We start from the raw sequence: 144,179 nt of genomic DNA on the forward strand, positions 1-144,179 counted from the left end.
GATGCCCAGTCGGCACTACTTCTCAAAGAAAGGTGTGCCTGCGCTCCACCAGCATGTCGCACACAACATCACCGCTTCTTTGAGAAACTCTGTGTGTGACAGGGTGCATTTCACCACAGACACTTGGACGAGTAGGCATGGACAGGGGCGTTACATGTCGCTGACTGGGCACTGGGTAACTATGGTGACAGCAGGACAAGGGGCTGCTGTCCAAGTCTTGCCGTCCCCACGAGTTGTGCGTCAATCCTCTTTATGTCAAAGTTCCTCCACTGCTTCTGCCTCCTCAACCTCCTCTCGGTCTTCCACCTGCACCCAAAGCCTGTCTGGTCATGCCACAAGCTTTCTAACTGCGCAGAAGGGATCCTGCACACCTCCTTACTATGCTGGCAGTAGGGCTCAACGTCATCAGGCGGTTTTTACTTTGAAATGTCTGGGAAATGTGAGTCACACAGCTGAGGAGCTGTGGTCAGCTCTGGAGAACCAATTTCATGAATGGTTGTCTCCACTGGACCTGAAACCAGGGAAGGCCGTGTGCGACAATGCTGCAAACCTGGGTGCGGCCCTTCGCCGGGGCAATGTCACACACGTGCCTTGTATGGCTCACGTGTTGAACCTGGTTGTCCAGCAATTTTTAGCCCACTATCCCAGACTAGATGGCCTTCTGCAGAGGGCACGGTCGCTGTGTGCTCACTTCTGCCGTTCGCATCCCGCAGCTCAGCGACTTACATCTCTACAGAAGTCGTTGGGCCTGCCACTTCACCGGCTAAAATGCGATGTGCCTACCCGGTGGAATTCAACTCTGCACATGTTGCAGCGACTGTGGCAGCACCGACAAGCCCTGGTGCAATACGTTCTGACGTATAGCCTGGGCCAACGAGATCCAGAGGTGGGGCAAATCACGCTGGAGGAGTGGTCTCAGATCAGGGACCTATGCACCCTTCTGCACAGTTTTGAAATGGCGACGAAGATGTTTAGTGCTGACGATGCCATTATCAGCATGACTATTCCGGTGATTTACATGCTGGAGCACATGTTAAACAGAATTCGGAGTCAGGTGGTGGCACAAGAGGAGGTGGAGGAAGTAGAGGAGGAGGAGTTGTATGCGGAAGGGCTAACATCTGCAAGGTCCAGACGGTCGGCAGCACCAAGGCGGCAGGCATGTGAGGGTGGGGGAGATGGTTCTACCAGGGCGCATGGTAGCAGCCAAACTAGTGAGGAAGGTGCAGGAGCCCAGGAAGAAGTGGAGGACGAACTGATGGAAGACTCATCAGATGAGGGAGACCTTGATCACATTTCTGTTGTGCGAGGTTGGGGGGAGAGGACAGAGGAAGGAAGCATGATTGTTACCTCGCCACCAACACAACAGGGACTTGGTGCTCCTGGATACGCAACACACATGAGTGCCTTCTTGCTGCACTACCTGCAACATGACCCTCGAATTGTGAGAATTAGAAATAATCCTGACTACTGGGTTGCCACACTGTTAGATCCCCGGTACAAAAGTAAATTTGCCGAAATTATTCCTGCCATAGAAAGGGATGCACGCATGCAGGAGTATCAGCAGAGACTGTTGCAGAATCTTACATGTGCTTTTCCACAAAACACCAGTGGTGCACGTAGTGAATCTCACAGTTCTAACTTGCCAACCGTGGGACCGTCAAGTGTTCAGCACTCAAACCGTAACAGAACCACAGTATCTGCTGGTAACATCAATTTTGCGGAATCATTTCACCACTTTTTTAGCCCATCCTTTGCAAGGCCACAGGAGACAAGAAGTCTGACACATAGTCAACACCTAGAGACGATGGTACAGGAGTATCTCCAAGTAAACATTGAAGCCATGACTGTGTCACTGGACCCTTGCTCTTTTTGGGCTTCCAATCTGGATAAATGGCCGGAGCTAGCCACTTACGCCTTGGAGATCTTGTCATGCCCCGCAGCCAGCGTTCTGTCTGAACGTGTGTTCAGCGCTGCTGGTGGTGTGCTGACAGATAAGCGCACGCGGCTCTCCACTGATAATGTAGACAGACTCACGTTCATAAAGATGAACAAATCATGGATCCGAAACGACTTTTCTACCCCTGTGTCATCCTGGGGAGAGTAAAAGCTTGATGATCGGTTAAAATCACCCTACCAACCGTTTTAAGCTTTCAAATTACTAATCATGTTTATCTGTATCTTGGCTGGAAAATAATTTGGGCTTTGTAGCAGTGTGCAGCACTGATCCTATTAGGCCATCTATACTAAGCTCCACCAGATTTAAAATTAATAATAATTTTTAGCTGCATCTAGCCCGGAAAATAATTTTGGGGCTCCGAGATGCGCAAGACACATAAGTGCCTTCTTGCTGCACTACCTGCAACATGACCCTCATATTGTCAGAATTCGAAGTAATCATGACTACTGGGTTGCCACACTCTTAGATCCCCCAAACTTTTCGATCAACCTTTTCATTTTAATAAAGACCAAAAAAATTGTCATTTTTGAAATTATAAGCATTAGCAGGTTATTAGAAACTGAAATCAAACAGTTTTCAACTCAAAACTTTATTCTAGGTGATGTTACATTTTCACATAGGACCCCTTGTTCGAAAGGAGCTTCTGAACTCTCTCGTCCATTGAATTTGTCAGGTTTTGGATGGTTTCTGCTTCAATTGTTTTGCATGAGGACAGAATACCCTCCCAGAGCTGTTGCTTAGATGTGAACTGCCTCCCGCCATCATAGACACTCCTTTTGATGATGCTCCAGAGGTTCTGAATGGGGTAGAGGTCAGGGGAGCATGGGGGTCACACCATAAGTTTGTCCCCTTTTATGCCCATATCAGCCAGAGATGCAGATGTTTTATGTGCAGCATGAGATGGTGCATTATCATGCAAAAAAATGATCTTGCTGTGAAATACACGGTTCTTCTTCTTGAACCATGGCAGGAAGTGCTGTTTGAGAAAATCCACATACATTATGGAGTTCATCTTTAGCGCCTTCAGGGATCCTAAAGGGGTCGACAATCACTCTCCCCATGATTCCAGCCCAAAACATTACTCCACCTCCTCCTTGTTGGCGCTGTAGCCGTGTTTGCGTGGGGTGTCCATCAACCAGCCATCCTCCACTCCATCCATCTGGACCATCGAGCGCTGCACGGCACTCATCCGTGAACAAAACAGTTTTGAAATCAGTCTTCATGTAATGTTTAGCCCACTGGAGCCGTTTCTGCTTGTGTGAAGTGGATAGAGGAGGTCGACAGGATGGCGTATGCACAGCTGCAAACCTCTGAAGGACCCAGCATCTTGTTGTTCGGGGGACGTTGGAGGCACCAGCAGCTTCAAAAACTTGTCTGCTGCTATGACAAGGCTTTTTTGCCGCTGCTCTTTTAACCTGACATAATTGCCTGTAGGAAAGAGTCCTCAATTTGCCCTTATCAGCATGCACACGTGTGTACTGTGAATCAGCTACATACTTCTTGATTGCCAAGACACTTCATCCTGATCATCGCACAATGTTGATTGTAGTCATGCCTTGACCTAAACACTCCACAATTTGTTGCTTCTCAGCAGCCGACACATCCTTTTTCTTTCCCATTTTGGCAGAAAATGTAGGCTGCTTAATAATGTGAGACAGCCTTCTTAAGTAGTCTTGCCTTTCATTGGACACACCTGCCAAACTAATTAGCACAGGTGTCTGCAATTGCTTACAGTGATATAAAGAGCCCTGACACACATCACCATCAATGAGTTTAACTGACAAACAAACAAATTCTTCCCTTATCACTCCTAAACACTTTTTGCATAATAATTTGGAACACAGTGTACATGTGCTTTTCCACAAAACACCAGTGGTTCACGTAGTGAATCTTACAGTTCTAACTTGCCAACCGTGGTCTGTATGGAGTTGTTCAATAAAGGGCCCAAAATTAAGATAACATAGATGGGAGAGGTCTCTATGAATAGGAATTCCTAAGTATTTGATACCCTGTGAGGGCCAGGCAAAGGGAAAGTTGGACTGGATGGAATCCTATATTTATTTGGGGAGGGAGACATCGAGGGCCTCAGACTTCGCTGCATTGATTTTAAAATTTGACCATGTAACAAAGTGATCTATTTCAGCCATAACAGCATGGATGGATATATGTGATTGAGTGATATATACTAGGACATCATCAGCAAATAGAGAGCACTTGTACTCGGTGCCTCCCACCTCAATCCACCTAATATTGGGGTTATGGCGAATTGATGAGAGCAGGTGCTCTGTCACTAGGATGTATAAGAGAGGGGACAGAGGACATCCCTGCCTTGTCCCATTGGTGATTGTGAAAGGTGATGAAAATGTTCTGATGCACCCCCTGGGCCTTGGGACACCCGGAGCCGGACCCTTTTTGGTGGATGCTGGTGGTTGTAGTCTTCGTGGCGGCGACCCGGTTCAGTGTGGTCAAACCAGTGGCGGAACTATTTATGTGGTTTTGATGTTTAAATGTCCGACTACGCCACCCGTGGATTGCGGTCAGAGTGAACCGCCGCTGCAGGGCAGACCGCTGAGGCTGGTGTTGTGGGTGCAGCAGAGCGTAGCATAACTCCCCACGGGAGGAGTATAGCCTCAGGGCAGTGTATGCGGAGGATGGGGGTGATGGTGCAGGGCAGCAGCAGTAACGACACGGAGTCAGTGATGCAGTCCAGGGCCTTTACTCACAGTTCTTATTATCCAGACCACGTCTGCAGGTAACGGCTGCCCACGTCGTACTGTGCTCACCAGGTGAGGGGCTCAGACAACTCCCAGATAACTTTGGAGCGCTTCACAGGACCCCCTTTGTGTGTCCTTTGTCTGGCCTTTCTTACCAACCCTTCCGTCCGGCTGCCTCGGGCCTCCTCTTGGTAAACTTGGCGCCAGTTTCCCTGACCCTATGTGGTGCCTTCCTAGCGGGTGTAGCGAGGGGCTGCGCCACATAAAATGTCACAGCCTCCGGTTTCTAGCTGAGGGTCGTTTCCTGCCTCCACTAGTTTCGGGGACCGGTCTCCCCCTTTGGCCTGACCCCTCCATGCAGGTGGATTCGGGCGTGCGGTGGCGACTCGCCCGTCCGCACCCCTGGGATCCCTTCGTTCCTCGTTCCTGGAGCCTTCTCCGCTCCTCTTCCTTCCTTCTCCCTCTTCCAGGCCTGGGCCTCTGTTACTAGGCCCGCCTCCGGAGCAGAGCTCATGCAGAGCCCCTGCTCCCTGTCACTTCTGCTCAGACTTCTCTGCACTGAACTAAGATGGTGCCCACTTTTTATACTCCCTTCTCAATGCACCCAGGTACTGCTTCCTCCCTGCTCCTGCACTACAGGGTTCCCCTTCCTCAGTGTTCCCTCCCCCCACTCCAGCCAGGGACAGGGACTGTCGTGCCCATCTCAGGGGCATATTGGTCGCCCTGCCCCACGGCAATGTGGTGTAATGCATGCAGGTGTCGGGTCCTGATCCACACTCCATCCTTACCTGAGAGTGAGATATCACACCTCTGGGTGAGGTGCAATACCTCTGTAGCAACCGAGCCCTCAGGGTGCTACAGTTCCATTTATCTTCAGCCTAGGTGACGTATTGCGATACAGGGCCGTGATTTTGGCTATAAAAGGGTCCCCTAGACCCCTACCCCAAGCTTTTTAAGAGAATCATATATGGCGTGCCAGGAGACTCTATGGAATGCTTTCTCAGCATCCAACGAGAGTATCTAATTACAAATTTTTAACTGCATCTAGCCCAGGAAATACTTTGTGCCTAGTAGCAGTGTCTGCTAGTCAGCGGATTATCCCGGCTGTTAAGCAAGCTACACCACCTGTAGTTTGGACACTTAATTTTTTCAAAGGAAATGCTTCGGGACCACGGGATACTCAGTGAAGAGCATCAGGAGGCACCCCAAGGCATAGGGGCTGGGACTGGCAGTAGGATGCCTTGCGGTGGACAGCCGAGCTCGATCCTTATAAAAGCTTTTTAACTGCAGCAGCTTTAGTGGACGCTACTGGAGCTGGAATTACGCGGCTGCTGGCATGAGACTTGCCCTCCAATAGATCCTTGTAAATGGATTTAAAGTGTATTCATTCAAATTAGAAAGACAATTTAAATTAAAAAGCTTAGAGCTGCCTCCACCACAGGGGGGCTCGCTCGACCCACCAGCGGACAGGCACCAGTATTGGGAGAGGGGGGCTGGCCGTCAGGGTTCACCGCGGCTCTGGCACAAACCCGGCGACACGGAGGTGGCACGGGCAGGAGCGGACTGAACGTGTCGGCTTCTCACTTTTTGGATTTTAGAAGGGCATGACATGCCTATATCTGTGTCTCCCCCTCCTTTTACTCCTCCACCTCTTTTCTTTTCTCATGACTATATGTACTTGTCACTTTTCCATGTGTTAGTTGTGTCTTCTGAGCAGTTTGTCAGCTTTTGGACACCTTTGAAGGTGTTTTCTATGTGTTTCTATGTGTTTTTGTTTGCCTGCCATTGGTTTTAATGGTGTTCGAAGGTGTTCGACGAACAGTTCGGCGAACACACGGGTGTTCGACGAACCGAACCGAACTCGAACACTACGGGGGTGGCTCAACACTAGTCACGACTCGCAGCCCGGCAGCGCCGCTGCCCACCAATACCATGGCATCCTGCCCCGGACCCCGGCTTTCTGCACCTCCTCGCTTCGGAGACGACCCCGCTCAAGCTCGGGGCTTCATAAACCAGTGCACCCTGCACTTTGAACTCTTGGCCCACCAGTTTATCTCCGACCAGGCCAAAGTGGCATTCATCATGTCCCATCTCACTGGGGAGGCACTGGCATGGCTTAACCCCCTGTCGGAGAGAGGGGACCCCCTGGTGTCCGACCTGTCGTCTTTCCTCACTGCTTTCCGAAGAGTCTTCTATGAACCGGGACGAAAGACCTCATCTGCCTACTCTTTGTTGCGTCTCCGCCAAGGGAGTCTCACCGTGGGCCAATATGCTATACGGTTCCGCACCCTCGCTTCTGAGCTTGCCTGGGATAATAAGGCCCTGGTGTCCATCTTCTGGGAAGGTCTTTCCGGTCAGATTAAAGATGAGCTCGCCGGTCGGGACATTCCTACCACCCTGGATGACCTGGTGTTGCTGGCTACCCCGATTGACATCCGGTTTCAAGAACGTACCAAAGAGACCACCCGTGAGAGAAGGTTTCCCCGCCTAGCTCCTACTTTCCAGAAAACTGTCTCCTCTTCTGTCACTCCCCGGGCGCACTCACCCGAGTCCATGCAGATCGACCAGACCAAGATGGTCAAATCTCGCCAAGAGTCACGCCGAGCCGAGGGGAGCTGCGTCTATTGAGGCAGTAAGGAGCACCTGATTCGTTCCTGCCCGGAGAGGCCGGGAAACTCCAGTGTCTTGGACCGCTCGAAGAGGTCGCCCTAGACAAAAATAAGTCCTCTCCAACCCTGACTTTGTCTGTATCTATCTCCTGGGGAGAGAACCGTCACTTTAAACTCGCCCACCTGGACTCTGGATCCGCTGGAAACCTCATCTCCCAGTCCCTGGTTGAGAAATACCGTATTTCCACCAAGTCTCTGGCTGAACCTTTGTCAGTCGCCTCCGTGGATGGAGGACTTCTTCCGGTGACCATCCTGCTCGTCACGAAACCCATAACCCTGCAGGTGGGGATGCTGCACTCTGAGGTAATCTCCTTCCATGTGTTGTCCGGACTCTCCCACTCCCTATTGCTAGGTCTACCTTGGCTCCAGACACATGAACCCGTTTTGAACTGACATTCCGGTGAAGTACTCCGGTGGGGGCCGGCCTGCCATAAGACCTGTCTGGTTCCCGTTCGTCCGGTTTGTCCTCCACCTACCCCAGCTAATTTACCCGGTCTTCCGGCTCCTTACTGGCCCTATGCTGACGTCTTCGGTAAAAAGGAAGCAGAGACTTTGCCACCTCATAGGCCATATGATTGCCCGATCGACCTGGTACCCGGCACCACTCCACCCCGTGGGCGTATTTATCCGTTGTCTGCGGCTGAAACCCGGGCCATGTCTGAGTACATAGAGGAGAATCTGGCCAGGGGATTCATCCGGAAGTCTACTTCCCAGGCTGGAGCCGGATTCTTCTTTGTCAAAAAAAAAGATGGCTCACTTCGCCCCTGTATTGACTATAGAGGACTCAATCAGATCACGGTTAAAAATAAATATCCCCTTCCGCTCATCTCTGAGTTATTTGATCGCCTTAAAGGCGCCAGGATCTTTTCCAAGCTTTATCTACGTGGAGCGTATAACCTGGTCCGTATCCGTCAGGGAGACGAGTGGAAAACGGCATTTAATACCCGGGACAGACACTATGAGTACCGTGTGATGCCCTTCGGTCTCTGCAATGCTCCCGCCGTCTTCCAAGAACTGGTCAACGACATCTTCTGTGACCTTCTTTACTCCTGCGTCGTGGTATACCTGGACGACATCTTGGTCTTCTCTCCGGACCTTCCCACACACCGGAGGGATGTTCGTCAGGTCCTGCTTAGGCTCAGGCAGAACCACCTCTATGCTAAATACGAGAAGTGCCTTTTTGAGCAGACCTCTCTTCCTTTCCTGGGCTATGTTATCTCCCAGACAGGCTTGCGAATGGATCCCGAGAAGATCTCTGCTGTCCTAAAGTGTCCCGTCTGGAGGGCTTGAAGGCGATACAGCAATTCCTGGGCTTCGCTAATTACTATCGTCTCTTCATTCCTTACTTCTCGTCACGGATTGCGCCCATATCTGCGCTCACCCGTAAGGGAGCAAATCCCAAGGTATGGCCACCCGAAGCTGAGGAGGCCTTCCTTTCCCTGAAGCAAGCCTTCTACTCTGTCCCTGTGCTGCACCGTCCAGACTGCAACAAACAGTTCTACCTGGAGGTTGATGCTTCCTCCTCTGGAGCCGGAGCGGTGCTCACCCAAAAGTCTTCATTCGGGAGAATGGTAACCTGCAGCTTTTTCTCTAAATCTTCTCCTCCTCTGAGCGCAATTACTCCATAGGAGACCGAGAACTGTTAGCCGTTAAATTGGCGCTGGAGGAGTGGCGTTACCTGCTTGAAGGGGCTCTATACCCGGTGATCATCTACACGGATCACAAGAACCTGGCATATCTCCAGAATGCCCAGAGACTTAATCCACGTCAGGCCCGGTGGTCTTTGTTTTTAGCCCGCTTCGATTTCATCCTTCATTTCCGCCCGGCGGACAAAAATGTCAAAGCTGATGCCTTGTCCCGATCCTTCCTGTCCTCCGACCAAGAGGAGGAGCCTATGCACATTATCGACCCCTCCAAGGTGATGAATGTGGCCCCCTTGGATTTGACTCGTCTTCCACCCGGCAAGACGTTCGTGGCGCCTCCTGACCGTGAGAGGGTTCTTCACTGGGGTCATTCTTCTAAACTAGCTGGCCACGCCTGCCAAAAAAAGACCTTCCTACACATTTCCCGGCATTACTGGTGGTCTACCCTGCGTAAGGATGTGGTAGACTTCGTCTCTGCCTGTTCATCTTGTGGCCGGAGCAAAGTTCCCAGACACTTACCAGCTGGTCATCTCCTGCTGCTTCCCATACCTGTTGCCCCGTGGCAACACATCGCTATGGACTTCATTACCGATCTTCCTGTCTCTGCCGGGTGTACTGTCATTTGGGTGGTCGCGCACCGCTTTTCTAAAATGGCCCACTTCATTCCCCTGCCTGGTCTTCCATCTGCACCTGAGCTGGCTAAGGACTTTATCCGCCATATCTTCCGTCTCCATGGCCTACCCCTCCACATCGTGTCGGATCGAGGGGTTCAGTTCACCTCACGCTTCTGGAGAGCCACATGTAAACTGCTGGACGTCACCCTGGATTTCTCCTCCGCTTACCACCCTCAGTCCAATGGTCAAGTGGAGCGGATCAATCAGATCCTTACCAGCTATCTCCGGCACTTTGTTAATGCCCACCATTCTGATTGGGTGGACCTCCTCCCTTGGGCCGAATTCTCTTACAATAACCACGAGAGCGAATCCTCTTCCAAATCCCCGTTCTTTATTGTCTATGGCCAGCATCCCCGGATTCCGTTTCCCGTCTCCGCCTCTGTGGACAACCCTGCCGCGCAGTCTCTTGTCAGCGAGTTTTCTACCATTTGGGAGAGTACTAGGTCCACACTTCTTCAGTCTTCCAAGCGGATGAAGAGATATGCTGATAAAAGACGTCTGGATCCGCCTCAATTCCGTCCGGGAGACAAGGTTTGGCTCTCCTCCAAACATGTACGGCTCAAGATACCCTCCTACAAGTTACGTCGGCCCTTTCGAAATCCTCAGGCAAATTAATCCAGTGGCCTACAAATTAAAACTCCCAGCCACCTTACGGATTCCCAACTCCTTCCACGTATCTCTCCTCAAACCCGTTGTCTTTAACTCTTTTTCCAACAATCCAGGTACTCCCCCTGCTCCGGTTTCCGCTGAAGACGTCTTTGAGGTAGAGAGTATTCTGGCCACTAAGAGGGTAAGAGGAAAGACCTTTTTTCTGGTAGATTGGAAGGGGTTTGGTCCTGAGGAGAGAACATGGGAGCCCCGGGAGAACATCCATGCCCCTCTCATCCTTGATAAATTTCTCTCTGGCCTAAAAAAGGGGGGGCCTAAAGGGGGGGGTACTGTAGCGTCGGCGTCCCTGCCTCCTGCTAGGCAGGTACGCCGTTCCCCTCACCTCTCTGCTCCGTGCCCGGCAGCTTCCTCCCGCTCTGCTGGCAGCGCGCGGTGCTTCCCAACCTCTGTGCTTAGGGCGCACGCGCTCCCCCTCTCTTAAAGGAGCCGCACGCGCCGTCCTAAGGAGTCCCCGGCCAATGTCCGGAGGACCTCACCATATATAAGGCACCTCCTCCAAAATGGAGGTGCCCGAGCAATGTTGTTGCAAAGCCTTTCAACTCTGCTTCAGCCCTCAGGTCCCGTTACCAGATACCTGCCAGTTACCTGCCAGATCTCTGCTTGCATTCCTGCGGTCCGACAGTCGGCCTTCCAACACCTGTTAGTCTGTCTATGGATCTGCCCGCCCGCTCACCTGGGAGCGCTCACCTGCTACCTGCCTGCTAGCCTACCTGGAGGCTCTGCCGTCACTTGCCGTGACCATCTGCCAGTCCAGAGACTCTTGCCCGCTCACCTGGGAAAGCTCATCTGCTACCTGCCTGCTAGCCTATCTAGAGACTCTTTCCCTGCTGTCACTTGCCGTGACCACCTGCCTGTCTAGAGACTTTTACCCTGCTGTCACTTGCCGTGACCATCCGCCTGTCTAGAGACTTTTACCCTGCTGTCACTTGCCGTGACCATCCGCCTGTCAAGAGACTGTCCCCGTCACTTGCTGTGATCTCCTGCCCTTCTACCCAGTGACTGTCCCTGTCACTTGCCGTGACTACCTGCCTGCCTTCCCTGGGAGCCACCCGCTTCCTTACAAGGACTGCCCCTTTGTATAGTTGCTCTGAGGTTCCACCTCCCAGACCCGTTACAAAAATCTAGAAATTTGAACTGAACGTGGAAAATATTGGCCTCCATTTCCATTTTGTTGCAGTGTGTCAGTCAAGCTATTCACACTAGGTCTCTGTGAAGAATAGTATTACTAAACTACAGGCCTGCTATTTAAAACCTTGGTTCTTTGTCTGACGTATCACATATAACTGCGTTTGAAAATCAGCCATTTATAGTGAACGTGGAAAATATTGTCCTCTATTTAAAATGGGCAAGATGCGTGGCAAGGGACGGGGAAATGGACGTGGTGACGGTGGATGTAGAGGCCTAGGCCGTGGGCAAGCTGAAATTGTGCCACAACAAACACGCACATCTTGTCGCTTGACCTTCTTGTCCCTATTACCAGGGGACCGCACAGCACCACTATTGAACACAGAGCAGTGTGAAAAGGTTATTGGTTGGATAGCAGATAATGCTTCCAGTCACTTTGCCACCACACGGTCAAGTCTCAGTAGCCGTGAGTCTTGACTGCATATTTCTCTCCCTGATCCTCCTTCCTCCCACCATGCCAAGGGCCCAGAGACAACTAATCCCACACTTGCACACTCAGAAGAGCTGTTCACTTTTTCATTTGTAGATTTGGGCCTCTCGCCCGGCCAGCTTCAAACGAGTCAAGAGGAGAACGCATGTAGCGATGACCCAAGTATTTGAGCAGTCATGGTCACACGAAGGCAATGGTGGGAAAGTGCAATTACTGTCACAAGAGGTGAATGATGATGATGAGACACAATTGCCAGAAAGTCAGGAGGAGGACCAGGGTGCGGAAGTGGAAGACGAGGTGGCGGATGATATAGTAGCTGACCCAACCTGGCAGGGGGACATGCAGAACAAGGACAGCAGCACACAGGAGGAGGGAGGCTTGGCACCACAACAGGCAGGAACAAGCAGTGTGGTGGCCGCAGACACAAGGCGGGAAAGCGTTTATCATAACAACAGCATGATGGAAGTACAACTGTTAGGTCTTCCCAAGTCTGGTTGTTTTTTAAAGACTCTGCAGATAACACCAAAAAGGCCATTTGCACCACCTTCCAGGCCAATATCAGCAGGGGTAGCAAAACTAGAAGCCTGACCACCACCAGCATGATCAGTCACAGGCAGCAAAGCACCCGACTAAGTGGGCCGAGACCCAGGGTCTAGAAACAGTGTCTGCGGGTGACACCACTGCTTGTTCCGCTGTTGTGCGTGCACGCCAATCCCCTGTCCATGGCGCATGCCAAGATGCCTCCCGCCCTGCACGTGTCATTGCACACTCTTAACTAACACCATCAGCAAGCACGTCCACGTCCTTGTACCAGCACAGTGTTCAGTTGTCTCTACCTCAGTCCATGTAACGCAAGTGCAAATACGCAGCCAACGCCCCACAGGCCACACTACAAATTTCACACATTTCACAAACGTTTGCGCTCGAAATGTTGCCATTTAAGTTCGTGGAGACGGAAGCTTTCTGCAACCTGATGGTGGCAGTCGTCCCTTGGTACTCGGTTCCCAGCTGCCACTCTATTTCTCCCGTTGTGCCGTCCCCGCATTACACGAGCATGTGTCCCAAAACATTAGCCATGCCCTCAGTAATGTAGATACTGGGAAAGTCCACCTAACCATGGACACGTGGACAAGTGCTTGTGGGCAGGGACGGTACATCTCGCTGATGGCACACTGGGTTAATATAGTGGAAGCTGGGACCCAGTCAGACCTTGGGACGGAACACGTCCTTCCAATGCCGAGTATTGCGGGCCCTGGCTCAATCAGGGTTGCCCCCACATTCTACAGCTCCTGCACAGCCTCCTCTTGAGGCTCCATCTCCGAAATGACCAAATCAGTCACAAGCTGGAAGCACTGCAGCACTGCCTTGGCCAAGCTGCAACAGGCTGTGCTGAAGCTAATATGCTTAGGTGACAAATCGCACAACGCTGAAGAGTTGTGGACAGCTCTGAAAGAGCAGGCAAATCTGTGGCTGACACCGCTGACCCTATAGCCAGGCATGGTCGTGTGTGACAATGGCCGGAACCTGGTGGCAGCTTTGAGACAAGGCGAACTCACACACGTACCATGTCTGACCCATGTGCTTAACCTCATGGTTCAGCAGTTTCTCAAACCCTACCCGGATCTGCCGGATATGCTTGTCAAAGTACGCAACGTGTGTGTCCATTTTAGAAAGTCAGCTATAGCTTCCGCCAACCTTGCTGTGCTTCAGCAGTGTTTGAGGCTTCCAGCTCACCGATTGGTGAGTGATGTCCGCACGCGTTGGAACTCTACATTGTAGATGTTGGGAAGGATTTGTGAGCAGAAGAGGGCAGTTGTTGACTACCCGCATCAACAAGGCCGTCGGTATTCAAGTCAGACTCCACACATAAGACCTCAGGAGTGGACATGGATGTCTGACATTTGTACCATCCTCCAAAACTTTGAGAACTCCACCAAGATGGTGAGCGGCGATGACACCATAATTAGCGTCACCATCCCGCTTTTCTGTCTTCTGAAATGCTCTCTGCTCACAATTAAAAAGGATGCATTGCAGATGGAGCATGGTGAGATGGAGCAAAGAACCATACAGGGTGATTCCACACAGTCCAGCCTCATCTCATCCCAACGTGGATTGGGTGACAATGAGGAAGAGGAGGAGGAGGAAGAACAGGAGCTAGTTTCCTGGCCTGTAGTTGGTACAATCTGCACAACTGTCATACCGTCTGTTCAGCATGGATGGCCTGAGGACAGGGAGGAGGAGGATGAGGAGGAAAGCATGGTCAGTCATCCTCTTTGTGAGGACACAAAAGTCTTGCCTGTTAGCAGTCTGGCAAACATGTCTGAGTTTATGTTACGCTGCTTTTCCTGTGACCCTCGCGTTGTCCAAATTTTGGGTGACAGTCATTACTGGTTGCTGACACTTCTAGACCCACGCTAAAAGGAGGACTTTATATCTCTTATTCCCATGCCGGACAGGCCTAATAAAATGGGGCAGTACGAGAATGCCCTTTTGCGGAATTATTAAAAAAATTCCCATCTGAAAACGCTGGCGGCAGAGGTCACAGTTCGTTGGACAACCAAGGAGTACAGGTGAGAGAGACACAACTCCAATGCAGCAGAGGCAGGGGAACATTGTCAAAGTTCTGGGACAGTTTTCTCAGACCCTCCCATCGCAGAGGCTCTGAGGCTCGGGGTACTCTCACAAGGAGGGAAAAATTTCGAAAGGTTCTCAGGGAGTACCTTGCTGACCATACCAATATCGTCCATGATTCCTCTGTAACTTATAATTATTGGGTCTCTAAGCTGGACATGTAGCATGAATTGGCTCTACACCTTGGAGATCCTGGCCTGCGCTAATGTTTTGTCAGAGCAGGTTTTTAGTGCCGCTGGTGGAATTATAACTGATAGATGCATCCGCCTGTCAACTGAAAATGCTGACAGGCTGACTCTTATAAAAATGAACAAGGGCTGGATTGGGCCAGACTTCTCAACACTACCGAATGATACCAGCGTAACATAAACTCAAATACAGTGTCTTTTTTTTGGGAGGTCTAACTCTATTGCCATGCACGTCTGTCTTCACACCCAGACGTGGGTAGATGCTTCCTAATTTTGTCTATTTGCTCTTGTCCTCCTCCTTCTCCTAATCCTCATCCTCCACCACCATATCACCACCATATCTACCATGTCACCATATCTAAGTCTCTTGCAAGGGGCACTGGAGTTCCTCCCAATTTTTGGCAGCCGTTGCATTCACTGCATAGGCAAACAGTATGGGAGACACACTTCCTAATAATGGGAACATTGTTTTCAGGAGGCCCCCCGACTTCTACGTCTCTTGCAAGGGGCATTGGAGTTCCTCCCAATTTTTGGCAGCCGTTGCATTCACTGCATAGGCAAACAGTATGGGAGACACACTTCCTAATAATTGGAACATTGTTTTTAGGAGGCCCTCCGACCTCTACATCTCTTGCAAGGGGTATTGGAGTTCCTCCAATTTTTTTGCAGCTGTTTCCTTCACTGCATAGGCAAACAGTATGCCCACTTCCTAATAATGGGAACATTGTTTCAGGAGGCCCTCTGACCTCTACGTCTCTTGCAAGAGGCATTAGAGTTCCTCCAAATTTTTGGCAGCTGTTGCATTCACTATATAAGCAAGAACAGTATGGGTGACTCACTCCTTTCTAATAGGAACATGTAGTTACTGTAGCCCAGCGCTATGTGTTTTTGTTATTGGGTTTTTTCCTAAATTTTGGCAGCCGTTGGACTCACTGGATACCCTATAACTTATAGCAGACCTGCTCCTTTCTAATGGGAACATGTCATTACTGTGGCCCAGCTCTATGTGTCTTTAAATTGATATTGGGGTTTTTCTAAATTTTGGCAGCTGTTGGACTCACTGCATACCCTATAACTGGATAGCAGACCCGCTCCTTTCTAATGGGAACATGTCGTTACTGAGGCCCAGCTCTATGTGTCTTTAAATTGGTATTGGGGTTTATCCTAAATTTTGGCAGCCCTTGTAGTCACTGCATGGGCATTACCAATATAGGAGACCCGCTCCTTTATAATGGGAACATTTTTTTTACTGAGGCCCTCCTCTATGTCTCTTCAAAGGGGTATTGGGGTGCATCCAAATGTTTGGCAGCCCTTGCAGTCACTGCATACCCAATAACAGTATACGAGACACGCTCTTTAATAATGGGTACAACAAAGCATAGCCGACTGCTGGCCCTATAATAGTAAAGGCCACCTGATGGCCCTATAAAAATAGTCTTTATGACTTTCAGAGTCCCTCCTTCATAAATGAAACTGGATGTGTCTGATCATGTCTCACACACCACATGGCAAGATAAGGTAGTAAAATGTTAAAATGACATTTACCGGTGAATGTATTTTTCACTGTTGAAAGCAATGCAAGAGTGTAAAAACGCATCAAAAACGCTACGTGTGAACATAGCCCAAGGTGTAGAGGAGCATTTTTATTCTTGTGTATTTATTTTGCCTTATATACAAGTCATTACCCTGGAAAGGATGTTTCTTAACATTTTTCCCAGGAAAATCCATTTTGGTTTTGTTTTTGTATGTTTTATTGTGGGTAAAAGTGGAGTAATACCTCTGACAACGTTGTTGACAGCAGTGACCTGGGAGTCAGAGATGCTTCCAGGGGTCTTCCCCATGCTGTTCCCATGTCATTTGAGCACTGTTCCCATCGATTTGGGCAATTTTCAGGCCCTCTGCAGACCACTGTGGGGGCCGCTGGAAAATGCTCGAGTTTCCCATAGACTTACATTGGGCTTGTTACTCGGACCGAGCACTGGAGCATTTCAATTTGCTCTACCCTAGCAACGAGCACCCGACCATTTTAGTGCTCGCTCATCACTAGGAAATATCAATTATATGACCCTCTTTATCATGAATAGTTAAGAAACCCAGAAAGTGTATAATGCAATAATATATCAAAGTTTATTTAGACAATACAAGTCACTTATAACACAAACACAAGTGACTGGAAGAAAGGGAGAGGCACAGCTAAAAGGAGGGTAAGAAGGAGTAAACCCTAAAAGAGACTAAGAATTCCAAATCTGGGCTCCCAGACACGATAACCTTATAAGGTTATCCTATCTGGGAGCCCAGATTTGGGATTCTTAGTCTCTTTTAGGGTTTACTTCTTCTTACCCTCCTTTTAGCTGTGCCTCTCCTCTTCTTCCAGTCACTTGTCCTTGTGTTGTAATTGACTTGTATCGGTTAAATAAACTCTGATAAATTATTGTATTATATGCTTTCTGGGTTACTTGACTATTCATGATACAGAGGGTCATATAATTGATATTTCCCCCATTCTATTAAAGGAAACCACACCTTTTCCGGTTATATATGTTTGGTATCTGCCTAATTGTACTGACCTGGAGAATCATATTGCCAGGTCAGTTTTACCATATACTGAACATGGTAAATAAAAAAAAAAATTGTGGAATTGCACTTTTTTTGCAATTTCACCTCACTTGGAATTTTTGTCCCATTTTCCAGTACAGTATATGGTAAATATCAATGGTGCCATTCAAAAGTATGGCTATATTGATAGAAAAATAAAGTTATGACTAGTGTTGAGCGAGTATGTTCTATTAACCCTTTCGCCGAGTATGCTCGGGTCGAGCTCCGAGTATTTACAGCTGCTCGGTGATATCCTTGAATCGCTCCCGTGTGCATGATTTGCGACTGTTTGAAAGCTTTATTACATGTGAGGAATGTCTATTTCTTACACATTCCTCCCATGTAATAAAGCTGTCAAACAGTTGCAAATCATGCACACGGGAGCGATTTAACCTTATCATCGAGCAGCTGTAAATACTCGGAGCTCGGCCGAGCATACTCGGACAGAACATACTGGTTAACCTTAGTTATGATTCTTGGAAAAAGGAAAGGAAAAAAATGAAAATATGGCCATGGGCCAGGCGTTATAGAGAACCTGACTGCATTCATCAGGCATTGGCTGTACGATCACAGCCATGTATATTTTACTCTAAAATGCTGCAGCATTTCAGAGAAAGACATTCTCTCAGGACTTGAACTCTGCAACTCCTGTGCAACAGGCAGAAGCTCTTCCACTTGAGCTATTCAGCTTTCTGAACTGCTCCTTGCAATCCAGATAAGTACCTGCGTTGTTCCTGAGTGGCTCCACCCTGTGTTGTTCCTGATTGACTTCATCCTGAGATTTCCTGATTGACCTCCCCATATATAAACTTGGCCTGGCACCTCTTTCCTTGTGAGATTATTGAGCTCCCACCTGCCAGTCTAGTGCGCTCACTTGCTGCTGCTCCACACCATACTGCAGTTTCCTGTGTACCGACCTCTCGCTTCTCTAGTGACTACACGACCTGTTAATCCCCCAATACCATACTGACACTGCTATGTACCGACCTCCAGATTCCTTTGACTATGCTACCAGCCTCTGCTTCTGACGCGCCCCCTGGGTCGTGGGGTACCCGGTGCCAGGCCGGTGGATGCTGGGCGGTGATGTCACAGTGGCGGTAACCCGGTCCGTGACCCAGGGCGGTCAGTAAAAGGGGGATATTTATAAGGAATTTAAAGTGTTCGTGACGCCACCCGTGGATTGCAGCTAAAGGGTGTCGCCGCTGCGGAGCAGTCCTTTGGAGCTGGTGTTACGGCAGCAGGGATGGTGTGGCTCTCCTCAGGTAGAGCTAGCTCCAGGGCAGTGTAGTTAGTGTAAGTTGCGCTGGGCGTTGTAGTGCCGGGAGGTTCAGATGGCACAGACGAAAGAAGGGACGGAGGCAGTACGGTGCGGTCATCCGAGTCTTTACTCACAGTTCTTATGACAGTTCCACTGGTGCACTGTACGGGTGACAGCCTCCCACATCACGCTGCGTTCACCAGGCAGGGGTTCAGCACTTCCTCAGGCAGATCAGGAGCACCTGGCGGAACCCCACTTTCTTGTGTTCCTAGCTAGACCGTCTTCATGATGGGTCTTTCTCCCTCCTGCCCTGCGCTTCTCCACTCTCAATCCCGCTCGAGTGCTCTGAAGTCCCCTCTATCTCGTTGGAGTTCCCGGACCTGCTTGACCCTCATGGGGATTAGAATGAGGCTTCAGCAACTGACTATATAAGCCAGAAGCCTCCGGTTTTCCCAGCCGAGACTTAAGAGTAACACGGCTGGACCAGGGGCCGGTCCCCTTCTTGCGGTCTACGATCCCTCTGTCTTCTGACAAATTCTGGGCGTACGGGTCCTGCACTCGTTGTACCCCCTAGGATTCCTTCTGTAGATCGGAGCCTACTCCTCTGCTCCCCTCCTGGGCCTCTAGGACTGGGCCCTGCTTGTGGAGCAGAGCTCCTAAAGAGACTCTGCTCCCTGACTGACTGTCCCCACTCACTGTGCTCTACTGCACTGCCACCCTAAGATTGCTTCCCTTTTTATACCTCAATCTATAGTTCTCCCCTAAACTGCTTCCTCCACCCACACCCACTACTGGTTCCCCCTACCTCTGGGTTCCCCCCACTCCAGCCAGGGACAGGGCTCAGCAGCTGCGCACATGCATGTAGCCCTTCCAGCCAGTCTGGAGCAGTGTAGTGTGGGATTCAGATGTTGGGGTTCCGGGCAGCACTCCCTCCTTACCTGAGAGAAGGGGATACCACACCTCTGGGTGAGGTGCAGTACCTCTGTGGTGACCGAACCCTCAGGGGCGCCACACTTCCTCTAGTGGTTACAATAGTAAATCCTCCAATCCAGTCCAGATCATAATACATACTTTTAAAAGCTGGCTTCTCCCCGCCTGCTGACAGTGACTGACAGGGTTCTCCCTATATTTGCAAGTAGGCAGAGGTTTGTCAATCACTTACAGCAGGCTGTAAGAAGCTGCCAGGGACCGGTCTGTCCAACTAGTCTATAGTGTGGCTTGGTCCCCGGCAGCTATCTAAAGTATGTTTTTATCTGAAACACCGCATTGTTTCAAAGTAAAACATATATGTGTCATGCAAGGTGAGGGAAGGAACAAATGTACAATGATTGGAAGAGGGGAAGGGAGCCCAACAACTAGGGAAAGGGGGAGTGGAGACCCCTAGGCAGATCTAATATCACCCTGACAACCCTATCGTCCCTATATAGGTTCTGCACCTATCGCCGAGCAGGAAACGTAATCCCTGAATGTCCCTAGAGCTTGGCCCTAGGTAGGGAGGGGACGGGGTGAACACTAGTCAGGCCCAACTGGAGCTAAAGACAAAAAGGTAAACAAACAAAGGGGATACACTTAGCTTGAGAAGACACCAGAGAGATAATGCCAACTGTCCTCCAAGGGAAGTCCAAGAAGAAACTAGCTGACTACTAGTACTCCAGGCATGGACAGAAGAATATAGAACTATCACTGGAGACACTGAGAGTTTTTAACTACCAAGCAAGGGTGTGTCAATTAGCAGAAGAAGGTGGAGTGCGCTGCTGGGTCCTAAAGGAAGAAGGATGTCCCTACACTACAGAGATGAGAGGATCAAGAAGGCGTCTGCAATGCCAAGTGCAGTGACCTTCTACAGCCGGATCCAGAGTGACTGTTTGCCACACTTGATACACCCGTGACAATATGGCTGTGATTGTACAGCCAAAGGCTGATGCATGCTGCCTATTGTTTTGGCAGCATGTATCACCTGTCATATTCTCTTTAATCTATATGGTTAATGGCATAATGAGGAAAAAATCAAAAAGGCAGAATTGCCATTATTTGGTCAAGACACTTAGCTCCCCTAAAACATCAGCTCTCCAAGCAAAAATCAGGGCCTGTATAAGTCCCACTACGACTTATCCTGCATAAAACATGCTTTCATATGGCTATGTTGACGGATGACTTAGGATAGGAACCTAAATGAGAAACTCAGTTTGCAGACACATGTTTTCAGGGGGGGGGGGGTTCTCCTCATCAGTGCAAAGCAGGAGAGCTGATTTTGAAAGACCTCTTTCTGGTTTAGTTTCTTATCTTAAGTCATGTGGCAAGGCTCGTTAAAGGGTCGATATTGACTTTAAGGATTGCTACATCCAATAAGTGGCACTGGCTTTCTTGTCCTCTTTCTCTCTGGAGGGGCTGTTTGTATATTTATATTCCCATAGGAGCATTGCATGGCCTATAAGTCTCCTTATGCTGAGGAGACACGTTACCACTTAGATCCCTTAATTTAACCTTGTGAGTATCATATTTAAATATCAAAATCTAGCCCTCTAATCATCCCAAAATGGCTCTGCTTGAAGGTCACAAACAGACGGCAGTTCTCGGCAGTGGTTAAACTTTGTGAAGCATCCGCTCCAGAGATCAGCCGCCAGCAAAGCATTACTTCCAGGCATGGCCGCAGTACAGAGACTTCCCTAATGTTATTCTGAGGTTTTGTTGCTAGGTGATGATTTGGAAAACTTCAGTATTCCTGCTGAGAGATTTAAAAATGTGCTCACAACAACGCTCCGCTCACAAACCCTCGTACAGAACGAGCTTGTTGTCTTTTTTAGCCTTCCTTATTATTTTATCAAGTAGTTAAAAAAGAACTTGGAGCTGAGCAAGTTTAACAACAGTAAAAAAAAAGTCTCAACTCTACATCAGAAACGCACATTATACTGTATCTCCGTCTTTTTTAAGTTTATAAAATGTCACCAATGCTAGAGAAACAGACCCCTGGGGCTGTAGAAAGGTTTTAAAATTTTATTAGGGGAGGGAGATTTCCAGTGGTTTTCTTTAGATTTGCTATGTGAACGACCCACAGCTATCCTTTACCTGGACTCCATTTCAGGAGCCCTTGGCCCTGAATCTATCACCTGCCTAACAGCAGGAGATCCTGGGAAAGCCTCTAGGCTTGTCTGAGGCCTCTAATCATGTCAGTGATTAATGATGAAAAGTCTCAGAGGTGACATACTGTGAAATTAGAATGCAACATAAAGAGTTAATCCTTGGGCTATATCCAAAACCATCATGCTTGGGATAAAAAAATATATATATATTTATTCAGCCTATTGTTAATTTTGTATCTGAGGAGGCTTTTGATATTTTACCGGGCAAATTGCCAGCATGGATAACCCCATTGAACTTTGCTAGGTAGGAAAAGAAACACACTGACTAATTTATTCAGATTTTTGAATATTGTGGCAAATAAACTAAGCAGACATTTTTCATTCAGGATTATCTCACCGGCATCAAAAAATCAATTAAATAGTGTGTAGACAATTCTTCTAACCTGCCTAACTGGTAATATGCACTTATGAATGCAGGAACACATACTACCAATATTCATGAGTAATACTTTGTTTATCGGTGTTAAAATTTGCTTCAAAGAAGTAAGACGGTACTATTCATAATTCAGGGAAGTATACATGTTTTTCTTTATTGAACCCTGTTTTAACTTTAATTTTTGCACTTATTTCCTGCACCTTTTTCCAAAAGCCATAATTTTTTATATTTCTTTGTTGTTATAGCTGCCAAATGAGGGATTCGTTTTTATAGAACGATTTGTAGTTTTGAATGAAACTATTAACTTTACTATATGAGTTTGGATTTCATTTTTAAAGCATTCAATGAGCTGTGAACATTACCTTTCAACATGATTCTCTAGGTCAGTATGATTACAACGATAACAAACTTATATAGTTATTTTTTATATTTTACAGGTTTTTATATTATTTTTGTTGTTGTTGATGAAGCTGTAGGGCTTGTTTTCTGTGTGGCAAACTTTATTTTTTATTTGTACTATTTTGGAATACATACAACACTCTGATCACTTTTTATTGCTTTTTTTTAGGGGTTACGAAAACCAAAAAAACAGCAATTCTTGCATGTAATTTTTTTTCCTTTAGAGTATTTAGCAAATGGGTCATATAATTTCATATTTAATACAATAGATTGTTATTTTATAGACACAGCAATACCAATTATGCTTGTCTTTTATTTTTGGCATTGGAAAAGGAAAATGATTTAATCTTTTAGTGTTTTTATATTTTAATTTTTTTTTCAAGCAATCCTTAACCGCTGCACGTTTTGCATTAATGCTTTGTCTGGGGGTAACCCAGGGAGTAATAATGCCTGCCTGGTGTCTTACACTATATTAGTACCCTCCTATTAGTGCCCTATCTCTGCTTCCATGCAGTAATAAAGATTCCAATCTATGACTCACATTATAATAGTACCCCTGTGCCTCTACATGGAAATAGAGCCACTTCTGTGCCACCCACCCACATGATAATAGTGCCATCTCTTGTGCCCCCACATAGTAATATTGCCATCTCTGTGCGCCCACATGGTAACAGTGCCCCACCCACAGTTATAGTGAACCTTCTGTGCCTCCATATATTAACAATGCACTCTATGTACCCCACATGGTAACAGTACAACTTTTGTGTCCTCACACAATAATAGTAGTCTTATATGTCAATGTTCGCCATTTAAGCACCCTCAATAAAAGTCTTTTCACATAATCATAATAATGTATCCATACAGTAATGTCATCCATTTTTTCAGCTACACAATAATGCCAACTATGTCTGACACCACAAAAATATTGGGGCCAATTCATCAAAGCTTTTACACCAAAAAAGTTTCAAAAAAGTTTTGCATAACTCTGAATTGCACAAAAAAACTGACTTTTGAATTTTAACGCCACTTTGGATTAGCTCAGCTCAAACGGGTGGAAATGGGGAGGAACCGGGGTAGGACAAGACACCTATCTGTCTGATTCATGAAAAGTATCATCATATTTTATGCCAGAAATGTTATGCAGTCTATGACTGGAGTAGCATTTCTGGCGTGGGGCACAGAGGTGAAGGACACTCAGAAGAGGTGCCGAATTCATTAAGTAGCATATGCCTCTAAATGAATTCGGCTGCTTTTCTACATCATCAAGATTGGCATAGTGCGAATCCACCCCATTAGCACTTCCTCAAATCAGATCCCCATTTATTTTCCCACAATAATAGTGTCTCAACACAGTATTTTTCCCCACGACAATATATATATAGTGTCCACAGATAGTAATGTCCCGCATATGTTCAACAACAATGTCCCCTATTTGTGTCCCCACATAGTAATGTGCACTAATTGTGCCCCCACATAGTAATATCCCTTATTTGTGCCCTCACACAACAGACCTCCTATTTACTGTAATTGTCAATTTAAAAAATGCGGCATCATCTCCTTGCCTGAAGTCAAGAGATAACTCAGGACATCTGGCAATTATCAAGCATGAAACAGTCTTTGGCTTGCCAGAGTAATTGGGTGAGCAGGGAGCCAACTAGGTCCCTGCTCCACCACAATGCTGTTTTCCCGGGAGACTTGCCAACTCTACCGGTAGCCCAGAAGGTCTCACATTTTTCCAACCACTCTCAGACACTTCGGGAAAGTTGGCAAGTATAACCAACGTATTTACTGTCATTGCTTAAATAGCCTTACTGCCACATAACTGTTGTTTGATATCCCAGGGCTAGGGGCTCCTTCCCTATCCCTAAAGCTAGGGGTGCCCTAGCTATATTTGCTCACCGGATTACTTCTAATGGTGAAGATGCCTTGCTGAGCTCCTGAATCAGCTCTAATCTGTCCCCTCCCCTACCCAGGGAAGAGGGGAGTAGCAGTGTATGTGAATACTGTAATGCAGCGCCTTGCTTGGCATTACGGTAATGGTCCTGGATGTGTTTTGCCTGACCATGTACCTTCCCCGTCAGCTGACTGGTTACATGATTGTGACATCGCACAGGTCTTATGCACACAGAAGGTCTGATCACATGACTGTGACATCAGCAAGGTCCTGTCTGTGTGCATTGGATGGATATATAAACCCTGACAGATTTGAGACAGGTGTGTTAGGCGTGAGGCCTGTTCCCATGTGGTACACCGTGATACAGTGAAGCCTGGCAGCCTGAAAGGTCGAGGCTGGATCTTGTGTAGATGCCAGTGGCCTTGGAGAGAAAACCGTCTTGGAAAGCAAGAGTCCTGGAAGGCGAAGACTGGATGTGTGTGTGAAACATTCCAGTAGTCTTTGAGGGAACGACGGCTGGAGACCCCCTCCTGGGAAAGCCTTAAAGCCACAGTGGTGGCAAACCGAACGGACTGAAGCAGCCAAAACCCGGCAAAGGTAAAGACACTGCTTATTGTGGACATTTATGTTAATACCTTGCTGAAGGCTGTAACTTGGGCCAAGTGGGCCTGTTCTGCTACTTGAGAGACTCCCTGATGTTATGTGTGTAAACATGCCGGTGATATACTAAGATGGACTGTGTGAAAAGCGGTTTATGATAAACAATAAACTGCAGCATTGAGAAATACCGGAAAGATATTGCATGTGTGCTTTAATTGACCAGGTGCAGCGAGTGTCCCCCAGTATGATGACTAGCGCTGCCTTACAATACACAACCCAGAGTAACAAGGGAAGATGTACAGGGATAAACGAATATACCAATCATACAACAATGCACTCACAAACATCAGGATGTGACACGTGAAAAGACCTCATGGACATCAGATGCTGGTACCCATATTCTCTCTTTAGGACCGTAACCCTTCCAGTGTACCAGATACTGAAGAGACCAACAAACGAAGCAAGAATCAACAATCTTAGCTAACTGAAATTCCAAAGTCCCATCAACAATGATCGGAGATGGAGGAGGTGGTGATGGTTCAAAGGACACAACGTATTTTTTGAGTAGACACCAGTGAAACACATTATAAATCCTAAAAGTAGATGGTAAAGCAAGGCAAAATGCTACAGGATTGACGACAGCCACAATCTTATGATGACCGATAAACCTGGGACCCGGTTTCCAAGAAGAGACCTTTTGTTCCTAAAGGAAAACCACACAAAATCACCAACACACAGGTCCGGACCCACCAAACATCTGCAATCAGCCACACACATATTTGGACCCCATCCTCTTCAAATTATTAAGAACCCCTTGCCACACAAAAGTAATAGATGATTAAAACCATTCCTCTTCAGGTATTCCTTAAGAATGAATTCTATTAAAAGAACTGAACTGAGGATGAAACCCGTATGCCCCGAAGAACGGGGACTTATCAGTAGACTCATGACAATGGTTATTCACTGCGAACTCAGCAAGAGGTAAGTAAGTAACCCAATCCTCCTGATTCTCAGACACAAAACACCTAAGATAAGTCTCGAGATTCTGGTTTACACGTTCAGTTTGCCCATTAGACTGCCGATGAAAGGCTGAGGAAAATAACAGATGGATCCCCAAATGGGCACAAAACACTTTCCAGAACTTGGAAATGAATTGCACCCCCTGATCAGAAACAATATTGGTAGAAATCCCATGTAATTTCATGATCTCTGAGAACATTTCTCCAAGGTCTTGGCTTTGGATAAGGCGGTTAGCGCAATGAAATGAGACATCTTGTGAACCTGTCCATCACCACTAAAATAACTCTATTAGGGTAGATAAGTGATGACATCTACTGATGAATGAGTCCGAGGTCTACTGGGAATCGCTAATGGTTGGAGAGATCTAGGCGGATGAGTCTTAGAATGCACACAAACACTACAAGCAGCTACATACTCCCGAACATCCTGATGCACCCCAGACCATCAAAAATGCTGAGTAAGGAGATCAGTGGTGGCTTTACTACCAGGTTGTCTGGCCAAGACAGAATCATAACTTTAAGATGGAGATTCACAGGTACGAACAGTTTACCTAATGGACAGGCAGCAGGGGCTTACCCCTGAGCCTCTAAAACCTCCTTCTCCAGATCAGAACTTATAGAAGCAAAAACTACCCCTTTCTGTAGTATAGGAACCAGTTCACAATTATCTCCACCCCTGGTAAAACAATGAGATAAGGCATCTGCCTTAATGTTCTTATTCCTCTGTCTATGCGTCACAAAAAGTTGAATCTGGTGAAGAACAACGACCATCTTGTCTGTCTAGGTGTCAGAAGCTTAGCAGATTCTAAATATAAAAGATTTTTATGATCAGTGATTAACATGACCGGATGAACTGCCCCCTTCAGAAAATTTCATCTCTCTTCAAAAGCCCACTTAATTGCCAAGAGTTCCCTCTTACTAATGTCATAGTTTTTCTCGGCGAAAGATAGTTTATTAGAAAAATATGCACACGGATGTTATTTACTAGGAGATGCACCCTGCGACAATACAGCCTCCATCTCAAATGTGTCAACTTATACAATAGATGGCTGTGTGGCGCCCCTGCGGGTTCAGTCACCACAGAGGTACTGCATCTCACCCAGAGGTGTGGTATCTCACTCTCAGGTAAGGATAGAGTGCTGCCCGGGACCCTAACACCTGCATCTAACACTACACTACTCCAGACCAGCAGGAGGGGCAAGATGCGTCGCGTCTGCGGAGGGATCGAGCCGCAGAAGGGACCGGCCCCTAATCAGTGAGAATTGCAAAGTTCAACTGGAAACCGGAGGCTTCTGTACTTTCAGGGTGCAGTTGCCACATCAGCACTCAAGTCGCCAAAAAGGTAACCACATAGGATCCAGGGAACTCCAGGTTGCCCAGAAAGATCCGAGAATACCGGCTTGGGACATTGCTTGGCGAGGCGCAGGGCAAGAAGGGTGAGGGCCAGCGCAGGAAGACGGCTGAGAAGGCCATATAGAACGGGGTCCTGTCAGGCACTCTTGAAACACCTGGGATTTTGCTGAACCCCTGCCTGGTGAACGCAGCGTGATGTGGGAGGTCGTAATCCGGACAGTGCAACCTGAGGAACTTATCAACTGTGAGTAAACTCTGAAGACTGCACCCCACTGTTTCTGTCAATTATTACTGCTGCGCCATCACCCCCTGCACTACACTGCACCACGACTGCTACTTCCATAACAGCAACATCTTTAACATCTACACTGCCCAGGAGCTAAGCTCTACCTGTGGAGAGCTAAACCAACTCTGCTGCATTAACAACAGCTCCAGAGGACTTGCTCCTCAGCGGCGGCTCCCTTTAGCCGCATACCACAGGTGGCATCACGAACTGTATATATAAGAACTTTAATTCCCCTGTAAATATTCCCCTTTTGATTGACCACCCTGGGTCACGGACCGGGTCACAGCCACTGTGACATCTCCCCTAGCAACGACCAGCCCAGCACCGAGTATCCCACGGCCCGGGGGGCGCGTCAGCTGAGTGACGTCGGGCTGTATAAGAATCGATGCAGATGCAAAACATTTCTTCAAGGTATCAAAAGCCTCCCTGGCCGGACTGGACCATTTGGAAAAGTCCGTCCCTTTCCTGGTCATATCGGTCACAGGATTGCCCACTGCTGAAAAGTTCCTGATGAACTTACGGTAGTACTTGATGAAACCCAAAAGCCTTTGTAACGCCTTTTAATCCTCAGGACAATCCCAATCCAGTACTGCCCGGACTTTCACAGGATCCATGCAAAAACAAGCAGACAATAAGAAATCACACAGAAAAGAGATCTCCTGAACTGAGAACATACATTTCTGTGGTTTGACAAATAACTTCTTGTCTCTGAGTATCTGTAAGATCTGCCTGATATGTAACTAATGTGACTCAAGGTCAGATGAATAAATCAATATGTCACCAAGATAAATCACAACAAGCCTACCTTCCAGGTGTCTACAAATGTCATTCACAAAATGTTTGAGAGGAGATAAGAAGCCGGGCTGATCCTCCGCGCTGGTCCAGAGACACACAAGGATTAATAATAAACCAAAACTTTCCTTATTCCATGGCCTACGCGTTTCGTGGCTACACTGCCACTTCCTCAGGGCAGGGAATAAAGAAAGTTTTGGTTTATTATTAATCCTTGTGTGTCTCTGGACCAGCGCGGAGGATCAGCCTGGCTTCTTATCTCCTCTCATTTGTTTACTGATCAGCGGGGTCTCCTGCAGCGGCCATCTGACAGGTGCTTCACAGTTGGTTGTGACTCACACAACCTCAGAAGGTGAGTCAGACTGATTGTGGGACCTGGTATTTACTTTTATACGGATAAAGCCCTATGTGCGCTGTCTTTCCTATCATTCACAAAATGTTGAAAGACGGCGGGAGCATTATTCAACCCAAATGGCATCACAAGGTTTTCATAGTGACCCTCAGGTGTATTGAAGACTGTCTTCCACTCATCCCTCTCCTTAATGCAAAGGAGATTATAAGCACCCCTGAGGTCAAGTTTAGAAAAACACTTGGTTCCTACTATCTGATGAAAGAGGTCAGGGATGAGAGGGAGAGGATATGGATCCCGGACCGTGATCCATTTAAGCTCGCGAAAATCAAGGCAGGGGCACAACCTCCCGTCATTTTTCTTTACAAAGAAAAACCCAGAAGACGATCTGATATGGCCCTTTGCCAGACTTTCGGCGACATAATCCTTCATTGCCTGCCTCTCTGGACCACAGATATTATATAAACTGCTTTTTGGCAGCTTAGCGACAGAAATAAGATTAACGGTGCAATCATGTGGACGATGGGGGGGTGAGTTCTTCACCCCTGTTCTGAAAACACATCCCCGAAGTCAGACAGGTAGTGCGGCAGAGATTGGGTACCCATATATATACCCAACTCGCTCCATTTAACCACCTCCCAAGTCTGCAGGTCTACCACAGGATTGTGTAGCATAATCCAAGGTAGTACAAGAACCGCAGGAGAGGGCAAGCCCTCTAGCACATAACAGTCAATTAATTCAGAGTGCATGGCCCTATCTGTAGGTGTAACTCATGAACTACCTGAGTAAAATATCCCTGGCTGAAGGGTACAGAGTCAATGGCGATTATGGGTATAGATCTAGACAATTTATGTTCTTCGAAACCTTGGTCCCGGATGAACCTGGCGTCAATAAAATAAAAACCCACCCCACTGTCCAGAAAGGAAGAGATTACCACCCTATTTTGCCAAGATTGATCACAACCGGCAAAAGAAATTGTTACCTACCCACAGAGGAAATAAGCACAACCGGGTTGCTAACTTCCCTGCAACCCAGGCTCCTTAGTTTTCCGGCGGCTGTTTACGGTGTGATATGGTTGGACAAAGCACCCACAAAATGAATCTTTCCACCACAGAAGAAGCACACTCCCCCTTTACACCAAACTACTGCTGGACCAACAGAACGAGTTGCACCATCCACCTGCATGGGTTCCTAAGTTGACTCAGACCTAGGTTCCCTGGACCCCGAGCCTTCCACAAATTGGAGTGTCTCCTTATGTCTCTGGCGAAGACAGCGGTCCACACGGATAGCCAGAGACATGGCCGCCTTAAGGGAAACCGGACTCTTATAAAGGGCAAAGGCATCTTTTACCCTCCCAGATAACCCTTGACTAAACTGGCTGTGGAGCGCTGGGTCATTACACTTGGTGTCAGTGAACCACCTCTGAAACTCAGAGCAATATTCCTCCACAGGCCAGACAAAGCGTAGACTCAGCCAGGGAGACATGGTCGGGGTCGTCGTATATGTGACCCAGCGCCTGAAAAAATTCCTCAACTGACTGCAACTACTGAGAGTCTGCAGGGAGAGAAAATGCCCAGGCTTGGGGATCACCGTGAAGGAGCAAAATTACGATCCCCACTCGTTGCTCCTCGGTTCCTGAGGATTGAGGATGTAATTTAAAGTAACACTTACAGGCCTCCCTGAAAACAACAAACTTGCCCCACCCCCCAGATAACCCATCAGGCAAAGCAATCTTGGGCTCCACCAGGGGTTGCCTGGGAGTCACAGACCCTAAACCAGATGGGTTAGGGTCTGTGAAACAGCAGAGTTTAGATCTGCCACCTCCAGCCTAAGTTGCAGCAGTTGCCCAGCCAGAGAGGTGACTGGATCCATAATGGATCAAAAAATAGTATGGCCAGAGTTAATGTCACGTAACTGTTGTTTTATATCCCGGGGCTAGGGGCTCCTTCCCTATCGCTAAAGTTAGGGGTGCCGTAGCTATCCCTGCTCCCCGAATTACTTCTAATGGTAAAGATGCCCGGTCCATGTGCCTTGCTGAGCTCCTGAATCAGTCTTAATCTGCCCCCTTCCCCACACAGGGAAATGGGGAGTAGTAGTGTATGTGAATGCACAACCCAGACTAACAAGAGAAGACGTACAGGGATAAACAAAAATAGCAATCATACAACAATGCACTCGCAAACAACAAGGTGGAAGACCAGGAAATAAAGGGAAGGAAAAAACAAAATAGCAGAAGATGAGGACACACACATAGTTTAATCACCAAGCATCAGTCTTTTAGATCAACACCATATATCTCCTCAAAAACACCTCCAGCTCCTGAATCAGGCAGTATAAAACTAACTCTGGCAATCCTAGACTGCAAGAGGCGAGTATATATGTATAGCAACAGGGAGTGGCCAGCACTGAACAGCTGAGATCATCCAAGCAGGGACTCTCAGAGGCTCTCAACTGACCAGATTAACCCCTGAGCTGCCAGAAGAAACCTGCACTGTTTAATATGATGATGAAGTGCTTCTAATCAGTGCAAGAGTATGTGAAATCAGACACCGCGGTCTTCTGAACCACTCTTTGTCGCAGTAAACCCATGACACTAACCAATTTACCATTATTTTAATAAATGTGCTAGGGATATGATTTTGTGGCACTTACTAATATATAATTACTCAGTTTCTCATCCTCCACTTGTTAGTGACATCTTTCTCACAGACTGCAAAGCTTTCCAATTCTCAAAATAGTAGATGGTGAAGAATAATATGACCTGATCTGTCCACATGTCTTTTCCAATTAATAAAATGTTCCTATTTGCATTTTTTTTTTAATTGGAGGAGATTGATGGACAGGTTACCCCAGCCGTAGCCATTTTAATGTCAGCAGCTATATAGGGTGTGAGAAACGCTGTACTAAAAAGTTGGAGAAGAATTTGTAATACTTATAGTGGTCAACCCTTTTAAGATTTTCTTATAAATAAAATGTGTGCTAATTCTAGTTTCAGGAAATAAATGTTATTGAATTTAATGTAATATTTTCCAATATACTTTCTATACCAATTTCTCATGGTTTTCAAGTTTTCTGCTTGCAGTCATTCATAAAGAACCTTCATTGTGAGTGAAAATCTGTCATCTGGTCATGTGATGGACACACAGGTGCGGGTCTGATTACTGTTTAATTATGTGTATTGGTGAATCCTATTCATCTTAATAGGGCTTGCAGAAATCAACCCCATTTGGATGAATATAACTGATTTTTGATTGCAGATTTTTTTTTGCAAATCAGCAGAGAGTTTCACGCTGTGCACCTGTGTGATCATCAAATGACCAGGACAGATTTTAATCCCCTTACTGTAAGCAAAGAAGAGTCTTGAATGACTACAAGCAAGATTTGTAAAACTGTGTATAACTTTGTATAAGGGCTCATTCGCATGACCGTATTTTTGGTCTGAGTGCTGTTCGTGAAAAAAATGGACAGCACTCGGATCAATGTTATTCAATTGGGCAGTGCCGATGAGCGATTTTTTGTTTTACAGACAAAATCAGCGTGTGAAAACATTTTTATTCTGTAGTTTATTCTGTAAATCGGATGAGATTCACCCACTCAAGCCTATGGATGCGCGAAAAGAATTGGATGCCATATTGAGCTACATTATAGAATGTAGAGATACGTACATCGCAATTCTGTAACATAGGAAACTGTAAATGGTCTCGTAAATGATCAGTAACTGCTACTGTAAAAAACGGATTGTATTCGGACTGCAGACGGATTGTACACAGATGACAAATGAGAAAAAAATGTCCTCGTTTTCTGGATGAAACTGAACGTGTTTTATACACTTGTGTGAATCTACTGTAAGGACAGTTGCAGAAGACCATAAGTTCTCCATCTGAGAAAATCGGTTATGTTAATCACACTCTGATAAGACTCTAATCAGAGTGTGATCAGAGTGTGATATACTCTGCCCAGTTTGCACCACTCAGCTAACACAGTATGAGCTCATGGTTTTATTTGCACCGTTTTGAGGTAAGTAGGACTTTTTTTTCTTTTTTTTCTTTGTGAAACAGGATAAAACAGAAATCATATTTTTTACACCATTAACTATTTGGCATAAGTGACATGGTACATTTATTCTATGTGTCAGTACAGTTACAGTAATACCCAATGTATATATTTTTTGTTTTACCAGAGGTGGGAATCACGTATTTAGTAACAGGTTCCCTGTTTGCGTGTGGGAGAAAAACATATCTCTTCTGGTAGACCACAGCCATATACAGACCCTTCTCACCCTTTAAATAAATGTATTGGTAAACAAAATGAAAGGCATATTACCCTTTTGACAAATATAGTAGATTTTACCTGCAGTTATTTTTAACAACACAGCTAACATGCATTGATATCTCTGAGCACAGATAATGTAGATGTTGCCTCAGTCCTATGTAACACCACAGATCACACAGTGATAACTCTGGGTACAGATAGTGTAGTTGGTTACACGCAGTCCAATGTAGCGCCACAAGTAACACAGTGATAACTTCTTGAGAACAGATAGTGTAATAGATGTTACTCGCCATCCTGTTACACCACAGAAAACAAACAGTTATAGCTCTGAGTACAGTTGATGTAATAGATTATTATTATTAATATTATTATTATTATTATTATTAATAATAATAATAATAATTATTATGATAGCACCATTTATTCCATGGCACTTTACATGTGAAAATGGGTATACATAATAAAAAACAAGTACAATAATCTTAAACAATAGAAGTCACCAACTGTTAAAGGAGGAGGGAGGACCCTGCCCGCGAGGGCTCACAGTCCACAAGGGATGTCACTTGCAGTCCCATGTAACACCACAGATAACACATAGATACTGTAACTTTGAGTAAAGTGTTAGCAGAGGATTAATCCGCGTGACATCCAGAGTTTAGAACACAGAATGTAGGTTTATTCATATCCAGCATAGGCACAGCATGGAGTCTGGTGTTACTGCAGCATGAGGAGAAATAAAACATATATCAACAATACAGGAAGAGAAGGAGGGGGCATCCTGTCTGTGTGAGTTTTTTTTTTTTTTTTTAAAACACAACTTTGTTAACAACCTCACAATATGCACAACATATGAAACAGCACAGTAGTTGTTGCAATACACATACAGATTAATATGTATTATTCCAACACCCCCACTCAACAACTACTTATCCTCTTAGTCCCATTGTGGTTCTCAATTCTTGGAACCTAGCTCGTGGCAATGGCTTTGTCATAATGTCAGCTACCATCTTATCAGTTTCACAATAGACAAACTGAATTATGCCACGATCTATCAAATCACGTAGATGATGATGTCTGACGTCAATGTGCTTGGTTCTAGCACTGATCTTTTCACTGCATGCAAGTTTAATGCATCCTTGGTTGTCCTCATAAATTACAGTCGACTGAGTTGACGGTTTGCCAAGATCGTCCATCAATTGTCTTAGCCAAACAACCTCCTGGCTTGCATAGGCTGCGGACACATACTCCGCTTCTGTAGATGACAAGGCAACAGACACTTGTTTCCTACTAGACCAGGAGATTGAACTTTCTCCAACTTTAAACAAGTATCCACTTGTGGATTTACGATCACGTGAATCACCAGCCCAATCCGCATCTACATAGCCGGCAAGTTCTAGATCTCCTGCTGCAGATAGTTTTAAATTTACATCTTGCGTTTCTTTCAAATATCGGAGAAGTCTCTTAACAGCATTCCAGTCTCTTTGGCGCGGTTTTTCCACATATCTGCAAAGGATTCCAACTGTTGTTGTGATATCCGGTCGAGTCATAGTTGATATGTATAGAAGTGCCCCCACTGCCTGACGATATTTCTCATTGTTAGGCAACAGGTCATCTTCTTCCAGCTTCAGGTAGGATGGTTCCATTGGGGTTAATATACCTTTGGCCTCTGACATTTTAAACTGATTCAGAATCAAATTAATTTTTGCACTTTGGTTTAGAAGAAAACTTCCATCTTCCTCTCTCTGGATTTGGATTCCTAGATAATATGTCACACTTCCAAGGTCTTTTGTTTCAAAGTGCTGATTCAGAATTTCAGTCATTTTTCCAATTTCTGCGTCGTATTGATGAACAACAATCACGTCGTCCACATATAAGAGAATATACATCCACTTTCCATCTGTATATTTTGTGTAGAAGCACGGATCTGCTTGACCTCTTTTAAATCCTTCTTCCAACAAGACTTTATTCATCTTGGTGTTCCATGCTCTTGCTGATTGCTTAAGACCATAGAGAGATTTTTGTAGTTTGCAAACAAGATTCTCTTCACTTCCTTTTACATAACCTTCAGGTTGAGTCATGTATAAGTCCTCCTCAATGTCACCATTTAAAAAGGCAGTTTTTATATCCAAATGTCTGACATACATCTTTTGTACAGCAGCTACAGCTAACAAAGCTCTGAACGTGGTCTGTTTAGCGACTGGAGCAAATGTAGCATCGTAATCTTCGCCATACTTTTGAGAATATCCTTTTGCGACTAACCTTGCTTTGAATCTGTGGACTTTACCTTCAGAGTCATATTTGGTTTTGAAGACCCACTTGCACTTGAGTGCCTTTTTGCCCTGTGGTAGCTTGGTGAGTTTCCAAGTTTGGAGTTGATGAAGCGATTTGATTTCCTCATTAGCTGCATCGATCCACTTTGTTCTTTCATGGACAGGTAGTGCTTGCATTTCATTCCATGACTGCGGCTCTGATTCAGGTAGTGTCTTGACAATGTAGGATAGACGTTTAGCTAGTATACCTTTGTTTGATCTTGACGATCTCCTGATTTCAGATTCACCTGATTTTTCTGTTGCTCCTTCATTAGTTGAAGAATCCAGCCAGACCTCTACATCCTCCTTGTTGCTGTCTTGTAATTGTGACTTCAGCTGGACTACTGGCGTGATGTCACAAAACTTAGGTGATACAAAGTTCTCATCAATCACTACATCTCTACTTATTGTGACCTTGTTTGTTTCTGGGTGTAGAATCCTATAACCTTTCTGGGTTTCGCTGTAGCCTACCAGGATACCTTCCTTAGCGTGAGATTCCCACTTAGTTCGCTTTTCTTTGGGAACATGTACAAATGCTTTACTTCCGAATATTCTTATGTGATGTAGTTTTGGCTTTCTGCTATTCCATTGCTCAAATGGAGTTTTCTCTGTAGCTTTACCTGGTAGTCTGTTCTGAAGATAGCAAGCTGTCATGATTGCTTCACCCCAATATGCTGTGGGCAGATTTGCATCAAATAACATGCTTCTTCCACTTTCACATAGTCTTCGGTTCCTACTTTCCGTGACACCATTTTGCTCTGGGTTGTACGGTACAGTGGTCTGAAATAGGATTCCATTTTTCTTTAAAATGCTCTGTGTCTCATTACTTGTATATTCAGTCCCATTATCTGCACGTTGAATCTTTGGCATTCTTCCAAATTTATTATATACTTCAGCTAGGTATATTTCAAGTTCCTTCTTGCTGTGAAGCAGGTGGACAACTGTATATCTTGAATGATCATCAATAAATGTGAGAAAATATCTCTTCTTCCCTGGAGTCAGAGTGCTCATTGGACCACAGACATCTGTGTGTATTAAATTTAGTGGCTGTGCTGTTGTTGTACTAATTCTCTTAGGAAAAGCTTTCCTAGACATTTTCCCTTTGATGCAGCCAGTACACTTCATTGTCTGGTTACATAGATCAATTGTAATATCCTCAGCTAGTTGCTTTTGGACTAACTTTCTTATTGCTTCTGGGTCTCTGTGTGCCAGACGCCTATGCCACACATGAATACAGTTTTTATGCTCTTCTTGTTGTGCTGTATACACACACTCTTTGTTTTCAGCTGATAAAGTTCATCTGTGATGTTTCCCTCTGCTAGTGTGTGACCTTCCTTTGAGATGATGCAGCTATCATGCTTAAATGTAACTTCATTTCCTTGTTTTGTGAGTTTCTTCACAGATAGTAGATTACTTTCAAGACTAGGCACATACAGCACATCCTTTACTGGGATCTTCCTGCTTTGTTTTGGTGAGATTTGACAATCAATATAACCATATCCTATGCCTTCTGAAGTCATGTACTGACCATTAGCCATAATCACTTTCTCTGATTTACTTTGGTCAAGCTTAGAAAAGAAGTCTCTGTTATTAGTCATGTGACTAGTTGCTCCAGAGTCTATACACCATGCATGCTTTGATGTATTTGCACTGACAGTAAATGCAGTTTCAGTATTCACAGAATCATTTTCTCCAGATACAGCACTTTTAACCCTTTGATGACTGCTTTGCTTTTTCAGCTGATTCATTCTAGCTTTCCAGACTCTGCAGTCAGCTTTCAAATGTCCTGATTTCTTGCAAACAAAACATTCACGTGTTTCTTTTATGTGCTTCCTGTTATCAGTTAGGTTTTGTGTCTGTAAAGCAGATTCTGTGTTGCATGTCTTACTGTTTAGACCTTCTGCCTTTCGCTTATATTCATCTATGAGCTTCCCCCTGACATACTCCAGTGTAAGCTCATCATCTGGACGCGCATCTAGTGCGGTTACAAGCGTATCATAGCTCTCTGGAAGGCCACTAAGCAGTAATGCGGCCACAAGAAAGTCCTTTAAATCTTCCCCAATGCCTCTCAGGCGTTCTACAACTTCCAGAACACTTCTTATGTAATCCTGCATATCCTGGCCTTTCTGTAGCTTAGACTGGTACAGCTTTCTCATGAGATAGAGCTTATTGCTTAAATTTATCCTCTCATGTACCTTTTGCAACTGCCCCCACATTTCCTTTGCAGTATTACATTTACACACATGCACAATCTGGTCATCATCTATACTGAGTGATATGGTACTTTGTGCTTTCTGATCCATCTCTGTCCACTCCTGTGGCACTGGGTCAGGTATAGGCTCCTGTGTGTATTTCCACGTAGCTTCTCTTATCAGCAGCATTTTCACTTTGAATTTCCAGGATTGATAATTCTGGTTAGTGAGACTTGGCACTGTAAATTTCATGGAGCTGCTGCTGGTGGCCATCTTTGCTTCTTCTCAGTTTGCTGTCTTTCTTTCTTTTCTTTCCTCTGTGTTCTGGGGATCTGTGACTCTGGGACTCTGGGACATCTGGTACATCTGATACATCTGGGCCCATAACCGTTTAGCAGAGGATTAATCCGCGTGACATCCAGAGTTTAGAACACAGAATGTAGGTTTATTCATATCCAGCATAGGCACAGCATGGAGTCTGGTGTTACTGCAGCATGAGGAGAAATAAAACATATATCAACAATACAGGAAGAGAAGGAGGGGGCATCCTGTCTGTGTGAGTTTTTTTTTTTTTTTTTTTAAAACACAACTTTGTTAACAACCTCACAATATGCACAACATATGAAACAGCACGCAGTAGTTGTTGCAATACACATACAGATTAATATGTATTATTCCAACATAAAGGTAGTATGATGGATGTTACCCACTGTCCTGTAACAGCAGAGAAAACACATAGTGATAACTCTGAGTACAGATGATGTAGTAGATGTCACCTGCAGTTTTATGTAACACCACAGAGAACTCACGATTAGTGTTGAGCGATACCTTCCGATATCAAGAAATATCGTATCGGATTGGATCGGGCCAATACCCAAAAAGTATCGGATATCGCCGATTCCGATACCGGAAACCAATGCAAGTCAATGGGACACAAATATCGGAATGAAAATAAACCCTTTCTTTCCTTGTAGGTTAATTCTACATGAAGTAAAACAACTAAGAATAATGTAGAATGACATGAAAAGCCGGCAATTCAGCAGCGGCATTCACCGGTACCCGACAATTTACAACAGAAAGAATAGAGCATCACACATAGATTAGATAGATAGAAACATGTCAGTCACATATATATGAAGTACAGTGACAGTGTTGCTTACTGTACTTGTCATTTAGTGTAAAGGATTTATTAAAAAAAATATTAGTGTTTTCGTGCACCGTCTCTTTAAAAAAGCCGGCCGGCAATTCAGCAGCGGTACCCGACAATTTATAACAGACAGAATAGAGCTTCACACATAGATTAGATAGATAGAAACATGTCAGCCACATATATAAGAAGTACAGTGACAGTGTTGCTTACTGTACTTGTCATTTAGTGTAAAGGATTTATTTAAAAAAATAATAGTGTTTTCATGCACCGTCTCTTTAAGAAAGCCGGCCGGCAATTCAGCATCTGTACCCGACAATTTAGAATAGAAAGAATAGAGAATCACACATAGATTAGATAGATAGAAACATGTCAGTCACATATATATGAAGTACAGTGATAGTGTTGATTACTGTACTTGTCATTTAGTGTTAAAATAAAGGATTTATTTAAAAAAAAATTGGCGTGGGGTTCCCCTTAATTTTAGGCTCTAGCGGAGGTTAAGCAGACAGCTGGGGCAAATGTTTGAAGCCTGGGAAGGGGGTAATACCCACGGAGCTTCCCAGGCTACTAATATCAGCCCCCAGCTGAATGCCTAGCCTTTACTAGCTATTAAAATGGGGGAACCCCCCAAAAAAAATAACGTGGGGTCCCCCCTAATTTAATAGCTAGCACAGGCTAGGCAGACAGCTGGGGGCTGATATTAATAGCCCAGGAAGGGTGCCATGAATATTGGCCCCCTCCCAGGCTAGAAACACCAGCCGTCAGCCGCCCCAGAAATGGCGCATCCATAGGATGCGCCAATTCTGGCACTTAGCCTCGCTCTTCCACGCTGCCCTGGTGCGGTGGCAGGGGGTAATAGGGTTGGGGTTGATGTCAGCTTATAATGCCAGCTGACATCAAGCCCAGGTTAGTAATGGAGAGGCGTCTATAAAACACCCCCATTACTAACCCCATAGTCAAAGTTAAAGAAAAACACAAACACCCAGAATAAAGTCCTTTAATTGAAATAAAGACACAATCCTTTATTGTTCTAAATTAAACCATACTTACCATCACGCCCATTCCAGCTGAAGCCAACGATCTCCTGCAATAAAAGTAAAATAATAAAGCAACCTCATCCTTACCTTTCCATGGTTCCCACGACAGCTTCAGCTCTGCTACATCGAGATGACAGGCTGGACCGCAGCAGAACGCTGCCATCCAGCCTGTCATCCCGCAGACACTGAGAAGCGCAGGCATGCTTGCGCTCCTCAGTGTCTCTCTGTGACGTCATCCAGATGAGCCGAGTTCATGTCCAATGAACTCAGCTCACCTCATGCACGTCACTGACAGCGTGGGAAAATTCTCACGCTGAAGTGCTGAGTGCAGGAGAATTTTCCGACGCTGTCAGTGACGTACATGAGGTGAGCTGAGTTCATTGGACATGACCTCGGCTCATCTGGATGCCGTCACAGCCAGACACTGAGGAGTGGAAGTATGCCTGCGCTTCTCAGTGTCTGCGGGATGACAGGATGGATGGCAGCGTTCTGCTGCGGTCCAGCCTGTCATCTCGATGTAGCAGAGCTGAAGCTGTCGTGGGAGCCATGGAAAGGTAAGGATGATGTTGCTTTATTATTTTACTTTTATTGCAGGAGATCGTTGGCTTCAGCTGGAATGGGCGTGATGGTAAGTATGGTTTAATTTAGAACAATAAAGAATTGTGTGTTTATTTCAATTAAAGGACTTTTTTCTGGGTGTTGTGTTTTTTTAAATACTTTACTAGAAATTCATGGTGGTCATGTCTAATATTGGCGTGACCCCATGAATTTCGGGCTTAGGGCCAGCTGATAATGCCAAGCTGGCCTTAACCCCTTTATTACCCAGTGAGCCACCGCACCAGGGCCCTGGATGAGTTGGGTACAGCGCCAGAAGATGGCGCTTCTATGAACGCGCCATTTTCTGGGGCGGCTGCGGACTGCAATTTGCAGCGGGGGTGGCCCAGAAAGCTTGGGCCTCCCTGCGCTGCGGATTCCAGCCCCCAGCTGCCTAGTTGTATCTGGCTGGGCACAAAAATAGGGCGAAGCCCCACGCATTTTTTTTTTTAATTATTTCATGAAATTCATGGAATAATTAAGAAAAAAAGGGCTTCCCTATATTGTTGTGTCCAACCAGGTACAAATAGGCAGCTGGTGGTTGGGGGCAGCCCATTCCTGCCTGCTGTACCTGGCTGGACACAAATATAGTGCGAAGCCCCACGTCAATTTTTTTTTAATTATTTCATGAAATAATTTTTTTAAAAAAGGGCTTCCCTATATTGTTGTGTCCGGCCAGGTACAAATAGGCAGCTGGTGGTTGGGGGCAGCCTGTTCCTGCCTGCTGTACCTGGCTGGACACAAATATAGGGCGAAGCCCCACGTCAATTTTTTTTAAAATAAATCCTTTATTTTAACACTAAATGACATTTGAGGAGTTAATAAAGATGCAGTCCCTAAATTATTATTTATTTTTTAATTAATTTTTCCCAAAACTTTTGACGTGGGCTTCGCCATATTTTTGTATGCCAGCCAGGTACAGCATCCAGCTTCTATGAACGCGCCATTTTCCGGGGTGGCTGCGGACTGCAATTTTCAGCGGGGGGGGTTGGGGGCAGAAAGCTTGGGCCTCCCTGCGCTGCAGATTCCATCCCCCAGCTGCCTAGTTGTACCTGGCTGGACACAAAAATAGGGAGAAGCTTCAAGTATTTTTTTTTTTTAATTATTTCATGAAATTCATGAAATAATTAAGAAAAAAAGGGCTTCCCTATATTGTTGTGTCCAACCAGGTACAAATAGGCAGCTGGTGGTTGGGGGCAGCCCGTTCCTGCCTGCTGTACCTGGCTGGACACAAATATAGTGCGAAGCCCCACGTCAATTTTTTTTAAATCATTTCAGGAAATTCATGAAATAATTAAAAAAAATTGATGTGGGGCTTCGCCCTATATTTGTGTCCAGTCAGGTACAGCAGGCAGGAACGGGCTGCCCCCAACCACCAGCTGCCTATTTGTACCTAGCCGGACACAACAATATAGGGAAGCCCTTTTTTTCTTAATTATTCCATGAATTTCATGAATTTAAAAAAAAAAACGTGGAGCTTCGCCCTATTTTTGTGTCCAGCCAGGTACAACTAGGCAGCTGGGGGCTGGAATCTGCAGCGCAGGGAGGCCCAAGCTTTCTGGGCCCCACCCGCTGCAAATTGCAGTCCGCAGCCGCCCCGGAAAATGGCGCGTTCATAGAAGCGCCATCTTCTGGCGCTGTACCCAACTCATCCAGGGCCCTGGTGCGGTGGCTCACTGGGTAATAAAGGGGTTAAGGCCAGCTTGGCATTATCAGCTGGCCCTAAGCCCGAAATTCATGGGGTCACGCCAATATTAGACATGACCACCATGAATTTCTAGTAAAGTATTTAAAAAAAACACAAACACCCAGAAAAAAGTCCTTTAATTGAAATAAACACACAATTCTTTATTGTTCTAAATTAAACCATACTTACCATCACGCCCATTCCAGCTGAAGCCAACGATCTCCTGCAATAAAAGAAAAATAATAAACCAACCTCATCCTTACCTTTCCATGGCTCCCACGACGGCTCCAGCTCTGCTACATCGAGATGACAGGCTGGACCGCAGCAGAACGCTGCCATCCAGCCTGTCATCCCGCAGACACTGAGAAGCGCAGGCATACTTCCACTCCTCAGTGTCTGGCTGTGACGGCATCCAGATGAGCCGACAATGAACTCGGCTCACCTCATGTACGTCACTGAAAGCGTGGGAGAATTCTCCTGCACTCAGCGCTTCAGCGTGAGAATTTTCCCACGCTGTCAGTGACGTGCATGAGGTGAGGTCATGTCCAATGAACTCGGCGCACCTCATGCACGTCACTGACAGCGTGGGAAAATTCTCACGCTGAAGCGCTGAGTGCAGGAGAATTTTCCCACGCTGTCAGTGACGTGCATGAGGTGAGCTGAGTTCATTGGACATGACCTCCGCTCATCTGGATGCCGTCACAGCGAGACACTGAGGAGCGCAAGCATGCCTGCGCTTCTCAGTGTCTGCGGGATGACAGGCTGGATGGCAGCGTTCTGCTGCGGTCCAGCCTGTCATCTCGATGTAGCAGAGCTGAAGCTGTCCTGGGAACCATGGAAAGGTAAGGATGAGGTTGCTTTATTATTTTACTTTTATTGCAGGAGATCGTTGGCTTCAGCTGGAATGGGCGTGACTGTAAGTATGGTTTAATTTAGAACAATAAAGAATTGTGTCTTTATTTCAATTAAAGGACTTTTTTCTGGGTGTTTGTGTTTTTTTTAAATACTTTACTAGAAATTCATGGTGGTCATGTCTAATATTGGCGTGACCCCATGAATTTCGGGCTTAGGGCCAGCTGATAATGCCAAGCTGGCCTTAACCCCTTTATTACCCAGTGAGCCACCGCACCAGGGCCCTGGATGAGTTGGGTACAGCGCCAGAAGATGGCGTTTCTATGAACGCGCCATTTTCCGGGGCGGCTGCGGACTGCAATTTGCAGCGGGTGGGGCCCAGAAAGCTTGGGCCTCCCTGCGCTGCGGATTCCAGCCCCCAGCTGCCTTGTTGTACCTGGCTGGACACAAAAATAGGGCGAAGCCCCACGTATTTTTTTTTTTAATTATTTCATGAAATTCATGGAATAATTAAGAAAAAAAGGGCTTCCCTATATTGTTGTGTCCGGCTAGGTACAAATAGGCAGCTGGTGGTTGGGGGCAGCCCGTTCCTGCCTGCTGTACCTGACTGGACACAAATATAGGGCGAAGCCCCACATAATTTTTTTTTAATTATTTCATGAATTTCCTGAAATAATTAAAAAAAAATTGACGTGGGGCTTTGCACTATATTTGGGTCCAGCCAGGTACAGCAAGCAGGAACGGGCTGCCCCCAACCACCAGCTGCCTATTTGTAACTGGTTGGACACAACAATATAGGGATGCCCTTTTTTTCTTAATTATTCCATGAATTTCATGAAATAATTAAAAAAAAAAAAACGTGGAGCTTCTCCCTATTTTTGTGTCCAGCCAGGTACAACTAGGCAGCTAGGGGATGGAATCTGCAGCGCAGGGAGGCCCAAGCTTTCTGCCCCCCGCTGAAAATTGCAGTCCGCAGCCGCCCCGGAAAACGGCGCGTTCATAGAAGCTGGATGCTGTACCTGGCTGGCATACAAATATATGGCGAAGCCCACGTCAAAAGTTTTGGGAAAAATTAATTAAAAAATAAATAATAATTTAGGGACTGCATCTTTATTAACTCCTCAAATGTCATTTAGTGTTAAAATAATGGATTTATTTAAAAAAAAAATGGCGTGGGATCCCCCATAATTTTAGTCTCTAGCGGAGGTTAAGCAGACGGCTGGGGCAGATGTTTGAAGCCTGGGAAGGGGGTAAAACCCACGGAGCTTCCCAGGCTACTAATATCAGCCCCCAGCTGAATACCTAGCCTTTACTAGCTATTAAAATGGGGGACCCCCCCAAAAAAAATGACGTGGGGTCCCCCCTTTTTAATAGCTAGCAAAGGCTAGGCAGACAGCTGGGGGCTGATATTAATAGCCCAGGAAGGGTGCCATGAATATTGGCCCCCTCCCAGGCTGGAAACACCAGTCGTCAGCCGCCCCAGAAATGGCGCATCCATAGGATGCGCCAACTCTGGCACTTAGCCTCGCTCTTCCACGCTGCCCTGGTGCGGTGGCAGGGGGTAATAGTGGTGGGGTTCATGTCAGCGCCAGCTGCCATGAAGCCCAGGTTAGTAATGATGGGCATCTATAAGACACCCCCATTACTAACCTACAAAGTGTTAAAAAGAAAAAACACACACTACACCCAGAAAAAAATAATTTATTTGAAATAAAACACACAATTTTATTTAATTCTTAGTTTACTAAAAATAATAGTTACCTGTCCACGTTCCTGCGCTGATCTCCCATGCACAGCTGTCACATCTGGAGATGGTTACAGCTGTGCATGGCTGCTGTAAGCTCACGCTGCCGGGAACACGTCTGCTCCCGGCAGCGGGAGCCACTGACTGAGGTCACCGGAGTGCATTCCGTCAGCGCAGCTCCGGAGACCTCCTTTACGGCACTGCTGTACCGTGGGAATTTCTCACTATACAGCAGGGCCGTAAAGCAGCTAACCGGAGCAGCGCTGCCTGAACTCCGGTGAACCCGCTTATTCTGTCATTCTAGCGGCGGCAGCGGTTCAGAGCCGTCACATTCTATGTGGCTGCTCTGAACTGGAGATCTTCGTGGGACACTCGTGGACTACTACGGAGGGGTAAGGATAAGGTTGTGGTTTATTATTTTATATTTTATTACAGGAGATCGATGGCTTCGGGGAATTAGGTGTCTTGGTGAGTATAGGTGTAGTTTTTTATTTTTTACTTTATTTTAGGTGGCGATCGGCGGGGACAGGTAATGTATGAACTAATTTCTTTTAGGTAACCACTGGCCACCAATGACATGTATTTAACATTTATTGGGGACACAGTAGGGCAATTTAAATAGCAGGATCAGTCTGATGGGAACTACTGCTCCCATCGAGCTGATCCTGCTGGCAGGAGTGGACGGGGGACAGACATAGGCCGATGGGAGTAGTAGTGTCACATCGGCCTATGTCTGTCTGCACGCACACACCCCGCACACACACCCCGCACACATCGCACAGACACCCCGCACACACACCCCGCACACACACCCCGCACACATCGCACAGACACCGCGCACACCCGCACAAACATCGCGCACACACCCCGCACACACACCCCGCACACACACTAATCATGACGGGTCTGGGAGGTGAGGCTGACCTGTGCGGCCGTGGGAAAGTTCATGTGAGTTCATGCAGTCAAGCATGAACTCACATGAACCCTCTGAGGGCAACGCGGCGACTTCAAATGAACAGCTGATCGGCATCACCTGATACCTCAGCTGTTCATTTGAAATAACCGGCGGGAAAGCGCAGCACAGAACGGGAAAGCCGGCGGTGAAGTCTTTTCACTGCCGGCTTCCCCGCCCGGGTCCTTCACTCCCCGCTCCTTGGAGCTGCGCTCCCCGCCCGGTCCTAACTTACGATCGGGATGGGAGGTGGCGAGGGGAGCGGAGGATCGGGGTGGGAGGCTGCGGGGAAGCAGTATGGGGCTGTGTGATTGTTTAAAAGCCGGCGGCTTTATACCGCCCGCCGGCTTTTAAACAATCAGGAGAATTCTCCCCCGCTGGGATGGCATTCTGATGACAGGCTGGATCGCGCTGCCATCCAACTTGTCATCCTTCACAGACACTACAGAGCGCAGGCATTATGGGAACTTCCGATTCCGGTATCCGATATTGTAAAAGTATCGGAATTAAGTATCGGAATTCCGATACCGCGAATATCGGCCGATACCCGATATTACAGTATCGGAATGCTCAACACTACTCACGATGATAACTCTCTACAGTAAAAATAATCAGATCAGTCAATTTTCAGTCAAGATGGGGTGCAGAGTGTACTTTAATGAGAAAAAAAATGATTTTTTTAGAATTTACCAAATGGCTGCAATGAAACAAAGAGTGAAAAATTTAAAGGGGTCTGAATACTTTCTGTACCCACTTTATTACCTGCAGTCCTATGCACCATCACAAGTAATTACACAGTGATAACTCTCTCAGCAGGGGTGGACATTCCATTGCTGCTATCTGTGTAGGTGCACAGGGTCCCTAGAGGTAAGGGTCCCACATCATCTCTAAAGCAGCAAGCAACTTGTCACAGACAAATAAAGGAGTGCATTATAATGAGCTTTAGGAATGTAAAGGGCCCATATACTTTTCTTGCGCAGGGGTTCTTTTCTGTCTGTGTCTACCTCTGTCTCTGAGTACAGATAATGCAGCACATGTTACATGCAGTCCTATGTAACACAACAGATAACACACAGCGATAATTCTTTGAGATCAGATAGTACAGTAAATGTCACCTGCAGTCCTATGTAGCACCACTGATAAAACACAAAGAGGTAACACAGAATCTGTCTCCAGAGCTTATTGAAAGGGGGAATTACCAGTGTGAGACATGTAATGACTGACAGTCTGCTCTCCTGATCTACACATCTCACACTGGTAACGCCCCGCTTCAATAAGCTCTGGAGGTAGATTCTCTGGGAGATCTGTGTACGGCCCACAGATCTTAACAGGGCATTTATATATTAAGAAAAATGCATATTTATCTGGAATAAGACATCGGATCGCAGATATCAATGTATCATTTTATTCAACTTTCCATAACCAGCAGGCCAATAACGGCTTAGGAGGGATGATTCTACTGACAGATTCCCTTTAAGCATACATACAGGTAGACAGCATCCAATCTAAGGTGTTCAATCAAAAATTGAAGTTTATCCCGCCATAAATATTCAGTTTCATCCAATTACAGGTCTTTATCAAATACCTGTAATAGATCGAAACGTTGTGCATACTGTGGTAGGTCGTCTCGCTCGGCCACTTCCGGAAGTAGACTCAGGAACCCAGGTTTTCTTTGCAGGCTTTATTAATAGCATACAGCTCTGCACTCCAGTAAAATAAACACAGCCTTACTTGGCAAAACAACAAAAGAAAAGATAAACTGTAGCAGAGTCCATATATATGTGTGTGCGGTTCGCCCACCCGGGTCCCTCCTGAGCTATGGCTGTCCAGTCTGGAGACCTTGCCTCTCTAAACACAACTCAGAGAAAAAAAAACAGGACTGAACATTTAAACGTTGCTCAGCCACACCCGGAGGTGGAGATATGGGAAATAACATCCCTCCCATCACTATGTCATTCCCCTAAAACCACTCCCTTTAAGTGAGTTAACCCACCAGCATATAACATGCTGGCAGAAAGTCCATTGGTTTCAGTTCACACACGCTAGCAACCTGTGCGACACATATCTCCCCTCATAAATCATACCAGTGACTCTGTCACAATACTTATGGCGAAATAAACTTCACTTTTTGATTGAACACCCTGGACTGGATGCTGTCTACCTGGATGTATGCCTGAATATTTCCAAGTGGGTTCCTTGGGGAGTTTGGACGTGCATCCATCTACATGAGTGCTGTCAGCTACCTGCTTTTTTAGATTCCCTTAAAGGTCAGAGGTAAATTTGAAGCATTCAACAGGAGGTGGAAAGGAATAGTATGTTTGCACCATAGCCTAATATACAGGGTATAATCCAATCTTGTCACTTTGCTATAAAATATATTGTTGTTCTATTTATGATTATATCTATTGAGATCCATTACATAATTGCACTAGGTTATTGATATATATTATATATATATATATATATATATATATATATATATATATATATATATGTATGTATGTATGTATGTATGTATGTATATATATATATATATATATATATATATATATATATATAAATATATATACAGTGGGGGAAATAAGTTTTTGACCCCTCGCTGTTTTTGTAAGTTTGTCCAATGACAAAGACATGAACAGTCTATAATAGGTTAATTTTAACATTGAGAGATAGAATATCCAAAAAAAAGTCAAGAAAATCACATTGTGTAAATTAGATACAGTACAGACCAAAAGTTTGGACACACCTTCTCATTTAAAGATTTTTCTGTATTTTCATGACTATGAAAATTGTACATTCACACTAAAGGCATCAAAACTATGAATTAACACATGTGGAATTATATACTTAACAAAAAAGTGTGAAACAACTGAAAATATGTCTTATATTCTAGGTTCTTCAAAGTAGCCACCTTTTGCTTTGATGACTGCTTTGCACACTCATGGCATTCTCTTGATGAGCTTCAAGAGGTAGTCACCTGAAATGGTCTTCCAACAATCTTGCAGGAGTTCCCAGAGATGCTCAGCACTTGTTCGCCCTTTTGCCTTCACTCTGCGGTCCAGTTCACCCCAAACCATCTCGATTGGGTTCAGGTCTGGTGACTGTCGAGGCCAGGTCATCTGGCGTAGCACCCCATCACTCTCCTTCTTGGTCAAATAGCCCTTACTTAGCCTGGAGGTGTGTTTGGGGTCATTGTCCTGTTGAAAAATTAATGATGGTTGAACTAAACTCAAACCAGATGGAATAGCATGCCGCTGCAAGATGCTGTGATAGCCATGCTGGTTCAGTATGCCTTCAATTTTGAATAAATCCCCAACAGTGTCACCAGCAAAGCACCCCCACACCATCACACCTCCTCCTCCATGCTTCACGGTGGGAACCAGGCATGTAGAGTCCATCCGTTCACCTTTTCTGCGTCGCACAAAGACACGGTGGTTGGAACCAAAGATCTCAGAAATTTGGACTCATCAGACCAAAGCACAGATTTCCACTGGTCTAATGTCCATTCCTTGTGTTCTTTAGCCCAAACAAGTCTCTTCTGCTTGTTGCCTGTCCTTAGCAGTGGTTTCCTAGCAGCTATGTTACCATGAAGGCCGGCTGCACAAAGTCTCCTCTTAACAGTTGTTGTAGAGATGTGTCTGCTGCTAGAACTCTGTGTGGCATTGACCTGGTCTCTAATCTGAGCTGCTGTTAACCTGCGATTTCTGAGGCTGGTGACTCGGATAAACTTATCCTCAGAAGCAAAGGTTACTCTTGGTCTTCCTTTCCTGGGGCGGTCCTCGTGTGAGCCAGTTTCTTTGTAGAGCTTGATGGTTTTTGCAACTGCACTTGGGGACACTTTCAAAGTTTGCCCAATTTTTCAGACTGACTGACCTTCATTTCTTAAAGTAATGATGGACACTCATTTTTCTTTACTTAGCTGCTTTTTTCTTGCCATAATACAAATTCTAACAGTCTATTCAGTAGGACTATCAGCTGTGTATCCACCTGACTCCTGCACAACACAACTGATGGTCCCAACACCATTTATAAGGCAAGAAATCCCACTTATTAAACCTGACAGGGCACACCTGTGAAGTGAAAACCATTTCCGGTGACTACCTCTTGAAGCTCATCAAGAAAATGCTAAGAGTGTGTAAAGCAGTCATCAAAGCAAAAGGTGGCTACTTTGAAGAACCTAGAATATAGTACATATTTTCAGTTGTTTCACACTTTTTTGTTAAGTATATAATTCCACATGTGTTAATTCATAGTTTTGATGCCTTCAGTGTGAATGTACAATTTTCAAAGTCATGAAAATACAGAAAAATCTTTAAATGAGAAGGTGTGTCCAAACTTTTGGTCTGTACTGTATTTTTTTGCATTTTGCAGTGAGAAATAAGTATTTGATCCCCTACGAACCATTATGAGTTCTGGCTTATACAGACTAGTTAGATGCTCCTAATCAACTCGTTACCTGCATTAAAGACAGCAGTCTTACATAGTCACCTGTATAACAGACTCCTGTCCACAGACTCAATTAATAAGTCAGACTCTAACCTCTACAACATGGGCAAGACCAAAGAGCTTTCTAAGGATGTCAGGGACAAGATCATAGACCTGCACAAAGCTGGAATGGGCTACAAAACCGTAAGTAAGATGCTGGATGAGAAGGAGACAACTGTTGGTGCAATAGTAAGAAAATGGAAGAAATACAAAATGACTGTCAATCGACATCGATCTGGGGCACCATGCAAAATCTCACCTCGCGGGGTATCCTTGATCATGAGGAAGGCGAGAGATCAGCCTAAAACTACACAGGGGGGATTTATTAATGATCTTAAGGTAGCTGGGACCACAGTCACCAAGAAAACCATTGGTGAAAGATTACGCCTTAAAGGTTTAAAATCCTGCAGTGCCCCCAAGGTCCCCCTGCTCAAGAAGGCACATGTGCAGGCCCATCTGAAGTTTGCCAATGAACACCTGAATAATTCTGTGAGTTATTGGGAGAAGGTGCTGTGCTCAGATGAGACAAAAATTTAGCTCTTTGGCATGAACTCACCTCGCCATTTTTGAGGAAGAAGGATGAGTACAACCCTAAGAACATCGTCCCAACGTGAAGCATGGCGGGGCAAACATTATACTTTGGGGGTGCTTTTCTGCAAAGGGGACATGATTACTGCACAGTACTGAAGGAAAGATGGATGGGGTCATGTATCACGAGATTTTGGCCAACAACCTCATTCCCTCAGTAAGAGCATTAAAGATGGGTCGTGGCTGGGTCTTCCAGCAAGACAATGACCCAAAACATACAGCCAAGGCAACAAAGGAGTGGCTCAAAAATAAGCACATTAAGGTCATGGAATCACCTAGCCAGTCTACAGACCTTAATCCTATAGAAAACATATGGAGGGAGTTGAAGCTCTGAGTTGCCAAGCGACAGCCTCAAAATCTGAATGATTTAGAGATGATCTGAAAGAGGAGTGGACCAAAATTCCTCCTGACATTTGCGCAAACCTATTCTTCAACTACAAAAAACATCTGACTGCTGTTCTCGCCAACAAGGGTTTTGCCACCAAGTATTAAGTGTTGTTTGCCAGAGGAATCACATACTTATTTCTCACTGCAAAATGAAAAAAAAAATATCTAATTTATACAATGTGATTTTCTTGATTTTTTTTTGGGGGGGGGGTATTCTATCTCTCGGTGTTAAAATTAACCTACCCTTAAAATTATAGACTTTTCATGTCTTTGTCAGTGGGCAAACTTACAAAAACAGCAAGGGATCAAATACTTATTTCCCCCACTGTATATTTATATATGCAGCAGAGAGGTGGAAAGCAGCCTCTGTAACTTTGGAGAGTCTTTGTATTTACTGCATACTGAGATGTTACAAAACCGTTATGGGAATGTTGCGACAGTTATAAAGGAAATTGTTAAGGTCTTAAAAAGAACCTGTCATGTCAGGGAATTCTATTTACCTGCCGATATAGGATTAATCTGAATGTAAATAGTGTTAAAATCATACCTGTCTGCCTTACTGCAAGTGTAGCTACAGTGGTGGCCAAAAGTATTGGCACCCCTGCAATTCTGTCAGATAATACTCAGTTTCTTCCTGAAAATGATTGCAATCACAAATTCTTTGGTATTATTATCTTCATTTAATTTGCTTGCAAGGAAAAAACACAAAAGAGAATGAAGCAAAAATCAAATCATTGATCATTTCACACACAACTCCAAAAATGGGCCAGACAAAAGTATTGGCACCCTCAGCCTAATACTTGGTTGCACAACCTTTAGCCAAAATAACTGCAAACAACCGCTTCCGGTAACCATCAATGAGTTTCTTACAATGCTCTGCTGGAATTGTAGACCATTCTACTTTGGCAAACTGCTCCAGGTCCCTGATATTTGAAGGGTGCCTTCTCCAAACTGCCATTTTGAGATCTCTCCACAGGTCTTCTATGGGATTCAGGTCTGGACTCATTGCTGGCCACCTTAGAAGTCTCCAGTGCTTTCTCTCAAACCATTTTATATTGCTTTTGGAAGTGTGTTTTGGGTCATTGTCCTGCTGGAAGACCCATGACATCTGAGGGAGACCCAGCTTTCTCACACTGGGCCCTACATTATGCTGTAAAATTTGTGGGTAGTCTTCAGACTTCATAATGCCATGCACACGGTCAAGCAGTCCAGTGCCAGAGGCAGCAAAGCAACCCCAAAACATCAGGGAACCTCCGCCATGTTTGACTGTAGGGACCATGTTCTTTTCTTTGAATGCCTCTTTTTTTTTCCTGTACACTCTATGTTGATGCTTTTTCCCAAAAAGCTCTACTTTTGTCTCATCTGACCAGAGAACATTCTTCCAAAACATTTTAGGCTTTTTCAGGTAAGTTTTGGAAAACTCCAGCCTGGCGTTTTTATGTCTCGGGGTAAGAAGTGGGGTCTTCCTGGGTATCCTACCGTACAGTCCCTTTTCATTCAGACGCAGACGGATAGTACGGGTTGACACTGTTGTATCCTCGGACTGCAGGGCAGCTTGAACTTGTTTGGATGTTAGTCGAGGTTCTTTATCCACCATCCGCACAATATTGCGTTGAAATCTCTCGTCAATTTTTCTTTTCCGTCCACATCTAGGGAGGTTAGCCACAGTGCCATGGGCTTTAAACTTCTAGATGACACTGCGCACGGAAGACACAGGAACATTCAGGTCTTTGGAGATGGACTTGTAGCCTTGAGATTGCTCATGCTTCCTCACAATTTGGTTTCTCAAGTTTTCAGACAGTTCTTTGGTCTTCTTTCTTTTCTCCATGCTCAATGTGGTACACACAAGGACACAGGACAGAGGTTGAGTCAAGTTTAATCCATGTTATCTGGCTGCAAGTGTGATTTAGTTATTGCCAACACCTGTTAGGTGCCACAGGTAAGTTACAGTTGCTGTTAATTACACGAATTAGAGAAGCATCACATGATTTTTCAAACAGTGCCAATATTTTTGTCCACCCCTTTTTTAGGTTTGGTGTGGAATTATATCCAATTTGGCTTTAGGACAATTCTTTTTGTGTTTTTTCATTGAAGACAAATTAAATGAAGATAATAATACCAAAGAATTTGTGATTGCAATCATCTTCAGGAAGAAACTGAGTATTATCTGACAGAATTGCAGGGGTGCCAATACTTTTGGCCACCACTGTATAGGGAGAAAATTAAATTATATCCTCCCTGTAGCTGCTAGCTTCCTGTCACAGGGTGGTGCAGGGGGCTGTTACAATCACCAATCACTATACAGTAATCATTCCCTGGCACTGTGGTTGACAGCCTTCTCTGCACACACACACTGCACATACACAAACATGCTGCAGACCTGGCTGTCAATCAAATTGTTGGAGAGTGATTACTGTGTAATGAGTGGTGACTGTAATCACTCCATGCACCGCACACGTGACTGGAAGTAACTACAGGGAGAATATAAGTTCATTTTCTCCCTGAAGCCATCCTTCCAGAATGGCAAGAAGGCATGATTTTAACACTATTTTCCTGCATGTAAATAGTCTTCCCAATCATGACAAATTCCCTTTGAAATACTGGCCGTGAAAGAATGTCACTTTTTTAAATTTAATTCAGCACACCTAACATACAGGTGAAGCAGCAGATGAATAAATCTAAAGAGAAAATTACTATGTATCTCTCAGAAACAAGACAAGATTGAGCAATATTCTGCAGATCAATTGGGTCAGTGGTATCATCTGTTAGATTTCATTATAAGGAGGATGTTGGCATTTGAGACCTCATTGCTTAGAGCTTGAAAAATGCACTTCTTTATAACATACAAGGGGGAACCCCAACACTCACAGCAGGAGTGAACTTTACCCAGATCTTGATTGGAGTCTGCTCTGCCAGAATAGTAGCTCCAGGCTGTAACCTGCTGAGAGGATACAGAAAAGTGGTACAGACTCATCAAATTGTGTACTCTGGGCTGTCACCTCTAAGATCTATGTGCATGAAGCTCTATTGCAAAGCAACTTCTGCACCATAACTATTCATAAGTTTTTCCTAACTTACTATATGTTTTGCTAAATACATCTTGTCATATTGACAAATTGTTATTTATTTCATAAGTGAAGGCGTGAGTCCTCCATAGAAGTATAGTACAGATTAGTTTTCCAAAAAAAGCTAAAGGTACGTAAAGCTATGTCAATTCAGTCTGGGAGAGATTTGTTGCAAACAGCCGGAAATACGTGATGTGCAGAGAAACATGCTCACACTGACAGAACAGTGATAGGGCTACAGACTCAAGAAAATGCAGCAGGACATGGAGTTGATGGGTGTGAAGCTCCTTTTACCTGTATCCAGGCCCTGAGTATACAGATAAAGATGAACCCCCGAGTCACTCTGGACCAATCTGCATCAAGCCTTATGATCTCGATAAAGGAGTTGCCAACCCCTATATTAAAGTGTTCAGTCATATAGCATATACAAACCTGCTGCAAATATAGCCATGCTTGTCTAAAGCATGCCAGCTAGTCTCTGCCTATGCACATTATAAGGTAAGATAAGGTCACGGCGACATCATGTCATCGCAACGTACCTGATGACATTACGATGAGCACTATATACAGGGACTCCAATTCCACTCAAATAAATTTGTTCAACCCTACACAGTGACCAATCAAATCTTTTGTCTTTTTAATACAAGACAGGATAGGACCTCCAAAACTACACAATTTTTTTGTAGCTACTCTTCACACTGACCAAGAGATAGGACAGAGGATTCCCATCTATTAACTCAGAATGAGTTTTTTCAACTGGATCATTTCTTGCTGTTTTGCAAACATATTCAAACCACTGCTTAGTGGTAGAAGACAAAGTTCACAAATGGAATGGAAGATAGCCCCTGCTGGAAAATCCAAGCTGACTTGTGCAAAAAGATGTATGGTTTAGATAAATTACGTGCCCCGTGTTTAATACTGTAATATTCTATTCTACTGTTTATTAATGAAATTTGTGTCTGGTTGGTGTTGACTTCTTTATATCACTATTGTTTGCTGTTGGTTACTATTCTTATACCGAAATAAGGATAATGACAGTGAGGTCAAAGAGTGTGGGGTGGAAGACCTTGGACTGGGAATTGTGGCTAGTCTGAGTAGTAGCCTGTACTTTTTATCAGCACCTGTTCTGGAAGAGTCAATGAGGAGACAGCGGCTTAAATAGTATCTATATGGAGTACTAAAGAGAGAACCAACAGCATCCTTGCAAGATAAAAGACTGACTTCTGTTTCTGGACCAAAAACTGAGCCTCTCCCTCAGAGAAGAATTGTTATCCTGGAGTGCCCATATATTATGTTGATTTTCCTGTGTGGTCATTTTAAAGATACTAGACTGTTTTACCAACTGGACACAGGAATAATGGATCAGCACTCCGTTAGCGTGGTGCACATGGAGTAAAATATGCAGAAAGGAAGCAATTCCCGGCACTCACTAGTTCAGTGAATAATTGCTCTTTTATTTCATTGCTTTGGAGCAATGAAATAAAAGAGCAATTATTCACTGAACACGTGAGTGCCGGGAATTGCTTCCTTCCTGTCTTACCAACTGGACTGGGTATGGCTTGTTTCCTGGTGCCTACTGCCTCTCTGTCTGTTATTGCACCCACCAGAAACTACAGTAATTGGTCCATTGTTGTCCCCTAAGAACAAGATCAAGAGGTGCATATTCATATAAAGAAGATGGCATCTAGGACCCAGTAATGGATCACTGAATTCTAGGAAAGGAACTAGTGTAAATTAGTTTAGCACAAAATGAATTGAATGCTTATAAATGCTTAGGTGTAATCAAATACATTGTTTTATTACTCTTTTCCTCGCCTTCATTATTTTAATTAAAGGAATGAATCTCATCAAGCCCATGAATGTGATAATACTACGTGTGATCATCCACTAATATGTGTTGCAAAGTTCAACTTTAACTCATCACAAAAAATTAGTCTTGAAGTCTAAGATGATTTAAGAACACTTTTGAAAACATTTTCCCATAGTAAAATAGTACATTTTAAATATATTATACCATAAAAATAATCATTAAGCTTTATATCAGTATAAGGAGCTCTTGCGTCTTGGGAATATAGCAAGTGTCTTCTGAAGTTGTAGACAATGTATTTCAATATTTGCACTGCAGGGATGTCATTGAATTTGGCAACGGGTTCAGGACTAACGCACTAAAGGTCTTCATTAGACAAATCACCAATATCAACGAGCTCAGCCTAATGATGTGTATACAGGCTCTCAACAGATGATTGCGGAGGAACCAAGATTCGGCATGGCCGATTTCGGAAGATCCTTTTGTTTTCTAGATATAAGCCATCCGAGATCTCTGGCAGCAAGTCTCTCACTGCAGAACTAGCGCTCCTGTGTATTGAAAAGTCCAGCGAGATAAGAACAATCGGCCGAACCATCATTTGGCCGATAACCATCTGAAGTTTTTGAAGGGCCCTCTTCATTGTATGCAAATCTAGTCTTTTTAACCAAGTGGTCATGATCCTCAGCTCTTCTTTTTGTGCGTCATATTTAGGACCACAACAAGTTAGTTAAAAAGACTGGATTTATATAAAGTGGAGAGGAAGCCATAACTCAGGAATAGAGTGGTGCAGTAACAAAAAAACAAACAATGCCAGATTCAGGAGATCAATGGCATTTACACATAGAAAACAAATTACATATTTATGGCAAGTGACATGTACCCTTTAAAGGGGTTTTCCAGTACTTTATATTAGTGACATATGCTTATGATAGGTCATTAATATCAGAATGGTGAGGGTGCAACATCCATCACCCCCGCTGATCAGCTGTTCTTGATGCCAGTGGCATCCAGATGTGCTCAGTTGCAGAGCAGAACTACACTGCTCTGTCACCTATACTGTACTAGCTATTGAACCCGTTCTACGCCATGGTGGCGAGCATTTTTATTGGTATATGGTCTCCCATGCTGGTATGTGCTGCCCCCCTCCTGGTTTTTGTGCTGCCCCCATCCTGTCCCCACGATCCTATCCTGATATGCATGGCACCCCTCATCCCCAACCTGGGATGCATAGCACCCCTCATCCCTATCCTGGTATGCATGGCACCCCTCATCCCTATCTTGGTATGCATGGCACCCCTCATCCCTATCCTGTAATGCATGGCACCCCTCATCCCTATCCTGGTATGCATGGCACCCCTCTCCCCCAATCCTGGTATGCATGGCACCCCTCACCCCCAATCCTGGTATGCATGGCACCCCTCATCCCCAATTCTGGTATGCATGGCACCCCTCACCCCCAATCCTGGTATGCGTGGCACCCCTCATTGCCAATCCTGGTATGTGTGGTACTCCTCATCCCTATCCTGGTATGCATGTTACCCCATCCCTCATCCCTATCCTGGCATGTATGGTATCCCTCATCCTGGTATGCATGGGCCTCTCACCCCCATCCTGGTATGCATGGCACCCCTCACCCCCATCCTGGTATGCATGGCCCCCCCACATCCCTATCCTGGTATGCATGGTACCCCTCATTCCTATCCTGGTATGCATGGCCCATCATCCGAATCCTGGTATGCATGGCCCCCCCACATCCCTATCCTGGTATACATTGCACCCCTTATCCCAATCCTGGTATACATGGCCCCCTCATCCCAAATTTGGCATACATGGCACCCCTCATCCCCCAATTCTGGTATGTATGGTACCCAATCCCACATCCTGGTATGCATGGCACCACTCATCCCCCAATCCTGGTATGCATGGTACCCCTCATACCTATCCTGGTATGTATGGTACCCCTCATCCTGGTATGCATGGCACCCCATCCCTCATCCTGGTATGCATGGTACCCCTCATCCCTATTCTGGTATGTATGGCACCCCTCATCCCCCAATCCTGGTATGTATGGCCTCCTCATCCCCCAATCCTGGTATGCAGGGCACCCCATCCCTCATCCTGGTATGCATGGTACCCCTCATCCCTATTCTGGTATGTATGGTACCCCTCATCCTGGTATGCATGGCACCCCTCATTCCAATTCTGGTATGTATGACCTCCTCATCCCAGAAACCTGGTATGCATGGCACCCAATCCCTCCTCTTAGTATGCATGGCACCCCTCATCCCTTATCCTGGTATGCATGGCATCCCTCATCCCAATCCTGGTATGTATGGCACCCCTCATTCCCCAATCCTGGTATGTATGGTACCCAATCCCTTATCCTGGTATGCATGGCACCACTCATCCCCCAATCCTGGTATGCATGGCACCCCATCCCTCATCCTGGTATGTATGATACCCCTCATCCCCATCCTGGTATGTATGGTACCCCTCATCCTGGTATGCATGGCACCCCATTCCTTATGCTGGTTTGCATGGTACCCCTCATCCTTATTCTGGTATGTATGGCACCCCTCATCCCCCAATCCTGGTATGCATGGCCTCCTCATCCTCCAATCCTGGTATGCATGGCACCCCATCACTCATTCTGGTATGCATCGTACCCCTCAACCCTATTCTGATATGTAAAGTATGGTACCCCTCATCCTGGTATGCATGGCACCCCTCATCCCAATTCTGGTATGTATGGCCTCCTCATCCCAGAAACCTGGTAAGCATGGCACACAATCCCTCATCTTAGTATGCATGGCACCCCTCATCCCTATCCTGGTATCCATGGCACCCCATCCCTTATCCTGGTATGCATGGTACCCCTCATCCCTATTCTGGTATACATGGCACCCCTCATCCTGGTATGCATGGCACCCCATCCATCATCCTGGTATGCGTGGTACCCCGCATTCCTATCCTGGTATGTATGGTATCCCTCATCCCTATTCTGGTATGCATGGCACCCCTCACTCCCCAATCCTGGTATGCATGGTCCCCTCACCCCCCAATCCTGGTATGTGTGGTACCCCTCATCCCCCAATCCTGGCATGTGTGGCCCCCTCAACCCCCAATCCTGGTATTTATGGCACCCCTCATCCCTTTCATGCTGCACACACATACAAAAAAATAAACACTTATACTCACCTTTCTTCCCTGTGCTCCAGAGCTGCTGTGTCCTGTTCTGCCGGAGGCCGGGGGAGGAGTGTGGCACCGGAGTATGCGCGTGCCCATACCGCGTGGTCCTGCACCATTTTGCTGAAGACACACTGCAAATGTGTCTTCAGTAAAATGGCGCCGAATAGCGATATGCGCATGCACCGATTCCGACGCCTCACTCCTGCCCTGGTCTCCGGCAAAGAGAGGCGCCGCGGCAACGCTCCTCCCGGTCAGGTAAGTATGTAAGTATGGCGCTGGAGATCGCGGTATGCGTTCAGTGTCTACGCATACCGCGATCTCTGGCGCCATACACTCCTCTTGCCTGTAACGGCTCCATGCGATCTTCTGTCTGGAGCCAGACTGCGCAGGCGTGTCTCGTTTGCGCAGTTTATAAAGGCTTCAGACAGAGACATGCATCTCCCGTTATATTATAGATAGTAGCCATGGCCAGGTATTGCCCATCCATGCCTATTTATTTGAATAGGGGTGGATCTGCATGACCCTGCTGCTGCCACTATACAGTTGACAGAGCTGTATAGCTTCACTCCACAACTGATCACTTCTGGCTGGCACCGAGAACAGCTAATCGGCACGGTTACTGGATGTCACATCCTCACAAATCTGATATTGATGACCTATCCTAATGATAGGCCATGAATACAAAGTACTGGGCAACCCCTTTAAGTCACAGTTGCATTACCTAATCTTCATAGTTGACGAATAAAATCAGTGTTAGAAAAATTTGTACTGTTCTATATCATTCACTGTATCTGTATAAATATACTGATATACCTGTAAAATATACAGCTTTAACACCATTTTTCAGAATCTGACAAAAGCTAAAATATTGGGACATACAATTCCATACATTGGCCATAGGCAAACAAATTATAAATGTCTATGGTCAAACTATAACATAGCAATTTCAGAATGAATGAAAATGCTTAGCTTGCTTAGAGTTGTAGCAAGTTGTAGCAAAGCTCCAGTGCATGGTAATTAGCCTGTCCATAGACTGCATAGATTCAATGAATCAGTTAAAAACTTCAAATGATTTATTTACATCTTCTTTAACTCCTTCACCCAAGGGCAATTTTTGCTTTTTGCTCCCCTTTATTTTTCTGTCAATATAGCCATATGAATGCTTACTTTTTGCTGGACAAGTTGTACTTTTGAATGGCACCATTGATTTTACCGAAGCTCATCAAGAGAATGCCAAGAGTGTGCAAAGCAGTCATCAAAGCAAAGGTGGCTACTGTGAAGAACCTAGAATATAAGACATATTTTCAGTTGTTTCACACTTTTTTGTTAAGTATATAATTCCACATGTGTTAATTCATAGTTTTGATGCCTTCAGTGTGAATGTACAATTTTCATAGTCATGAAAATACAGAAAAATCTTTAAATGAGAAGGTGTGTTCAAACTTTTGGTCTGTACTGTATATATAAAAGTTCAAATCAAAAATACACATATTTGGTATCGCTGCATTCAGAATCACCCAATCTATTAATATTTAAAAAAAATAATCCGATAGGTAAACGGCGTAACGAGGAAAAAATCAAAATGCCAGAATTACATTGTTTTGGTCGCAGCAATATTGCAATAAAATGCAATAACAGACGATCAAAATGTTATATCTACCCCAAAATGGTATCAATAAAAACATCAGCAAGGCACGCAAAAAATAAGCCCCTACCTAGCCCCAGATCACGAAAAATGGAAACACTATGGGTCTCGGAAAATGTCAACTTTTTTTTTTTTTTTTTTTACACACTTTGGATTTTTTTTTCACCACTTAAATAAAAAAGAACCTATATACGAACTCGTAATGACCTGGAGAATCATAATGGCAGGTCAGTTTTAGCATTTAGCAAACATGGTAAAAAAAAAAAAAACAATTTGTGGAATTGCACTTTTTTTGCAATTTCACAGCACTTTGAATTTTTTTTACCATTTTACAGTGTACGATATGGTAAAACCAATGGTGTCGTTCGAAAGTACAATTCATCCTGCAAAAAAAAGCCCTCATACAGCCATATTGACAGAAAAAAAAAAGTTATGGCTCTGGGAAGAAGGAGAGCAAAAAGTGAAAGCACAAAAACGGAAAATGGCCATGGTTAATATTTTGAAAAACTTTTATTTCACTTTTTACTGACTAATAATCCCCTTAGGAGACTTGAAGCTGTGATCATCTGATCGTCTGTGCTACACACAGCTGGGCTTCAGCCCTGCTATGTGTAGCATAAATCATGATCTCCTATGAATGTCGGCCTCGAGCCAGCATTCATATTAGATTTACAATAACAGGCACAGGCTGTCATGACTAGGCATGAGCGAACATTTCAATGTTCGGTTCGGAAAAGTTTGCCGAACAAATTGATACTCGCCGAATGAATTTATTCGCCAAATGTTCGTCGAACATTTCCGAATCCCATAGGAGTCAATAGGGGGACCAAAAAAATGCATATACAACACCTAGAAAAGGGACCAAAAGCTGCCAAAACACATCAAATTAGGTGTAGAGAACAGGAAAGTGCCATCAATTGACCCAGAGTACAAGTACTATAATTATTATTACTGTGACAGCGACATTTATTCAGTTGCGCTTTATGTAGCACCCTGAGGATTCGGCTGCTACAGGGGTATTGCACCTCAACCCAGAGGTGTGATATTCCACTCCCGGGTAAGGATGGAGTGTGGAACTGAGCTCAGAAAGCTGCATGCACTACACACATCCCATTTCCGAGGAGCAGACCAACGGTACTCCCACTTAGAAATGTGCAGGTACGACCGAGTCTGTTCCTGGCTGGAGTGGGAGGGGGGTGGTACATCCCAGTAGTGTAGGGGCAGATAGGGGGAGCAGCCTGGGTAAAGATAGGAGCTCATTGGGTGCTGGTCACCTGAGCTCACACATAGAGGGAGTATATAAGGTGGGCACCATCTAAGATCAGGGTCAGTCAGTCAGCCTGTTGTAGTGAAGACTTTGCAGAGCAGTGGAGGAAAGCAGAGGAGCAGAGCAGCCCCAGGCCCAGAGAGAGTGAGAGAGGAGAACAAGAAAGACCCAGAGAGGGGGAGACAGAAGGAACTCTGAGAACCCAAGTACAACCCTAGGGTGAAGAGTTGGCAATAGGGTACCGGATCCCAAACTGGTGGGGGCTAAAGCATACCTCAGCCAGAGACCGGAGGCCGTGGGCAGGATCTGCCACGGCCACCCACCACATCCACCCTGAAGGAAAACCACGTGTAGGGTCAGGGAACCCAAGGCCAAGGGTCTCCCAACAGAAGGCCCGAGGGAGCTGGACCTAGGTGGATCCCTGGTGGGGACGGCCAGAAGAAAGGACAAGAAGGAGGGCTCAGGGACACGCTCCGGACTTGCTTGGGGGTTGGCTGAATCCAGGACCTGGTGGACGCAGCACGGCTCGGGTGGTCACTCAAGGCCGGAGTGACCGGAATATCTGCAGTAAGTAAACACCCTGAACTGCACAACCCGACTCTGTCTTTAATTATCATCTACGCTGCACCACCACAACCCCCATCCTCTGCACCTGACCCCCTGAGGCCATACCCCTCCCGTTGGGGGTTATACTATCTAAAGCTGCACCAACACCATCAGCCTCAGCGGACCCTGCTGCAGCGGCGGCCGTAGTGACCGCAATCCAACGGGTGGCGTAGTCGACATAAAGAACTTTAGTAACATCAGTAAGGACTGCCACATACACTGAGCTTGACACCCTGGGCACGGACCGGGTCACAGCCACTCGGAGACTACAACCCCCATCTGATCCGGCTCCGGGTATTCCCCTAAAGAATATGGCCCAGGGGGTGCGTCAACTTTGGCGTAGTCGGCAGGATCTCGTGCCCGCAACACCCGGGTACTGCGTGCCTGAAGAAAAGAACAAGTTTACCTCAAAAAGAAGTCTCCTGCCGGTTCCGGAGGGTCCCCGCCATCGGACCCCATCACAGGTCGTTTCCCGCCGGTTGTCCGCCATTAACAGCTTTTTCCCGCCATCTGCAGAGTTTCCCGCCACTGGGAGATGATTCCCGCCATTTCCAAAGGTTTCCCGCCTTGGAAGAGCGGACGCCATTATGGGCGTGCCAGAGGGTGGCAAGAGGCCACCTCCCATCGTGGGCCAGGACCGAAAATGGCGCCAAAAGTGGAAACCGCCCCCACCAACAGAGACTGTGATGCTAGAGGTGTCTGCCAGCGTGAAAGAACTGCCCCTGGAGCTGACAATCACCAAGTGGCCCCGGAACCGCCCTCGAAGTGGGAGGACTGAGAAGAAGAGAGCAAAGATGGGTGTCGCCTGGAGCAGTCTGGAGAGAGTGCACCCGGAGACAAGAAGCCTGGAGCAGAGTCCAGAAAGAGCCTACCCGGAGATGGAGGGAGAGCCAGGCAGCACTGACCCAGTGGTCAGGAGCCTGATGCGGGCCGCCACTCCAGGCAGCACCGACCCAGTGGTCAGGAGCCTGTTGCCGGTCGCCACTCCAGAAGGCCTGCTGGAGACAACGGGAGGAGAGCAGAGCAGCACCGACCCGTTGGTCAGGAGCCTGCTAGAAGCAACGACCCCACTAGGCTTAGTGGAGGTCTTGGCACAGCTCCCCCGAGATCGGGAGTGTGCACAGACTGCGCTGGAGGGCCTCGCACGGAGGATGGCCCGGGTGCAGCGAGAGACGTTAGCAGAATGGAGCCGTGAGATGGTCCAGCAGACAAGAACTCGTCAGCGGAGCACGCCACCCGAGACGAGGAGACAGACCGCCTCTGAGGATGGCGCAGGAGGACTGAAGGCCGGAGACGGCGCTGAGAAGGGAGCCGAACGAAGGGAGGCAGGTAAAGGGGACGTCTCTACCCCAAACCGGGAAACCGTGTACCTGCCCCAGCTCCCCGTCGCAGAGCCCGAAGTATCCCCTGCCGTGCCCGTCGCTGCAACGTCACTGCCGCAGACTAGGCCACAACCGGAAGCCGCAGCCGCGACCCCTGTGACGTCACACGCCTCGACCCCGAGCGTGACCAAGCAGGAAGTACCACCAGCCTGGTCGCAAGGCCTAGTACCCCCGGGCGCCGCAATACCAACAGCGCCCCCTACCTCCGCGGAGCCACCGGCCTGGTCGCAGGGCCAAGTAGCCCAGGGCGCCGCCGTCCTTACGGTGCCCTTCACTTTCCAGGTGCCCCAGGCCTGGCCGCAAGGCCTGGGCAACCCGGGTGCCACCACCACCGCGCCCATAAAACCAAGAGTGCCGCATCTGGGAGAAGATCTGTTCGCCCAACATACGTGCCCGGATGGGCAGCCCTTTATATGGCCACCGGAGTTTCACCATCCCCGACTCCGGAAAGAGAGACCCCTAGACGAACCCCTGATTCCGGTTCCAAAGCCCGTAAAAAGGACCTCGCCCCCGCTAGAGGAGGCACAGTTTGAGTGGGACCCCACCGGAGAAGATCTCATGGGGTTCACTCAGGAGACCCGGGCAGCTGCAGCGGAGCGTGCAGAGTGCTGCCGGCAGCAGCTCGAGGTCTTCGAGAGGGAGCGGAGAGAGAGGCGGGTCCGGGAACAAAAAGCCCAAATAAAGAGCGCGGAGCAGAAGAGCCGGGCCAGGAGGAGTCCCCGTGCAGCTCATGGTCCCCCTTCCACCGGGACTGTGATCAAGTTCAATATGCAGCACGGGAGGGGCTTCATCCGAGATCACCGCACCCCAGGCGACGTCTTCGTGACAAGAAGAGACGTTGAGTCCCACCTACCGGAGGGACACAGAGGACGTGACCTGTATATAGGGGACGAGGTCACCTTCACCCGGCACAAGTGTGCCAAAGGACCCTACGCCCTCCATGTGCATCGCCTGACGGAGGAGGAGCTGCGGTGTGAAGAGGAGCAAGAGGACCCGGACGGGTCTGAAGCTAAAGTTAATCACAAAGAAAGAGCAGGAGGACGTCGTCGTTGAGTACAGCAGAGTAGAAGCTGTATATAGTTGCCCGTAGGGGCACAGTGAACTGTTGCTGCTATTATAGTCCCCGTTGGGACCAGCGAATTGAACTGTTACCCGTATTTCCCTTAATCCCTCTGACCGAGGACTGAGAGCGGTCATCCCTTTCCTAAATACCTGGCCGAGGACTGAGAGCGGCCATATCCCCTTGTATATAGTTGCGCTTCCTAAAGCGCCCCCTACCGGTTTTATAGGAAAACCATTTTTCTAGAGAAACTGTTGCACTTTTCCCGGGCACACGTTGCACAGTGTCCGGAGGAGGAGCTAGAAGCAAGAGAAGTCTACGAGAATGTTATTTATGAAAAAAAAAAAAAAAGTTTTATTGCTGATATATATGTTTTATATGTTTTTATTATGTTTTTTATGCAAAAAAATTGTATGTTTTGGTGTTTTTATCTCTTGCAGCCCGAGGACGTGCTGTGATTTACCAGGGGGGAATGTAGCACCCTGAGGATTCGGCTGCTACAGGGGTATTGCACCTCAACCCAGAGGTGTGATATTCCACTCCCGGGTAAGGATGGAGTGTGGAACTGAGCTCAGAAAGCTGCATGCACTACACACATCCCATTTCCGAGGAGCAGACCAACGGTACTCCCACTTAGAAATGTGCAGGTACGACCGAGTCTGTTCCTGGCTGGAGTGGGAGGGGGGTGGTACATCCCAGTAGTGTAGGGGCAGATAGGGGGAGCAGCCTGGGTAAAGATAGGAGCTCATTGGGTGCTGGTCACCTGAGCTCACACATAGAGGGAGTATATAAGGTGGGCACCATCTAAGATCAGGGTCAGTCAGTCAGCCTGTTGTAGTGAAGACTTTGCAGAGCAGTGGAAGAAAGCAGAGGAGCAGAGCAGCCCCAGGCCCAGAGAGAGTGAGAGAGGAGAACAAGAAAGACCCAGAGAGGGGGAGACAGAAGGAACTCTGAGAACCCAAGTACAACCCTAGGGTGAAGAGTTGGCAATAGGGTACCGGATCCCAAACTGGTGGGGGCTAAAGCATACCTCAGCCAGAGACCGGAGGCCGTGGGCAGGATCTGCCACGGCCACCCACCACATCCACCCTGAAGGCAAACCACGTGTAGGGTCAGGGAACCCAAGGCCAAGGGTCTCCCAACAGAAGGCCCGAGGGAGCTGGACCTAGGTGGATCCCTGGTGGGGACGGCCAGAAGAAAGGACAAGAAGGAGGGCTCAGGGACACGCTCCGGACTTGCTTGGGGGTTGGCTGAATCCAGGACCTGGTGGACGCAGCACGGCTCGGGTGGTCACTCAAGGCCGGAGTGACCGGAATATCTGCAGTAAGTAAACACCCTGAACTGCACAACCCGACTCTGTCTTTAATTATCATCTACGCTGCACCACCACAACCCCCATCCTCTGCACCTGACCCCCTGAGGCCATACCCCTCCCGTTGGGGGTTATACTATCTAAAGCTGCACCAACACCATCAGCCTCAGCGGACCCTGCTGCAGCGGCGGCCGTAGTGAGCGCAATCCAACGGGTGGCGTAGTCGACATAAAGAACTTTAGTAACATCAGTAAGGACTGCCACATACACTGAGCTTGACACCCTGGGCACGGACCGGGTTACAGCCACTCGGAGACTACAACCCCCATCTGATCCGGCTCCGGGTATTCCCCTAAAGAATATGGCCCAGGGGGTGCGTCACTTTACATGTCAAAAGGGGTCACTGACTGGTATAACAGGAGACAGGACCCTGCCTGTGAGGGCGCACTGTCACGGACGTGGTTGGTGGAACCACTGTGCCACGGACCCCAGAGAGCCTGGAAGGGCGTGACTGAGCAAGCACCAGACTGTTCACTAGAGCCTCTGATGGTGAGGTTAGACTTGGCTCCCGATGAATGCCAGGTGCCACTCCAGGACAGACCAAAGGATGTGCAGCAGCTGGACCCAGTAGGACAGACTAGATGGTGCAGCAGGCAGAGTCTGTATCAGAGTGCAGCAGGCAGAGTCTGTATCAGAGTGCAGCAGGCAGGGTCTGCATCAGGAGTGCAGCAGGCAGAGTCTGTATCAGGAGTGCAGCAGGCAGAGTCTGTATCAGGAGTGCAGCAGGCAGAGTCTGTATCAGGAGTGCAGCAGGCAGAGTCTATACCAGGAATGCAGCAGGCAGAGTCTGTATCAGGAGTGCAGCAGGCAAAGTCTGTATCAGGAGTGCAGCAGGCAGAGTCTGTATAAGGAGTGCAGCAGGCAGAGTCTGTATAAGGAGTGCAGCAGGCAGAGTCTGTATCAGGAGTGAAGCAGGCAGAATCTGTATCAGGAGTGCAGCAGGCAGAGTCTGTATCAGGAGTGCAGCAGGAGTGCAGCAGGCAGAGTCTGTATCAGGAGTGCAGCAGGCAGGGTCTGTATCAGGAGTGCATCAGGCAGAGTCTGTATCAGGAGTGCAGCAGGCAGAGTCTGTATCAGGAGTGCAGCAGGCAGAGTCTGTATCAGGAGTGCAGCAGGCAGAGTCTGTATCAGGAGTGCAGCAGGTAGAGTTTATATCAGGAGTGCAGCAGGTAGAGTCTATATCAGGAGTGCAGCAAGCAGAGTCCATATCAGGATGCAGCAGGCAGAGTCAGTGTCAGAAGTGCAGCAGGCAGAGTCTGTATCAGGAGTGCAGCAGGTAGAGTCTAAATCAGGAGTGCAGCAGGCAGGGTCTATATCAGGAGTGCAGCAGGCAGAGTCTGTATCAGGAGTGCAGCAGGCAGAGTCTGTATCAGGAGTGCATCAAGGACTGGTACGTAACCTTACACAACTTACACTGCAGAACAGGAAGGTTCCACTACAGCCAACCCAATAGATGGAGACCCAATCAGGATTCCCCACATTTAAAAAAATTTGTGGCAGACACCAGCAAAGTGGCATCAATTTCACTACTGTAGAAATAGTGTAAATAAGACCCACACCTCTTCCAGTACAGCCAACTCAGGAGATGGAGACCTAACCAGGAATGTTCACATTGCCCTAATGAGGGCCTAACACCACCGAAGTGGCATCAATGTCATCAGATTACAAGTAGTTTAACGCAGACCCATACCTGTCCCACTACAGCCAACGCAGGAGATGGAGACTCAATTGGAAGTGTTTACATTTTAAAAAATAGGGCCTAAGACCACCATTTCCGTGGCCAACAGATTGGAGATGGTGGAGTTCAACCTCTTAGCTTTGTCATGTGTAGGATGAAACAATCTTTTACGTGACCACAACAGCGGGATTGAGGGCTGCAGTGCTGAGAAAGGGCAGAGTATGGTGAAACGGACAAACGGATAGACCGTGAGTGAGGTGCAAGCGGAGATGTTACGGTGGATTGAGAAACGTGTGGTGTGTTCAGAGAAGCAAACACAACAGGCATGTCCGCTTCACTTACAGGTGACTGTCTGTCACTCAGCATAACTGCAGCGGGTATACAGCTGGTTCTATCGGACACCTGCGTGACACAACTTGGCACAGTAACAGAGGAGGAGGAAGAAGCAGCAGAGGTGTTTGATGGGGCGGCTGATGGTTGTTTATTGAAAATCAATTTAGAGTTTATCATGTTTGTGTACCCGTTTGGGGAGAATAATATCTGCACCAAATGCTCAACTTCACTACGTTATAACTATAGAAATGCATGGAGACCAAAACCTCTTCCACTACAGTCAACCCAATGGATGGAGACCTATTCAGGATTCCCCACATTTCCAAAAATTAACGGCAGACGCCAGCAAAGTGTAATCAATTTCACTACAGTAGAAATAGTGTAAATAAGACCCACATCTCTTCCAGTACAGACAACCCAAGAGATGGAGACTTAACCAGGAGTGTTCCCATTGCCCTAAATGATGGTCTAACACCACCGAAGTGGCATCAATTTCACTAGAGTATAAGTATTGCAAAGGAGGCCTAAACCAGTTCCACTACAGCCAACCCAATAGATGGAGACCCAATCAGGATTCCCCACATTTAAAAAAATTTGTGGCAGACGCCAGCAAAGTGGCATCAATTTCACTACTGTACGAATAGTTTAAATAAGACCCACACCTCTTCCAGTACAGCCAACCCAGGAGATGGAGACCTAACCAGGAGTGTTCACATTGCCCTAAATGAGGGCCTAACACCACCGAAGTGGCATCAATGTCATCAGACTACAAGTATTTTAACGCAGACCCAAACCTGTCCCACTATAGCCAACCCAATGGATGGAGACACAATCAGAATTCTCCACATTTCCCAAAATTAGGGCCTAAAACCTGCAGCAGAAGCAGCAGCAAGAGCAGGCACAGAAGCCATATCACAGACTGCAATTTCAAGAGATCAATGCAGCACACTCAAAACGACAACATCGCCTACTCTGTACAGTCTGCAATTGGGGTGAAAAAGTCCTTAGGGATCCATGACTCGTTCACCTTGATGACAGTTAAGCAGTCTACACTTTCAGAGGACAGCCAGGTGCGCTAATCCGTCAAGACACTACCAGCAGCGCTGAAGACACGTTCAGAGAGAACGCTGGCTGCCGGGCATGATAAAATCTCCAAAGCGTGAGAGGCGAGCTCAGGCCATTCATCCATTTTTGAAGACCAAAATGTAAAATGGTCCAAACCCTCCCTGATGGTATTGATATTGAACTATACAGATACTCCTGCACCATCCTCTCCAGTCGTTCACCACGTGTCAGACTTGTACTCTGTTGTGCTGGTGCACGAGCTGGTGCAAAAAATGTGTGAAAGGACTCCCAGAAATTGCTTCTGCCACTTACTCTGCTGCTGCTAATGTTTTGGCTTTGACGAACTGATGTGCCGGAGGTTGAAAGACTACAGCTGCAATGCACACTGTGTGCATCGCTGTTATCTTGGGGAAAACGTCTATCAAGGTTGCTTAAAAGCTTGTTTCGATACTCCAACATAAGCGGGTCCCTTTCCAGGGCGGGAAACATCTGGCAAAATTGAGTCTTATAGCGTGGATGTAACAGCGTGGCAACTCAGTAGTCAGCACTATTTAGAATCCTAACTATACGGGGATCATGTTGCAGATAGTGCATCAAGAAGGCACTCATATGTTGTGCTCTTCCAGGAGGTCCAAAGCCAGGCTGTATTGTGGGATGCGTAACACTGATGTTTGTTTCCTCCGTCCCCTCCAGCCAACCACGTTCAAATGAGAGGGGATGATTATCCTCTTCATCCTCTGACAGCTGCTCGCCCATCACCTCTTCCTCCTCCATTAGTTCCTCGGCTCTTGCACCTTCACTAACAGTTTATCTGGTATCACCAAACCCCCTCGATCGCTGTAATCCACCGTCACTTGGCATCCGCCTGTGTGACGAAAGTCTGGAAATTTGAGACATTGGTATCCCTTCCGCATCCTCCTCTTCTTCTGGGGCCACTACCTCCTGCCGCAAGTTATTCAAAGTTTGCTCCAGCATGTATATGACCGGAATAGTGATGCTGATGGCGGCATCGTCAGCGCTAACCAGTTTAGTAGCCATTTCAAAACCATGCAGAAGGGTGCAGAGGTCCTTAATCTGTTCCTACTCCGCAAACGTGATATGCTCCAAGTCCGTACTGCGTTGCCCCAAGCTATACGTCATGACATACTGCGTCAGAGCTCATTGCTGATGGCACAGTCGCTGCAACATGTGCAGAGTAGAATTCCACTGAGTTGGCACATCGCAGATCAACCTGTTAACTGACACAGACAAAGAACTCTATATCAATGCAAGTCGATGACATGAGGAGTGCAAATGGGGGAAGCGAGCACACAGATTCCGTACTTTGTGAAGCAGCTCATCCAGGCCAGGATAGTGGCTGAGAAATTGCTGTACCACCAGGTTGAGGACGTGAGCAATGCAAGGCACGTGTGTGAGCTTGCCTCGGCCTAGGGCCGCTAACAGGTTCGCACCGTTATTGCACATGGCCTTCCATGGCTCTAGGTTCAACAGAGACAGGCATTACTAAAACTGAGCCTGGAGAGCTGCCCACAACTCTTCACCTGTATGACTGCGATCTCCAAGGCATATTAATTTGAAGACTGCCTGATTACAGTGAGTCCAGACTGCGCAGTATGGAGGTGGTGTGTATTCGCTCCGCACCGTTGGAACGCGTGTCTCGTTAAGGAAGAGGTTGAGTGCGCAGGTGGAGGCCCTAGAGGAGGTGGAGGACGCAGAAGCAGCGGAGGAAGTGGGAAAAACAGAGGTTTCTTCTGCAAGCCTTGGTTATTCCAAGATTTGTGGAGCAGCCCCTTCCCCACCTGACCCCACAGCCACCTGAGTCACCTAGTGCCCAGTCAGCGAGATGTAACGCCCTTGGCCATGCTTACTCGTCCAGGTGTCTGTGGTGAAATGCACCCTGGCACACGTAGATTTAGACAAGGAATGGGTGATGTTGTCTGCGACATGCTGGTGTAGCGCAGGCACAGCTTTCTTAGAGAAGTAATGGCAACTGGGCAACTGGTACTGGGGGACTGCGACGGCCATCAGTTTTTGGAAACCGTCTGTATCTACCAGGCGGAAAGGCAGCATTTCCGTGGCCAACAGATTGGAGATGGCGGAGTTCAACCTCTTAGCTTTGTCATGTGTAGGATGAAACAATCTTTTATGTGACCACAACTGTGGGACCGAGGGCTGTCTAAGGTGCTGAGAGAGGGCAGAGTATGGTGAACCGGAAAAACTGGTGGAGCATGAGTGAGATGCAGATGTTACGGTGGATTGAGAAACATGCGGTGTGTTTGGTGAAACAAACACAGCAGGCTTGTCCGCTTGCTTTACAACTGACGGGCTGTCACTCAGCCTGACTGGAGTGGGTAAAGAACCGGAGTTTCTGCGATGGGAGACCTGCGTGACAATACTTGGCACGGTAACAGAGGAGGAGGAAGAAACAGCGGATGCATTTGATGGGGCATCTGATGGTTGTTGAGGTGCGCTGGTCCGCATTTCAGCACGGTAAGATTCCCAGCGCAAAGAATGTTGTTTGAGCATGTGAACGTTCATGCATGTAGTAGTCAAATTATTGCAGTTTTTCCCTATACTGAGTTTTTTATTGCAAAGTTTGCAGATAACGTGAGTTGGCTCATCCTTTGCAGTGACAAAAAAGGCCCATGCTAGGCAACCCTTGCTGCCCCTGCGAGCTGCAGTCCCGTGACCGCTGCTGGCCACAGCCACGGTTGTGGCTAAGCATGCAGTGCTCCTCGTGCTTGCATCACTCCGTGTCTGCTCTGTAGAGCGAAATGTAATCTCCTCGTCTTCCTCCTCCACCTCCTCAGATGAGCTACTCAGCTGCCTGACTCTGGGTTCACACCAAGTAGGATCTTCAACCTCGTGATCATCCAATGTGTTATCCCATTCCTCACCCTCAGAGTGACCCCTCTCCTCTTGTTGCCCTGACAGCACAGTACAGTCCGCATAAGCCTCAGGTTTCTGAATCTCATTGGGATCACCTCCCTCCCCTGCGGTTAACATCAGGTTATGAGGGTAAGGAACCTGCTCGGACCCTACTTCGTCCTCCCCTGAATCCAAGCTAAATAAAATTTGGGCATCGGTGCAGATGCTTTCCTCCCCTTGACTTTGTGACTGTTTGGAGTACACTTCTGATGCCGTGGTGTAGAATGGGTGAAGAGTTCTATAGACTCGCCCATCTGTTGTTCACTACAGTCAGTTGGGCAGTTGGCCAGTTGTGACATGGGGGGAAGCATGGGTAATTGGGGTGCCACCTCTGTGCACTGTACTGCGTGTGATGTTGAGGTGGAGGAAGAAGAGGAGAGGGCACTGGAAACAGAGCTTGCCATCTACTGGAGCACCTGCTCTTTCTGGGCCTTATCAACAAGGCGTATCGCTGTGCGGCTGCCAAAGGAAGGGAGTGCAGTAGGCCGTCCACTAACATAAGTTGTCAGTTGTCCTTGGATAGGACCTGTTTGTGTTGGTTCACTAGTGCTTTCAATAACATTACCACGTACCCCATGTAAACCCTGAACACCAAGCCTATTCCCCCTTCTACCACGTCCTCTCTTTGTCCCACTCATGTTGGTCAGATACAGTGGTAGGAGCATGCAATTAACTAGAAAAATGTTTTTTTCCAGTGCAATAACACAGCACACACCTAAATTTCAGTGACACTAAATGACAAGGTAAGATATGGCCTGCCGTATAACGTTACTAACAGACAAAAGAAATTTGTTAGTGTGCATGAGGCCGATAAAACCTACGAGATATTCTCCAAACAATTTCAAACTGAGATGTCCCCTGCTGTATTACTTTAGGAACAGAAGAAATTATTTTTTTTGAATGTGGATGAGGCCAGTATGACATAGAATATATGCTCCAAAATATTTTAAACTCAGATCTAGCCAGCTGTGTCACTTTACTCAGAGCAAAAAATATTTTTGGATTACTCTGCATAAGCTCTGCATCCAGCTGACTTTTACCGCCACTGACGTAGTAGCTGGCTTATAGCACTGTATGACTTTTGGCACAGGAAAAAATATTTTTTGGACTGGATGTAGCAAGAGAAAAAATGTATTTTTTTACCCTGAAACCACCTGAAGTTCAACTCCACTAAAATAGTATCTGACACTAAAAAAAACTTTAGTGCACACAGCTTTCAATATCACAATAGCAACAGAAAAAAAACAGATTTTGTGCTCTGCAATAAGAAGCTCTGCAGACTGTGCAGAGCACAATTTCAACCCCACTAAATGAAAAGGTGCACTGCGCTTGCTTGATCACATTAGCAAGAGCAAAAAAAGATTCGAGGTATACTGAGACATGGAGCTCTATACCAGCGGTGCACAGCACTATTGTATGGCATGGGCCCTCTGTTTCTGTCAGAATCTCAGTACTTGCACAAGAACACCAAAAATGTGCTGCACCAGCGGTTGCAGGGGTACACAGGCCAGGAATTATCTACACTATCTGACTACCAAACAAGCGCCCATCTATCTAGCTAATATCTCTCATTACACAGGAGAACACTGAACTGTGTCTGTTTCCAGCAGTGACATGGATATAATGGCGCTGAAGGAACATGGCCGCTTTTTATATTGAGAGGACATGTGATTTCTGGAGCCAATTGCAGAAGCCCTTATGTCTGGACAGTGTAGATGCTTCCTGCGCTATGATTGGCTGCCCGCACTTTCCTCAGTTAAAGTTACCGCCTTCAGGAAAAAAAAAACAGTGCGCCGCTGATCTGACCTGTTCTAAGCTCTCCACAGCCCCCACACTCACCTGGCACATGTCACCGCTCATCATACACTTGCACTATGCTAACAAAACTGTTCAAAATGCTGTGATTTCTCTGTATTCGCGGTCCTGCGCAAATTCGTCAAACTTTTCCAATCTTAAGAAAATTTGCTTGCCTTTGCGATCACGACTTCGAATGTGCCATATTCGTGCTGAATTTGAAACTTTTGAACATTCGCCGAACAAATTCGCTCAACACTAGTCATGACAACCCATCAGCGCCCCGCAATCACATGACAAGGGCACCGATGGGCATGTCTTTTGATACACTTCCTGTTAGTGCATGATAAATGTCGCTGTCAGAGATTGACAGAGGAATTTAACTTGCTAACAGCCGCGGGTGGATTGCAAATCCACCCGCCGCTGTTAGATGCACATGACAGCTGATTAGATCAGCTGTCATGTGCAGGGAAAGATGCGGGCTCAGCACGGGAGCCAACATCAAAGGCAGGGACACAACTGGTGACGTATCTATACGGTCATGAAGGGGTTAAAGATATTTTGTAACGGCATACTCCAAAACACATGCCATAAACAGTCAACACATTTCAAGCTGGACACAGCACTTGTTCACAGCAAAAGGGAAAATAATTTAAGACATACTACGTTTAAAACCATGGTTGCCAAATAGAAAATTACAAACAGCTGAATAATTTACTTGACATGGAAGACATTATTGGGTTAAAAAATATCTATTTAAAGAGGTGAGAGGTAAATGACTCAAAACAATTATGACATATGCATATTGTAAGGTAGCGCTAATGATCATGTTGAGGGGCACTCACTTCACCGAGTCAATAAAAGCACACATGCAACTTTTTCCGGTAATATGAGGCGCAGCAGATTATTAGCAGGAATGTTACACCTGTAATATCCTAGAGCCTTTTCAGTGGCAGCTATGCCCGCTTATCTTCAGATACAGACTTCAGCAAGGTAACAACATCAATGTCCATATAAAGCACCGTTTTTAACTTTGACGGGTCTTAGCTGCTTCTATCAGCTCTGTTCTGCCACAGCTGTGGTCTAAGGCTCCCCAGACGTGGTCTCCAGGCCACGTGCCTTCGAGGGCTAATGGTGTCCCAGACACAGGGATCAGGACTCTTGCCTCTCCAGGCTAATGGTGTCCCAGACACAGGGACCAGGCCTCTTGCCTCTCCAGGGCTAATGGTGTCTCAGACACAGGGCCAGGCCTCTTGCCTCTCCAGACTAATGGTATCCCAGACACAGGGACCAGGCCTCTTGCCTCTCAAGGCTAATGGTGTCCCAGACACAGGGACCAGGCCTCTTGCCTCTCAAGGGTAATGGTGTCCCAGACACAGGGACCAGGACTCTTGCATCTCAAGGCTAATGGTGTCCCAGACACAGGGACCAGGCCTCTTGCCTCCCATTGTTTCAAAACCACCAGGATTTATATATCCTTCTGTGCGCACAGGACCTGTGATGATGTCACAGTCATGTGATCAGTCACCTGATGGGGAGGTACGTGGTCAGCCAGAACACACCCCCTGGACATTTTAGTAATGCAGCAAGCCGCTGCATTACATATCCCCCCCTCTGTTCAAACTTGAACACATAATATACACAAACACATTATAACCCACAGTTCACACAGAGACCATGTGCTTGACATTTGCGCTGCTCAGCCCCTGGAACATTAGTCATCAACATTAGCCCATTCCTTAGGGACCTACCATGCGTCATTGTCTCCAACTTCGTCAAGTCACATTTCCTAGTCGTAATCTTGTCAGACCTCCCCTGCTCCCAGCGGTCAATACAGCAGTGCGACTCACATGCACTTGTATCTAAGGTCCGGTCCGACTCCATACTGTCTCGTACTCTATTGGGACATTTGCATGGGCCTCTCAGACCTGAGTTACTGGAGGTCTCACTACCTCTAAACCCACGCCCACTACCCTCAGGACATCCTGAAAGATCTCTAACTTCTGCTGTAGCTGTTCTATTATTTAGGGGGCCCTTTCTCTGTCTGGTCTCACAACTTATAGACGGCTGCCATCTTCTGCTGCTCAGGCGACGCGGTCTTTCTATTCGCAGTCTGGCGAGATTCAACTGTTCTACCTCTCGCACGTAGGTCACTCGGTACTCCATCAGCATTCGTATATATGCAAGATTTTCTTCTGTGCCTACAGCAGAGAATGACACCATGCCGTCTTCATCTGGTATCTAGTCCTAGTTATTTTTATCACACCAGACTTCTTTACCATCATTTGCATGGTTCGGCCATTTCTCCCAATGAGCTTTCTTACCAGAGCATGAAGCACTCAGATGACTTCTTCCGTAGACTTTGAGCTTTTCTCATAAGCTCCAGTTGTCTAATGGCTTGTTCCGTCTTCAACCGGACAAACCGCTTCGTTCGAACACATCGCCAGTGCATGTCACTTAGGATAGCCACTATCTTCACTGTGACTTCGGTTGTGGACAGGACCACCAGCTGTTTAGCTTCTGAGGTCAAGTACACCTTACAGGCTCCCACGGCCTTCTTAAACTCTTCATGCGCTGACTCTCTGGTGCATTCTTCTCTCAAACCTTTGGGTACATCTATGAGGCACTTGTACCTAGACGTTTCTGTCTCACCAGTGGTTTCCAAACGATCATCTGGCTCAGGTTTCAGGGACAACTGACTTTCAGCTTCTTCACCCTGTATGCTTCCCCTGAGCTGACTCACAGCTACGAACTCAAGAATTCCCGTCTTGACAACTTCCATTCCATACTTATCTTCTTTTAACACTCTCTCAGCTCTCCTCAGGTCCACCTTCTCATGGTTTAAAGGATTAAGCGCAATTTGTTTGCCCTTCTCCTTCTCCAAGGAGGCCTCGTTCACTGATTGGTACTTTGCCAGGCGACCTTTGAGCTCGACAACTTCTTCCTCTAGCTCAGCTACTCGCCTCTCAGCAACCCATCTCTGAAGCTCTTCCTGCTTCAACTGCTCGTTTATCAGCAGAATTCTCTCAGACCTCTCTGTCGCCACTGCGCCCACTCGGCTCTTGACAGCCAGTCTCTCAAGCTTCTCTTGCTTTAAATGGGCTTGTAGCGTCTCCTTGAGCTCCTTGATCTTGGCTCTTACATCCACCGAATCATCCAAGCTCGCATTATTCGAGGTGGTATTTGTTTCATACCTCCCTTCTCCAGTGGCAAACTCCTGACCCTGGTCTGTGGCTTCTCCGATAGACTCCTCCATCTTTTTCTGCTCAGCTTCCATCCTGCCAATTCTATCCTTAAGGCACGTCGCTACCCTCTGGAGATCATCACAGAACGTCTTCAGCTCCTTCACCTGAGCTTCAAGTCCTAGGATCTTCCTGCGGAGATCACCATTCTCATCACTGGTGCCCCGCAGAGTGGTCTCAATCACTCGGCGCATGTGCTCTGCATCAGCCTTATCATCCTCTAGTTTTTTCTTAACCTTGAGGAGATCCTCACAATCTCTCTTGGTTTGTTGCAGTTCCCTCACGTGTTCATCATACTCCTTCTTGTATTCACACAGCTCACAGTTGAACTGTTTGCGCAGTTGTTCTAAGTCTTGATCATGTCCACAAACTTCGTCCTTCAGTGCCCCTTTTAAGGCAGACAGCTCCCCGTCTTGCTGGTACAGAGAGTCCTCCAGCTGCTCCTTCTCCAGCATTAGAGACTTTACTTGGTCTTGAAATCTCTGCACTTCCTTCGCATCCACGGAGCCTTTCTTCACTCTGTTCAGCTCTGACTGTACCAGGGAGAAGCGATCTTTCATCTCGTACAGCTCATCTTCAAACTCCACTTTGTCAAGCTTCAACTGAAAAACCTCCTCTTTGGTTTTGCGGAGGTCCTCTTTATTTTTCTGGAACATTTCCTTCCATTTGTTGATTTCCTCACTGCTTTCCTCCAGTTCTCGCTGTAAGTTCCTCACAACCTGGCTTATTTTCTGCCGTTCAGATTCCAGGCTCAGCTGGTCCTGGGACACATTCTCCATGTTTTTCCTTAGTTGCTGCACGTCACTCTGATACTGCTGCCTGATAGGCTCCAGCTTTTGGTCAGGATTGGCCACTTCCTCTTTTAGTGCCCCCTTCAGGGCTGTCGGTTCCTGATCCTTTTGTCTCAGTAGATCATCCTGCTTGTATCGAATCTGCAGAACTGCATCCCACTCTTTCTCCTGATCTTCTTTGTTGTCTGGTACTATACCAGAGGTTGCTACTGGCAACGTCACCTCCTCTTCCATCCTGATCTCCTCTACTTCTAAAGGAGGATCCACACTCGGAATAAAGGCACCCAGCATTGCATTTTCTTTATTTACCCTTTCAGCAAAGGCTACAGGAGCAACTTTTTTGTGGCCCTTACGCCTTCGATGACGAGAGGGGTACTTTCTCACCTCGTTTAACTCCTCATGACTGAACTCTCTTTCTACTTTCGTATTGTCACCGTCAGCTGTGGCGTCTGTGTCACTCCCCACAGTGTTGTGGACCAACAAGTCACCTCCCACTTTGACGTCAACCCCTTCTACTGGAGCTACCCAGTTATCAATGGTCGAATTGTCATTTTTAGGCTGTACCAACACACGACCAGTAACCAATTCTGGTTTTGTGTGCTCCACCAATTTTTGAGACTCTGCCCCCTTTTGGACAACCACACCTGTAGGGGGTACTTTAAAAACAAAACCCGCGATAGTCTTAGGGTCAGTTCACAACATATCTTACTACCTCCCGAAGCCCTATGGGATAGTGCCAGCGCCACAGGAGAACTCAAGGAATGGTCCACTGCCACCATTCTGTAACGTTCCAACAGCTCCCGCCATTCCTGTAGTATGTCCTGCTGCTGCTACAACAGGCACTTTAATCGCTCAATAGCTTCAGTCTCATTTTCAGCTCCCTTCACAGCCATTTTCATCAGCTCTCGCATCTCTTCAGGACACTCCATTCCGCTGCAGAACGCCTGCAGCTCGTCATCCAACCACTTCTCCATTCCGTCTGGGGATACTGCTCCATTCACACCCATCGTGGTACGTTGTTCACACCACTCTCCCCGGAAAAATTTTCGTGGCCCCACCGAGCCACAGCAAACCAGGTTTGAGTGCGATGACAATTTTCGTAACCCCGCCGAGTTACAGCCAGATGCTTTTAGTCTTCATGGCCCCGCCGAGCCACAGCCAGATGCTTGCATCCACGTTCATCGTCCTGTGCCGTTACCCCTTGCAACCAGGCTGCAGTTGTCCGCATTCTCCAACCAACTGCAAGGTAGCACTAATGATCATGTTGAGGGGCACTCACTTCACCGGGTCAATCAAAGCACACATGCAACGTTTTCCAGTAATATGAAGTCCAGCAGTTTATTACACATCATAAACTGCTTATAACATAGTCCATCTCAGTGGCTAGCAGGAATGTTACACATGTAATATCCTAGAGCCTTTTCAGTGGCAGCTATGCCCGCTTGGCTTCAGATACAGAATTCAGCAAGATAACAACATCAATGTCGATATAAAGCACCGTTTTTACCTTTGCCGGGTCTTAGCTGCTTCTATCAGCTCTGTTCTGCCACAACTGTGGTCTAAGGCTCCCCAGACGTGGTCTCCAGGCCACGTGCCTTCCAGGGCTAATGGTGTCCCAGACACAGGGATCAGGACTCTTGCCTCTCCAGGTTAATGGTGTCACAGACACAGGGACCAGGCCTCTTGCCTCTCCAGGCTAATGATGTCCCAGACACAGGGACCAGGCCTCTTGCCTCTCAAGGCTAATGGTGTACCAGACACAGGGACCAGGCCTCTTGCCTCTCAAGGCTAATGGTGTCCCAGACACAGGGACCGGGCCTCTTGCCTCTCAAGGCTAATGGTGTCCCAGACACAGGGACCAGGACTCTTGCCTCTCAAGGCTAATGGTGTCCCAGACACAGGGACCAGGCCTCTTGCCTCCCACTGTTTCAAAACCACCAGGATTTATATATCCTTCTGTGCGCACAGGACCTGTGATGATGTCACAGTCATGTGATCAGTCACCTGAAGGGGAGGTACGTGGTCAGCCAGAACACACCCCCTGGACATTTTAGTAATGCAGCAAGCCGCTGCATTACAATATGTATATGCAAAATAGAGCTATGGTGAGACATATACATAAAGACATCAGTGTTATAGGACATAAATATAGGAAAAGTATGCAAAAATGTCACATAAATAAGGAGAAATAATAGATGCCACAAAGTATGTGCAATATAAATATATGATTAAGAATAATAAAGAAATAAAAATAAATATAGCTTATAAAAGTGCATGAGGTCATTTGTGTAATTCATGCCAGCAGGGTGTCTAGTGCCCAAATTTAGAATCTAGAAAGCCTCTCTATTAAACACCTCACTGTCTCAGTTGCCTCCATGAAAGGATTTGTATTCCTTCTCTGGACCTAAGAACTGGAAATGTAGTTGATCTTTATTATGTACAGTAAAAAAATGTTTGCTTGCTACTGAAGCATTTGCAAATCTCTTTTTTTTATTGCAGCAACATGTTCAGCCATTCTAAGTTTCAATTTTCTGGATGTGAAGTCAACATTATTAAGATTAGAAAAAGAGAATTTAATTATATTTATAACATGCTGCAAATCGCAACTGTTAAATAGTCCCAACTGAATAAAAATGTGTTGTTTTTAAAGATTATTGTATTGCATCGTGAATTACCATTAAAATAACTATTTAAAAAAAGCCAAGATTTCTGTGACGTGCTTTTGGTTGACTGAAACATACCTTGGTGATAGTAAATTTCCAAAAGACCTTCCCCACTTTGCTATACATTTAATTTCCCAGAGAAGCATGCATGGCTTATACGTCTCCTTACTCTGACATGCCAGGCTTGGCTTGGCATTCTCCACAAAGATCAACGTTAAAGCTTAGACCCGAGTCCAGAGCCTTTCACCTAGCCAAATCAGATCTCATACTTTGCACTGACGAAGGGCAACAACCCAAAACACTGTGTCTGCAAATTGAGATTCTGGTTTGGCTTTTATCCTAAGTCATATTGCAAGGCTCGTTAAAGGGTCGATATTATTATTATTATTATTATTTATTATTATAGCGCCATTTATTCCATGGCACTTTACATGTGAAAAAGGGGGTATAATACAAGAACAATTTCAATAATCTTGAACACAATGTGACAGCGACTGGTACAGGCGGAGCGAGGACCCTGCCCGCGAGGGCTCACAATCTACGAGGGATGGGTGAGGATACAGTAGGTGAGGGTAGAGCTGGTCGTGCAGCGGTATGGTGGAGCGGTGGTTACTGCAGGTTGTAGGCTTGTCGGAAGAGGTGGGTCTTCAGGTTCCTTTTGAAGGTTTCCACGGTAGGCGAGAGTCTGATACGTTGGGGTAGAGAGTTCCAGAGTAGGGCGGAAGCACGGGAGAAATCTTGTATACGGTTGTGGGAGGAGGAGATAAGAGGGGAGTAGAGCAGGAGATCTTGTGAGGATCGGAGGTTGCGTGCAGGTATGTAACGGGAGACTAGGTCGGAGATATATGGAGGAGACAGGTTGTGAATGGCTTTGTATGTCATGGTTAGGGTTTTGAACTGGAGTCTCTGAGCAATGGGGAGCCAGTGAAGAGATTGACAGAGAGGAGAGGCCGGGGAATAGCGGGGGGACAGGTTGATTAGTCGAGCAGCAGAGTTTATGATAGATTGGAGGGGTGCGAGAGTGTTAGAGGGGAGGCCACAGAGCAGGAGGTTGCAGTAGTCAAGGCGGGAGATGAGGGCGTGCACTAGTGTTTTTGCAGATTCATGGTTTAGGAATGTGCGGATCCGGGAGATATTTTTAAGTTGGAGTCGGCAGGAAGTGGAAAGGGCTTGGATATGTGGTTTGAAGGAGAGTTCCAAGTCCAGGGTTACCCCGAGGCAGCGAGCTTGAGGGACTGGGGAGAGTGGGCAGCCATTGACTATGATGGATAGGTCAGTTGGGAGGGTTGAATGAGATGGCGGAAAGATGATGAATTCTGTTTTGTCCATGTTAAGTTTTAGAAATCTAGCAGAGAAGAAGGATGAAATAGCAGACAGACATTGTGGGATTTTGGTTAATACGGAGGTGATATCGGGTCCAGAGAGGTAGATCTGTGTGTCATCAGCATAGAGGTGATAATGAAAGCCATGAGACTCTATGAGCTGTCCCAGGCCTAAGGTGTAGATGGAGAAGAGCAGGGGTCCTAGAACTGAACCTTGGGGGACACCGACATATAGGGGGCGAGATGAAGAGGTGGTGTGTGAGTGGGAGACACTGAATGTCCGGTCTGTTAGGTATGAGGAGATCCAGGATAGGGCCAAGTCTGTGATGCCGAGAGATGAGAGAGTCTGTAGTAAGAGGGAATGGTCCACTGTGTCAAAGGCAGATGACAGGTCTAGGAGGAGGAGGACAGAGTAGTGTCGCTTAGATTTGGCGGTTAGTAGGTCGTTTGTGACTTTAGTCAGTGCAGTTTCAGTAGAATGGTGCGGTCGGAAACCAGATTGTAGGCGGTCAAAGAGGGAGCAGGAGGAGAGGTGGGAGGACAGTTCAGAATGGACATGTTGTTCCAGTAGTTTTGAGGCATAGGGGAGAAGTGATATGGGGCGATAGCTAGACACAGAGGATGGGTCAAGGGAGGGCTTTTTGAGGATGGGTGTGATTGAGGCATGTTTGAAACATGAGGGGAAGACACCAGTTGTTAGTGACAGGTTGAAGAGGTGGGCTAGGGCTGGGATGAAGATAGTGGTAAGGTTTGGGATGAGGTGGGACGGGATTGGGTCAAGTTTACAGGTGGTGAGGTGTGATTTGGAGAGTAAGGAGGAAAGTTGATCTTCAGAAATGGTGGAGAATGTAGTTTTGGAGGAGGAGGGTTGAGTAGGTGTGGGGAGGGGCTGTGGGGGCTTTAGGCAAAAGCTTTGTCTGATGGTGTCAATCTTCTGCTTGAAGAATGAGGCAAAGTCTTTGGCTGAAATAAGAGGAGAGGGAGGAGGCACTGGGGGACGGAGGAGAGAATTGAAGGTGTTGAATAGTTGTTTGGGGTTGTGGGACAGGGAGGATATGAGAGATGTGAAGTATGTTTGTTTTGCTGCAGTGAGTGTGGACTTGAAGGTAGTGAGGGACTGTTTGAATGCGATGAAGTGCTCATGGGAGTGGGACCTTTTCCATCTACGTTCAGCAGCCCTGGAGGCCCGTCGCAGTTCTTTAGTTAGGCTGGTGTGCCAGGGTTGTCTGTTGATTGTGCGAGTCTTGGTATGCATGAGGGGGGCGACCGAATCGAGAGCTGCAGCTGTTGTGGTGTTGTATAAAGTGGCAGCAGCATCTGCATCATGTAAGGAACTAATGTCTGTAAGAGGGAGGAGGGATTCAGAGAGAGAGTGTAGGTCAAGGTGTTTGAGATTTCTACGAGGGTATTCAAGTTTGTGGAATGGGGATTGTTGCCCCGGGGAGGAGAGAGAAGAGAATGTGAGTAGGTTGTGGTCAGAGAGAGGGAGAGGTGAGTTAGAGAGGTTAGATAGGGAACAGAGGCGGGTGAAGATGAGGTCCAGCGTGTGGCCGTCTTTGTGGGTGGGTGTGGAAGACCACTGGGTAAGACCAAAGGAGGAAGTGAGGGATAGAAGCTTAGAGGCAGCTGAGAGGGAAGTATCAATGGGGATGTTAAAGTCGCCCATGAGGATAGTGGGGATGTCAACAGAGAGGAAATGAAGTAGCCAGATGGTGAAGTGGTCAAAGAAAGTGGTGGCTGATCCTGGGGGGCGGTAGATGACAGCCAGTTGGAGGTTGGAGGGGGAGTAGATGCGCACACAGTGCACTTCAAAAGACGGGAGAGTAATTGCGGGCGGCAGTGGGATCTGGGTGAAGGAGCAGTTTTCTGAGAGGAGGAAACCTATTCCTCCACCGTGCTTGCCGTTGGGGCGGGGGGTATGGGAGAGGTGGAATCCGCCATACGAAAGTGCAGCAGGAGAGGTTGTGTCGGAGGGGGTGAGCCAGGTTTCAGTGATTCCGAGGAAGGAAAGCTTGTTAGTGATGAAGAGATCGTGAATGTAGGAAAGTTTATTGCAGACAGAGCGAGCGTTCCATAGAGCTCCTGTTAGTGGACTTTTAATATCGCTGCTTCCTATAGATGGCCCAGGAGTTCTAGTCCTCTTCCTCTCTGAAGAGACAATTTGCATATTTAATTTACCAGAGAAGCATGCATGGCTTATAGGTCTCTTCACTCTGATATTCCAGGCTTGTCACTCTCCACAAGAAGAAACATTACCCCTTAGACTCCATGCCTTGATCTAAAAAAAAGTCTAGCATCAGAATGTAGTACCGGTAATTATTTGTGAATGATTCTTTTAATATATAAAGTGGGGAAAATAAGTATTTGATTTTGCAAGTTTTCCCACCTACAAAGAATGGAGAGGTCTGTAATTTTCATTGTAGGTACACTTTAACTGTGAGAGACAAAATCTGAAAAAGAAACAGAAAATCACATTGTATGATTTTTAAATAATTAAATTGTATTTTATTGCATGAAATAAGTATTTGATCACCTACCAACTGCAAGAATTCTGGCTCTCACAGACCTCCTTCTCTGCACTCATTTCCTGTATTAATTGCACCTGTTTGAACTCGTTACCTATATAAAAGACTCCTGTCTACACACTCAATCAAACACACTTCAACCTCTCCACCAGGACTGTCTAAGGACACCAGGGACAAAATTGTAGACCTGCACAAGGCTAGGATGGGCTACAGGACAATAGTCAAGCAGCTTGGTGAAAAGGCAACAACTGTTGGCGCAATTATTAGAAAATGAAAGATGACGGTCAATCTTCCTCGGTCTGGGGCTCCGTGCATGATTTCGCCTCGTGGGGTAAGGAGGATTCTGAGAGAGGTCAGGAATCAGCCCAGAACTACAAGGGGAAATGAATTAGTATAAGTGATAATATGAAGCTCCTCCTGACATCCCATGTATATACATTTGCAAGGGAAGGGGATAAATTTGAGCCCTTTGGAACCCCATCCCCTTGCAAATAATACCGGTTATTAAAGGTGAAAAAAATTATGTTTGAGGAAATATTCAATACATGATATACTATATTCCTGTAAGCTTTGCGAAAAAGCACTCTATTTCTGTAAATGAAAACCTTTTCATGCTGAATAGATGAATAAAGGCTTATTACGTTACAAATGACACAGGTTTTTTGGCTGATTAACCCCTTCAAACCCCAAGCCAGTTTTCACCTTCATGACCAGGTCAAATTTTACAATTCTGACCAGTATCAGTTTATGGGGCAATAACTCGCTTCAACATATCCCACTGATTCTGAGACTGTTTTTTCATGAGATATTGTACATCATGTTAGTGGTAACATTTGTTCGATATGACATGCGTTTAATTGTGATAATATTGGAAATTTTAAATTTTGCAATTATCAAATTTTTAATTCTTATGCCCTTAAACCAGGGAGTTATATCACACAAAATAGTTAATAAAGAAAATTTACCACATGTCTATTTTACATCTGCATCATTTTTTAAACATATTTTTTTGTTGTTAGGAAGTTAGAAGGGTTAAAAGTTTATCAGCAATTTTTCATTTTTCCAACAAAATTTACAAAACCATTTTTTTAGGGACCATACCATATTTAAAGTGACTTTGAGTGGCCTATGTGACAGAAAATACCCAAAAGTGACACCATTTTAAAAACTGCAACCCTCAAAGTGTTCAAAACCACATTCACTACGTTTATTAGCCCTTCAGGTGCTTCACAGGAATTACAGCAATTTTAAGGAAAAATGAAAATTTTACTTTTTCCCACAAAAATATAGCTTTAGCTCCAAATTTTGCATTTTCACAAGGGTAACAGGAGAAAATGGACCGCACAATTTGTTGAGCAATTTCTCCTGAGTACGTTTAAGAGCACCACACGGTTCATAAGGGAAGGAGAGCCATTTCACTTTTGGAGCGCAAAACTGGTTGAAACAACATGTTGCATTTATAGATGTGGCTAAACAGGAAACTATTTTGGAAACTACACCCCTCAAGGAATTTATCTAGACGTTTGGTTAGAACCTTAAACCTTGCACTGTGCTTCACAGAATTTTATTAAATTGAGCCTGAAAATAAAAATCATATTTTTCCCCACAAAAAATGTCACTTTAGCCCCAAATTGTTCATCTTCAAAAAAGTAACAGGAGAAAATGGGCTATACAATTTGCCGATACCGTATATGTGGGGGAAAACGACTGTTTGGGCGCACTGCAGGGCTCGGAAGGGAAGGGGTGCTATTTGACTTTTGGAGCGCAAACTGGCTGGAATAGATAGCAGATGCCATGTCGCGTTTGCACAGCCCCTGATGTGCCTAAACAGTGGAACCCCCCCCGACAAGTGACCCCATTTTGGAAACTATATTCCTTAAAGAAGTTATGAGGTGTTATTAGAGGTGTGATTAGCACATTGAACGCACAGGAACTTCATAGAATTTTATTAAGTTGAGCTCTGAAAATAAAAAGTCGAATTTTTCTGACAAAAATGTTGCTTTAGCACCAAAGTGTTTATTTTCACAATTGAAACAAAAGAATATGAACCATATAATTTGTTGTGAAATTTCTCCTGAGTACGCTAATTCTCCATATGAGGGGAGAAAAAACAGTTTGGCCTCATGGCAGGACTCAGAAGGGAAAGAGAGCTATTTGACTTTTCAATCGCAGATTTGCCAGGAATAGACTGCAGACGCCATGTCGCATTTGAAAAGCCGCTATGGTGCCAAAACAGCAGAAACCAAATACTGTTTGAGCCCCCGAATTTTTTTTTTTTTCACAAAAGGAAATGAGGTAAATAGGTAAAAAGGCCCCATAGTTTGTTACCCAATTTTTCTTGAACATGGCAATACTCCATATAAGGCTGAACATTAGTGATGAGCGAGCCTGCTCACCACTGCTCAGTATTCACCCGAGCATCACTGTGCTCGAGATGCTCGGCACTCGGCGAGTATTTCCGGCTTGCTCGGGCAGGAGCTCGGGTCTCTGCCCTGCATGTTTGACGCTCTTTAGAGAGCAAATGAACATGCAGGGATTGTTTGCCATGCACTGTAATGCCGTAGCCATGTTGGTTGTGGCATTACAGTGATTGACTGGCCGCACAGCGTCATCGGGTTTATATAAGACCTGGTGCTGCTATGCTCATCACAGTCTACCCGGAAACAGGCAAAGTAGGGAGAGCTGCTGCTGAGTTAGGGAGAGATTTGCTTGTATAGGTATTCCACAGCATATCTATATATCCATCTGAACTAACAGTCCTTCTGAGGACTAATCCAGCTGCATATATTCAATGGTGATAGCAGGAGTTAGGCAGGCAGGGTTTGTGGCAGTGTATACAGCACAATAGGGTCTATTGCACGTTCTGTCTGCTGCTGCTGTTACAGATATCCGCAGACATATCCCCAGATATCAGGAGCCAGGGCTAATTTTTTTTTATCTTAATCCTGATCATTTGCTTAAAAAGCAATTCAGAGTACACCATTTTAGTGCTCCATTTGCTTGTTAGCACTGCAGAATACAGCCAGATCTTTTCTATCATCAGATGTGATCCCATATTACAGAGATAAAAATCCACAAATTAGTACTGAACGTGGAAAATATTGCCCTACATTTAGAGTTTTGCATCAGTGTGTCAGTGAAGCTATTCACACGTGGTCGCTGTGAAGAATCATAAACAACAAGGCTGCTTTTAAAACCGTGGGTGTCTGTCAGACAAATCACATATAACTGCGGTACAAATCCAGCCATTTGTAGTGAACTTGGAAAATATTATCCTCCATTTAGAGGTTGCAGCAGTGTGTAAGGGAAGCTATTCACATGTGGTCGCTGTGAAGAATAGTAAACTACAGGGTCGCTATTTAAAACCGTGGGTGTCTGTCATATGTATCACATATAACTGCAAATCTAGCCATTTGTAGCGAACATGGAAAATATTATCTTCCATTTAAAATCGGCAAGGCGCGTGGCAAGGGACGAGGAAGTGGACGTGATGGTGATGGTGCATGCAGAGGCCGAGGCAGAGGCTGTGGGCAAACTGAAATTGTGCCACAACAAACACCCACATCTTGTCGCTCGACCTTCCTGTCCCAATCGATAGGGGACCGCAGCACACCACTATTTAACCCAGAGCAGAGTCAAAAGGTTGTCGGTTGCATAGCAGATAATGCTTCCAGTCACTTTGCCACCACCACCACCACCACCCTGTCTTCCACATGGCCAAGTCTCAGTAGCCGTGAGTCTGGACCGCTTATTCCTCACCCTGATCCTCCTTCCTCCCATCATGCCAAGTGCCCGGAGACAAATGATTCCACACTTAGACACTCCGAAGAGCTGTTCACTTTTACATTTATACATTTGGGTCTCTTGCCCAGCCAGATTCAAGCGGGGCAAGAGGAGAACGTGGGTAGCGATGCCCAAATATTTGAGCAGCCACAGTGACACAAAGGCAACAGTGGGAAAGTGCAATTACTGTCTCAAGAGGTGGATGATAATGAGACACAATTGCCAGAAAGTCAGGAGGACGACCAGGGTGTGGAAGTGGAAGACGAGGTGGTGGACGATATAGTCACTAACTCAACCTGACAGGGGGACATGCAGAGCGAGGACAGCAGCACACAGGGGGAGGGAGGCGTAGCACCACAACAGGCAAAAGAAGCAGTGTGGTGGCCACAGACACTAGGCGAGCAACCGTTCCCCAGAGCACCAACACGACGGAAGTTGCCAGTAGGACTGTTAGGTCTTCCTGAGTCTGGTTGTTTTTTAAAGACTCTGCTAAGCTGACACATTTCTTGACTGCTTGCACTTGAAATGTTGCCTTTTAGGCTCATGAAGACGGAAACTTTCTGCAACCTGATGGCGGCGGCCATCCCTCGGTACTCGGTCCCCAGCCTCCACTATTTTTGCCGTCCCCGCATTACACAAGCACGTGTCCCACAACATTAGCCGTGCCCTCAACAATGCAGTTACTGGGAAGGTCCACCTAACCACGGACACGTGGACAAGTGCTTGTGGGCAGGGACGGTACATCTCGCTGATGGCATACTGGGTTAATATAGTGGAAGCCGGGACCCAGTCGGACCTTGGGACGGAACACGTCCTCCCGACGCCGAGGATTGCGGGCCCTGGTTCAGTCAGGGTTGCCCCCACATTCTACAGCTCCTGCACCTCCTCCTGCTCTTCAGCCTCCATCTCCGAAATGACCACATCTGTCACAAGCTGGAAGCACTGCAGCACTGCCTGGGCCAAGCGGCAACAGGCTGTGCTGAAGCTAATATGCTTAGGTGACAAACCGCACACCGCTGAAGAGTTGTGGACAGCTCTGAAAGAGCAGGCAGATCTGTAGTTGGCACGGCTGAACCTAGAGTCAGGCATGGTGATGTGTGACAATGACTGGAACCTGGTGGCAGGTCTGAAGCCAGGCGAGCTCACACACGTACCATGCCTGGCCCATGTGCTTCACCTCAAAACCTACCCGAATCTGCTTGTCATAGTACACCGCGTGTTTGCCCATTTTAGAAAGTCAGCTACAGCTTCCGCTGCCCTTGCCATGCTTCAGCAGCGTTTGCAGCTTCCAGCTCACCGACTGGTGTGCGATGTCCCCATGCATTGGAACTCAACGTTACAGGTGTTGAGAAGGATTTGTGAGCAGCAGAGGGCAGTTATTGACTACCAGCATCATTTGTGAGCAGCAGAGGGCAGTTATTGACTACCAGCATCAACACGGCCGTCGGTATTCAGGTCGGCCGTCGGTACTCAGGTCAGCCTTCACACATAAGACCTCAGGAGTGAGCATGGATGTCAGACATCTGTGCCATCCTCCAAAACTTTGAGGACTCCACCAAGATGGTGAGTGGCGATGATGCCATAATTAGCGTCACCATCTTGCTTCTCTGTCTTCGGAAATGCTCGCTGCTCACAATTAAAGAGGAGGCATTGCAGGCGGAGCACAATGAGATGGAGCAAGGAACCATACAGGGTGATTCCATACAGCCCAGCCTCATCTCATCCCAACGTGGATTGGGTGACAATGAGGAAGCGGAGGAGGAGGAAGAAGAACAGGGGCTAGTTTCCTGCGCTATAGACTTGTTTTTTGGGAGTTGAGTTGAAGCTTTTATTGATGGAATTTTGGGCTAGAGAACATTTTGGATCAGTTTGCATGTATCCTGTGCTCTACGCTGAGCACTTACATCAGGGTTTCCATCTAAATATTTGGAAAACGTGATTCAAATGAAACTCCCAAAGAATTAATTCACTAGTGAGGCAGGCGGAGTTACTCCAGACTCCATTTTGTCTCTATTTAGCGGTGTCCGGCTTTTTAGAAGTGCACAAAACTGTGGCCGACTGCGCTTTCATGCATGCCTAAAAAAGATCGACACTGCCGGATCATAGGCCAGATGGTGTCCAAAGTGTCTCCATCTGCCTCATTATAGGGAATGTTATGTCAGGGGTTCCATCTGAATCATGTATTTCAGAGATTTACACAGAAACTCTGGTGTAAGAGCTCAGCATAGAGCAAAGGTTAAATGTGCACAAAGCCTTAAGGCCCCATCACACTTAGCGACGCTACAGCGATCCCGACAATGATACGACCTGTCAGGGATCGTTGCTGCGTCGCTATGTGATCGCTGGTGAGCTGTCAAACAGGCAGGCTCACCAGCGATCAGGGGAGCAGCGACATCGTGGAAAGAATCTTTCCACGATGTCCTGCTGCTGGTTACCAGCCTGCTGAAGCAGGAGCAGGCTGGTAACCATGATAAACAGCGGGTTACTAGGGGCACACGCGCTCCTAGTAACCCGCTGTTTATCATGGTTACGAGCCTGCTACGGTGAGCGGGAGGTTACCGCTTAGCATAGCAGAGTGGTAACCATGATAAACAGCGGGTTACTAAGTGCGCGTGTGCCCCTAGTAACCCGCTGTTTATCATGGTTACCAGCCTGATCGCTGGTCCCGCTGGTCACACACAGCGATGTGTGCTGACCAGCGGGAGGGCAAAGACCAAAAAATGGTCCAGGACATTCTGCAGCGATCAGCGACCTCACAGAATGGGCCTGATCGCTGCAAAGTGTCACACATAGCGACATCGCTGGTGAAGTCGCTGTTGCGTCACCAAAACCTTGACTCAGCAGCGATCTCGCTAGCGATCTCGCTATGTGAGACGGGGGCTTTACTGCGATTTTTGAGAGGCAGTATAAACAAATCATCAGCAGTTCAAGAATTGGTTTTATTTTTTTTTACACTGTTCCTCATGCTTGTAAGTGATAAGAGGGCTTTATTCTTCGGGTTGGTGCGATTTCAGCGATGCCAGATTTATATCAGCTGTTTATGTTTGGCTACTATCACACTAAGAAACACTTATTAGAAAAAAACAAAGTTTTTGCATCCCCATATTTTGAGAGCAATCATTTTTCTGTATTTCTGCCTACAGAGTCATGTGAGGACTAGTTTTTTGGGGGATGAGTTGACTTTTTTATTAGTACCATTTTCGGGCACATAACATTTTTTGATCGCTTTCTATTCCGATTTTTGGAAGGCACAATGAATAAAACCCAGCAATTCAGAAATTGTTAATTGAGGGGGTTTTTTTAAGCCATTTGATGTTGATTGATAAGACAGCTTTATCCTTTGGGGTTAGTATGATTACAGCGATACCACATTTATATAGTTTTTTATGTTTTGCTGGTTTGGCACAATAAAAAATATTTTATACAAAAAAAGAATTATTTTGCATCACTATATTCTGAGAGGTACAGCTTTTTTATTTCTCTGCTGACCGAGTTGTATGGTGGCTTGTCTTTTGCGGGGCAAGATGACGTTTTCAGCTATATAATTTTTATTTACATTTGTCTGTTTTATCTCGACATATTCCACTTTTTGTTTGTCGGCTTGATGAAAAAGCATAGGTTTTTGCCACGTTTTTTATTTATTTTCTTTAAAGTTTTCAATGAATAGGTTAAGTAGTGTGACAGTTTTTTTACTTTTGATTTTACATAAATATTTGTATTTATTGGTATAATATTTTTTTTCATTTTTTTTCTTTATTGTGTGATTTTCTTTTAAATATTTTTCAATTTTTTTAAACTTTCTTTTACTTTTTTATTTAGTTCCTCTAAGCGAGGTATACTCTGGTCGCTGGTATAAAGCATTGCAATGCATTATACCTGTTAATGAGACACTGACAGAACACCTTTTAGACCTTGCTCTCAGCATGGTCTGATAGGCATGCTGTAGCTGCCTAACCCCAATTTTTACAAGTTTTCCCTGCATTGATCTTCGTTACATGGGTGAGCTGACATTTTCTTTCTATTTTGGCATATGAACTATGGCCTCTACATCATCCCCACTTCACTCTGTCCCCTCTCAACTGTTTCCCCTCATGCTGTACCATCTCCACACTGTCCTCATCTTCCGTTTTCCTTACACTTCCCCCTTTCCATACTATTTTGCCACACTGTGTCATTGTCCTCCTCAGGCTTTCCCCTGTCCAAACTGTGCTCTGACGTTGACCAATCTCCATTATGTGACCTCACACTGCCACTTCTCTATACTGTCTCCTAACACTGCTCCCTTTCCCTACTATACCCCCTTTCATACTTTTCTGCCATCTGCAAATTGCCCCTACCATACTGTGTTCTCGCACTAACATACCTTACCTCTGTCTACGATAAAAGTCCACTATATTTTCAACTCCAAGGAGCACTTTCCTTCTTCATCATCTTCATTGTCTCTGCGGCACAACAATGGTGTCCGCTGCATGATGAGGTGACCTCATTATACCATTACACATCCAAATGGGGAGCCGATTAGTGCTCCTCTTTTCCAGAAATACTGCTCATAGCTTCAGCTACTGTATATCTGTACCTGAAAGACACAAATACAGTTAAGTGTATAAAGCAGGGGACTGGCCGAATCCCACTTCTGGGGTTGGTGGCAAAATGCTCCCCCTGTGAGACACCTTGAACATGTCATCTCACCTCATTTATAACATAAGCAGCCCTATTTTGTACACTACCTAAAGATTAAAAGTTAGAATGGCTGAATATGCTGCCATGATAGAATAGGGACTTGCCAGTGCTTTAGAAGCAAGTACACATTTTGTTTTTTTCCTAATGGATTTTGTAAAGCATTTGCCTTCTAGCATCTTGTTTGTACCTATCGTATATTTCCAGTGGCATGTAAAAGTTTGGGCACCCCTGGTCAAAATTACTGTTATTGTGAACAGTTAAACAAGATGAAGATGAAATGATCTAAAGTTAAAGATGACACATTTCTTTTGTATTTTAGGCAAAAATATATATTTATTGTAAATTACAAAAAGGAAAATAGGACAATGCAAAAGTTTTGGCACCCTTGGAGATTTGTGTGCTCAGATAACTTTAACCCCTTTAAAACCTGGGGAGTATTAGTATGGCCCAGACCATCACCCCCGGTTCAGTGAGGGCTCCGGCTGAACTGGGCACATGTCAGCTGTATATGACTCGCCCCCTGGGCCGTGGGGTACTCGGTAGCCGGGCCGGTCATTGATAGCGGATGTCACAGTGGCAGTGACTCGCTCCGTGACCCAGGGCAGTCAATAAAAAGTGAGATTATTTAATAAAGGGGATTTAAAGTTCTTTTAATGTTCGCGACGCAACCTGTGGTATGCTGCTATATAAGGCCGCCGCTGCGGTGCAGATCCTCTGGAGCTGTTGGTAACGCAGCAGAGTTGGTTCAGCTCTCCACAGGTAGAGCTAAGCTCCAGGGCATGCAGTGATGTTCTAAATGAGGTAGATGTCGCTGTGCAGTGTAGGGCAGGCGATGGCGCAGATAATAACTCTAGGACACAGTGGGGTGCAGTCTTTAAGGTTTACTCACGATTATCATATTGCTCCTGGTTACAACTGCCAGATTATAACCACCCATGTCGTCTTCCTGCGCTGGCTCTCACCCTCCTGCCCTGCGCCTCGCAACCAGTGTCCCAAGCCAGTAACCTCAGATCTTGGCGGGCAACCTGGAGTTCCCTGGATCCTGTGGGGCTACCTTTTCGGTGATTAGTTGCGGCAATTAGCAACTACACCCTGAAAGTGCAGAAGCCTCCGGTTTCCTAGCTGAGCCTTGTAGTTCTCCACTAGTTAGGGGCCAGTCCCCTCTGCGGCCTGATCCCTCCATGTCCTGGTAGATTCGGGTGAACTGGTGGCATCCGCACTTCCTGTGCCCCTGGGATCCCCTCACTCCTGGAGCCTTCCTCCATTCCCTTCCTCTTCAACCTTTCCTCCTGGGCCTCTCAACTTAGGCCTGCTCCTCCTGAGCAGAGCTCCTACAGAGCTCCTGCTCCACACACTCTCTCCTCACTGTTCTGACCACTCCCAAGATGGCTCCCCTTTTTATACTACTGCTGAAGTGCTCCCCTGTTCTTCTTCCTCCACCCACACCCACTACATGGTTCCACCCTCCAGCTAGGGAACAGGGACTGTGCTCTCCCTTAGGAGCAATCTCGCCCTTCCCTCCTGAAGTGTAATGGATGCAAGTGTGTGGGTCCCGGGTAGTACTCCTTCCTTACCTGAGAGTGAAATACCACACCTTTGGGTGAGATGCAGCACCTCTGTGGCGACAGAACCCGCAGGGGCGCCACATATAAATCGCGGTCCACCCGAGGCTGTTAACCAGTTAAATGCCACTGTCAATCTCTGACAGCGGCATTTAACATCGCCGCGCCGGTAGTGTGGCATTAGCCCCGCCTATCGGTGAACCTGTCACATGATCGCGGGTAACTGATGCGTGGGCATGACAACCCAGGGTCTGCAGCAGACCCCTGTGGTTGTCATGTAAAGATTGCTATGAGTGCCACATAGTGGTCGGCACTCATAGCACATGAGCATTTCTACTGTATACAGACGATCTGCTCATCGCCTGTATGCAGTAGAAAAAATCAGTCAACTGATGCTTCTAGTCTCCTATGGAGACTATTGAAGCATGCAGAAAGTGTAAAAAAATGTTTTCAAAAATAAAAAAAATATAAAAAAGTTTAAATCACCCCCATTTCGCCCCATTCAAAAAAAAAAACCTAAAAAAAAAAACCCACATACACATATTTGGTATCGCCACGTTCAGAATCGCCTGATCTATCAATATAAAAAAATAATTAATCCGATCGGTAAACGACGTAACGAGGAAAAAAATTCTCAACGCCAGAATTACGTTTTTTTGGTCACAGCAACAGTGCAATAAAATGCAATAACGGGCGATCAAAACATCAAATCTACCCCAAAATGGTATCAATAAAAATGTCAGCTCAGCACGCAAAAAATAAGCCCTCATTTGGCCCCAGATCCTGAAAAATGGAGACTCTAAAGGTCTCGGAAAATTGCGCCATTTTTTTTTTTTTTATTTAAGCAAACTTTGGATTTTTTTGCACCACTTAAATAAAAAAGAACCTATACATGTTTGGTATCTACAAACTTGTAATGACCTGGAGAATAAGAATAGCAGGTCAGCTTTAGCATTCAGTGAACATGGTAAAAAAAAACACAAGGCCATATTGACCAAAAAATAAAAACACTATCGCTCTGGGAACAAGGGGAGCGAAAAACAAAAACACAAAAATGGAAAATGCCAAGGTCCTTAAGGGGTTAACTAAGGTTTCAGACTTTAATTAGCCTGTTAGGGTTAACGCTTATTCAGTATCATCATTAGGAAAGGCCAGGTGATGCAAATTTCTCAGCTTTATAAAAATCCAGCCTCCTCTAACTATGTGCCAAAAAACTGCAGCCATAGGTTCTTCTAAGCAGCTGACTAGCACTCTGAAAATGAATATGGTGGAGGTCCACAAAGCAGGAGAAGGCTATAACAAAATAGCAAAGCATTTTCAAGTTACCTTTTCCTCAAGTTTGAAATATAATTAAGAAATGGCAGTTAACAGGAATAGTGGAGGTCAAGATAAGGCCTGGAAGAACAAGCAAAATATCAGTGAGAGTTGCTCATAGGATTGCTAGAGAGGCAAATCAGAACCCCTGCTTGACTGCAAAAGACCATCAGAAAGATTTAACAGACTCTGGAGTTGTGATACATTGTTCTACTGTTCAGAGACACCTACACAAATATGGCCTTCATGGAAGATTCATCAGAAGAAAACGTCTCCTGTCCTCACCATGAAATTCAGTATCAGAAGGATGCAAAAGAACATCTAAACAAGCCTGGTGCATTTTGGAAACAAGGTATGTGTGGAGAAAAAAGTGCACAGAATTTCAGGAAAAGAACATCTCGCCAACCATTAAGCATGGGGGTGGATCAACCAAGCTTTGGGGTTGTGTTGCAACCAATGGCACGGGGAAGATTTCATGGGTAGAGGGAAAAATGTATTCAGTGAAATTTTAACAAATTCTTGATGCAAACATAACACCAGCTGTAAAAAGCTGATTTGAAAAGAGGATGGCTTCTACAAATGGTTAATGATCCTAAACACACATAAAAATCCAATAGACTACCTCAAAAGGCGCAAGCTGAAGGTTTTACAATGGCCCTTACAGTCCCATTTTCTGAACATCATTGAAAATCTGTGGCTAGACCTCAAAATAGTAGTGCATGCAAGACGACCCAGGAATCCCACAGTACTGGAAGAATTTTCCAAGAAAGAATGGATGAAAATCCCTCAAATAAGAACTGAAAGACTCTTGACTGGCTAGTGTTACAAAAAGTGTTTACAAGCTCTGATACTTTCAAAAGGGGGTGTTACTAGGTACTATCCATGCAGAGTGCCCAAACTTTTGCAGTGCCCCATTTTCCTTTTTGTAATTTTTAAAATGTAAAAAATGACAATATATATTTCATCTTCAACTTGTTTAACTGTTCACAAAAACAGTTATTTTGACCAGGGGTGCCCAAACTTTTACATGCCACTGTATGTTCTTTAATACTGGTATATACATATATATATATATATATATATATATACATATATATACACATATATATATATATAATTTCAATTGTTGTGTCGTTTACCTCTCATCACTTTAAATGGCACTTTTTTAACCCAATAATATTTTCAATTTCTAGTAGATTATTCAGCTGTTTGCAATTTGTAGTTCACACTGATGGTTTTAAGAGTAGTCTGTCTTATTTTATTTTCACTTGTGCTGTGAACAAGAGCTATGTTTAGCTCAAAACACGATGGTGGTTTATGACATATATTTTGGAGTATATTGTTACAATATGTCTTTTAAAAATGTATAAATAAAACATTTGAAGTGTTTAAACCCAAAGAACTGGATCATTATTTTATTCAAACTATACCATACTAAATGTATAACATGTTCTGGACATTCAAGCTGTTTAGTAGAATTCTGAATGCTCTGTTGCAGCATTTTTAAGGGTTTGCACACATTAGGCAAACGCAACTTCTTAGAAGGGTTTCTTGACAAAAAAGCTAAGTAACAAGTGTCTACCTACATTGACCCCTGGCAATGAAATGTAGCCCACTGTGAAGCCTGCAGTAAGTGTTCTAATACCCTGCAGGGGAAGATAAGCATTGCATAGTTCTCATGAAAACTTAATGGGTTGCTTGTGCAATGCAGGACAGCACGGGTCGTCCAGAGCGAGAGATGCATTTTGTAACTCTTCTCTACAGGGAAGGTGAGGATCCTATACAGGGGACCCAACACCATTAACTCAAAATACCCTACTAACATTTTTAAAAACAATTAGCCTCCTCTTTACAACTTCTTTAATGTTGTCAGAGTCTACAAAAATAGATTAGCGTCAGATGGAACCCCTTTTCAAGGTGAATACTACAGTCATATAGATATTTGGTCGTCCTACTCTATCAAGGTCTTGCCAAATAGATTGAATATGAATTATTTGTAGACTACTACAGTCCAAGTGGAATCTTATCAGCAGTATAGCATCTACTTCTTGCATTTTCCAGATGCTCTGAAAGTTTGCCCATATTAAAAGGGTTGGCCAGTACTTTATATTCCCCCCCCCCCTCAATGTATCCCCCCGGGGCCCCTAAGGATTTTTGTAATTAGCTTAAGTTGCAGATACTGCCTGTGAGCGGCGCTATCACTGGCCGCTCACAAGCATCACGTGACCCCCGGCTGCAGCCGGCGCTGACATCCGCTGACGTCACGACAAGTGCTGGCAGCAGCCGGGGGTCTCTGTCTTCTGCGTTTGACGGTGGATGGCAGGCTGTGATGGGGTTACCCCAAAGCGTCACACCCGGCATCCACCGTGCATTCTGCTTCTCCACTTTCATTGGGAAAGCGCTCGGTGAATGCTGGGTGTGACACGGGGAATAACCCCGCCCACAACCCAGCAGCCACCGTGGGGACCCCAGCGCTGAGTCACGCCTCACTTGTCGTGATATCAGCGTGGGGTCACATGATGCCTGTGAGCGGCCAACGATGGCGCCGCTCACAGGCAGTATCTGCAACGTAAGTGACAAGCCCCATGGGCCGTGGGGTACTCGGTTGCCAGGCCGGTCGATGCTGAGGGATGTCACAGTGGCAGTGGCACGGTCCGTGACTCAGGGCGGTCAATAAAAGGGGAAAAGTAAAAAGGGAAATGAAGATTTTATAGAGAATGATCGTGACGCCACCTGTGGTATGCGGCTACACTGTGTTCCAAATTATTATGCAAATAATATTTTCTCAGATTTTCCCAAATTACCTATATGAATTGCAGTCATTGTAATTTTCCAGTCAAATAACTATTAGAGTACAATTGAAAGGTTTTTGTACAAACTGCCTATGATAACAGTATATTTTTTAAAAAATAAAAAACTCAAACTGCACTCAAAATGCATGTTCTAAATTATTATGCACAGCAGAGTTTTCAACCTTTTCATTTTAATAAAGAACAAAAAAATGGTCATTTTTGAAATTATAAGCATTAGCAGGTTATTACAAACTGAAATCAAACAGTTTTCAACTCAAAACTTTATTATAAGTGATGTTACATTTGCACATAGGACCCCTTGTTCGAAAGGAGCTTCTGAACTCTCTCATCCATTGAATTTGTCAGGTTTTGGATGGTTTCTGCTTTAATTGTTTTGCATGAGGACAGAATACCCTCCCAGAGCTGTTGCTTAGATGTGAACTGCCTCCCGCCATCATAGACACTCCTTTTGATGATGCTCCAGAGGTTCTCAATGGGGTTGAGGTCAGGGGAGCATGGGTGCCACACCATAAGTTTGTCCCCTTTTATGCCCATAGCAGCTAGAGATGCAGATGTGTTATGTGCAGCATGAGACGGGGCATTATCACAGGCAGAGCTTAGCCCCAGGGCAGGATATAATGATGCTATGAGGTAGATGTTGCTGGTGCTGTGTAGTGTAGGGCTGGTGATGGCGCAGCAATAATTCTAGGACACAATGGGGTGCAGTCTTCAAGGTTTTACTCACAGTTATCACGCTGCTCCAGGTTACAACTGCCAGCTTATAACCACCCACGTCATCCTGCGTTCACCAAGGAAGGGGTTCAGCAGCTCTCAGGTATTTCAGGAGTACTTAAATGGGACTCCGTTCTATGCTCCTTCCTCTTCCTGCGCTGGCTCTCACCCTCCTGCCCTGCGCCTCACAATCAGTGTCCCAAGCTGGTAGCCTCAGATCTTGTCAGGCGACCTGCAGTCCCCTGGACCCTATGCGGCCACTTTTTCGGCGATATAATTGTGGTAGTGGGCAGCTGCACCTTGAAAGTACAGTAGCCTCCGGTTATCTAGCTGAGCCTGATTCTTCTCCACTAGTTTAGGGGCCGGTCCCCTCTGCGGCCTGATCCCTCCACATCTGTGTAGATTCGGGCGCACGGGTGGCTTCCACACTCGCCGTGCCCCTGAGATCCCCTCTGTCTCTGGAGCCTTCCCTCTGCTCCTGTCCTTTCTCACTCTTTCCTGGGCCTCTCAGACTAGGCCCTGCTCCTTTCTCCACTCCTCCTGAGCAGAGCTCCTCCGGAGCTCCTGCTCCCAACTCTCTCTCCTCTGAACTCTCTCCTCAGATTGACCTGCTTCTAGATGGTTCCTTTCCTTCTTATACTCCTACTGACGATGCTAATTACAAAAATCCTTAGGGGCCCTCGGGGGATACATTGGGGGGTAATATAAAGTATTTGACAACTTCTTTAACAATGCTAAATGATTATTTATTATTTGCTCCCTCCATAAAAATCTTATTCCTTCAAAGAAGACTTGATTTTATATTAAGCTGCCAGTTAAACTCTTACAGGTCCAAATACATTCCAGTTACATATGTCTGGCAGTGCAAGACATGCACAAATACTACAGTTGGGTGGAGACCTTGTGATTCACCGGCTTGAACATAAAGGACGCCGGCAGGTGCGATGAGATAGACTGCCATTAAGGTCCAAAAGTTCAAAATGGTCCTACAGAGGACTGCCGCCAGCAACATACAGCAACATTACAGATGCCAAATACATTCATGCACGAGGCCTGAAACTGATCCAGTCCCCTGCATTGGTAAGGCAATGTCAAGAAGCAAGCATCTCCTATTATGACCAACTTTATATATCCACTTACACTTTACCTATGGACTTTGCATCTGAGAAACTAATATTTACATTTTTATGAGGTAGCAAGTTCTCCAACCTTTGAAGTCAGGTGTTTATAGTTTCTCCCAAGCCAACTGAAAAAGAAAGAATATTTAAAGCAAGAACCATCCCCTTTATACTGGCATTAATGTGCAAAACTGAGGTTTTAAGAAGACTTTGTTGCGCACTCTGTTTAAACTAGCAGAATTTCCGTTTTGAGTGGTGAGGGATTACAGCCTTTTCTGAGAGGGAAGTTCACTGTAAGTTGAAAAGCAAACAAATAACAAAAGAATTTCCACCTACAAAGCAGATGGGTGAGCTGGGTTCTCTCCATGCAGTCACGCAGATCCCTAACCACAGCTTGTTTGTATCAGAAATCAATCTGCACTGCTGATTGTTACTGTACACCTGTATGCAATTTCTCAGGTTCATCCACCTCTACCTACATTTAAAAACACACACACCGCTGCTGATCAAAAAAAAGAGTCCAGGGGTAGGGATTTCCTAGCTCTCAAATATAAATGTGCACAGTTCACTTACTAAGTAAACAGAAAACATGGGCAGCTGAGAAATCAATTTAGCTGAACAAACAAGGTTCCATGTAATGAACTACTAATTATCCTTTTATGCCATGTCAGTCTGAGAGATTACAGAGCTGTGCGGTTTAATTTGACATTTGGGCATTGTCTTGCTCCATTACCCTCATATAAAGCTATAATGTGATCAAAATTGTGGTCTCTTTAGATGCTGTTGGATGTTCCTGAGACACGTTGGTTTAATATCCCATTCAGAATGCTAAGGGTTAATGATGGAATTAAAATAGCATAACAGCGTGGAATTTCATTTTGAATAAAGAGCAATTGGCCTGCATAGACATCCATTGTAAGAGATCGGATCCCAGGGCAAGATTGTCTATGTATTAAGATGTCTTCCCTTTCACAAATCCATGAATAATAAACTTTAAAAAAAAAAAAGACGAAAGCATGGAGAGTTAATGGAAGTAACTAATTTCATACTCATATTTATTCAGTCTTTACATTTTAGAAAATAATTCCAAAATACAGTGTTACTACTAATAATGGTAGTAGGTTGATGATCGTTATCGAAAATATTAATTTCTACACTGCAAATTATCAATAGCCACATGGTAATATAAAAAAAAATCTTGTCTCTCAAAGTATAATCAAAATTACAATTACATTACTTGTCACATTATATCATGTTTACAACTGCATGGTCGAATAGGGAAATTAAAAAATAGTGCTGCATGGAGCAATATTATTGATAAAATGGCAGATAGCATGACAGAAAACCAACAGAACCCATTATAGTCTATAGTGGGTCAAATGTCCATCAAATGTCCGTGGAGTTATTGTTCTGTTCCAGGCATGAATTCAGGATTTTCTTTTTTATGACAGAGCAAAAAAAAATGGAAAGCCAACCACAGATATGAACAAAGCCTTAGGAGATTCCCTAAGTCTTCCCTACTACATTTTTGTTATGTTCTGCTACCAGAGCTAAGGAAAGAGAGGAGATCTGTCCCTACAATAGAACTCAGCTGAATCCCTACGATGTAACAGGGAACCTGATCCTGCGATCAGACCTGCTAAAGTCCTAAGCTAGTCTGTACGAAGACCTATAGATGTGGGGGAGGAATCCCTACAAGTACTAAGGACTGGGAGGAATATGGGACACCTCCTAACAGAAATAGTAGCAGACAGACGAACAAACAAAATATAAAGAACATAGAGGTCAGTAAACCAAGCAAACTAACAGAGCAAGACACAGAGCACAGGCTAGCTAGAAAGTAGATATACAATGAAGCAAAGCCAGAAGGGCGGAGCAGGATTAAATAGGCCAACAAGGTCATGTGACCAGCAAAGGAAAAAACCTAAGAGCAAGGTTCTAACAGTACCCCCCCTTCTAAGAGGATCCTCCGGATCCCCTAGGACCAGGCTTATCAGGAAATCTCCTGTGAAACGCTCTGATAAGTCTGGACGCGGAAACATCATCTGACCTCACCCAAGAGTTATCCTCGGGTCCGAAACCTTTCCAGGCCACAAGATACTGCAAACTACCTCTATACCGTCTAGAGTCAAGGATGCGAGAAATTTCATATTCCCCGTCCTCCACCACCGGAGGAACAGAGGCAGAGGCGTCACCATCCGACACAACAGCTTTTTTTAACAGAGAGACATGAAAGACCGGATTAATTCTCCAGGAGGTAGGAACCTCCAACCTAACAGCAGATTGGTTGACAACCTGAAGCACCTTAAAGGGCCCTACAAACTTGGGACCCAATTTCTTAGAAGGAATCCTCAACCGCAGATTCCTAGAGGACAACCAAACCATGTCACCAACAGCGAACAAAACCTCCTGTCGTTTCCTATCAAATTAGTCTTTAGATTTTCTGTTGGCCTCCTGAAGATTACCACGCACATCTCCCCTATCCAAAGCTGCAATAAGCCCGTTACAACACTTGTCATAACATTTATGGCTCCAGGATTTAATTTCACTGGTAGACCAATCCAGTACAGGATTGTGACATTTTAACCAGGGCAATCCCAATATTACTGGAGAAGGCAAGTTATTCAACACTACCAAATCCAATTTCTCATGGTGAACACCATTAATAGTGAGAGGAAATTCACAGACCTTGAGAGTAATATTCTTCAAAGGGGAGCCATCCACAGAAACCACAGCAATGGGGGATGATAAAGGTTCAGGTTTTAAATTGAGTTTTTCCACGAATCCCCCATCAATTACATTCAGTGTAGACCCGCAATCAACAAACACCCGAAATTCCATTAATTTTTCCTGAGCAATCGTGGAAGCAGCTAAAAATACACCCTTGGAATTTAAACAGGCAATACGGGCATGACTGACCATTTTTTTTTCTTTCTTCATACGAAGCTCACAGCCTTTAATCAAATGACCAGATTTTCCGCAATAGAAACACAAGCCTTTCGAAAAATGACGGTCTTTTTCTTGAGAGCGAGGTGCCACCGATCCAATCTCCATCGGTTCACCACTGTTAGTACACACATTATCATAACCAGAAACTGACATAGCAGAGGATTTGCTCTCATTAACCCTAGCACGCAGTCTTCTATCCACCCGTATAGCTAATTGCATAGCCTGTTGCAAATCCTCAGGTGTAGGATAAGCAATTAGCAGGTCTTTAACCCTTTCACTGAGCCCAGCAAGAAATAGACTTTTCAGAGCAGAATCGTTCCACCCTGTTTGAGTGGACCAACGACGAAAATGTGTACAATATTTTTCGACATTACCTGATCCTTGTTTTAAACGTCTCAACTCAGTTTCAGCTGATGCGACACGGTCAGGATCATCATATAATAGTCCTAAAGCAGAAAAAAAACTATCCACTGATCTGAAGCATGTATCACTAGGTTGCAAAGAAAAGGCCCACTCCTGAGGCTCTTTGCGCAAAAGTAACATTATGAACCCTACGCGCTGGGATTCATCCCCAGAGGACTTGGGTCTCAAACGAAAATACAATAAGCAAGCATTTTTAAATGAAAAAAATTCTCGATGTTCACCAAAAAATAAATCCGGCAAACATACCTTAGGCTCCAAGAAATGTGCTCCAGAACAGTTACTCACGTGCTGACGGAGCTCGGCCACTTCCAGAGAGAGTCCCTGCAGGCGATGAGCCAAATCCTGAACCGACACCATGATGGAACAGAAAAATCTTTCCTTAGAGAATTTGCTGGCTGGACTTACTGTTATGTTCTGCTACCAGAGCTAAGGAAAGAGAGGAGATCTGTCCCTACAATAGAACTCAGCTGAATCCCTACGATGTAACAGGGAACCTGATCCTGCGATCAGACCTGCTAAAGTCCTAAGCTAGTCTGTACGAAGACCTATAGATGTGGGGGAGGAATCCCTACAAGTACTAAGGACTGGGAGGAATATGGGACACCTCCTAACAGAAATAGTAGCAGACAGACGAACAAACAAAATATAAAGAACATAGAGGTCAGTAAACCAAGCAAACTAACAGAGCAAGACACAGAGCACAGGCTAGCTAGAAAGTAGATATACAATGAAGTCCAGCAAAGCCAGAAGGGCGGAGCAGGATTAAATAGGCCAACAAGGTCATGTGACCAGCAAAGGAAAAAACCTAAGAGCAAGGTTCTAACAATTTTATGTCTAGCTTACATGTACAGGTGCTTCTCACAAAATTAGAATATCATCAAAAAGTTAATTTATTTCAGTTCTTCAATATAAAAAGTGAAACTCATATATAGAGTAATTACAAACAGAGTGATCTATTTCAACTGTTTATTTCTGTTAATGTTGATGATTGTGGATTACAGCCAATTAAAACACAAAAGTCATTATCTCAGTAAAATTAGGATAATTAACAAAAAACACATGCAAAAGCTTCCTATGCATTTAAAAAGGTCACTTAGTCTGTTTCAGTAGGCTCCACAATCAAGGGGAAAACTGCTGACTTGACAGATGTCCAGAAGGCAGTCATCGACACACTCCACAAGGAGGGTAAGCCACAAAAGGTCATGGCTAAACAAGCTGGCTGTTCACAGAGTGCTGTATCCGAGCATATTAATGGAAAGTTGAGTGTAAGGAAAAACTGTGGTAGAAAAAGATGCACAACCAACCGGGATCACTGCAGCCTTGAAAGGATTGTTAAGAAAAGGCCATTCAAAAATTTAGGGGAGATTCACAAGGAGTTGATTGCTGCTGGAGTCATTGCTTCAAGAGCCACCATACACAGGCGTATCCAGGACATGGGCAAAATTGTCGCATTCCTTGTGTCAAGCCACTCATGACCAATAGACAACACCAGAAGCGTCTTACCTGGGCCAAGGAGAAAAAGACCTGGACTGTTGCTCAGTGGTCCAAGGTGTTGTTTTCAGATAAAAGTAAATTTTGCATTTTTCAATTGGAAATCAAGGTCCCAGAGTCTGGAGGAAGAGTGGAGAGGCACACAATCCAAGCTGCTTGAGGTCTAGTGTGAAGTTTCCACAATCAGTGATGGTTTGGGGAGCCATGTCATCTGCTGGTGTAGGTCCACTGTGTTTTATCAAGACCAAAGTCCAGCAAAGCCAGAAGGGCGGAGCAGGATTAAATAGGCCAACAAGGTCATGTGACCAGCAAAGGAAAAAACCTAAGAGCAAGGTTCTAACAGTACCCCCCCTTCTAAGAGGATCCTCCGGATCCCCTAGGACCAGGCTTATCAGGAAATCTCCTGTGAAACGCTCTGATAAGTCTGGACGCGGAAACATCATCTGACCTCACCCAAGAGTTATCCTCGGGTCCGAAACCTTTCCAGGCCACAAGATACTGCAAACTACCTCTATACCGTCTAGAGTCAAGGATGCGAGAAATTTCATATTCCCCGTCCTCCACCACCGGAGGAACAGAGGCAGAGGCGTCACCATCCGACACAACAGCTTTTTTTAACAGAGAGACATGAAAGACCGGATTAATTCTCCAGGAGGTAGGAACCTCCAACCTAACAGCAGATTGGTTGACAACCTGAAGCACCTTAAAGGGCCCTACAAACTTGGGACCCAATTTCTTAGAAGGAATCCTCAACCGCAGATTCCTAGAGGACAACCAAACCATGTCACCAACAGCGAACAAAACCTCCTGTCGTTTCCTATCAAAGTAGTCTTTAGATTTTCTGTTGGCCTCCTGAAGATTACCACGCACATCCGTCCAAACTCTTTCCAAATCACCGGAAAAATTCTCCTCCTCAGGCACGGCAGATCCCAACTTGGAGAACGACCCAAACGACGGATGTCTCCCAGAACAACAAAAAAAAGGCGAACAACCAGCAGAAGAAGATTTATGATTGTTCAGAGCAAATTCGGCAAGTGGCAGAAACTCAGACCACCCCTCTTGATTGTCTGCCACAAAACAACGCAAGAACTGCTCAACATCCTGGTTTTTCCTTTCTGTCTGGCCATTAGATTCAGGATGATATCAGGACGAAAACGACAAATGAATTCCCAACCTGTCACAAAAGGCACGCCAAAAACGAGCCACGAACTGAGGACCCCTATCAGAAACAATGTCAGTAGGAACGCCATGAAGTCTGACAATTTCCTTGACAAAGGCCTTAGCGAGAGTTTTAGCGCAGGGCAGTTTGATGAAGGGAACCAAGTGACACATCTTACTAAAACGGTCCACGACCACCCAGATGACAGTAAAACCCTCAGAGGGAGGAAGGTCAGTTATAAAGTCCATAGCCAAATGTGTCCAAGGAGCACTGGGGACCTCCAAAGGACAAAGCAACCCCGCAGCAGGAGTATGTGAGGACTTAGATCTAGCACATACAGTACCTTTCCTGGTGAGATCAGTCAGAGGTTTGACAATACTAGAAAAATTTTTTATGAATTTTCTATAGTAATTGGCGAAACCCAAAAAACCTCTGTATCGATTTCAAACCAATAGGCCTAGGCCATTCCTGCACAGCCTGAACCTTAACCGGATCCATCTCAAAACCTTTGCTGGAGATAATGTAGCCCAAAAAACTAATTCTCTGTACAGCGAACTCACATTTCTCCAGCTTAGCAAAAAGCGAATTGTCCATTAATAACTGTAATACCTCACGCACGCTCCGCCAATGAGACTCCAGATCTGGCGAATAAATCAAAATGTCATCCAAATACACAACCACATTTTTACCGATCAAAGGTCTAAGGATGTCATTAATCAGATTCTGAAAAAATGCAGGAGCATTAGTAAGACCAAAAGGCATAACCAGATTCTCAAAATGACCCACAGGAGTGTTAAAAGCAGTCTTCCATTCATCACCCTCCTTCATGCGCAACAGATTGTATGCCCCCTTAAGGTCAATTTTAGAGAACCACTTGGCCCCCAATAACTGGTTAAACAGATCAGGAATCAATGGCAGTAGGTAAGGATTGCGTACCGTAATTTTGTTAATCTCACGAAAATCCAGACAAGGACGTAAACCGCCGTCCTTTTTTTTTACAAAAAAAAATCCAACCGCCACAGGAGACTTAGAGGGCCTAATGTGACCGGCGGCCAAACTTGTCTGTATGTATTCCTCCAAAGCCTTCCTCTCAGGAATAGTAAGGTTAAATAAACGACTTTTAGGAAGAGTCGCTCCAGGGACAAATTCAATAGAACAATCATAGTCTCTATGGGGAGGCAAAACCTGCGATTCCTTCTCAGAAAAAACTCTCCAAAAATCCTGAATAGGAACAGGCAATTCTCCCCTATCCAAAGCTGCAATACGCCCGTTACAACACTTGTCATAAGATTTATGGCTCCAGGATTTAATTTCACTGGTAGACCAATCCAGTACAGGATTGTGACATTTTAACCAGGGCAATCCCAATATTACTGGAGAAGGCAAGTTATTCAACACTACCAAATCCAATTTCTCATGGTGAACACCATTAATAGTGAGAGGAAATTCACAGACCTTGAGAGTAATATTCTTCAAAGGGGAGCCATCCACAGAAACCACAGCAATGGGGGATGATAAAGGTTCAGGTTTTAAATTGAGTTTTTCCACGAATCCCCCATCAATTACATTCAGTGTAGACCCGCAATCAACAAACACCCGAAATTCCATTAATTTTTCCTGAGCAATCGTGGAAGCAGCTAAAAATACACCCTTGGAATTTAAACAGGCAATACGGGCATGACTGACCATTTTTTTTTCTTTCTTCATACGAAGCTCACAGCCTTTAATCAAATGACCAGATTTTCCGCAATAGAAACACAAGCCTTTCGAAAAACGACGGTCTTTTTCTTGAGAGCGAGGTGCCACCGATCCAATCTCCATCGGTTCACCACTGTTAGTACACACATTATCATAACCAGAAACTGACATAGCAGAGGATTTGCTCTCATTAACCCTAGCACGCAGTCTTCTATCCACCCGTATAGCTAATTGCATAGCCTGTTGCAAATCCTCAGGTGTAGGATAAGCAATTAGCAGGTCTTTAACCCTTTCACTGAGCCCAGCAAGAAATAGACTTTTCAGAGCAGAATCGTTCCACCCTGTTTGAGTGGACCAACGACGAAAATGTGTACAATATTTTTCGACATTACCTGATCCTTGTTTTAAACGTCTCAACTCAGTTTCAGCTGATGCGACACGGTCAGGATCATCATATAATAGTCCTAAAGCAGAAAAAAAACTATCCACTGATCTGAAGCATGTATCACTAGGTTGCAAAGAAAAGGCCCACTCCTGAGGCTCTTTGCGCAAAAGTAACATTATGAACCCTACGCGCTGGGATTCATCCCCAGAGGACTTGGGTCTCAAACGAAAATACAATAAGCAAGCATTTTTAAATGAAAAAAATTCTCGATGTTCACCAAAAAATAAATCCGGCAAACATACCTTAGGCTCCAAGAAATGTGCTCCAGAACAGTTACTCACGTGCTGACGGAGCTCGGCCACTTCCAGAGAGAGTCCCTGCAGGCGATGAGCCAAATCCTGAACCGACACCATGATGGAACAGAAAACTCTTTCCTTAGAGAATTTGCTGGCTGGACTTACTGTTATGTTCTGCTACCAGAGCTAAGGAAAGAGAGGAGATCTGTCCCTACAATAGAACTCAGCTGAATCCCTACGATGTAACAGGGAACCTGATCCTGCGATCAGACCTGCTAAAGTCCTAAGCTAGTCTGTACGAAGACCTATAGATGTGGGGGAGGAATCCCTACAAGTACTAAGGACTGGGAGGAATATGGGACACCTCCTAACAGAAATAGTAGCAGACAGACGAACAAACAAAATATAAAGAACATAGAGGTCAGTAAACCAAGCAAACTAACAGAGCAAGACACAGAGCACAGGCTAGCTAGAAAGTAGATATACAATGAAGTCCAGCAAAGCCAGAAGGGCGGAGCAGGATTAAATAGGCCAACAAGGTCATGTGACCAGCAAAGGAAAAAACCTAAGAGCAAGGTTCTAACAATTTTATGTCTAGCTTACATGTACAGGTGCTTCTCACAAAATTAGAATATCATCAAAAAGTTAATTTATTTCAGTTCTTCAATATAAAAAGTGAAACTCATATATAGAGTAATTACAAACAGAGTGATCTATTTCAACTGTTTATTTCTGTTAATGTTGATGATTGTGGATTACAGCCAATTAAAACACAAAAGTCATTATCTCAGTAAAATTAGGATAATTAACAAAAAACACATGCAAAAGCTTCCTATGCATTTAAAAAGGTCACTTAGTCTGTTTCAGTAGGCTCCACAATCAAGGGGAAAACTGCTGACTTGACAGATGTCCAGAAGGCAGTCATCGACACACTCCACAAGGAGGGTAAGCCACAAAAGGTCATGTCTAAACAAGCTGGCTGTTCACAGAGTGCTGTATCCGAGCATATTAATGGAAAGTTGAGTGTAAGGAAAAACTGTGGTAGAAAAAGATGCACAACCAACCGGGATCACTGCAGCCTTGAAAGGATTGTTAAGAAAAGGCCATTCAAAAATTTAGGGGAGATTCACAAGGAGTTGATTGCTGCTGGAGTCATTGCTTCAAGAGCCACCATACACAGGCGTATCCAGGACATGGGCAAAATTGTCGCATTCCTTGTGTCAAGCCACTCATGACCAATAGACAACACCAGAAGCGTCTTACCTGGGCCAAGGAGAAAAAGACCTGGACTGTTGCTCAGTGGTCCAAGGTGTTGTTTTCAGATAAAAGTAAATTTTGCATTTTTCAATTGGAAATCAAGGTCCCAGAGTCTGGAGGAAGAGTGGAGAGGCACACAATCCAAGCTGCTTGAGGTCTAGTGTGAAGTTTCCACAATCAGTGATGGTTTGGGGAGCCATGTCATCTGCTGGTGTAGGTCCACTGTGTTTTATCAAGACCAAAGTCAGCGCAGCCGTCTACCAGAAAATTTTACAGCACTTCATGCTTCCCTCTGCCGCCATGCTTTTTGGAGACAGAAATTTCATTCTCCAGCAGGACTTGGCACCTGTCCACACTGCTAAAAGTACCAATACCTGGTTTAAAAAAAACAGTATCACTGTGCTTGATTGGCCAGAAAACTCGCCTGACCTATATTGTCTATAGGAAGATGAGAGACACCAGACCCTACAATGCAGACGAGCTGAAGGCTGCTATCAAAGCAACCTGGGCTTCAATAACACCTCAGCAGTGCCACAGGCTAATCGCCTCCATGCCACGCCGCATTGATGCAGTAATTGATGTAAATGGAGCCCCGACCAAGTATTGAGTGCATTTACTGAACATACATTTCAGTAGGCCAACATTTCAGATTTTAAAAACATTTTTCAAGCTGTTGTTATAAAGTATTCTAATTTACTGAGATAATTACTTTTGCGTTTTCATTGGCTGTAAGCCATATTCATCGATATTAACAGAAATAAACATTTGAAAATAGATCAATCTGTTTGTAATCACTCTATATAATATATGAGTTTCATTTTTGTATTGAAGAACTGAAATAAATTTACTTTTTGATGATATTCTAATTTTGTGGGAAGCACCTGTACACTCAAATGTCACAAAATCGTATCCTCAAAATGTTTGTTCAAGTTAAGTGCTCAACTTCTTTATAGGGAACCTCTCAGCTGACTCATGCTAACCGAACTACTGGCAGCATGAACTGGAGACCGGTTCCTACATTACACACATCTGTGTTTTACTTTTAAATGGTGCTGTGTTTCAGAGAAAAACAAAGTTGAAAGCTCGGCCGGGGACAAGGCGACTAGTCCAAGAGGTATAACCCCACCAGCGTCTTTAATGATCTTTGTTTTACCAGACTGGCGTATAAAATACAAGTCTTGATAAATCTGCCACAAAATGTTAGAAATGTAATTTGCAGATATTAGATGTTTAATTTGCGATCATGCTGCTCGAAAAAGTAGTAAAACCAACAAATTGATCTTGACACTCTGTCCATCTGTAAGGAAGTGACAGGGACTGTCGTGTACCTGTCCCTGAAGACAACAAATTGCATAATGTGAATATTGACATGCGGTTTTATTGCGTTTTATGATGACATGTAAAATGTATAGAGTGTGTTGTAACTAATGCAAAGTGTGATAAGTATTGATGCTACTGTGTGAGTACTGCAAGGTAATGCCTAAGGTAACTCTGGTACACTCAGCTCAGGGGTAAGGAAAGCATAGGACATAGTTTAGTGACATAAGATATATAGATTAGGGTTTAGGGCCGATAGCAGTGACAGACAGAGTAAGATAGATAGTGGTGGGCCTTATTAGTGTATAAGGGATAGGTATAATGTATGATATAGTTAAATGTTTGGGACCAACCCAGGATGGAAGGTGGTAGGGCCAAGTAAAAAAGGAAACTACTTCCTGGTTTGGTTAGTTAAAGTAAGTGTGAGGTTTGTGTCAAGGTCAAGTTCAAGGTGCAGTGGGCTGGAGGAACGTGGAGTACATATTGCTGTTAAAGTAGGGACAGTCCAAGCTGAATGTAAGCGAATGCTTGAAATGTACTGTGCTGATGAAACTCGTAACGGGGGATGCTGTGCCAGATACTGCATGATAAAAATTGATGTTGCGGGCAAGGTCCTCGCTCCTCCTGTACCAGTCGCCGACTTGTATTGTTCAAAATTTACTGTAATTGTTTGTGCTATGTATATCCCTTTCACATGTAAAGAGCCATGGAATAAATGGTGCTATAATAATAAATAATAATAATAATTCGCTTCAACTGTCCAGTAAAGTTGAACTTGTTAAAATGAACCAGGTGTACCCTGATGTGTGGTTGGCTGGTCCTGGGCCTGAGGACTTGGAGACAATGAAGGCCTCTAGCCTGCAAGTGAGTACAATGCAATGTATACAGCACAACATTTATGGACTGGGACACTGTATGCTTGTAAAGTGCCAGGACATTATGGAGCAGCAGCTCCAGCATATGAAAAGTAATAGTGAGGCACCAGTCACACTATGCAGCCTTCAATTGTCGAGCACTAATCGCTGCACTCTGCATATGAAAGAGTGTTAGCCTGAAAACCACATAGACAGGGCACTAGCCGTGTGCATGCGAGCCAGATGGTGCAAATTCCATATATCGTGAAGCCTGAGCCGTCAAAGCTATAGAAATGGAACAGATAATGCACTCACCAACAGTGTTGCTTGATAATAGTCCTGTTTATTCAGGATTACACATGCGGAGTGGTGGTGCAGGTTCTGGGGTGTGGGTGTAAGAGGACAACGGCCGTTTCGCGCGAGTCCTGCGCTTCAACGGGTCCTCACATTATGGAGCAGCAGCTCGCCCACGGCTACCACACTGGGCACCTTACACACACATGAGCAGTCTTGATTACATCCTTCCACAATCTTGATCCTGGCCACATTGTTTAGCAGCCTACAGAGCTCACTGGTTATTATGCTTTATTCAATGTACATAAATGTAACCAGGAGCCCCCCAGGTTGCATCTGCAGAATAGCCAGTGAGGGAAAATCCTTACAAGCCGGGGTGAAAATCAGAGAGACAATAAAAAAAAACAGAATTGAAGCCAAACACATAGTCATGCATATCCAGTTCAGAGTCCAGGAGGTCAGTCAGAATTAGTACACAATGCAACATGTGCAGTAGGGTAATATTAGAGCACAATAGCTGGCAGTTTAATCAGCAAGGGAGAGTTTTGTTAGGATGCTAGAAAACCTGATTGACCTCTGAATACGCCATGCTATTGATCTGCCTCTCTGATGTCTACCTGATGGGCCCTTCATTTGACCAAACGTACTACTTATAGTTCTGGTCTGGTGGCCAAGCCCATCGTACATGCACAACCCTGCATTTCAACCAGTGTCACAGAGAGACTGAAGTGCCAGAGATAATTAGTGCCAGAGCTAGGAAAGGTTATTATATCATATATGCATTACAAAATATGTTGAGAATCCCTTCTAATTAATATATTTCAGCCACTTAAAATACAAACAAACCATAAATTGAAGCATATAGTTTAGAAATGTTTTAAAGATTACAGTTACCTGACTGTTATTTTACCATTGTAACCATAATCAGTCACATTTCCAACATGTCAGTTTATCATACTTCTGCCCCCCTAGAGTTGTTCAAGTCACTTAAAAGTTGTATTGGCGATATCTAGGGGACACCATTGCTAATCCATGAGGTTGATCGCCTCAAAGAACGACAAAAAGAATCATTATTAGTGTTGAGCGAGCACTAAAATACTCGGGTGCTCGAAGCTCGGGCTGAGCTCACCGTGATACTCGGGTGCTCGACCCGAGCAACGAGCCCAATGTTAGTCTATGGGAGACCCGAGCATTTTTGCAGCAGCACCTCTGGCAGTCTGTAGAAAGCCAAAAAAGTGCCCAAAACGATAGTGACAGTGCTCAAATGACATGGGGACAGCATGGGGATCGCCCCAGGAAGCATTTCTGACCCCCAAGTCACTGCTGTCAACAACGTTGTCAGAGGTATTAAGTCACTTTTACGGACTCACAATAAAACGTTCAAAAACTAAACTGAAACTGCTTTCCTGTGAAATATGTTAAGGAACATCCTTTCCAGGGTAAAGACTTGTGTATAAGGTAAAATAAATAACCAAAAACAAAAATACTCCTCCACACCTTGGGCTATGTTCACAAGTAGCATTTTTTATGCGTTTTTGCACTTTTGTATTGCTTTCAACCGTGACAAATGCATTCACCGGGAAATGTAATTTTAGCATTTTACAACCTTATCTGGCCATGTGCTGTGTGACACATGCATACAGTGCTGAAAAGACATGGGAACAGCATGGGGAAGACTCCTGGAAGCATCTCTGACACCTCAGGTCACTGCCTAAAAGTGTGCCCATCAGAAGTGATCCTTGCCACATCAGAAGATGCAGACTTGCAACTATCCCCATGCAAGTCCTTGTCCCAGTGCAGTGTTCAATTGTACCTCCCCCATTCCTTGCAATGCAAGCGCAAGTAGGCAGCCTGCCACCCACCCACACCAGGCTGCAATACCATACTGCTTGCTTGCACTTGAAATTGGGCCTTTTAGGCATGTGGAGGCGGAATCTGGCCACCACGTCATGGCTGCGTCGGCGGCCTGGTATCCATACTTGGTCCCCAGCCGCCCGGCGGCCGGGTGTCCACGCTTGGTCCCCAGCCACCAGGGGGCAGCCGGGTGTCCATAAACGGTCCCCAGCCATCCCATTTGTCCCGATGCGCCTTATGCACAAGCGCGCATACCAAAACATTACCTGTGCCCTCCCCAGTGCATTTAGTGGGAAGGACAGCCTAATCACAAACACGTGGACAAGTGACTGTGGCCAGGGATGGTCGATCTCACTGACGCATTCACACTGGGTTAATATTGTGGAAGCCGGGACACAGTTGGACACTGGGATGCAACACGTCCTCCAGACATAGAGGATTGCGGGTCCTGGGTCAATCAGGCTTCAACACAAAGTTCAGAAGGTAGACAGCAGCAGTGGTCGTACTCCTACACAACGAGTAAATTATTCATGATCATGAGGCCATCCATCTACTTAGCTTTCTGTTCCTTGGAATGCAAGGGCATGTATGTAGTAGCGGCTAGGCCTGAGGTGGTCAGCGTTTTGGTGCATATCCTATCTCCTCTGAGGATTACTGGATGTTTTCCTGCTACTAACCCAATTCTATGACTCCCGTTAAAACAAAGCTTCAGGTGATGAATGATGAATGAGGTGGTGGCAAAGGAGAAAGAGCAGGAGGAACAGGGATCATTCACATCAATATCAGGCCAGTCAACCACACATGTCTTGTAGGATATGTTTCTGCACCAAAAGGAACTGTTCGGCTACACAGTTATAGGGCATAGTGCAATGCCTACCAAAAATTTCGAGGCACTCCAATGCCCCTTGGAAGTGACATGGAGGTCAGAGGGCCTTAACTAAACCGTTTTTTCCATTTATAGCAACTGGGTCTCCTGTACACTGTTGGCCTAAGCAGTGAATAGAAGGCTTTCCAAAAATTATGAGGAACTGCAATGCCCCTTGAAACAGACGTGGATTACAGCATAATAAAAACCTTCTACCCATTGTTGGGGAGTGGGTCTCCCTTAGTGTTCGCCTATGCATTGAAAAGCAAAAGCTGACGAAAATTAGGAGGAAATGCAATGCCCGTTGGAAGAGTCGTGGAGGTTAGAGTTGATTAAAAACAACATTTCAATGCCCCTTGGAAGAGCTGTGGAGTTCAGAGTGGTTTAACAAGACGGTTTTAATGCCCCTTGGAAGAGACGTGGAGGTCACAGTAGTTTAACAAGACGGTTTTAATGCCCCTTGGAAGAGACGTGGAGGTCAGAGTGGTTTAACATGATGGTTTTAATGCCCCTTGGAAGAGACGTGGAGGTCACAGTAGCTTAACAAGATGCTTTTAATGCCCCTTGGTAGAGACGTGGAGGTAAGAGTGGTTTAACAAGACGGTTTTAATGCCCCTTGGAAGAGACGTGGAGGTCACATTAGCTTAACCAGACCGTTTTAATGCCCCTTGGAAGAGACGTGGAGGTCACAGTAGCTTAACAAGATAGTTTTAATGCCCCTTGGAAGAGACATGGAGGGCACAGTAGCTTAACAAGACAGTTTTAATGCCCCTTGGAAGAGACGTGGAGTTCAGAGTGGTTTAACAAGATGGTTTTAATGCCCCTTGGAAGAGACGTGGAAGTCACAGTAGCTTAACAAGACAGTTTTAATGCCCCTTACAAGACCCATGCAGTACAGCATATTAAAAACAGTATTTCCATTATTGGGGAGTGGGTCTCCCATAATCTTTGCCTATGCCTTCCAAGCAAAAGCTGCAAAAAATTGGGACGGAGGAACTTGCAATGCTGGCAACACGGACCACGGCTGAGGATAAGGAGAAGAGCAAAAAACAGCCGAAATCAGGAAGCGTATACCCATGTGTGGGTGTGAAGCGGTGCATGGGAATACACCTCCCGAAATAACACAGTGGTTTTGACTTTATGTTACTCTGCTGTCATTTGGTGGTGATGAGAAGTCTGGCCCAATCCAGCCCTTGTTCATTTTGATAAGGGTCAGCTTGTCAGCATGGTCAGTGGACAGGCGAGTGCGCTTATCAGTTATAATTCCCCAGCGGCACTGAAAACACGCTCCTATAACACACTAGCGGCAGGGCAGGCCAGGACCTCCAAGGCGTTCAGAGCGAGTTCATTCCAACTGTCTATCTTGGATACCCAATAATTAAAAGGCACAGAGTAATCACGGAAGACGCTGGTACGGTCGGCAAGGTACTCCCTCACCATCTTTTGAAACTTTCCACTCCTTGTGAGAGTACCCCGCGCCTCAGGGCCTGTAAGCTGGGCGGGTCTCAGAAAACTGTCCCATAACGTTGAAAGTGTTCCCCTGCCTCTGCTGGATTGGAGTTGCAGCTCTCTCTCGCCTGTATGCCTTAGTTGGGCAACGAACTGTGACCTCTGCCGCTAGCATGTTCAGATGGGAATTCTTTTAACAGTTCTGCAGCAAGGGCCTTCTGGTACTGCCCCATTTTTGTAGACCTCTCCACCTCAGGAATAAGAGAGTGAAAGTTCTCTTTGCAGAGGGGTCTAAAAGTGTCGCCAACCAGTAATGACTGTCATTCAACATTTTGACAACGCGAGGGTCACGGTTAAGGCAGCGTAACATAAAGTCAGCCATGCGTGCCAGACTGGTAACGGGCAAGACTTCCGTGTCCTCACCAAGATGACGACTGCTCTCTTCCTCCTCATCCTCCTCCCCCCTGTCCTCAGGCCACCTACGCTGAACCGACGGTATGACGGTTGTATAGGTACTATTGTCTACAGCGCATGATAACAGCTCCTGTTCTTCCTCCTCCTCCTCCTCTCCCTCATTGTCCCCCAATGCACGTTGGGATGAGATGAGGCTGGGCTGTGTGTAATCGCCCTCTACGGCTTCTTGATCCATCTCATCATACTCTGGCTGCAATGCATCCTCTTTAATTCTCTGCAGAGAGCGTTGCAAAAGACAGACAAGTGGGATGCTGATGCAAATGATGGCGTCATTGCAACTCACCATCTTGGTGGACTCCTCAAAGTTTGTCAGGATGGTACATATGTCAGACATCCAGGTCCACTCCTGAGGTCTTATATGTGGAGTCTGACCTGAATATCGACGGCCTTGTTGCAGCTGGTACTCCACAACTGCTCTCTTCTGGTCACAAATCCTTTGCAAAATGTGGAGGGTAGAGTTCCAACGTGTGGGGACATCACACACCAGTCAGTGTGCTGGAAGCTGCAAATGCTGCTGCAACACAGCAAGGGCGCCAGAAGCTGTAGCCGACTTCCAAAAATGAGCTGACAGGCGGCGTACTTTGACAAGCAGATCTGGCAACTCGGGGTATGATTTAAGAAACCGCTGAACCATGAGGTTAAGCACATGAGCCAGGCATGGTACGTGTGTGATTTTGCCTCGCCTCAGAGCCGCCACCAGGTTATGGCCATTGTCACACACGAACATGCCTGGATGTAGGTTCAGCGGTCTCAACCACAGATCTGCCTGCTCTTTCACAGCTGTCCACAACTCACAAGCAGTGTGAGGTTTATCACCTAAGCTTATGAGTTTCAGCAAAGCCTGTTGCCGCTTGGCTGAGGCCGTACTGCAGGGCTTCCAGCTTGTAACTGATGTGGTGATATCTAAGGCTGAACATGAGGAGGGGGAGGAGGATGATGCGCAGGAGCTGTACACTGTGGGGGCAACTCTGACTGACATAGGGCCCGCAAATCCTCGGTGTGGGGAGGATGTGTTCTGTCCCAAGGTCCGACTGGGTCCCGGCTTCCACTATGTTTACCCAGTGTGCCGTCAGGGAGATGTACCGTCCCTGGCCACAAGCACTTGTCCATGTGTCCGTTGTCAGGTGGACTCTCCCAGTAACTGCGTTGTTGAGGGCACGGTAGATGTTTTGGGACACGTGCTTGTGTAGTGCGGGGATGGCACACCAGGCAAAATACTGTCGGCTGGGGACCGAGTATGGAGGGATGGCCACCGCCATAAGGTTGCGGAAGGATTCCGTCTCCACCAACCTAAAAGGCAGCATTTCCAACGCAAGCAGTCGTGAAATGTGCGAATTTAGGACTGTGGCCTGTGGGGCGTTGGCTGCAAATTTGCGTTTTTGTTCAAAGGTCTGGGATATGGACAATTGAACGCTGCGTTGGGACGTGGATGTGGACGTTGATGCTGTTTCTTGAGAAACTGCCATAACAAGTGAAGACTGAGAGGAGGGGGCATTTTTGCATGCAGTATAGACAGGGGATTGCCTTGCACGCACAACAGGGGGCTCTCTTACATGTGCAACAGTGGAAGAAGCAGTGGTGACACCCGCTGACACTAGTCGTGGACCCTAGGTTTTGCCCCACAAAGTGGGGAGCTTTGCTGACATGTGCCTGATCATGCTGGTGGTGGTCAGGCTGGTAGTTTTGTCACCCCTGCTGATGCTGGCCTGGCAGATGGTACAAATGGCCTTTTGGTAGTTATCAGCGGAGTCTTTAAAAAAATTCCAGACTCTGGAAGACATACCGGTTGTATTGGCAGCGTCCCTCGTGTTGGTGTTACGGGGAACTGTTGCCCGCCGTCTGTCTGTAGCCACCACACTGCTTCTTCCTGCCTGTTGGAGTACTCTGCCTCCCTTCCCCTGTGTGCTGCTGGCCTCGCTCTGCGTGTCCTCCTGCCACGTTGGGTCAGTTACTAGATCATCCACCACCTCCTCCTCTTCCACTTCCGCACCACGGTCCTACTCATCATTTCGTGGCAATTGTGTCTCGTCATCGTCCACCTCTTGTGACAAATTGCCAGCGTCGCCTTCCTGTGGCCGTGGCTGTTCAAATATTTGGCCATCGCTACATGGGATCTCTTCTTCCACCACTTCAAGCGGAGCAGGCGAGGGGCCCAAATATGGAAATGGACCAGTGAACAACTCTTCAGAGTGTCCAAGTGTGGTATCAGTTGCTGTCTGACGACACTCGGCATGGTGGGAGGGTGAGGAGGAGTATGCAGTCGAGACTCACGGATACTAACAGTTGACCGTGTGAAAGACATACCGGAGGTGGTGGTGCCCAGGTGACTGGAAGTATTATCTGCTATCCAATTAATAACCTGTTCACACTGATCAGTTCGAAATATTGGTGCTGTTGTGTGCTTCCCTAGTAATTCGGTCAAGAACTGGGAGCGAGAAGATGTGGCTGTTGGTTGTGGCACATTTTCACCTTGGCCACGGCCCTGTCCTCTGCACGCACCATCACCAGAACATCCAGTTCCACGTCCCTTGCCACGCGCCTTGCCCATTGTAAATGAAGCAAAATAGCTTACACTCACACTACCAATGGCAAAAGGGTAATAAATAGGAGATTTGAACCGTGGAAGAGGAAAACCACAGTTCTAGTTATCTGACCTACACCAGAATCTTTTAAACAGATATATTTGTGTCTGAACAGTCAGTGAGACACTCAAAATGTTTTTTTTTTATTGAAAAAAGGCAAAAAAGTGGATAATACAGAGATTTGAACAGTGGAACTGCAAAACCACAGTTCTAGTTATCTGGCCTACACCAGACTATTTTAATCAGATATATTTGTGTCTGAACAGTCAGCGAGACACTCAAAATTAGAGATGAGCGGTGTTCGACTCGAACGGTTCGCCAATCTCAAATTCGAGCTGTTTGGGGCGGTGTTCGAGCCGTTCGACGAACCCGAACGATTTGAAAAAAATTTGGCTGTTCGAGGTTATGTTCGATAACTGTTCGTGCACCAAAATCATAACTGGATTTTTTCTCAGTAATGCTGAAAATTAATGTTAATATGCAGTTTGAGTGTACAGCGGGGCGGGGGGAGGGGCAGGGGATGGATCTCTGCATAAATAATGAAGATCTCCATTTTTTTTTCTCTTTCCCGCATTTACAGTGGGGAGGTGCAATCTGTCAACCTATCAGCAGCGCACACACGGAGCGAACTGCTTTTTTTCACACAAGCAAGGGCATGTGTCATTGGCAGTGTATGTCACATGTCCTTGCCCTATAAGACCCAGGCATTACCACATAGCCACCATTTTCTCACTGCTGCAGCTGCGTGTAAAGCGGCACCGCTGTTGCTGTATGCGCTATACTTTGAGTGTTAATTTCAAGCCAATTTTCGCACAAATCTACAGATAGCTTGGGAGTAGGGAATAATTGTAATTGCAGTCCTTTTGAGGGCTAGGTTACATCAGTTCCTATCACTTTTTGCTAGGCAGGTCTGTGCCAGTGCTGTGCAAGTTTTTTTCACAGCATTTGGCTTAATCTAGCTAAGCAAATCCTTTTTGGCCTCTTGCAGTGTGTGTTAGTCAATGGAGTAGCCTATCTGTGTTGCAAGCTACACCACCTGTGCATAGAATACAATTTTTTTTAACTGCACCTAGCCAAATAAAACCTTTTGGGCATAGCATCATTCTATTAGTCCATCTATGCTAACCTCCACCAGGTTGCAAATTCAAAATAATTTTTATCTGCATCTAGCTCTGAAAAAATATTTGGGCTTGTAGCAGTGTGTGGGACTTGTTCTATTAGTCCATCTATACTAACCTCCACCAGGTTGCAAATTCAAAATAATTTTTATCTGCATCTAGCTCTGAAAAAATATTTGGGCTTGTAGCAGTGTGTGGGGCTTGTTCTATTAGTCCATCTATACTAACCGCCACCAGGTTGCAAATTCAAAATAATTTTTATCTGCATCTAGCTCTGAAAAAATATTTGGGCTTGTAGCAGAGTGTGGGACTTGTTCTATTAGTCCATCTATACTAACCTCCACCAGGTTGCAAATTCAAAATAATTTTTATCTGCATCTAGCTCTGAAAAAATATTTGGGCTTGTAGCAGTGTGTGGGATTTGTTCTATTAGTCCATCTATACTAACCGCCACCAGGTTCCAAATTCAAAATAATTTTTATCTGCATCTAGCTCTGAAAAAATATTTGGGCTTGTAGCAGTGTGTGGGACTTGTTCTATTAGTCCATCTATACTAACCGCCACCAAGTTGCAAATTGAAAGCAATTTTTATCTGCATCTAGCTCTGGAAAAATATTTGGGCTTGTAGCAGTGTGTGGGATTTGTTCTATTAGTCCATCTATACTAACCGCCACCAGGTTCCAAATTCAAAATAATTTTTATCTGCATCTAGCTCTGAAAAAATATTTGGGCTTGTAGCAGTGTGTGGGACTTGTTCTATTAGTCCATCTATACTAACCGCCACCAAGTTGCAAATTGAAAGCAATTTTTATCTGCATCTAGCTCTGGAAAAATATTTGGGCTTGTAGCAGTGTGTGGGACTTGTTCTATTAGTCCATCTATCCTAACCTCCACCAGGTTGCAAATTCAAAATAATTTTTATCTGCATCTAGCTCAGAAAAAATATTTGGGCTTGTAGCAGTGTGTGGGACTTGTTGTATTAGTCCATCTATACTAACCTCCACCAGGTTGCAAATTCAAAATAATTTTTATCTGCATCTAGCTCTGAAAAAATATTTGGGCTTCTAGCAGTGTGTGGGACTTGTTCTATCAGTCCATCTATACTAACCTCCACCACCTGTGTATGTATTAAAATTGTTTTACTGCATCTAACCCAGCCAATACTTTTGGGCTAATACCACAGTTTGGCCACTCAGCTCTGCTCGGTTCCCATCCATTGTTTTTTGTGCAAACAACTCCAGAGTTGTCAATTAGTTAACCACCAAAATGAGTGGAAAAAGGCCTGCTGCTGGTGGAAAGGGGAATAGGCGTGTTGGGAACGTAAAAAAAGGTTGTGTCCGTGGGGTATGTGTTAAAGCAACAGTAACATCTGCAGAAGAAAGACCAATTTCCAGCCAAACTAAGATGTCTACTTCTTTTAGCGGACAATGTGATATGATCCCTTTCTTACGGCCACGCCAATCGCTACAAATTCCAGATAAGGCACAAAAACAGCAGGTGCATCAACGGATATCAAGTGCTCCTTTAAGTGGGCTCTCTTCCACCTCAACTTCAACATCACAAATACTCCAGTCCTCAGAGGTGTCACCCCAATCGCACTTGCTTCCTCACAGCTCCCAAGTCTCCAGCTGCCCATCTGAGTATGGGGTAGAACAGATGGTTGAGTCTGCAGAGCTGTTTACTCATACTATAGCCTGGGAATCAGAGGTCGGTTCCAGAGCTTCTGTGAATCCAGACGAGGAAATGATCTGCACTGATTCCCAGAATCTTTATGAGTCGGATCCAGGACCAGACGCAGAAGGTTCTGACCATAATGTAGACCCTCATTCCCAAACTGTAACTCATGTTGGTGGAGATAATGAGGAAGACGATGATGAGACTCAAATACCTGATTGGAGCGACAACTTTAGTTTTTTGTCAGGGCAGGAAGAGGTTGGCTCTGAGGACGACGGGTGTGATAACACACAGGGTGATGATGACGAGGATGGAGATCCCACTTACTGTCAACCGACAGTCAGCCAGTCGATGAGGTCAGCAGAGGAGGTGGAGGAGGATGCTAGTGACTACGAGGTCAGGTTGCGCTTTCCTGGACAGAGACGTAATACTGGAAGCACGTCAACAACTGCATCCTCAAACACAACTCTGCCTCTCACCACAAGTCGTGGTGGCTCTTCAGGTCGCATGGGTGCTAAGCCTTGCATAGCCTGGGCATTTTTTCAGATCGATAAAGATGACCCAACTCGTGTTATCTGTAACATTTGTCAGGAAAAGCTAAGTAGAGGCCAAAAAATACATAGCTTGAGTACTTCATGCATGAACCGGCACATGGATATGAAGCATAAGTTGCAGTGGGAAGCTCACTGTGCTACAATGCGGCCTAGCCGGCCGGGCCAACCACCGTCTGCCACATCTTGTGCATCCGCGGCCTCTTCATCCTCTGTGACTGGGGGGACAGCAGTCATACCTGTTTTGAGACGCAGACCTGCCACCTCTTTACCCGCAACAGACAGCGTGATTGGCAGGTCATCATTTTCTTTGGAGGTGGAAACACCAGCTGGTGTTGAGCGCTGTCCGACATCGATAGCACCACCTTTGGATCAAGGCAACCTAACATGTCCGCCTACATCATCCTCACAGACCGGCAGTTTGCCGGGGACACCCTTCTCAACCCCGTCTAAGCACAACAGCCAGCCCTCGGTCCCTCAGATGTGGACAAGTAAAAGACCATTTCCTCCTAGCCATGAGAAAGCTAAGAGGTTGAATTTCACCATCTGCAAGCTCTTGGCTACAGAAATGCTGCCTTTCCGCCTGGTGGACACAGAGGATTTTCGAGACCTTATGTCCGTCGCAGTGCCCCAGTACCAGATGCCCAGTCGGCACTACTTCTCAAAGAAAGGTGTGCCTGCGCTCCACCAGCATGTCGCACACAACATCACCGCTTCTTTGAGAAACTCTGTGTGTGACAGGGTGCATTTCACCACAGACACTTGGACGAGTAGGCATGGACAGGGGCATTACATGTCGCTGACTGGGCACTGGGTAACTATGGTGACAGCAGGACAAGGGGCTGCTGTCCAAGTCTTGCCGTCCCCACGAGTTGTGCGTCAATCCTCTTTATCTCGAAGTCCCTCCACTGCTTCTGCCTCCTCAACCTCCTCTCGGTCCTCCACATGCACCCAAAGCCTGTCTGGTCATGCCACAAGCTTTCTAACTGCGCAGAAGGGATCCTGCACACCTCCTTACTATGCTGGCAGCAGGGCTCAACGTCATCAGGCGGTTTTTACTTTGAGATGTCTGGGAAATGTGAGTCACACAGCTGAGGAGTTGTGGTCAGCTCTGGAGTACCAGTTTCATGAATGGTTGTCTCCACTGGACCTGAAACCAGGGAAGGCCGTGTGCGACAATGCTGCAAACCTGGGAGCAGCCCTTCGCCGGAGCAATGTCACACACATGCCTTGTATGGTTCACGTGTTGAACCTGGTTGTCCAGCAATTTTTAGCCCACTATCCCGGACTAGATGGCCTTCTGCAGAGGGCATGGTCGCTGTGTGCTCACTTCCGCCGTTCGCATCCCACAGCTCAGCGACTTACATCTCTACAGAAGTCGTTGGGCCTGCCACTTCACCGGCTAAAATGCGATGTGCCTACTCGGTGGAATTCAACTCTGCACATGTTGCAGCGACTGTGGCAGCACCGACAAGCCCTGGTGCAATATGTTCTGACGTATAGCCTGGGCAAATGAGATCCAGAGGTGGGGAAAATCACGCTGGAGGAGTGGTCTCAGATCAGGGACCTATGCACCCTTCTGCACAGTTTTGAAATGGCGACGAAGATGTTTAGTGCTGACGATGCCATTATCAGCATGATTATTCTGGTGATTTACATGCTGGAGCACATGTTAAACAGAATTCGGAGTCAGGTGGTGGCACAAGAGGAGGTGGAGGAAGTAGAGGTGGAGTTGTATGCGGAAGGGCTAAAATCTGCAAGGTCCAGACGGTCGGCAGCACCAAGGCGGCAGGCATGTGAGGGTGGGGGAGATGTTTTACCAGGGCGCATGGTAGCAGCCAAACTAGTGAGGAAGGTGCAGGAGCCCAGGAAGAAGTGGAGGACGAACTGATGGAAGACTCATCAGATGAGGGAGACCTTGATCACATTTCTGTTGTGCGAGGTTTGGGGAGAGGGCAGAGGAAGGAAGCATGATTGTTACCTCGCCACCAACACAACAGGGACTTGGTGCTCCTGGATGCGCAACACACATGAGTGCCTTCTTGCTGCATTACCTGCAACATGACCCTCGAATTGTGAGAATTAGGAATAATCCTGACTACTGGGTTCCCACATTGTTAGATCCCCGGTACAAAAGTAAATTTGCAGAAATTATTCCTGCCATAGAAAGGGATGCACGCATGCAGGAGTATCAGCAGAGACTGTTGCAGAATCTTACATGTGCTTTTCCACAAAACACCAGTGGTGCACGTAGTGAATCTCACAGTTCCAACTTGGCAACCATGGGACCGTCGAGTGTTCAGCACTCAAAACGTAACAGAAACACAGTATCTGCTGGTAACATCAATTTTGCGGATTAATTTCACCACTTTTTTAGCCCATCCTTTGCAAGGCCACAAGAGACAAGAAGTCTGACACATAGTCAACGCCTAGAGACGATGGTACAGGAGTATCTCCAAGTAAACATTGAAGCCATGACTGTGTCACTGGACCCTTGCTCTTTTTGGGCTTCCAATCTGGATAAATGGCCGGAGCTCGCCACTTACGCCTTGGAGATCTTGTCATGCCCCGCAGCCAGCGTTCTGTCTGAACGTGTGTTCAGCGCTGCTGGTGGTGTGCTGACAGATATGCGCGCGCGGCTCTCCACTGATAATGTAGACAGACTCACGTTCATAAAGATGAACAAATCATGGATCCGAAAGGACTTTTCTACCCCTGTGTCATCCTGGGGAGAGTAAAAGCTTGATGATTTGTTAAAATCACCTCACCAACCGTTTTAAGCTTTCAAATTACTAATCATGTTTATCTGTATCTTGGCTGGAAAATAATTTGGGCCTTGTAGCAGTGTGCAGTACTGATTCTATTAGGCCATCTATACTAAACTCCACCAGATTTAAAATTACTAATCATGTTTATCTGTATCTTGGCTGGAAAATAATTTGGGCCTTTTAGCAGTTTGCAGTACTGATTCTGTTAGGCCATCTATACTAAACTCCACCAGATTTAAAATTACTAATCATGTTTATCTGTATCTTGGCTGGAAAATAATTTGGGCCTTGTAGCAGTTTGCAGTACTGATTCTATTAGGTCATCTATACTAAGCTCCACCAGCTTTCAAATTAATAATAATTTTTAGCTGCATCTAGCCAGGAAAATAATTTTGGGGCTCCTAGATGCGCAAGACACATGAGTGCCTTCTTGCTTCACTACCTGCAACATGACCCTCAGATTGTCAGAATTCGAAATAATCCTGACTACTGGGTTGCCACACTCTTAGATCCCCCACACTCTTCGATCAACCTTTTCATTTTAATAAAGAACAAAAAAATGGTCATTTTTGAAATTATAAGCATTAGCAGGTTTTTAGAAACTGAAATCAAACAGTTTTCAACTCAAAACGTTATTCTAGGTGATGTTACATTTGCACATAGGACCCCTTGTTTGAAAGGAGCTTCTGAACTCTCTCGTCCATTGAATTTGTCAGGTTTTGGATGGTTTCTGCTTCAATTGTTTTGCATGAGGACAGGATACCCTCCCAGAGCTGTTGCTTAGATGTGAACTACCTCCCTACCACTCCTTTTGATGATGCTCCAGAGGTTCTCAATGGGGTTGAGGTCAGGGGAGCATGGGGGTCACACCATAAGTTTATCCCCTTTTATGCTCATATCAGCTAGAGATGCAGATGTGTTATGTGCAGCATGAAACGGTGCATTATCATGCATGAAAATGATCTTGCTGCGGAATACACGGTTCTTCTTCTTGAACCATGGCAGGAAGTGCTGTTTGAGAAACTCCACATACATTATGGAGTTCATCTTTACCCCTTCAGGGATCCTAAAGGGGCCGACAATCTTTCTCCCCATGATTCCAGCCCAAAACATTACTCCACCTCCTCCTTGTTGGCGCCGTAGCCGTGTTTGCATGGGGTGTCCATCAACCAGCCATCCTCCACTCCATCCATCTGGACCATCGAGCGTTGCACGGCACTCATCGGTGAACAAAACAGTTTTGAAGTCAGTCTTCATGTATTGTTTGGCCCACTGGAGCCGTTTCTGCTTGTGTACAGTGGATAGAGGAGGTCGACAGGATGGCTTACGCACAGCTGCAAACCTCTGAAGGACCCTGCATCTTGTTGTTCGGGGGACGTTGGAGGCACAAGCAGCTTCAAAAACTTGTCTGCTCCTATAACAAGGCTTTTTTGCCGCTGCTCTTTTAACCTGACGTAATTGCCTGTAGGAAAGAGTCCTCAATTTTCCCTTATCAGCATGCACACGTGTGTACTGTGAATCAGCTACATACTTCTTGATTGTGTGATGATCAGGATGAAGTGTCTTGGCAATGTTGATTGTAGTCATGCATTGACCTAAACACTCCACAATTTGTTGCTTCTCCGCAGCCGACACATCCTTTTTCTTTCCCATTTTGGCAGAAAATGTAGGCTGCTTAATAATGTGGGACAGCCTTCTTAAGTAGTCTTGCCTTTCATTGGACACACCTGCCAAACTAATTAGCACAGGTGTCTGCAATTGCTTACAGTGATATAAAGAGCCCTGACACACATCACCATCAATGAGTTTACCTGACAAACAAAAAAATTCTTACCTTATCACTCCTAAACACTTTTTGCATAATAATTTGGAACACAGTGTACATGTGCTTTTCCACAAAACACCAGTTGTTCACGTAGTGAATCTTACAGTTCTAACTTGCAAACCGTGATCTGTATGGAGTTGTTCAATAAAGGGCCCAAAATTAAGATAACATAGACGGGAGAGGTCACTATGAATACGAATTCCTAAGTATTTGATACCCTGTGAGGGCCAGGCAAAGGGAAAGTTGGACTGGATGGAATCCTGTATGGATTTGGGGAGGGAGACATCGAGGGCCTCAGACTTCGCTGCATTGAAAATTTGACCATGTAACAAAGTGATCTATTACAGCCATGACAGCAGAGATGGATATATGTGATTGAGTGATATATACTAGGACATCATCAGCAAATGCAGAGCACTTGTACTCGGTGCCTCCCACCTCAATCCACCTAATATTGGGGTTATGGCGAATTGATGAGAGCAGGTGCTCCTTCACTAGGATGTATAAGAGAGGGGACAGAGGACATCCCTGCCTTGTCCCATTGGTGATTATGAAAGGTGATGAAAATGTTCCATTTATCTTCAGCCTAGGTGACGTATTGCGATACAGGGCCGTGATTTTGGCTATAAAAGGGTCCCCTAGACCCCTACCCCAAGCTTTTTAAGAGAATAATATATGGCGTGCCAGGAGACTCTATGGAATGCTTTCTCAGCATCCAACGAGAGTATCTAATTACAAATTTTTAACTGCATCTAGCCCAGGAAATACATTGTGCCTAGTAGTAGTGTCTGCTAGTCAGCGGATTATCCCAGCTGTTAAGCAAGCTACACCACCTGTAGTTTGGACACTTAATTTTTTCAAAGGAAATGCTTCGGGCCCCCGGGACACTCAGTGAAGATCATCGGGGAGGCACCCCAAGGCACAGGGGCTGGGACTGGCGGTAGGACGCCTTGCGGTGGACCGCCAAGATCGATCCTTATAAAAGCTTTTCAACTGCACCAGCTTTACTGGACTCTACTGGAGCTGGAATTACCGTGGCTGCTGGCATGAGACTTGCCCTCCAATAGATCCTTGTAAATGGATTTAAAGTGTACTCATTCAAATTAGAGAGACAATTTAAATTAACAAGATTAGACCTGCCTCCACCGCAGGGGGGCTCGCTCGACCCCCCAGCGGACAGGCACCAGTATTTGGAGAGGGGGGCTGGCCGTCAGGGTCCACCGCGGCTCTGACACAAACTCGGCGACACGGAGGTCGCACGGGCAGGAACGGACTGGCCGTGTTGGCTTCGCATTTTTTTGGTTTTAGAAGGGCATGACATGCCTATATCTGTGTCTCCCCCTCCTTTTACTCCTCCACCTCTTTTCTTTTTGCATGACTATATGTACTTGTCACTTTTCCATGTGTTAGTTGTGTCTTCTGAGCAGTTTGTCAGCTTTTGGACACCTTTGAAGTGTTTTCTATGTGTTTCTATGTGTTTTTGTTTGCCTGCCATTGGTTTTAACAGTGTTCAAAGGTGTTCGACGAGCAGTTCGACGAACAGTTCGGCGAACATACGGGTGTTCGACGAACCGATCCGAACTCGAACACTACGGGGGTGGCTCAACACTACTCAAAATGTTTTTTTTATGCAAAAAAGTGGATAATACAGAGATTTCAAGCGTGGAACTGCAAAACTACTGTTCTAGTTATCTGGCCTACACCAGATCTTTTAAACAGATATATTTGTGTCTGAACAGTCAGCAAGACCCTCAAAATGTTTTTTTTTATGCAAAAAGGTGGATTACACCCAGATTTGAACCGTGAGAGAGGAAAACCACAGTTCTAGTTATCTGGCCTACACCAGAATCTTTTAAACAGATATATTTGTGTCTGAACAGTTAGCGAGACACTCAAAATGTTTTTTTTTATTAAAAAAAAGGCAAAAAAGTGGATAATACAGAGATTTGAACCATGGAACTGCAAAACCACAGTTCTAGTTATCTAACCTACACCAGAATCTTTTAAACAGATATTTCTGTCTGAACAGTCAGCGAGACACTCAAAATGTTTTTTTTATGCAAAAAAGGCAAAAATGTGGATAATACAGAGATTTAAAACGTGGAACTGCAAAACCACAGTTCTAGTTATCTGACCTACACCAGAATCTTTTAAACAGATATATTTGTGTCTGAACACTCACAGACTCACTCAATTTTTTTTGAGGGGGGGGGGATACCAAAAGGTTAATAAGACGGGTATTTGTACAGTCTGACTGAGGGAAAAAAAAAGACGATTTAGATGAACAAAAGGATTTTTCCTGGCCCCTGAGACCAGGGGATATGTCTAGCAGTTTGAGCAGCGGTAGCACACAGGACTGTAATGCAGTGTTTGTTGGTATAACCACTGCTTCTCCTATACAGCCTGCCTGCCTGCCTGATATCTAAGATGGATATTAGTCCTGAGAAGGATTGTTTGTTTGATTTGGCAGGCTTTAGAGACCCTACACTACCTATTTTGCACTATATATCTGTCCCTAACTCAGCAGCACTGACCCTACACTGTCTGATCCTGGTCGACTGTGTCCAAGATGGCGGCGCCCGGTTTTAAATACTCGAAGTGACGCTGTGCGGCTAGCCAATCACTGTAATGCCCACAACCAACATGGCTGCGGCATTACAGTGACTGGCTGGCAATCCCTGCATGTTCATTGGCTCTGTAAAGAGCGCCAAACATGCAGGGCGGAGACCCAAGCTCCTGCCCGAGTAACCCGGAAATGCTCGGTGCTTGCCGAACATCCCAAGTAGTGAGATGCTCGGGCAAGTACCGAGCAGTGTCGAACATGCTCGCTCAACACTAATCATTATTTGTTGAAGAATTAACCATAAAACAGTACAAATACATTCTCTTGAGAGAAGGCAGCCTTCACCCAATCTTCCATTCCATGTAGAAAAAATATTTACACGTTCTTGTTCGGGTTTCTATTGTTTTGTTTTGGGTCTTTTTTTTAGAATGCATTCTTCATCAAATCTCAGGTGAACATAACATTAGTCAATATCTTTTACGAGGTATGTTATGGATAATGCGCAATGAAAAGGCACGTCTTGACTCCTGCCATCTCTCAGCAAAAGCCTAATGACCACATGGATCAAGCTCTGATCTTAGCTATGATTCTGCACAGAAGGGGGAAAAAGACTCAACATGTACTGTACCTTAGATGTACTTACTATGATAAAACTACTAGCGATGAGCAGATGAGGCAAAAATCAAATTTGCCTGTTCACCCGGATTTTCTCAGGAAATTCGATTCACGGAGAAAGTGTTCTCCAGGAATTTAATGTCCCTTATTATGCTCTCAGTTCTCTCTAGACCCCAGAGTATATTAAACGTAATATGTAAAAAAAATTCTTATACTCACCTTACCACTCACTTCTCCGACCCCTCCGCTACTCACTGTCACCCTCCAGCTCTTATTATCTTCTGATCCATGCCACTTGAGCGCTTGTACAGAACTGTCCGGGGCCTCATCATAGCCAAAAGTCCTGGCTCAGCATGAGTGGAGATTTCAGCATGAGCAGCGGGGATCAGAAAATGCAACAAGGACAGGGCAGGTGATAGTGAGGAGCAGAATATTATTTAGTTTTTAACTTTTTGTTGGCCCTTTATGGTTGAGAAAAATGGTAGCCTTTGGCTGAATCTGCTCTAAAGCAACTTACTAAAAATCCGCATTTTGGTGAATGTGTTTTTTTTGTTAAATTCGAGAATACCTCAATTCCACTCTAATTTATTTGCTTATCTCTTGTACCTACGGTACCTCCAGTGATGTGATCTATATATTGAAAGTGAGAACTTTTAAATGTGATCTAAGGTTTGTATGGAAGTTTGCCAATATTTCCTTCTTATAAATTATTTGAGACTGCATTAGCGCTCAGTGTATATTTATGCAACTGCAGAGTGTTCGTCATCATCAGTTAATTGGGGATGGCAGTAAAGAACCATTAACTACAAGCCAAATACAACATGCGTTTATATTCAAAAGCTTCTTAGGTGTAAGTAGCATTTATTTGATTTGCAAGAGATATGAAGTGTCTCTTACTAATTTGGATTGTATTTGCATTACTACTAATTTTTATCACCTCTACATGAAATCTATGGATCATTGAGAACCTTGGTCAAGTGTTTCTGCTATCAGAGTAAATTGATCGGGTAAGTTTGTTCCAACAAATTAAGTTATGCATTGAAAACATCTTAATTTATGTATGGACAGCTATTTTACATGCAAGTGGATATATGTTATTAAACAAATATCTACTAATTTAATACAAGCCACGGTCATGAAATCTGTGGAACCCTAAGACCCAAAACACAGATAGGAAATTGTGTTTTCTTTACTTTATCATTAAAAGTTTCAAGTAAAATAACAAAATTTCATTGAGCATTAACACAAAGGAGCATAGTACAGCTAAGGGTACATTACAGTCTATAGGGATTGTTGACTAATGTGAGCACAGCAATAACTGTGAAATTATTATTTTTAATTATTATTATTAATCCTCAGTCAGGCAGCTATAAAAAACATTAGCTGCATAATTTGTGGATGAAAATGCTGCTTATATTGATATTTACTATAGTTACTGCTTCACAAAACGTGTCAAGAATATTGCTCCTTACAGGCTAAGAGATAAACTACCCCACTAGTTGTGAGGTTTGTTAATCTTAACCCAAGACCTGCAACACACTTAACACTCGGCAGAGCATGTGTAGCACATGTCCGAGGTGCTTATGCTGAGAAGCCGCTTTCTGCTGCATCATTAGAAATTTATTGCTAATGGCTCAACTATTGTGAATAGCCCCTTTAATCCCCAAGCCTGTTTTCACCTTCATGATCAGGCCAAATTTTACAATTCTGACCAGTGTCACTATATGAGACAATAACTCTGGAACACTTCAACAGATCCCACTGATTTTGAGAATGTTGTTTTGTGACATATTGTACTTCATGATGGTCGTAAAAAAATTTCGATATGACTTGCGTTTATTTGTGAAAAAATCCAAAATTTGGCAAAAATGTTGAAAATTTAGCAATTTTCAAATTTTAATTTTTATGCCCTTGAACCAGAGAGTTATGTCACACAAAATAGATAATAAATAACATTTCCCACATGTCTACATCAGCACAATTTTTGAAACTTAATTTTTTTTTTTGTTAGGAAGTTAGAAGAGTTAAAAGTTGACCAGCGATTTCTAATTTTCCAACAAAATTTACAGAACCATTTTTTTAGGGACTACATTACATTTGAAGTGGCTTTGAGGGGCTTATATGACAAAAAATATCCAAAATTGACACCATTCTAAAAATTGCACCCCTCAAAGTGCTCAAAACCACATTTAATAAGTTTATTAACCCTTCAGGTGCTTCATAGGAATTTTTCCAATGTGGAAGGAAAAAATTAACATTTAACTTTTTTTTCACATAACTTTTACTTTAGACCCAAATTTTCACAAGGGTAACAAAACCCCAAAATTTGTTGTGCAATTTCTCCTGAGCACACTGGGTGCACAGCAGGGTCTGGAAGGAAAGGAGCACCATTTGACTTTTTCAACTCAAAATTGTCTGAAATCAAGAGCGGAGGCCATGTCGCGTTTGGTGAGCCCCTGATATGCCTAAACAGTAGAAAACTCCCCCCATTTTGGAAACTAGACCCTTCAAGGAACTTATCTACATGTGTGGTGAGCACCTTGAACCCTCAGGTACTTCACAGAAATCTATAACATTGAACCGTCAAAACAAAAAATCACATTTTTTTCCACAAAGATGCTTTTTGGCCCCAATTTTTTTATTTTCACAAGGGTAACAGGAAAAAATGGAACCAAAAAATTGTTGTGCAATTTCTCCTGAGTACACCAATACCCGATATGTGGGGAAAAAGTACTGTTTAGGCGCACGGCCGGACTAGGAAGGGAAGGAGCACTGTTTGACTATTTGCAATACAAAATTGGCTGGAATCATTAGCAGACGCCATGTCGCATTTGGAGAGTCCTTGATGTGCCTAAACAGTGGAAACCCACCTCAAGTGGCACCATTTTGAAAACTAAACTCCTCAATAAATGCATCTAGATGAGTGGGGAGCATCTTGAACCCCCCAGGTGCTTCACAGAAGTTTATAGCGTTAAGCTGTGAATATAAAAAAACACATTTCCCCCCACAAAAAAATTATTTTAGCCCGAATTTTTTTATTTTCATAAGGGTTCCAGGAGAAATTGCACCATACAAATTGTTGTGCAACTTCTCCTGAGTATGCCAATACCCTATATATGGGGGAAGACTACTGTTTTGGCGCATGGCAGTGTTCGGAATGGAAGGAGCGCCATTTGACTTTTTGAACTCAAAATTTGCTGGAATCATTAGTGGATGCCAAGTCCTGTTTGGAGAGCCCCCGATGTGCCTAATCAGTGGAAACTCCCAAAAACTGACCCCATTTTGGAAATTAGACCCATCAAGTAATGTATCTAGATGGATAGTGAGCACTTTAAACTCCCAGGTGCTTCATAGAAATTTATAACGCTGAGATGTGAAAATACAAAAATCACCTTTTTCCCACAAAAATGTTATTTTAGCCCCAATTTTTTTTATTTTCACAAGGGTAACAGGAGAAATTGCACCATACAAATTTTTGTGCAATTTCTCCTGAGTATGTTGATATCCCATATATGAGGGATAACTACTATTTTGGTGGACGGCAGCACTCGGAAGTGAAAGAGCACTGTTTGACTTTTTGGACACAAAATTGTCTGGAATCATTAGCGGACGACATGTCGCGTTTGGAGAGCCCCTGATGTGCCTAAACAGAGGAAACCCTCTACAAGTGATCCTATTTTGAAAACTAGACCCCTTAAGGAATGTAACTAAATGTGTGGTGAGCACCTTGAACCCCCAAGTGCTTCACAGAAGTTTATAACAATGAGCTGTGAAAATAAATAAATCTAATTTTTCCCACAAACATGTTATTTTAGCCCCAATTTTTTTATTTTTACAAGGGTAGCAGGAGTAAATGGAATCTAAAATTTGGTGTGAAATTTCTCCTGAGTACGCAGATACCCCATATGTGGGGAAAAGCTACCATTTGGGCGCATGGCAGGAATCGGTAAGCAAGGAGTGATGTTTTGGAATGCAGATTTGATTAAATAGTCTGCGAGTGTCATATCGCATTTAAAGAACCCCTGATGTGCCTAAACAGTGGAAACCCCCCACAAGTGACACCATTTTGGAAACTAAACCCCTCAGGGAACTTATCTAGATATGTGGTGAGCACATTGAACCCCCAAGTGCTTCAAAGAATTTTACAACATTTATCTGTGAAAATGAAAATAAATTTCCCACAAAAATGTTGTTTTAGCCCCAATTTTTTTAATTTTCACAAGGATAGCAGGAGAAAATGGACCCCAAAATTTGTTGTACAATTTCTCCTGAGTATATTGATACCTCATATGTGGTCCAAAACTACTTTTGAGGCACAGTGCAAAGCTGAGAAGGGAAGAAGTGCCATATTGGAATTCAGATTTTGCTGGAATGGTTTGAGGGCACCATGTAACATTCTCAGAGCCCCTGAGGTGCCAGAAAAGCAGAAACCCCTCATATGTGACCTCATTTTACAAACTACATCCCCCAATGACTTCATCTAGGGGAGGAATGATCATATTGACACCACATGTGCTTCATAGAATTTTATACCGTTGGGAAGTGAATAAAGAATAATTACATTTTTACCTCTAAAATGTGGTTTTAGCCCCAAGTTTTTAATTTTTCTAAGGGCTAATAGGAAAAATGGACCTTAGTTTATTGTAAAAGTTTCACCTGAGTGCACCAATACAATACATGTATTCAGGAAATACTTTTCAGGCGCAGTGCAAACTCAGAAGGAAAGGAGCACCATATTGTAGTGCAGATTTTACTATTAGGCCAGAAATCTCTGTTCACACATCTTGGGGGTTTTTTGCGTCTTTTCAGTGTTTTTCACCCATTGGAAGTAATGGGTAGTGAAAAAATGCTGAAAAAAACATGATGTGTGAACATAGCTATCAGGTTTTGCTGCGTTTTTAGTGAAAATAAACAAGTACAGCAGTATGTGAAACTCATTTATTTTTGTGATTTTACCATCTTGTCTTGGTCACTAAGATGGTTTTTTGCATTAGGAGAGTTTAATTAAATTAGTGATGTGTAAAGTGTAAACATTAGCTGAGCTACATGTGAGATTGAACAATACCTGTGGCCCAGTGAGGTGTGAAATTGAACAATGCCAGTGCAACTGAACTGCAGACCCATAGTGTGAAAGTAAATAGTGTCATACAAATTCAATGCATTGCCAGTGTCTAAACTATTCCTGAACAATTCACCTCCCCTACTATGCCAAAACCAGTATGACATTTTTTTTCACAGAACTTTATGTAAATGCATAAATAGAGACAGAAGGACAGTGAAAAAAACGCTGATAAAAAATACAAAAAGGAGCAAAAAACACAGCAAAACCTGCGTTTTTGACGCAGCTGATTTCCTGCCAGAGTTGGGTTTTGCTGCAGATTTGTGACCCTGAAAAAACCCAACATGTTTGAACATAGCCTTATGGTTTGCGGATGCCATGACCCACTGGGAGAGCCCCTCAGGTGCCAGAACAGCAGAAACCCTCATAAGAGGCCCCATTTTACAAACTATACCTCTTGATGAATTCATCTAGGGGTGAAGTGATCATATTGACACCACAGGTGTGTCACAGAATTTTATACCATTGGGTAGTGAAGAAAAAATAATTATATTTTTACCACAAAAAATGCTGTTTTAGCCCCAGATTTTACATTTTCACATGGGGAAGTGGGCAAAAATGGCACCAAAATGTGTCCCAAAATTTCTGCTGAATGTGGAAATACCCCATATGTGGCTGTACAGTACTGCATAGCCACATGGTAAGATCAGGAGGGACGGAGAGCTATTTGCTTCCTGGAGCACAGATTTTCCTAGAATAGTTTGTGGAATCTATATACATAGCCCCTAAGTGCTAAAAGAGCAGAATCCCCCCTTAAGTGACCCCATTTTGGAAATTATACCCCTTTGAGAATTTATCTACAGGTGTAGTGACGATTTTGACTCCATGGGTGTTTTCTAGAAACAAGCAGCAGTGGATGTTGCTGAATGAAAATTGCAAACTGACATTGTAGTGCCCAGTACATTGTAGTGACCAGTACATTGTAGTGACCTGTACATTGTAGTGACCAGTATGTTGCAGTGACCACTACAATGTAGTGCACAGCTCATGCTTCTGGAGACATGCACCTATAAATTAGGCAGGCTCTCATAGCTACAGAAATGCCAAACATGTGGACGCTAAATGGGGTTTAGGCATACTTGGGCTAAGAAGGGAGTCATTTGGATTTGGGAGCGCAGAATTTGCTGAATTTCTTTTGGGGAGCAAAGAGCCTTTTCGCTTTTCCAGAGCCTTTGTGTTACCAGTAACGTGAAAGCCCCCTATATTTCCATTGACAGGTGACGGACCTGAGAAGTGGCTTTTTTTGTGGATTGATTTGAAGCTTTTGTTAGGAACATTTTACATAGCATTTGGGATCACATTTATCCTGTGCTCTACTCGAGTACTTACATTGGGGTTCCCATCTAAATCTTCGAATGACGTGATTCAGATGAAACCCTCGAAGGATCCACTCACTATAATGAGGTAGCAGAGTTACTCTGGACTCCGACTGGCCGCTGTTCAGCAGTGTCCTTTTCAGAAGTGCACAGAACTGTGGCCGATGGCACTTTTATACACACCTAAAAAGACAAATACCGCCGGATTATAGGCCAGACAGCGTCCACAGTTTCATATTTCAAAGATTTACATGGAAACACCAGTATAAGCGCTCAGCTCAGTGCACAGGATAAATGTGAGCTGAGCCTTACTGCGATCTTTGGGAGACAGAATCAACAGCAAGTGAAAAATTGGTTTTATTTATTTTTGGCGCCATTCCTCATGCTATATAAGTGATTAGATTACTTTATTCTTTGGGTCAGTGTGAGTACATTACCAGATTTATATAGGTTTTATATTTTTGGCTGCTGTCACACACTAAAAAACTATTTTTGGGGGAAAAACTAGTTTTCGCATTGCCATATTTTGATAGCTATAATTTTTCCATATTTCTTCCAAGAGAGTCATGTTAGGGCTTGATTTTTGTGGGACAAGTTGATGTTTTATTGGTACCATTTTTGGGCACATGACATTTTTGCATCGCTTTATTCTGAGAGCTATAACTTTTTTATATCTGCTGATGGAGCTATGTAGTGGCTTGTTTTTTGAGGGACATGATGATGTTTTCAGCAATACCATTTTTATTTGCTTTCGTCTTTTTGATCACGTTTTATTGCACTTTTTGTTCAGCGGTATGATAAAGCATAGTTTTTTGTCTCGTTTTTTATTTTATTTTTTACGGTGTTCATTGAAGGGGTTAAATAGTTTTAACATTTTTATTGGGTGGTTCCGGACGCGGCGAAACCAAATACGTGAACTTTTTTATTTCATAAAAATATTTATGGGTCCAATATTTTTTTCATTATTATTTTGTGATTTTTTAAAAAATATATTTTTACAACCTTTTTTTTTACACTTTTTTAATTAGTCCCACTATGGGACTTTGGCTTTCAACACTTTGATTGCAGTTATAAAGCATAGCAATGCAGGAGCACTGCTATGCTTTGTAACTGTCAGTGCTGCACTGACACAAGTTAATTAGATCATGCACTGTGCTGAATATAACTAACTTGCTAGAGCCTGGTGACCTGCATGTGGTCATGATGACATCAGGTCACCATGGCAACGATCGGGCCTCGACGATGACATCTCGGGCTCCCTCCCTCTGCCTGCCTTCTAAATGCTGCGATGGATTTAGATCGCAGCATTTAGAGGGTTAAACTGCCGGGGGCGCTGCAGGCACCGCTCCTGGCAGTGGGTATCGGTTGTGAGAATCACTGATCACCCGGCAGCGATCGCACCCTGTACACGCAAAATCGCCCAGACATATCCATACTTCCAAGGTCGGTAAATACTTACCAACCTGAACTTATGGATACGTCCAAGGTTGTGAAGCGGTTAAACATACACTTTTGTAATAACAGTAAGCAAGCCATTAGCAATCTATGACCCCAGCCTAATGATGCCCATCCAATCAGCAAAATACCTGGTCATTCCACGGGCTTAATGGGGTATTCCAGAATCAGAAAATTAATGTTATTATGAGAGGTCTTCTAGATCAAATTGATGGGGTGACACTAGTAAGAGCTTTCTTTCATTATTGGAGAGAGCTTATTTGTATAGTTTTTCCAATTGAGCATTGCCAGTAAGAACTGGCCTCTTTAAACAAAATATGTCAGCAACTTTTTTCTATGTAATATTACAGCAGTATGAGGTAGGGACAGAAACCCTGATTCCATTGATGTATCACTTAGTTTATTGTGTGCGGCAATTTTGATAGAGTCATACTTTTTCTGCTTCAGTTCTAGCTGAGCTCTGTTGTTGAGCTGTGTATATCCCCGGCCCCACCCCAGATTTCTGTGTACATTGTATATTGACTGAAAACTGATAATCAGTGCTGTGGGTGTGGTTGGACTAGCATGCATGAGGCCAGTTGTCCTCTAGTGATAATCTCCTGCTGTTAAAACACTTATTGTATTTAAACAACAAAGCACAGGCCAGTAAGTTACACATCCCTCAAATCAGGGTTGCTGCTCTTACATTATAATGCTCTCAGATTACATAGCAAAAACCTTCTGACAGATTCCCTTTAAGGAGAGCCAGTCCCCGCAAAAGCTACATTAACAGCGACTCATTCAGCCATCCAAACCTGGCTCTACAGTTATGAGTGGTGTGAAGAATATTGTAGATATAATCCCATGTCAATCAGTGTATCCTTTTTGGCAGGGGATTATAAGGGTCTACAGTGCACAGCTGTAACCGGACAATGCTTCAGCTAAGAAGAAGGGAAGGGGCAGAGAGATAGTGAGTGACAAATGTCTCACAGCAGCTCTTAGCCGAGGAGCCCCCCGTGGACCCAAGCCATGCGGCATTCCCTTTGTGTCAGACAGTTATAATTCAACGCCGAGTTATGGGAATATGATAAATCCCAGTGATACACCAAATAGATTTTTGGAATCACACGAACATCAGGAATGTCACCTTGGCTTCCAGCACAGTTTAGCGCATAGGGATGGGGAGATACATAGCACAGCCTTTCGGAAACCCCTAGGGTCACTGTGTTTGGATTCCACGCGTAGCAGGGGCCCGGCTGGATCCAATGACACCAGAACCGGCTCCCTAGGACCGTCCATTAAGGAAGTATAGCCCATTTTCGTTTTTGGAGCTTATAGCTGAGAGAGGCCAGGGGTGGAGATTTAGGTCCAGTCAGGGGGCAGTAGGAGGTGTGACCCAGGGAGGTTAAAAGCTCTGGTAGCTATAGCCCAGTGCTTTTTCTCTGCGAAGGTCGTGACGACATATTGTGTGAGAGAAGTCACAGAAAAGAGAGAGGGACCCACAAGCCTCCCATGTGGCAGCCCCCCCCCCGCAAGCTAGGCCTTCCATCTGACTGGTATCTGACTCTTAATATCTGAATACTCTTGTACCACTACTATTGTGTTTGCAACTCTGACTATTATGTACATTTAACCCTTATGTATATAGTGTATTTCCTTGTGTGCCCTTAAGGCGATTAAATATATAATTTAACCTTGGGCTGCTCTTTTATCTCGATCCACGAATCCTTATGTCCATTGTTCAGCCTATCTAACACGCTACCGGGGCTGGTTCCTGGCCCGATATAATCCCCCGGGGTCCTAGTGGGAATTATAATTAATAGGAACTGGTGGCAGATCTACCAGGTCGACAAGGTTCTGCTTCATTAGGGCTAGTGAAGGGGCCTCTTAATCTGTCAGGGGTGTGGTGCCACGTGAGTGACTGAGTGGGCCACCTCTTCTTACTCCCGATGCCTTCCTATACCCGTGTGGACAGGGGGTGTCTGTGTAGAACTGTACCAATCTGACCTTACGCGTCCCTGAGGGGGTGCGGGACGTCCCATTGGTGCAAAGGGCGGGTCCGTATCACGTGTTCCGTCTGACGTAACTGTGACGTCAGGCAGGTGGCAAGGTGTGGATCCTTCACACGTGGTGGCAGCGGTGGGATTCTGCGGGATCTCTCTGGTATCATTTATCACAAGGGGGCTCTACAATAAAAAAAGCTGTCTGTAGATGGATGTTTGGCTTGGCTAGTCATGATACAAGGCTCTTTAACCCCTTACTTACCGGGGACGTATTAGTACGCATATCTGCGTACCGCCGGTTCAGTGAGGGCTCCGGCGCTGAGCCCTCACTGAACCGAGCACATGTCAGCTGATTCTTACAGCTGACATGTGCCCGCAACAGCCGCGGGTGGAATCGCGATCCACCCGCGGCTGTTAACCAGTTAAATGCTGCTGTCAATCTCCGACAGCAGCATTTAACGCGCGCTTCCGGGTAGCGCGTCATAATCCCCGCCCACCGGCGACCCCGTCACGTGATCGCGGGTCGCCGATGGGCGTGCATGACAACCCAGGGTCTGCAGCAGACGCCTGTGGTTGTCATGATCTTGTCGCTATGAGCGCCACCTAGTGGTCGGCGCTCATAGCACAGGACCATTTCTGCTGCATGCAGGGGATCTGCTGGTCCCCTGTATGTAGCAGAGGCGATCGGACAGTTGCTGCTTCTAGTCTCCTATGGAGACTATAGAAGCATGCAAAAAGTAAAAAAAAAAAGTTTTTAAAAATATAAAAAAAAATAAAAAAATATAAAAGTTTAAATCACCCCCCTTTCGCCCCATTCAAAATAAAATATATAAAAAAAAAACCCACATACACATATTTGGTATCGCCGCGTTCAGAATCGCCCGATCTATCAAAATAAAAAAAGAATTATTCCGATCGGTAAACGGCGTAGCGAGAAAAAAATTCTAAACGCCAGAATTACGTTTTTTGGTCGCCGCAAAATTGCAATAAAATGCAATAACGGGCGATCAAAACATCGGATCTACCCCAAATGTTATCAATATAAACGTCAGCCTGGCACGCAAAAAATAAGCCATCAACCAGCCCCAGATCACGAAAAATGGAGACGCTACGGGTCTTAGAAAATGGCGCTATTTTTTTATTTTTTTTTTTACCAAATTTTGGAATTTTTTTTCACCACTTAAATATAAAAGAACCTATACATATTTGGTGTCTATGAACTCGTAATGACCTGTAGAATAAGAAGGGCAGGTCAGTTTTAGCATTCAGTGAACATGGTAAAAAAAAAAAATAAAAAACAACTGGGGTATTGCACTTTTTTTGCAATTTTACCGCACTTGGAATTTTTTTCCTGTTTTCCCGTACAGGATATGATAAAACTAGTAATGGCGTTGAAAAGTACAACTCGTCCCGCAAAAAATAAGCCCTCACATGGCCATATTGACCAAAAAATAAAAACGCTATGGCTCTGGGAACAAGGGGAGCAAAAACGAAAATGCAAAAACGAAAAATGCTCCGGGGCTTAAGGGGTTAAAGTGTTGAACATTGACTTACAGGGTAGCTAGCTCCAAAAGGTAGTACTAGCGACACAGTTTTCTTTATTTTTGGAAAAAGCTAATTTACATACTTTTTTCCTTGCAGCATAGTGAATTAGACCCTTCACACAGCTGGTCTACATAAAGTTGTTATCCTTCTTAAAAAATGGCTCTGAAGACAGTTAATGGTATACAATGATAAATGAGGTATATTCACCATGTTGAAATCCCCTAACTTCAGCACATACCACTCCAATACCCTCTGTCCAGACCAGAAATGATGACATCTCGTTCTACATTCACCTACAGTTAGTCAGTCGCATGAATAGTGCAATGAATAGTGTGTCATTGAATGTGCCTTCTGATAGCAAGCCGTACCAGTTATATGACCGCTTCAGTCAATCATAGGCCAGGATAAAGAAGGAAAAGGTTAAAAACAGGTGGGCGAGGGCCTTAACAAATCTCCTGCTATTATTATGCTGACCTACTAGATCAAGTAACACAGTGGAATATCTCACAAAGTAAACAACCATTTGGGTAACTATTAGTGATGAGCGAGCACTAAAATGCTCGGGTACTCGTTGCTCCCCCTTAAGTGACCCCATTTTGGAAATTATACCCCTTTGAGAATTTATCTACAGGTGTAGTGACGATTTTGACTCCATGGGTGTTTTCTAGAAACAAGCAGCAGTGGATGTTGCTGAGTGAAAATTGCAAACTGACATTGTAGTGCCCAGTACATTGTAGTGACCAGTACATTGTAGTGACCAGTACGTTGTAGTGACAAGTATGTTGTAGTGACCAGTACGTTGTAGTGACTAGTACGTTGTAGTGCACAGCTCATGCTTCTGGAGACATGCACCTATAAATTAGGCAGGCTCTCATAGCTACAGAAATGCCAAACATGTGGACGCTAAATGGGGTTTAGGCACACTTGGGCTAAGAAGGGAGGGGGTCATTTGCATTTGGGAGCGCAGAATTTGCTGAATTTCTTTTGGGGAGCAAAGAGCCTTTTCGCTTTTCCAGAGCCTTTGTGCTACCAGTAACGTGAAAGCCCCCTATACTTCCATTGACAGGTGACGGACCTGAGAAGTGGCTTTTTTTGTGGATTGATTTGAAGCTTTTGTTAGGAACACTTTACATAACATTTGGGATCACATTTATCCTGTGCTCTACGCGAGCACTTACATTGGGGTTCCCATCTAAATCTTCGAATGACGTGATTCAGATGAAACCCTCGAAGGATCCACTCACTATAATGAGGTAGCAGAGTTACTCTGGACTCCGACTGGCCGCTGTTCAGCAGTGTCCTTTTCAGAAGTGCACAGAACTGTGGCCGATGGCACTTTTATACACACCTAAAAAGACAAATACCGCCGGATCATAGGCCAGACAGCGTCCACAGTTTCATATTTCAAAGATTTACATGGAAACACCAGTATAAGCGCTCAGCTCAGTGCACAGGATAAATGTGAGCTGAGCCTTACTGCGATCTTTGGGAGACAGAATCAACAGCAAGTGAAAAA

The 144,179-nt window shown here is 45.3% G+C and overlaps 1 protein-coding gene across 1 annotated transcript; it reads right to left on the reverse strand.

The window, feature by feature from the left end:
• Positions 1–26,614: 26,614 nt before the first annotated feature.
• Positions 26,615–78,528, reverse strand: LOC141258538 (cingulin-like). The gene is made up of 2 exons (XM_073673518.1): positions 77,404–78,528; positions 26,615–26,821 (listed from the first exon to the last, which is right to left on the reverse strand). The coding sequence occupies exons 1-2, from the start codon at positions 78,526–78,528 to the stop codon at positions 26,615–26,617; spliced, it is 1,332 nt and encodes a 443-aa protein (XP_073529619.1).
• Positions 78,529–144,179: the final 65,651 nt, after the last annotated feature.

Source organism: Phyllobates terribilis, unplaced genomic scaffold (genome assembly GCF_046119375.1).
Source record: "Phyllobates terribilis strain yellow unplaced genomic scaffold, ASM4611937v1 Scaffold_3__8_contigs__length_932513732, whole genome shotgun sequence".
NCBI lineage: Eukaryota > Metazoa > Chordata > Amphibia > Anura > Dendrobatidae > Phyllobates > Phyllobates terribilis.

What these genes read in the sequence shown, in the direction of transcription:
- LOC141258538 (XM_073673518.1), bottom strand. Translation starts at nt 78,528, where the DNA reads ATGGAAGAGGAGGTGACGTTGCCAGTAGCAACCTCTGGTATAGTACCA. An exon ending in GCTTGGATGATTCGGTGGAT is followed by an intron (nt 26,822 to 77,403) that starts GTAAGAGCCAAG and finishes TCTGACACCTAG; the next exon opens with ACAGACAAGATGGTCGTTGT.